Genomic DNA, 140,585 nt, shown 5'->3' on the forward strand with positions numbered 1-140,585 from the left:
TCAATTGGTACCGCTGGATGTTACGGTAATATTACTACCACTAATAATAATAATAATGGTGACCATGTGTGCAATATTCCTTGAAGTGTGGCAAATTTTGATGTTCTTCAAGGCACCACAAAGAATTCTTCAAATGCTAGAATGTGGTTTGATTTGGTGCTAGCAGGAGATTATTTGTTTTGCCTTTGTTGAAGGTGGCAATGTAAGCAGAGTATATTAGATTTAGTCCCCTCTGTAATTTAAGCTAAGGGTCCCCCAAAGGATTAGAGCTGCAAAGCACAGGAAGCCTCTGAGTTTATCAGATCAAATGAGCCCATAGTGTGAAAAAAAATCCATGTGCACAGGCTTTTTAAAGTTCCAAGAAGAAATATATTCATGGCCATGATCTGTGCTAGGAGCTGGCAGGGTTTCTACAGGAGGTTTTTGTTTTGTTTTTCCCGAGGAGTTTAGTTATGCTTCTGCAGTGAGTGCTGAAATATTAACGCAAATCTGAGGGTAATGAAACATGATTAACAATTAATCATCACAAACATTTATCCCATCTTGGCTTGCTTTTCTGAGTGGAATGTGGTTGAGGATTGAAATCTCATAAACACAGATTAGAGATTTGTGACTAGATATCTCTAGTTGGAAACACATAAAAGTGTCTCCAAACATGGTAGAAGAAATAGGGGAAGCCTAATTTATAAGACTGGGATTGTGTATATGTTTCTGCATCATTTCTCAGTGGATCTGTGTAGAAACCCTGCCTGCCTAAATTCTAATATAATCTTCTTACACATTCTGCTCAGGTTCCTTCTCCAGAGCGATGACCCAAATCTGCCTGGTCTGATTGCTTTTGAGAAGGGCATGGGTAGATTTCACTAAGCATGCCTAGGAAATACTCCAGATGCTGTGAAGAAGAGGCTGTCCAATCTCCGCAGTGTACCTTCACATATCTTTCTCTCTGAGTTCTTCATAACTCTGGGCAATATTCCTGCCAAAGTTATTATACTCGGTTAAATTGAAATGGCGATGTCAGAGAGGCATATGCTAGGGAAATTTGGATTTAAGTCTTAAATATGAAATGCAACTCCAGATGTACTGGTCTCAGCATGATACCAGAAATATAGATCCCTAAGAGATGTACGGCCTAAGAGAGGTGGGCTCTGGCTGAGCTAAGCTCGGTACAACACACAAGTTTGGAGAAAAAAGGGGCTCAGACACCTTTTTTGTTCCCCCAATCCTGGGGTTAGCAAGGGGCTGACTCAGCCCCAGAAGCAATTGCTCTATGCTACTATCCAGGTAATGGCCCCCCTAGAGATCATTCTACTGTCTGGGGATTGTCAGAGCATGAGGTTCTAAGGCCACGCCTGCTCTGGTCTCCAGCCCAACGCACCACCCCCACTGGCTGTGCACCACTGAGGGATTTCGCTGCACCAGGGGAATCACCAGCTGCCCATTTAGGTAGCTTTTCAGGCACTGAGCAGCACAAAACAGGCCAAAGGGAGCTCAGGATCTGGCCTGTATAGGACTGTCTCTAATATCTGATTTAGGGTGGAATGTTGATCTAACACTTAAAACCTGTTAGATGGGCTCTTCCTGTCCAGAGCCAAAAGGCAATCTTAGTTTAGAGTCAGTTTCAAAGGCTGTGGTACATGATTAGCGATGTGCTTGCACACCCATGAGCTGACTATTTTAGTTTTCAAGTTTGCAAAATTCCTCTCAGTTTTGGAAGATGGCCTCAAATTAGAAACTAGACTTCAGCTGTGGAAATTGCTCCTGACTTTAAGGTCCATTTAAAGGCAGTGCTCAGTTTTAGCACATCTCCAAAAGACACCACAGACCAACCTATGATGCTAAACGACAGAAATGTGGATTGATGCCTATCCCAGGAAAACCCTCGCTATCCATTTTTAATAGTTGTCACCAATGTTCCCCCACAACAGCCATTCTGATGAGCAGCAATTGCAGGGTCATATCTGCTACCCACCTCATGCTACAGCAAACAAATTATGGCCCCAACACAAATGCTGTCTGATGCTTTCTCCTGCCCTCCCTAGCACTCTCACGCTGGCATAGACATTTTGTGGCCCACAAGGTTTACTTAGTTGATAGACAAAACAAGTTCTCCCAAAGCCCTTGTAATTCAAATCAAGTGTGGCATAGACCATGCCATCATGGTTCTGTAGAGAGTTATGGAAGTGGACTTTTCCCCCTAAGCTAGGTGGAATCACATTAAATGTTTCTCCAATCGTGAAATAGAATCTATTTTATATGATGATTTGTGGAAAAATTGATGTACGACCGTAGTTTCACTCTCAGCAATCCCTTACAAACTAGGCAGAAATGGAAGCAAAGTACCATATTGAGTTCCCAAAGTCCCAGAGTTACAGTTCAGGCTCATCTCTAATAGAAATAAATGTTTGCATTAGAAAGCATGTGAAAACGATGTTTTTAGAAACCAAGGTTATCTCTTGTAAACTCATTTTACCTTTTAACTGTCTTTAAGCTGACCCCCCTGTGCAGATGCATTTTATATTCATGGTTAACGTGGCATTTGTGTTCTTCTCACAGAACAACACTGCTAGAGTATAAACATCTGGACAGCATTATTAAACCAAATACAGTAGAAAAAACTGGGGTAACTTCCTGATGTTCATGAAAAGCTATGGACCACACAAGAGTTTTTGTGACACATTTACAAAATTTACAACCAGACTTATTCCCACAGAGTTTTTAAAAGATAATTTGCAAGCAGCATGAAAACAATATACATATTGCTAAGTTTAGTGTTCCTTTCTAAGGACAAGCCATACAAATACACACACAACTGGAAAGTCTGTCAAGAAAAACAAGGACAGTCCTATAAGTTATATGTGTTCATGGTGCAAGGGAAAGGACTTGCTTAGTATGACTAGCTAAGGAAGACAAGTCTAAAGTGTCAGTATGCCAACATTTTTATGCCTGACTTAGAACAACGCTTCCTTAGCTCTCGTCCCCTAACGCCCCTACTCTACTTGCGCTACACTGATGACATCTTCATCATCTGGACCCATGGAAAGGAAGCCCTTGAGGAATTCTACCATGATTTCAATAATTTCCATCCCACCATTAACCTCAGCCTAGATCAATCCACACAAACGGTCCATTTCCTGGACACTACTGTGCTAATAAGCGATGGTCACATAAATACCACCCTATACTGGAAACCTACTGACCGCTATACTTACCTACATGCCTCTAGCTTCCATCCAGGACACACCACAAGATCCATTGTCTACAGCCAAGCTCTAAGATACAACCGTATTTGCTCCAATCCCTCAGACAGAGACAAGCACCTACAAGATCTCTATCAAGCATTCTTAAAACTACAATACCCACCTGCTGAAGTGAAAAAAACAGATTGACAGAGCCAGACAAGTACTCAGAAGTCACCTCCTACAAGACAGGCCCAACAAAGAAAATAACAGAATACCATTAGCTGTCACCTTCAGCCCCCAACTAAAACCTCTCCAGCGCATCATCAAAGATCTACAACCTATCCTGAAAGATGATCCCTCACTCTCACAGATCTTGGGAGACAGACCTGTCCTCACTTACAGACAACCCCCAACCTGAAGCAAATACTCACCAGCAACCACACATCACTGAACAAAAACACTAACCCAGGAACCTATCCTTGCAACAAAGCCCAATGCCAATTCTGTCCACATCTATTCAAGTGACATCATCATAGGACCTAATCACATCAGCCATAACATCAGGGGCTCATTCACCTGCACATCTACCAATGTGATATATGCCATCATGTGCCAGCAATGCCCCTCTGCCATGTACATTGGCCAAACCGGACAGTCTCTATGCAAAAGAATTAATGGACACAAATCTGACATCAGGAATCATAATACTCAAAAACCAGTGGGAGAACACTTTAACCTGTCTGGTCATTCAATGACAGACCTGCAGGTGGCTATTTTACAACAGAAAAGCTTCAAAAACAGACTCCAACGAGAAACTGCTGAACTCGAATTGATATACAAATTAGACACAATCAGTTTAGGTTTGAATAAAGACTGGGAATGGCTGAGCTATTACAAACATTGAATCTATCTCCCCATGTAAGTACTCCCTCACTTTTCAACCTGTCTGTACTGGGCTATCTTGATTATCACTTCAAAAGTTTTTTTTCTCTTACTTAATTGGCCTCTCAGAGTTGGTAAGACAACTCCCACCTGTTCATGCTCTCTGTATGTGTGTGTGTGTATATATATCTCCTCAATATATGTTCCATTCTATGCATCCAAAGAAGTGGGATGTAGCCCACGAAAGCTTATGCTCAAATAAATTTGTTAGTCTCTAAGGTGCCACAAGTACTCCTGTTCTTTTTAAGTCTAAAGTGAGAACATGATATTGATACAAACAGTGGAACCCCTAAAGCAACATTTTCTAAAATGTGGAGACATGCCCCTTCCTCTTCACCCCTCCCCAGAGGACCATGAAGAACTAGTCAGGGGAGCAAGGAAAATCCTTACATCAGGATGGGAGAGACTTTAATAACATATGGAAGGGTTGAAAATGAAACAAACTTTCAAAAGTTTGGGAAACATAGCAGTAATGGATGGCAACAATGCAAAATTATCACAGCTGCTGTAACATAAAAAGGATTTCCCAGGGGATATGGAAACAGCACAAGATTTTGAAGACAAACTGGAAATGCAAGAGAATGCAATACTCAAGTTTTCAAAGCCCCAGCAAAGGTCAAAAGACAAGCCAGTTTGTTGGAGACCAGAGTTAACAGAAGGGAATGGGCTACACCATTTGGCTGAGATTTGGGGGATTTAGTCACACAGCTCCTATTAATTTGCAAGAAACCAGTGAGGCTGTATCCTTTAGTTGGCTTTGAAAATCTCAAATGTTGTTCATGTAGTGAAACAATCTGGGGCAATATGAATTTATGGAGATTTCCAAGTGACCATCAGTCCTGTATTCCAAGTGGATTAATAGCAACCACCATGCACCACTATGTTAAAGCCTACACTTATCATAAACTATTAAAATTGAAATTAAATACAAATAATTATACTAATCAGGACAAAAAAGTCAGACCACTGAACTCATGGAAGTCAATGGCCTAGCACCTGGAATCAGCTGAAGTGCTAACTAGTTTTTAACAGCAGTAGCCTCTTCTGCAGGTACAGAGAGACTATTTTCTTCATTTTCAGTTTATTCACCTAGTTCCGTTCAATGACTAGTTCCATTCATAGTTAAGAAACCAATTCAGAGTTTAAAAAAAAAGCAGGAAAGCTTGTTTTTCTCTTCCAATCTATAAATAGAAATTAGATCTGAGAGAATGAAAGCTACCACTTCTAAAATATTGAAGAACATAATGGCCAGAAACAATCAGTTCAATTCACTAACTACATACTGCCTTTATTTAATAAGTCAGTTAGTTTTAAATGCAAAACATGTTTAAATAAACTTACTTTTTGTTTCTTATATATCCAGCACATTTAATGTAGTTTTATTCAGCTAATTTTTAAAAATTGGAAAATACTGGTTTTGTGCATTTTTAACTGAATTCTAATTTCCATCCAAATGTCGCTTGACACAAATCACAAGTAGAAAATTCATCATTATCTGGTAAATAAGAATTACATCATTCACCATTTTCTAACTTAATACAAAATATAAAAATTAAAAATCTAAATACATGTAAATTAAGATCTATAATTGCTTAAATAAATGTGTATAGATATAGTGCATCCAGCTTGTTAGCAAAAAGAACCAAATTTAGTATAAAGACTATATTTAGTTGGAAAGCAACATGTTTTAATAGTTACCAACCAATGAGAATCAATCTTTCTTTAGGCAAATAAGTACAAATGAAAACCATAATTAAAACTGGTTATTTAAATCAAGGTTTCCTGCTTGCTGATTTAAATGATTATTAAAACTGGTGATTTAAATCTCTTTGATTTAAATCAATCCCTGCTGGCTGTCTCCAACCTCCTCCTGGCAGCTACTTTAAATAAATAAGATTATGGATTTAAAGCAAGTGGTGATCAAGCTCTCCATTTGCTACTGTCTATTTTGCCTTATTTCCCCAGAATTACAGGGACTCACTACTTCTTACAGACTACATAGATAGCAGGCATAGAACAACTTCATGCTAGCTCCAAGAGATAACTTCATGGCCCTACCTTAGGAAACTCATATTGCAAATAATTTAAGAATACAGTATCATGGAATCACACCCTGACTAATCAATTGAGAAACAAATACATGATGCCCCACAGTATTACTAATGCTGCCAATTAGGTTAACAGTCCTTTAACTCCACATGTATCATGATCTCTCTGCACACTCTGCTTATTGCTGTACACACATTATTCTTCATTTTCTCTCTTTTTTTGCCTCAATTAAGCAGAAAGAATGATCTTGCTCATAACAAGTTCTAGCCCCACCTCTGTCTGCTCGAATGAATGTGATCAAATAGATTTCTCCTACCTGGTGAAGCACTTCAGTTTGGTCTCTAATTTTTCTGTTCTGCCTTCATTCCTTAGAAAGTGGTTTGGAAAAGCGTAAGCCCTGGAGTACAAAGAGAAAGATACACACAGCTTCAGTCCATATGTCTAGTTTTTTTACATCAGTTTCTCTCATCCTCTCTTTCCTCAACCCAAAAGCAAATTAGAAGTCTACATTCATCCAGCACAACATTCTTGTCCTACAAAACAGTGAAACAAATAAATCTCCCCACCCCCCACCTAGTTTCACTGAAACATTTTAATGCCAAGAGAATGACAATGCACTTATGAAAGTAATGAAAATATTTTCCATGTGTTAACTCTCTATGCAGATAAGGAAAACTTTGATCATTGGAAGTTACCTTATCTACGTGGAGGACTGATGCCTGGAAAATACTTTCATTATTTTTATAAGTGCATTATCAATCTTTTAGCATTAAAATGTCTCTGTGAAAAAAGTTCCATCCATCTAAGAAGCTCTAAGGGGAAAGCATATTTTTCTGATGGAGCCATATACAGATATATGGAAAAACACTAAATCACTTGAGAGGACTGGAGAAGCAAACATAATGCAGTTGGTGGCTTACCTAATTGACTGGAGATTAGGGTGACCAGATGTCCCGATTTTATCGGGACTGTCCTGATATTTCCTTGTTTGTGCCGCGTCCCGACCAATGTTAGGTCGGGACACTGGACAAACAAGCAAATACTCTGGAGCCCGGAAGTGCTCACCCCCCCACCACCCCGACTCCGCCCCCTCCTTCCCCCATTGGCTCCCTCCCCGAATCCCCGCCTCTTCCCCAGGCTCGCCATTCCTCCTCCCTCCAGCGCTTGTGGAGGGAGGCCCGGAGACGCAGGGGAAGCGCGGGGCCAGGGTGAGTGAGAGTCCGGCCTGGCCCCGAGTGCAGGCAGGACTCAGTCGGGTGGTAGGGAGAGTAGGGGGACGGCCCGCGGGGCCAGGCGGCGGCTGTTCTCCCCCCCTGGGCAGCGGGACTTGGGAGCAGCCGCTGCTGCAGCTCCCACTGCCGCGGGGGGAGGAAGCGGCCGATGGCCAAGCTCGGCGGCTGCGGCTCTGGCGCCCAGGCCCGAACCCCCCGAGCCCGGGCCTGCTGCGGGGACCCAGCAGCGCGCATGCTGCACCCAGCCCCCGGCCAGTCACGTCTGGGCTGCTGCCCAGCTGGTGCTATCCCGCGGCGGCCCCGGGGCGGAGGCATCGGCAGCCCAGCCCCGTTCGTTCCCCTGTGGGACCCGAGCAGGACGGGGGGGCTGGGGCCTGCTGCCCCCACTCCGGGGCCGCCCGCGGGATTGCACCAGCTGGGTCCCCGCAGCAGGCCCAGGCTCGGGGGGTTCAGGCCCGGGCGCCAGAGCTGCAGCCGCCGAGCTTGGCCATTGGCCGCTTCCTCCCCCCGCGGCAGTGGGAGCTGCAGCAGCGGCTGCTCCCGAGTCCTGCTGCCCAGGAGGGGAGAACAGCCGCGGCCTGGCCCCGCGGGCCGCCCCCCTACTCTCCCTACCGCCCGACTGAGTCCTGCCTGCACTCGGGGCCAGGCCGGACTCTCACTCACCCTGGCCCCGCGCTTCCCCTGCGTTTCCCAGGCCTCCCTCCAGCGCTTGTGGAGGAAGGGGTGTGTGTGGTTTTTTTTGTTTTTTGTTTTGCCCTGCCCCCTCCCGCCACGCCCCCCGCGTCCCGATATTTGACTTGGGTGATCTGGTCACCCTACTGGAGATCAGTGTGACTAAGGTGTCATGGGTCAGCTGTTCCAGAGGTTGCTCTCCCTCCTGCTTCCCAGCAGGGTGAGTGGCTGCAACTGACTGGGGGTAGGGCCAGCAGTGGGGGTTAGGTTGGGAGTGCCCTCCCACCCAGGCAGACCCTGCTCAGTATACTCCTGGGATAACCTGCCCCCTGCCTCAGCCTGCATTCATCCCTAATATCAAGGCATAGGCTGCTGCAAACAGTCAAGGGTCTGCCAGACACCAGGAGGAATAGGTCTGTGCTAGGAAGTTGCATCTAGACTTACTGAAAAAGCTGGTCACATGGAAGTTCATTCATTTACTGCTAGCTTTTTTATAAAGACTTTCCATCTTTCTTTACCAAGTGGTGGTTTAAAAGTTTACTTGCTTAACCGTTTAGATGAATGCTTAACTATTTATAAGATAGAAAAACTGCCTTCATCTTGTGATGTGATTATGACTTTCCCTTTGGTTGTTTGTCTGTAGCTTTTAAATCAGCATTTACATTTTTAAAAATGTCTAAAGATTCATTATTACTAGTGCATTTACTTTGCTGCTGGTGTGAAATGAAAAAAATACAATGGGCTCCAGATATAAAAATTCAGATCCTAATCCAAACTTTCTTAAAGTTTCAGTCATCCAATGCGAGCCCCATCTGAAGAACAAAGGGTTTACTAACTAGTCCAAAGAAAATTGCAATATTCCTCTCAATTCAGGAGTCAACACATATCACTGGACCTAGTAGCAGCACATCTAAGTATAAGCTGTCTTAAGCTCAATTCAACCCTAACAATGGGGCCACTAATGAAACCAAGGGGATTACTCGTGTGTTTACAATTAAGCACATGCACAAGACCAGAGTGTTCAGCACCTTACAGAATCAAGCCCTAAATGCCTATTTTCCCACTCAGGAAATGTATTTCCCCATTTTCTGTACAAAGTATGTTTCTGTTATTTTCATCAACACCTGCCAAATATAGTTTCATCCAACTTGGTCTGTGGCCTTAAGACCAGAGCAGTTTGAAAAAATGGATTTTTTTTTTTATGGGGAAACTTCCATGAAAATGAGAAGAAATCATTTTCATCAACATTTTTCATGGACATTTTTGATTTTTGGTGGAAATTTGAAAAAAAAAATTGGTTGAAAACCAAAATATTTCAAGTTGGAAATGCTGCTGCAATGTCTCTTGGGAGTTGTAGTTCAGGTGCTTCAAGAGCCCGTTCCCCTCTATAGGCCAGGATCTCTGGTTGGACTACATCTCCTATGATTCACCACAGTCCACTTTCTTAGAGAGAGGAAGAAGCACATCATGGGTCATGTAGTCTGGCTGGGGAACCTAACCCATAGAGAAGGGGGACATGAGACAATTTAACTATAACTCCCACAAAGCACAGTCTGCAGCATTTGCAAATCAAAATTTTTCAGTTTTTGGATTAAATATTTCAGGTTTGGGCCTTTTGTTTCCTTTATACAAAAATCTAATTTTCTGCAGAAAGCAGATGCTTTTTATACAAAAATTCATTTTTTTGAAAACCTATTTATCTGTCAAAAACAGTTTTGAAGGAAAAATATTAACCATCTCTACTTTATACCTTTATCTAGCTCCTTTGAGAATTTCACAAATTATGAGTGCTTACAGCAACTCCATATAAGTATTGTTATTTGTAATTTTATTATTATTTTAGTTACAAAAGGTTGACATGAGCTTAACTTTAAGCACGAGTCACTTCATTGAAGTCAGTGGGACTATCACATGCTTTAAATTAAAACATGAGAATAAGTGTGTGCAGGATCATAGTAAAGGAGTTGATTAAGCTAATTTCCCAAAAAAGAAACCAGTCCCCTTGAAATTTCACGTGGCACTTCTCATCTCAGGCTAGAATGGGAAATTTGAAAATAAAAATTAAAAATAGAGTTTTAAAGTTATAATGTTTTAACTTGGTGTCCCTGTAGTTGGCACTGACAAGAGTCAGCCTTATAGTGTTTACTGGTAGAAAAGAAAGAACCAATGATAAATAAAAAATATTGCAATAGTAAACTAAAGCTATTCGAAAAGTATTGTAAACTGTGGTCTCTGAACCCCTAGCATGATACAGACATCTATAAGTATCTTTGTTACATTCATTTACTGGACAAGTAGAAAAATGTCAGCAGCCTAAAGGTTAATAATATCAGACCTAATAACAAGATTCACATCCCTTCACTGACCCATTTAGTAGAGGATAAGAAGTTGAATAAGCACAAACATTTCATTCATGAAAGCATCTTCAAGGGCTGGTCCACACTGGGGCGGAGGATCGATCTAGGAAACGCAACTTCAGCTACGAGGATAGCGTAGCTGAAGTCGACGTTTCCTAGATCGAACTAAGTTTACTTACTGCAGGTCCACGCGGCGCAGGCAAGCTCCCCCGTCGACAGCGCTTCCTCCTCTCGGCGAGCAGGAGTTCCGCAGTCGACGGGGGAGCGCTTCTGGGATCGATTTATCGCGTACAGATGAGACACGATAAATCGATCCCAGAAGATCGATCTCTACCCGCCGAATCGGGCGGGTAGTGTGGACCTAGCCCTAGTCAGATCCAAAATTGCTTAAGATAGTAGACAGATGTGAAACTCTAGCTCCCAAGAACATTCAGAAAAGCAGCTCATATACAGGAGTAAGTATTAAAATCCAGTCTCATCTGGAATAAGTTATTTATTAAAATCCCATGTAAGAATAGAAGCAGTGTTAGGCATTTAACTCTCATTTGGCACTAACTAGGAAATTCAGAATCCTGGCCAACACAATCCACCATTAACATAAGAACATAAGAACAGCCATATTGGGTCAAACCAAAGGTCCATCTAGCCCAGTATCCTGTCTTCCAACAGTGGCCAATGCCAGGTGCCCCAGAGGGAATGAACGTAACAGGTAATCATCAAGTGATCCTTTCCCTGTCGCTCATTCCCAGCTTCTGGCAAACAGAGGGAGGGACACCATCCCTGCCCATCCTGGCTAATAGCCATTGGTGGACCTATCCTCCATGAATTTATCTGGTTCTTTTTTGAATCCTGTTATAGTCTTGGCCTTCACAACATCTTCTGGCAAAGAGTTCCACGGGCTGTGTGAAGAAATACTTCCTTTTGTTTGTTTTAAACCTGCTCCCTATGAATTTCATTTGGTGACCCCCTAGTTTTTGTGTTATGAGAAGGAGTAAATAACACTTCCTTATTTACTTCCTCCACACCAGTCATTATTTTATAGACCTCAATTATATCCCCCCTTAGTCATCTCTTTTCCAAGTTGAAAAGTCCTAGTCTTATTAATCTCTCCTCATACGGAAGCCGTTCCATACCCCTAATCATTTTTGTTAGCTCATTGTCTATTGATCTTACCAGAATCTCAGAGCAATGGAGCCATCAGTATGTATCCTGCTAATGTAAGGGGTACAGGCATTTAGAATGGGGCTGTATAGCATGTGTGTGACCATAATAGGCACAGCTGGACAAACCAAAGGTGGAATGATGGCCTGAACTCTGATTTTCTGTCTGTTTCTACAGTGTTTCCATTTGCGGACCTGCTGTGAATACACAGCCATTTAGGAGTCCTCTGCAGCCATTTTGAAGTTTTAAAGCTTTGGTTGGGATTGTCAAAGGAGTCTAAGAGTCCCATTGAAATTCAATGGGATTTGGACCCCCCAACTCCCTTAGGCTTCTTTGAAATTTTCAGCCTTTGTTTTTACTTTAAAATGCCAAATTTGATCATGAAACAAAGTTTTTAAAGCTTCAGAAACAGGCATGGGGGAATGCTCATTATTACTGTAGTGATTAAAAGAGATGGTAGACAACAGCACCAATCTGTACTAGGAACACATAGTTAAATTAGTGTGTGTGATGGGTTGGACCCCTTGGGAAGCCACCTGATGTGCTGAGATACCACTGAGTCTACCTGTTCCACCAGCATGGGCCCCCTTTAACTTGTCTTGGTGAGCCAGGCTCTTAAACCCTCCTTTAACACACACACAGGCAGGGCCACACCTAGATGCAGATCAGCTTTGGGAAGACTCAGCTTAAGGGACTTGCTCCAGCACTCAGATGTCCACCTCCCTTGGAGTGCAGACCCAAAGATATATTATGAAATTCGCCCCCTCCCTCAATGTGGAGGACGGTATGCACAACTTCTCACCCCTCCCCCCCCCATTAGAAATTACAGAAACCGAGTTTATTATTAAACAAAACAAATTTTATTAACTATAAAAGGCAGATTTTAAGTGGTAAAAGGGGGTAACAAACAGAACAAAGCAGATTACTAAGCAAATGAAATCAAACACGCAAACTAAGCTAGTTTCACTAAATAAATTGGTTACAAATAGTATTTCTCAACGTAGATATTGTTGCAGGCAGTCTGCAAATTTCTGTGGTTCAGAGTTCCAGTTAAATCCCTTTTCAGACTGGACCCCTGTCTCAGTCTGGACTCTCCCACACCTTCCCTTTTGCAGTCTTTCTTCCTGGGCAGACACACCATGGAGAGGAGTCCTGTTTGCCCTCCTCCTCACCCTTAAATAGGATTTACAAGTTTCCCAAACTTGACACCACCCCCATTCCCTTACAGTGGAAAGTTACAAGTCATCCCAGGTAATGTTTTAGTATCATGTGTCAAAACCCCCCACCTGACCCTGTAGTATCACAGCATCCATGAGTCAGTGGCAGTATGGAATGTCCACAGGAAGGCCAAGCTTTTCACAGTCCATTGTCCTCACTGATGGGCCATCCTCCCTGTCTGGCTTTTCCATTGTTGTACCTGAAGTGTTAGCAGCGGGCGTCAAAGTAGCATAGTTGAAATACAGATACATAGTCAATATCCCTAACTTCAGATACAGAAATGATACAGGGATACAAATTAGATAATTGCATTCAGTAAATCATAACCTTTCCAATGATATCTCACATGAGCCATCTTTCATAAAGTATATCTCAGTTATGTCATATTCATATCAGAAGCATATTTTCATAAAGAATATGGAATGACTTGTCACAGTGTGTGTTTTACTACCCCTTGGGCCAGGCATAGCATAGCATAAAGTAAATGCAGGGATAAGCTTTGACAATACAGGGTTCTCTTTACTGAGACATGGCCAAAGACAGGTAGGTCTTCTAGAGTTTAGTGATTTCAATCTGAAAGATTCACAGCACTGTTCTCATATCTCCTCACTGCTTTTTTATTTCAAGGGTAGCACACATCAGCTATTCATGTGACTACTCTACAAAATGTGACTTTGCATTTTGGGAGACATTTTAGTTCGCACTTGACCTGCATATTTGTCTTTCAAAGGGTTCTCGTGCTTTATTCCTTCGTACAGGTGTTCATAAGGGAATCCCAATGGAAATGAAGGAGGAGAAAAACCCTCTACTCTGCTTGCTCTGAAACTGGGTAAGAGAGTAACAGAAGAACAAGAGGAGAGAGATGAAGGTGCATGATGAATCCTATGTGTCTCTGGACAAGAAGAGAGAGGACTCTCTGTACACTACTCAGTAATTTAAATTGTATAGTATGTTCTGATACCACAGTGATGGGCATAGTATAAGAACATAAATAGGTAGATTTTGTGCATGGGAGACTCTTCGGACTCATGATGGAACGTCTCATGAGATATGAGAACAGTGCTGTGAAACTTTCAGATTGAAATCACTAAACTCTAGAAGACCTACCTGTCTTTGGCCAGAAACAGGAACTCTTCAAGGTTCACACAAACTTTGAAGAAGACTCAAGCCGGGCCTTTCCTTCCCACAATTTTCCCTCCCCTAACAGACCCTAGCTTCCACTTCACGTGCTAGGAGCTATATGAACACATAAGAGAAATCCCTACCCTAAAGAGTTTACAATCGAATTTAAGACTATTTTTATTCTGATGCGTATTACTATAGCACCTAGGAGCCCCAGTCCCTGACCAGGACCCCAGTGCTAGGCACTGTACAAACACAGAACAAAAAAACAGTCACTGCCCCAAAGAGCTTACAATCCAAGTATCAGACAAGAGACAATAGATAGATACAGACAGACTGACTGACTGACTGGGGAGTACAAGGAAACAATGAGACAGTATTATCTCAATAGATAGGACAGATACCGGGTGGAGAAAGAGATAGAACACACAAGCAGAATGAACAATGTGATGGTGGTTAGTTCCCTGGCGAGTGGGTGATTTTACTTAGGATGGGATCAGCCAAATGGAAAGAAAAGGGAAAGGAAGGGAAGGTGGCAGAGAGGGACAGGGCAGACAGAGGAGAGGGTGAGGGGGCAGGTGTGGAGTGAAGCTAGGGTAGAGATTGTGAGGGAGAGGTAAGATTGGAGCAAACAGCCAATCAGTGCAGGCTAAGGAAGTGAGAGCACTTTCTACGGATTTGACTGGAGTATCCAAAGGTGGAAAGGGTCCCTGCTTTGTCTAAAAGACAAGGTGAAACAGCTGAGTTTAACAAACAGTTACCCTCATCCTCTTTCCCCCCATTCCCTGTAAGAGTGAAAGGAAATACATGGTTACACAGACTCGCCTTCGGTTGTGATGTTTCATACATAAGGGGTGGCAATGGAATTCTTAAACAAATTAGATTGGGAATGCCTTGATCCTGCTTGCATTTGACTTTACTTTAAAAAAAAATGTTGTTGTATTCATTCATTTACGTTAAAATGATTACTTATTGCAAAGTATTGAAATATTCATTTCTCTTGCCAAATGGTATGATAACTACATTCCGATAGATTCTCACTGACATTCAGATTCATCATTTTTAATACTTTACCTGGCAAATCTGCTTTATTATAGTATGTTACTTTCAGATCTTATATGCTAAGCATTGAGATTTTTGATGCAGGGCGGTTTTTACTTCAAGCAAATTCTACTTTTTCAGATCTAATATCAGTTGTCCAGTTTAAATATTTTCCTGCAGATAAAATAGTTTGCACGCAAGAGGTTGAAAATGTATGTTCCTATGCTACTGCTAGTGTAAACAGAACAGCCCACAGAAGGACCACACACTAAAGCTTTGATGCTGAAGGATTTTTATGTTTATCTTTTCTTTTAAAAGAGCAGCCTAATGACTGAATTACAGGCGCAGGAGGATAGTATCTTTCAAAATTAAGACTGAAGGGTCTCAGGATATTGAGCTAAAGCCCCAGATTGAAAAACTGCTAAATTTCTGGGACAGATCTTCCCTGTCACATGCCAACTGATCTTCCTTGGTGGACGCGTGGGAGTTTCAGACTCTGAACCCACATCCAAGTTAGCAGCTAGATCTTCTCACCATAATGAGCCAAACCAAAGAAATATAGGGATAATAATCATAATCTGGATCTGACTTTTGCAGCTCATACCCATCTCTAACAAGGAACAGATGTAAAAGTGAGTTGTCATTTGAGATCATAGACTCATAGATTTTAAGATCAGAAGGAATCATCATGATCTTCTAGGCCAGTGGCTCTCAACCTTTCCAGACTACTGTGCCCCATTCAGGAGTCTGATTTGTCTTGCATACTCCAAGTTTCACCTTACTTAAAAACTACTTGCTTATAAAATCAGACATAAAAATACAGAAGTGTCACAGCCACTATTACTGAAAAATTGCTTCCTTTCTCATTTTTACCATATAATTATAAAATAAATAGCTTATATTATTTATATTTCACTTACATTTCAGTGTATAGTATATAGAGCAGTATAAACAAGTCATTGTCTGTATGAAATTTTAATTTGTACGGACTTTGCTAGTGCTTTTTATGTAGCCTAAGCAAATACCTAGATGATTTGACATACCCCCAGAAGACCTCTGCGTATCCCCAAGGGTACACGTACCCATGGTTGAGACTCACCGATCTAGTCTGACTTATGTGAGTTGAAAGGTTCTTTGTGCCATAGTGACCCTTGGTATGAGTATTTGTGCTTTTGTGTTTGTGCTTATGGTAAAACTTTAAAACTGCCCAAAGTCTGTTAGTCAGCCCATATTCCGTTTTGAGCCCCATGAGGGATGGGACATTGATGCCTGTGCATAGCTTATTGCAGGGTCAAGGCCATAGTTTGCAAGTTCTTCAGAGCAGGAACAATCTTACTACGTGATTGTATCGTGTCCAGCCAGATAGGGCTATGATCCCTGATTATTGACTTTGGGTGTGTAGCAGTGCGGGACTCACCCCCGCGGCACCTCCTGCTGGTCATCTTGGGAATTAGCTCTTCTCCAGCCTCCGAAGCGCTCTCTGCAGGCCAGTGGCCTGCTGTTGCTTGGCCCCCATGTCCCTCCTGGACCCGGTGCCCTGTTATCTGGGATGCTGTCCCCTGGCAGTACACCCCTCAGTCTCAGGGTCTCCCCTCCCCAGAGAACCCCCACCCACTATCCCCACCTCACCTCAGTATATGGCTACTGCCAGTCATTGTCTAGTCCCTGCGCCCTGGGGCAGACTGCAGTATCAGCCTATTCATCACGGGCAAGGTTGGGTTTGGACCTGCTGCCTTTGCCTACCCCTGGGCTGCCCTCTGCAACCCCCAGTACCTGTTGGCCTTTTGCTAGGCCACAGCCTGGAGCTTTCCAGACTGGAGCCTCCCCAGCTCCTCTGCCTTTCCCCAGCCCTGCTCCGCTCAGGTCCCTCCCTCTCAGAAGCTAGAGGGAGTCTGTTTGCTTGAGCTCCTGGCTCAAGCCTTTATAGGGCCAGCTGGGTCTGTTTGGGGCGTGGCCACAGCTGAGGCTGTTTCCCCAATCAGTCCAGCTTTCCCTGCCACAGCCTTCTCCCAGGGCTATTTCAGGCCCTTCCAGGCAGGAGCGGGTGACTACCCCGCTACAGGGTGCTTCTGTAATATTAACAAAATGAAGGCCAAAATTTTTCTAAATAACTTGTGATTGTGGGTGTCCAAATGGAGATGCCTTAAAGGGGCCACTCTAAATGGGATTTTTAGAGGGTGGCTGCTCACCAAAATTACAGGCCTTAAAGCTACTGCTAAAGAGTTCTAATTTATTAACTTTTACATGAATCAGCACGGAAACACTCTTCCTTTATTTCTTTACTTTAAGCATTTCAAATAAAAATGATGCTTTGTTGCTTATTTAGAGTAGAAATGAAAAACAAGGGTTACATAATAATAGAATGGGGAAATCTTGTGTGAGCTGCATAAAAATGATTGAAGAGGACAAGGTCTCCTATGATTTCTGGATCTGAAAGTAACATTTGGAATATAGCTCAGATCTGGCAGCAATGGAGACAGGACAAGTAAGCAAGGTCAAAGGGCTTGTTTAGAATGGAGTATGATATAAACCAGTTTATAGTATTATTGTCTCAAAGTTCATCTTCTCTAGAGGTTCTCCACTATGCACAAAGTAACTTGGCAAAGAGAAATACTCTACTTCTAGTTCCATCGCATACAGCAAACTTGGTGCAAAGTAATCAATCATTTATAAAAGTCTTCACTTAAGAATTTGAGATCAAAAGAAGAACTATCAGGAGCCCATGGAAAATGTGTAGTTGCTGTAGATAGAAAGAAGCTAAAGAGAAGGTGGAAGTAATGGGAATTGTGGTCTCAAGAATAAGACAGTGTTTTGGAAAAATTGCAAAGAGAGCTGCCAGTCTTCTTTCGTTAACAATTTTGATCATATATTTGTTTTTAATACAAAAGCCCTGCTCCTACAATCCTCACAATACAAAACTTCTACTGACCCAAGTGAGTCCATGGGGCCTGATTTTCCTGTCATTTACAACTGAACATTTCAAAAACTTTCTGCAAAGGAAAATCCATAAAAGAAATTGTTTGGGGTCATTCAAAATGTTTTATTTCAATACTGAGTTTTTAAAAATTGTATTATATAGTCTAATATATAATAAAGTAAATCAAAAGAAAAAATCACCACTGCTAGTTCTGAACATGTCAAAATGAAACATTCAGACATTGTTAGAACGGTTTGCGATTTTTTTCCTAAGCAAATCCCTAAGGAAATCGATCTGATTTTACAAAGCATTTGGATGGAGCTGCATATTGCAATGGAATATGGGTCTGTCAAAGTTTCTCAGACCAGCTCCAATCACTATATTGATACATACTATCAAGGGTTGCTTTTAGGTGCAAAGGTGTCCTCATACAAGGGGCATAACAATTGTAATATCAGCCTGGATCGCCCACTCCCACAGAAAATCCCACAAGAAAGATCTGGAATGAGGAAAACTGAGTTTGCACCAAATTGTTCTCCCTGGAGAAGGGTGAGGTTTCCCCTCTTACCTCTGGAAGGAGCAGTAGTTCTGCTCCCAACCCAGAAGATTCTGCAGTGCCCATTGGAGACACGGCCTGCATGCATATGGCCCTCGGTGGCTTTGTTAGTGCAGCACTGGGGGGCTCTGATGAGCTTTGTAACCCTCCCCTTGCCCCTGAGTTGTGCAATGTGGACTTTGGCCATAGCTGAGGGTCTGACACCAAACATCTGCTTAGTAATGAAGAAAAATATGTAATTTTATTAGCTTGTAGATGGTAAACTTCTATTTCTGTCTGTTACTATATTATATTGATTCAGAGATCAAAAGAGCATATTAACATTTAGATGAAACTTGGGTGTAATAATAATATTGTCTTTATATTTCTCTTTGAAGTTTGTAGTAAGCTACCAATCAATCTTTGGATGGTTAATGGCCTTATACTAATCAATGCAACTAATTATCTGTGTATACATAGGAAATAGGAATTGACTGTTAACAAAGCAACAATATACATTTCCTAGTCTTTGTGTTACCTGCTATCACGAGGCTATCATGGCCTGCCAGAGACCCATAAAAGAACTCGGAGACCTGATCCTTTTTTCATCTCAAGTCTGCTTGAGTTTTACCAGGGGAAGTTTGAGTCACAAGACTGAGATCTTCGGTTCCAGTCTGGATTATTTCTCATGGAAGAATTTAAACAGACTCTGCGTCTTCTTTTGCTCTCAGACTCCAGTGATGGACTGCCTATGGAACTATAACCTATGGAATTGATTCTGGAAGAACTTTCTACAAATCAGCAGCTCACTATCTCTACTGTGTAACTGACCTAAGAACTTTATACATAGCTGCACATATAATGATCTTTTAACCACAATACTCTCTTTTTTAAGAGATCTTAGTTTAGTTAATAAGAATTGGCTAGAAGCATGTATTTGGTAAGATCTGAAATATTCATTGACCTGGTAGATAATTTGTCCGATCCATTGGGATTGGTAGCACTGTATATATGGTGAATAAGATTTTAAATAATCCTCACCATATTTGACTTGGCTGTCTGGGTGGAAACTGTGGTCTTGGTTTTGGGGTAACCAGTAAGGTATTGTAGAAGCTGTGTTGTTGCTGGCTTGGTGAATCTAATTATTAGACTAGGCCAGCAGTTTTAGGGATTGACTGCCCCATTCTTTGCGGTTTGCTCTGATTGAATAATCTCCGGGCTCGTCTACACTGGCATTTTACAGCGCTGCAACTTCCTCCCTCAGGGGTGTGAAAAACCACCCCCCTGAGCACTGCAAGTTTCAGCGCTGTAACATGCTAGTATAGACAGTGCACCAGCGCTGGGAGCTATTCCCCTTGTGGGCGTGGTTTTTTTAAAGGTCTCTCCCAGCGCTGTGCTGTGACTATATAAGTGAGGCCCCTCCACCAACCCCGTCACAGCTGCATTTCAGTCATGGTAAACAGGATGTCTTCTTATGTCATTTAATATACCATGATACATTGGTGTTAATTCAGAAAAGTTCATCTGTAGTCTTGATTTGCACAGAGCTGAATATCTGGTTCTATATCTTTAATTTCCTTTCCCTCTTAATTTCCAGTCACCCTCCCTTTTCACAAATATCACTGAGTCAGTGTCACGGTACAGGCACTGCTCTTGCAGCCTGTCTAGCAGGTTGTTCTAAGCAGGCATCAGCGGTGGTGAAACAGGCTATGAAGATGTTGGTATTGCCAGAGACCAAGTAGCAGTCTTTTGTGTGCTTTCGAGACACGCACACTGTTTCATCATCAATAAACTCGCCGGATGAAACCTCATAATTGGGGAAAAACAGATACTAAAAGAGTTCGTCAGGGTCTCTCACGATGCTGGTATTGGGTATGTTTGTTCTTTGGCCAAATTTACCCCACAGACAATTTAAAACCAGTTTAGTGATTTGGCACTTAGCGGGGTTCAACATGATCTCGTGTTGGTGTAAACGCACGCCTTCTTTCCGGTAGAAATCGTTAACTTAACTTATTTTGTTTTTCTTTGTCTGTGCACCAGCAGGGATACCCTGAAGCCTCTTGTTTTTGGTGGAGGTGTAATTTTATGTACTCTGAAAAGAGTTTGTCAGATTTTTCTTCAAAATGCCAGATTTCAAAGATTTTAGTCCTCACTACATAACCAAGTCTTTTCAGAGAGCCGGTCTTGAGCTGCATCTTGTAATAAAGAGACCCAAAAGTTGTCCCCGTCATAGGGTTCTGTGCTTTTTCACAATAACAGGTGACACAGCCCTGGAAAAAAAAACCTGTTAAACTCAAAGGCTGTGCGTACCCTGTCAGCGATGGCGTAACCGGCTAGAAAGTAGGGGCTTACCTGTAATTCCCTACCCCGGAAAGTATGCCGTATTTGTATATTTTCTTTGTGAGCAGTATACAACAGCCACTGAATAGAGGGGGTCGAATATCTCTTCTTCTGCCTCTGATAGTTCTCTGGAGGGAGAAGAGCTACTGTGTTAGGCTGCAAAAAACAAACCTGTACATAGCCATGCAGACAGATGCCAGCGTTATGTACCGGAAAGGATCTATACACAATTTTACCTCTGTGAATTTACCAGGACCTCTCTCTACAATATCTCCCATCTCTGTCATTTTCATGATCTCTTCTCTGTACAGGATACAGGCCCATCTCAAAATGTTGACATCCTGCTGATAATAATACGCAAGCTCATTCTGCATGTCAAACGTCTCATATCAGTTGTCCCGATACCAGTCAAGGCAGCATGCTGTCTACGCCATAGTACTCCACCCCAGGCATAGGCCCTATGTAAATTTGGTTTTCTAAAGTTTTTAAAAAATGTGGGAAATACCCTTTGCAACCTTCAAACCCCATCGCCTGCGGGAGCTTACTAAGCTTCATGGGCAAGAAGTTTAAAGAGTCTATAAAATGAATGCCTAGGGCCTTAACTTCCACACACTTTAGTTTACTACCCTGAGTTATCAGTTCTATGCACATCTTTTCCTTCAGTAACTGTCTAATAACTAAGTACGCATCATAATCTTTGGAATTGTGCACTAGGAACGTGTAGTCCTGGAACTTTTTGCCAATAAAGGTCTTAACAAAGGTAGAAAGACACTCACCACACTTAAATTCCCAGGATTTTTCTGGCTTTAGGAACATAGCAAAAATTTAATTTGGCACATGCAACCCAGTCTCCTGCATGCATTCAAAATCATAAAAAAATATATATATACTTTTCTGATGATTCAGGCTTTCTAATGCTATCCATAAAACACAGGTGGCTGTCTACATCACTGGTGATCAAACCCTGACACTGCTTACAACGTCTCCCTTTACACCTGTGCCCCTTGTCCACGTAAGACTGACACTGATCACAAACTTTTAGACAGGCATTTGACTTGTTTTTTCGATGCGCAGTTGATGTGTCTGACTAAACACTCTTTGGAGTGACAATACAGTCTACAGCTAGGACACCTCAGCTGCACGCCCACACTGTCTGAGCACGTCACACTCAAGCAGAGGCTGCAATGATACCTGCAATTGGTTAATCTAATTATTAAAATAGCCCAGCAGTTTTAGGGATTGTCTGCGCCATTCTTTGCGGTTTGCTCTGATTGAGCAATTTCAGTGAGACCCCTCCAGCGACCCCAGTCACAGCTGCATTTCAGTAATGGTAAACAGGATGTTTTATGTAATTTAATATACCATGATACATTTATGTTAATTGAGAAAAGTTCCTCTGTAGTCTTGACATGCACGGAGCTGAATATCTTGTTCTATATCTTTAATTTCCTTTCCCTTGTATTTTCTTCCAAAACTTTCCACTGCCAAGAAATCTATTTATAAAAGAAAGACTACAGATCACTGCACACAGTCACATCAAACCTTTGGTACAGACCAACTGTACCAATTCAAAGATATAAGTGGCAACACATACTCTAGCAACATTGAAAATCAAGCCTCGTGAATGGAATGTAGTATTACCATATTATTTTTTGATTCTTTGGAAATCTGTGCCCTGAGGTATTTCCCTTTCAGTGTGATTAGACTCATGTCATGAAAGCCTGTTTGTGTATATGGGATGCCAGTCTCTTTCAGAGTGGGATCTCTCTTTGAGCTGCCTCTATATATCCCCCCTCTAGCACTGTAGGGGCAGGCAGCTCCAGCTGGGAAATTAACCTATTCCTGCCATTACCTAAACCTGGATCTGATCTGGGTCCATTTCCCTGTTAAACAATTGTTCAGCTTCCAAAGTTTACAACACACATTTATTAGAACTTAAATTCCCTCTTCCCAAGACTGGCCACTTCTCACTTTCTTAACAATCAGCTCTTTGGGCTTGATTCTGCACAGTGTTAAGCCCCAATCCAGCAAAGCACTTAACAATATGCTTAAATTTAAGCACAAGCACAGTCACTGACTTCAACTTAACTGCATCAGGACTAGCATGCTCAGCATCTTGCAGGATCACGCCCTCGATGAGCAACTAAAACCCCCTTTCATTTTCATCATTCCTAAGGCCTTTTTGACCCTTCTCACTGCAGTCACCCTCTTTTAGTCCCCTCCAACATTGTAAAGTCCATGTCATTTCTCCTCCACACATGCCATGGAAAAAAACATGTGGGAAGGGGCTCTGTGAGAGGATGTCTTGAGTGTTGCCAACTCTTGCAATATTATTGCAAGTTGTCATAGTTGGTGGTTTTCTTAAAGACCCAGCTCCTGGAAGCATGCGATTAGGTGAGAATCTTGGCTGTCATTTTTTTAAAAAGGTAAGTTGGTAGCCCTCACAGTTGTGAAGAAAAGCTTGAAAACATGATCAAGTGCAGCCTAAGGGCTCACACACCAGAAGGCAAAAAGAACTCAAGATTTATTATTGGTTGAATGTCACAATTTTTAAGCAAGTCTCCTGATTTCTGAGCACTCGGGGCCATTAAAGCAGGTAAGGTATAGAGGGAGGTGGAAAGCATCCCTTAGGATGGTGCAGCCTATGCAGTCCTCTTAAGCATTGCATCTGTCTAAGGCCCAGTTCCACCTAGCGACCCCCAGCTTTGTGTGTCTCAATAGTGCCCGCTAGTGAAGGGTAGGTTTAAAAGGCATAATCTAAACTGACGTATTCCCCCTCGCCTGCAGTCTAGAATCTACAGATTATAAAACACAACCTTGCTCCTACCTTTTGTTTGTTATAACCACTATCTACCTACCTCCAGGCAGAATAAAAAGACAGAAGACGGTAGTGGATGTGTGTAAGCAATCGTGTGGCACAAATGAAAGTCTACTGTGAAGCATGTGTGTGTATAATAAAATGTCTAAGAACATGGTGTTCTGCATCCTCAAGCGGATGTGCATTTGGGTCAAGAGATGAGAGATGATTAAAGGGAGTTGTGTATAAGTGGTTTGTGGAGGCTGCCAGAAAAAGAGAGTATTGAATGTTTCTCAGAAAAAAATAATTTTCACCTTTAGACCATGTGTTTAACTGGAGAAAGTTTACATAGCTTGTGCAGAAGTGACCCACAGGAAACGTGAATCTCTACAGCTCTGCTTATTTCTGTGTCTGCCAAGTCTTCCCTTTCTCCAGTACTAATAATGCTTGTAAAAGCCTGTCTTTACAAACAACTTTGGCCCATTATAGACAAATTCATCCCAGTGTAACTCCACTGATTTTATTAAAGTTAGCTGTAAGGGAGAGATATTCACGTATGTGTAGAAGGCCAGCACAAGATCTATGCACCACTGAATTCCTCAAAAATAGGTTTAAGTGGAACCTTAAGTGGTGCATTGGTCTCATGCTCGCCTTCTGCACAGTGTGAATTGGATTGGGGACAAATAAGTCCCACTAATGTTATATGTTAGAGTTTGGAAGTCTATGAGTGTGTTTGGAGGTGGGGATTCTCATTATTTAGTGGTCAGTAGCCAGTATAAATGGTGTCTTGTCTGTACGCATTTCTAAATTCAGAATATTTGCTTTCAGTCACAATTGCTCCACTACGTGTTTTCATAGGAATTTACAAATTGCCAGAATGGATCAGACCTGCAGTTCATCCAGTGCAGTAGCGTGCTGTCCACTATCAGGAATAGTACTAAATGCTTTAGAGGAAGGAGTAAGAATTCCACCGTAGGCATACAGGAGATAGTCTGCCCTGCCCCTCCCCACATTAGGTTTCATCCCAAACTGCCAGATTTGTTTAAAACCTGTCACATGAGGTTTAATATCTCTTCCACAAAATGTGTCATTGTTAACAAGAACACCAGAGTTATAATTATCAGTGTAAGCATCTGTTCCCTTTTGACTCTTATTGAATTCTTGGCCGCAATGACTTCTACACTTTAAATTAGCACCTTTCCATGTCGTTGAATGCCACCTTGTTCTTCCTGATCTACCTTCTCTAGACCATTCAATGTTTTATATGCTTTGGCATGTCCCCTTTCATTTACTTCCTTTCTGAGGTAAGCAATCCCAATCTTTTCAATTTTTCTACATGTGAATTTTTCCCCATGCTCTGCTTGAAGATTGAGTATTACAAAGGGTTCAAGCTCAAATAGCTATCTCCTGCAAACAACCTACAAAACATTATTTCACCAAATTGAGATTTCTGTCTAAGGAGAGTTAAAGAAAGCATAAGCCCACTAATTCTCTCTCACTCTTCTGGACAGTCATATAGTAATTAGTAAAACAAAAAATCAAGAGAAAGATTAGTGGTTTTCAGTTATGAACTAGGCAAATCTCCAGGACAGGAGCCATTCCTGCATATTGACAGACTATTAGAAGGTTGAAGCCAAAGATTAACAAAATCTAGTACTGTTAATTGGGTCACATGCTCAGATGGTGAAAATCAGCATTGCTCCATTGACATCAAAGGAGCAACACATGTTCACTCATTGTGGCTTTACAGGCCTTTACAGTCCTGCTGGATAACAGAATAATTTCACCATGAGAGATTTCCCTTATCACACTTGAAGTTAGTTGGATTCCATCTGCATTGCACTTCCAAAAACGGATTTTCAGCAAACTTTTGCCAACTACTGGTTGAGCTTCTGGGTTTGCATTCACTTTGTGGACATCCACCACCTCAAAATAAGCCAAGCAAGAACAAGGGAGTCTCAAAACTGGTCCTGTCTCTCCTATAGTATATATGCTTTATAGGGGCTATAAGTCTTTTGGAGCACACCTTCCACCTAGGATATTCTAGGCAACCTCTCAGACCACATCCTTCTGGAAGAGGAGATAACTCCAAGACTCTTACAGCCAAATTCTTTCCACATTTAACTGGTGCTACCCCATTAACTTCAGTTCACTTGTCCGCTATAGGCCAAGTTAATTTAGAATGAGAGTTTACTGTTTTCCTGAAGACTACAGAAGAATAGCATCACTACTTCGCCTCCATGCCCCTACCCCCACCCCCACCCCCACCGCAACAGCTGCAGATATTTCCTGGCCAAAATTTCTCTTGATTTTCCACATGCCTGTGTTTATTAACTAAGATTCCTAAAAGCAACTATATAAAGGTAAAAAGCAACAGAGAGTCCTGTGGCACCTTTAAGACTAACAGATGTATTGGAGCATAAGCTTTTGTGGGTGAACACCCACTTCGTCAGACGCATGCGTGTTCACCTACGAAAGCTTATGCTCCAATACATCTGTTAGTCTTAAAGGTGCCACAGGACTCTCTGTTGCTTTTTACAGATCCAGACTAACACGACTACCCCTCTGATACTATATAAAGGTAAATGTGGAGACACATTGGAATGCATTTACATAAAAATTAAACAAAGCTAACAAGGGAAGGAACCAGCATGACATCTTCACTAAAATGCATGGCATCTCTTCCCAACAGGAGAAAAAGGAACTTCATAGACCACTAACCCTTTGAAATGTATTCTCAGATAAAGATTGGGGGGTGGGGGCTGGCTGAACCTCAGATGATAAACAATTGAATCAACTGATATTATACAATATTACTGTATTATAGATGTCTATTAGATAAGGTTTTTCATGAAATTCTGACATACTGGTGATTAATACTGTTGTGAAATGTATGCATTAACACTATATGAGGAATTATAGGTACTCACTGAGATTATGCTTTAAAGTCAGTGACCAAACACTGGGAGAAACAGGTTCTCTCCCTGACAGGAGGGAAGGCAGCTATTTACCTGTCTCCACTGTAAATTAAACAGTGTGGAATCAGAACAATGGAAGTTCCATTTTCATATGAGTCAGCAGGGAGATCAAGTCCACAGGAAGGGAAGAACAGCAGGAAGCCTTCTTGGCTCTTGAAACAGAGACGAGGAACTTTGGGGTGATATAAGTGAGTTGTCCTTCATTTGGAGGACTCAAGGGGTCAGAGCTTTTGAAATCACAGACTGCTAGGCCCTTCAGCCAAGGGGGTTGAAATCTCTGTGAACTAAGTTTAAGGCGTATAACCTGCATAAGTAAAGACTGTAACTTGCTGAAGTTCAGTTTTAGTCTTAGCAGCATACTTTTATTTTTGTTTGCTTGGAACCCTTTGTCTTTATTCCTTATACTTGATATCTCTCCAATTTAGGACTTTGTTTAATAAACTGGTTTTACTTTTCCTATAAAACCAACTCAGTGCTGTGATTGAAATAAGGGTGTTTATCAAACACCAGTTAAATTAATGAACTGCAGGGTGTTAGAGGAAAGGACAGAAAGGCAAAGAAATATATGTGGACCTATGCTTCCTGTGTCCTTAGAGTCGACCCTCCCTGTCCAGCATCTGTCAACTGGTAGGTTTAATTTTCCCATAGAGGGTCCCTCCCACCTCAAATAATGAGAAGTCAGTTGGGATAAGGGGAAAAACCAATAAAGTGTATTGAAGTGGTGTACAATGGATAGGGCAAAGGAAAGGAGGGAGTAAATAGTAAAAATTATGCAATATAGTGATTCTCCAAATTAATCCCCATAAACAGGTAAGTAAACCCCTTATTAGAAACATCATTCGATTGATGCCTGGAACTTCAATCCTCCGGCTAGTTGAAAGCCATCGGAGAGGAGCTCTAGGGAGTCCCTTGATGTTCCTCTGGGTCTGAAGAAGAGTAGATGGTACGTCAGGGGACAGCAGCTGGAGATCGATGATGGTAAATCGGATTTGGCTCCCTGCCTTCTCTTCTCCTTGCAGATGATGGTAAATGCACATCCAAGTGGAAGCAGAGCTCTGAAAAGAAAACCCTAGCCCCCCACCACTAGGATGGGTAGGTAAGTGCAAGTCAGACCCACGACAGTCCCTTACTGTCACTCGGATGGACAGCCCCTGAGCATTGCTGGGCAAGGTTAGATAAGTCTGCCCTGAGCAATGCTCAGGGCAGACTTATCTAACCTTGCCCGGGAAACCCCATAGAAGGAGCAGAAAACCCCAGCTAGGAAACCCTGTGAGAAAGGTGGTAAAAACCAGTTCTATCCAGAAGTTGTTTGCCACTTCTGAGGAGAAATAAAAGGTGATCAGCTGGGTCACATGGGCACAAACTCAATTTTGGGAACCAATATGGGTTCCTGAAATTATACAAAATGGACATAACCTAACAAGGGTAGTGACTCTTAAAAGGAGCAATTAACTTCAGAGAGTGTTCCAGGAGAAAGAGCTAGACACTACAGAGGCTGATGGATTGGGGGAAATTCAAGACTAAGGAGGGCATTAAGGCCACACTGCAAAACATAAATGGGCCATGAAAGCCAGACTCTGACTTACATGCTTGTAGTCGGGCTGTTGGTGTCAGGACTGTGAGCCACAGCATCTAAGGCACCCAGAGTTGCAGGGCAGGCAGTGACACCCCTACTGGTCTGGGTTGAACCACCTATTTCTTTTTAATGAAAATCCCAATATTCAGCAGTATGGTTGAAAAAGGCTGCACTTCAATGTAGGTTTTCCACTTAACTTGGAAACTGGGAGCCCTAGAAGGGGAATTAATGTGAGTGTTCTCCATTTCTAGCCAGTTTGCACATAGAGGTGAATGCTACTCTAGCAAGCTTCAACACCATTATTCAGTAGTACAATGTAAATTTTAGTAACTCTTATTCTCACTCTCAAGAGGCAAGAAGGAAGCAGTGTTTTCCTCCATAGCCTAGATTTCTTACCCACCAAATAAATAATGTTGCTCAATTCCTCTTCTCCCCCCCTGCTTCTAATGCAAGGTTCCTGCATTTCACTACCACCCTCCCATATAGTTTATCCCCAGTTTCCCCATGAAGGCCCTATGTTTTCCTTCTGGCTCAAAATCATTGTGAAAACCTAACTGCCATTCATTCCTCTGGAGACAGTTGAGATATGTAAAGCACTGCCTCTCTCCAGAGTGGAATGTGATGTCTCTTCAGTATTTACAGTGTATACTGACCACAGGAATTAAGTGCGACTAAGAATGCCAATATCCCTTATACCGGACAGAGACTGACCACTAAGCCACAGGTAGCAGCCCCTATATCCAACTGTGAAAGGAGGTGTTTCCTGTATGCCCAGATAGAAGATGTACCATACTGTGAGCGAGAGGTGAGCCTGATGCACAGTTTCAAGGAACCATCCCAAGGAACTGAAAGACAAGACAATACTCACTGAGACCTAGAGGAAAGTTAAATAGATTTATTTTTGTGGACCTCTGTAACAGAGCCTTATATCTTGCATCAGATCCTGTGGATGCCTTAATTTTCCCAGTCTTGAGGTCTCAAAACTGTCCTAGATGCATGTGCAAGTCAAACATCCCATCCCAGGCTCTAGGATATTACAACTCAGTTCAACAAAACCTGAACAGATATCCAGCAACATCATGCTCAGTCTTTCGCTGATCAATCAGAGGCACCCTTGCACAGCAATATCCGGTCTTCACCCTCACTGGGCTCAGCAGTACATTGCACTTCTCCTGGGCTGAGGGCAACAGAATAGGGACTCCGTCATACCCTCACTGAAAGTCCCAGCCTGGACCCTTAAACCAGTGCATGCATCAATTCCCTATAGCACCCATCCACACTACCTGGTATCATGCTCCTCATAGCAGGTAACACCTGCCGGGCCTTTCCCTCTTGCTGGTATGAAGAGCCCTGAAGCTGGGTCCCACACTGGACAGGACGGCTGGTGGAGCTGAACAGAACAGCGGCTGGCGGCCGGCATGGTAAGTGTTCGGATGGCGAAGCAAGCAAGGTGTCTTCTTCACCCTCCCACCCCCTGGGTGGGAGGTGAACTCACACAGATGTCCCACTGAACTCTGGGTCTTCACTGACCAAAGCCAACCACGGTTAGTGGGGTGTGGTGAGGGAGCAGAGAGGGGCATGTTAAAAGAACTTTTAGTTGTAGATCTCAAGAACTTGAGGCAAAAAACCACTGCCCAATATACTGTCGGGTGGGTGTTTTGCTCACAGTTGAATCCTGCGTTTTCCCTAATTAATGTCAGGTGACTTCCCTCTTTTCATTAAGAGTTTCTTTTCTATACACAGACTCTGTGCTTGTGAGGGGAAGTATTGCCTCTTAGAGGCGCCCAGGGGGTGGTGTGTAATTTTCCCAAGTTACTGGGTGGGGGCTCGAGCCAATTCTGTGTTGTATTGTTGAAAAGGAATGCCTAGATATTGAACCCTGCCCTGGTTGCTACCAACTCCACCTGGCAGAAGGGTTACATAAAGACTTTGGAGAACTGCCAGTAATGGTCTGCCAAGACCTCGATATAACCAGGTCCTGGGTTATAGAAACGGGTTGCTGCACTTTGAACAGTAAAGTTCTGAAACACTGCCATCTTGTGATAGTTTTGTTACCTAGCACTGCTTAATGTAATTCCTTAATACCATGGTCCAGAGTAGAAGATTCCTCCCTCAGTAGAAGATCATTCTTGTCACTGAGGTGAAAATCCTCCATAAAAATCAAAATTTAAGAAGTTTGGTTAAAAGTACCATTCACTCCATTCACAGAGACATTTTCAGCACTGATGAAAGAATATACATGTTCTTCTGATTGACCATGAGCAGTGGACGCATATACGCACATGCAGTGGCATCTAAAGTTTGGGGTTTAACAATACTGCCTCAAAGGAACTGACAAGTAATAAGAACTATTGAGTTATGTACATACAGTACATTGGCAGCTTCGCCAGCAGCTTTAAAGACAGCATACCAGTGTTGAGAGATGACATGGTCGGCCCACAATGGGGGCCCAGTGAATTACACATGCACACACTCGCACCCCCTCTTGAAAGGATAGAAAAGGAGAAGTGAGACCAAGGAAACCAACGCCGCCTTATAGTCAGAAAATCCCCCACAAAAGAGTCCTTATTAAAATGAAGCTATTAGACACAAATCATTGATTTGAGCATCTGTTACAAAAAAGAATCTAACATTCTTGAAAAGTGAGGGAGAATTCAGGGTGGCATTTTCAAGAGTGGTGAGATTGACCTCATTCTGCTCCCATTTAAGACAACATGAACATGGGACCCAGAAAACACAGATAAGGAAGAGAGTTAGGGACTTTTTTTTAATAAAATATAAAAAAAGCTTAGATCTCTAGCACTCATATGCTGTATTAACACTGATAGGGGCCACATCCACCATCAGCTTGCCAATTTTAAAAGTGGATAATTTTCAAAATTAGACTTTGAACAACAAAATTAAGGTGCTGGGCAGTTAGTCTTTTAAATCCCCCTGGCTGAGATTAAGTTTTACTTCTCTGGAGCAACTAAAAAAAACAAACACAGAAGAATCAATAAAGTTGGAAGACTTCTTGAACTACACTAAACACCTATTTTTAGGTTGTTATAATGCATGAAGCTTTGTCTGATTCACTTCAAGTTTTACAGAAAAAATTAACTTCAACCCCAGATCTGGCCTACCACTTTTGAGGCAAATATAGTGTTTTGTGCACGTCACCCATGTCTGGTTGGTATGGCCCACTGTCCCACTTTAGTGGCAGTTAGAGACTGATGAGTCGGCTACAGCCTTGGCTAAGAGACACACACCTTTTAGCTTGTGCAGTAGAGGCTCACGCATTAAGCTCCAGAAGTCCCAGGTTTGATCCCAGCGGATGATGACCAGGGTCTGTTGGCATTACACACATTAATAGAAGGGCAAAAGTTAAGCCAATAAAAACTCTTTTTTCACTCCAAAGTTGTATATCCATGCATTTTTCAACCTGCAAGACTACACCATAACAATGTGTATCCATCCTTCAACTCTGGGGCAGAAACTGTATTCATGAGAGCTAGAAGTGTGTATATTGACTTAAGAAATTGTGCTTCTATTTTATTTTAAATATACTACATTCATTCAGTGCCCTGCTGTAGAAGGTCAGTTAAAGAGTCTAAATCTTTTAACCAGGAAATGCTTGAGTAAAATTTCTGCAGCTCGAAGTGGGGAGGGGGGCGGGGGGAGTTAAAACAGCAAATTTTAACACCATCCTTTAGCTTTTGGAAGGGTACTTATTAAAGCAACCCACTAATGTGATACTCAACAGAATTCACTGAGGGGTGATGCAAATGGGGCACCATCACTTCCTGAGCAGCCTGTTATGGAGGAGTTTGGCTCTGCTATGGTCTGCCTCAGTTTCCCCTCCTTCTTGCAGGGAGGATGAGGTCACTTAAACAGCCCAGTCAAGGAGAAGCCAAACAAACACTACAGCAGAGTTGCACCCTTTAAGAAAGCCTCCTGAAAGGAGCACTTCTGCAAGTTGTGAGAGGCTGTTACCCAGATGAAACATCAAAGTCCCAAACCAAAAGCCTCTGGGCTTCAGGAGCTCCTTCTGCTGTAAAGCCTCAGGCTTCTTCACTGTTTAGAGAGTTCCGCTGTCCTTCCCCAGCTTGGTCAGGGTCTCTCCCAGGCTTCCCTGCCTGGACAGTTTTTGCCTAGCTCAGACTCCCTAGGAGCATCTTCCCCCAGGGCATCCTTCCTCTTCCAAAGGTTCCCCTCAACTGAGCTCTCCTAGCCCTTTTATTAGGCCCAGGTGCTTCTTTCTTTATTAACTGCTTTCCAGGTGTGTAGGCAGTTAACTATCTCCAGGTGGACCTGGGTTGGCTCATTCCCTTTAGTATCATTTTTGTATTCAAAGTATACAGATCACAAGCATCAGCGAAAGACTGAGCATGATGTTGCTGGATATCTGTTCAGGTTTTGTTGAACTGAGTTGTAATATCCTTTAGTATCATTTTTGTATTCGAAGTTATGAATATTGGCTGTGTACTAGCTTGATTTTTAAGTAGCCTTTATAAAGCATTTGGTCAGCTTCTAGAGAAAGGAATGTGCAAATTAAGTGCCCAATCAAGAAGCACTTAAGGGACAATGGATCTTGAAAGGCTCCAATCCACATAAGAAGTCTACATGAGGACGTTCAAGGTATCAGGTAAGCAATGGCTGCTGCCTGTATAGTCATGCATGGACATGTGACTTGCCTATGTGACTCCAAATCTCCATCTTGGAACTGGACTTTGCATAGGAGAGAGGAGGGGGTCTCCACCCAGAAGAGAAAGTCTATTTAAGCCTGTGGGAGACCCCTCCATTTGTTCTTCAGCTGGCTAAAGAGATAACCTCTCCACCCCCAAGGATACCTGAAAGAAACTGGAACAAAGGACAGTAACTACAGGGGGTCTGAGTGATAGCTGGACCCAGACTAGAAGGAGACTAGTCTGTAAAAGGAAGCTTACTGGAATTCCTCTAAGGGTGAGGTTTATATCTGTAACTCAGTTTTCTTATTGTATTAGATTCAGACGTGTGTGTTTTATTTTATTTTACTTGGTAATTCACTTTGTTCTGTCTGCTATTACTTGGAACCACTTAAATCCTACTTTCTGTATTTAATAAAATCACTTTTTACTTATTAACCCAGAATATGTATTAATACCTGGGGGAGGAGGGCAAACAGCTGTGCAAATCTCTCTATCAGTGTTATAGAGGACGAACAATTTATGAGTTTACCCAGTATAAGCTTTATACAGGGTAAAACGGATTTATTTGGGGTTTAGACCCCACTGGGAGTTGGGCATGTGAGTGTTAAAGACAGGAACACTTCTTAAGAACAGGAACACTTTCAATTAAGTCTGCAGCTTTGGGGCATGTGGTTCAGATCCTGGGTCTGTGTTGGAGCAGACTGGCGTGTCTGGCTGAACAAGACAGGGTGCTGGAGTCCTAAGCTGGCAGGGAAAGCAGGGGCAGAAGTAGTCTTGGCACATCAGTTAGCAGTTCCCAAGGGGGTTTCTGTGATCCAACCTATCACATCTGTGTCTTCATTATATTTCCTTTCTCAGAACTCCAAATTGTTCCAGTAGTAATTAAAGGCTGTAGCTCAACTTTTAACTGTTGCCAGCCAGTAGAGAGTGTGCCATTTGCACCAAGTTAGTCTGACAGTAGAAGAGAGTGGTAACAGCGAAAACTGAGGAGTTGCATGCAAAGTCAGCTTAAAACTCAGCCAAATCCATAGTCACACTTGACCCCTTAATGGAGCCTGACTTCCAGAAAGTGCTGAACTCCCAGCCTCTGAAAATAAGGCCCCATTAAAATGTGTCAAGTTGAAAACCCCAAATCATATGTTAATTGAAAATCCTGGGCCTCCTTTGTGCTGTCTCAACTTGGTGCTGCTCAATGCATGCTGATCCTACTGTGCTGTGTTTTTTCACCTTGTCTTATTCAGTTGCACTTCCAGCTTGTTAGAAATTTTTGGACTTGCAGGGTGGATGGGTGGATGTGGGAGGAGGGGGGGGGGGTTGCGTAAGCCTGACATCTTCACCACATAGTGTCAGAGGGCAGCTTTAGTTTCTCTTCGGAGTGGAAATGGAAGTATAGTTTAGTGCACTGGTTCTCAACCAGGGGCCACGAGTAGGTTTCAGGGGGTCCACCAAGCAGGGCCAACATTAGACCACATGGGGCTGTGGCATGGGGCCCCAGGCAATTGCCCTGCTTGCTATCCCCCAATGCCAGCTCTGGCTTTTATATGCAGAAAACCAGTTATTGTGGCACAGGTGGGCCGTGGAGATTTTATAGTATGTTGGGTGAGCTCAGAAAGAAAAAGGTTGAGAACACCTGGTTTAGTGGATAGAGCACTGAACTGGGACTTGGGAGGCCTGGCTTCTATTCTTGGTTCTGCATCTAGCATTCTGGATGACGTTGGGCAAGTCACTTCACCTCTCTATGCCTCTGTTTCTCCACCTGTAAAATGGGGATACTGATACTGACCTATTTGTAAAGCACTTTGGGATCTACTGATGAAGTGTGTTGTATAAGAGCTAGGTATTCTTATGAGAGCAGCAACCTGGGACTCTGGTGACTTCCTTGGAAGAGGGGACCACAGCAGGGACAGATACTGCTTTTAGTTCAGTTATGTGAAACTGTTGGGAAGATTTATAAATGTAAAGTTCAGTGACAATATGGGGGAGATGGGAAATTATGAATTACAGTCCAGTATCTTGAGACCTGCCAGGCCCTGAGTGGACTAGCTCAGCACTTTCCAGCATTGAGTAAATTTCTCCAACACCAGTGACCAAAAAAACCATCATCTTTGTTGTTAAAGATGGCTTTTGGAATTCCTCTCTCATATTTGGTTTAATATGGGGGGGGGGGGGGAAATGTCAACACTTAGTATTTTATATTTTACTTATGATATGTCCCAAATAATTATTAGCTTTGCAAGGCTATTAACTTAAACAACTTTATAGCTGTATTTACATATGTCATAGAATCGTAGAAGTGTAGGACTGGAAGGGACCTCAATAGGTCATCTAGTCCAGACTCCTACACTCAAGTCAGGACTACATAATACTAGACCATTCCTAGGTGTTTGTCTAACCTTTTCTTAAAAACCTCCAACGAAGGAGTTTCCAGAACCTCCCTAGGTAATTTGTTGCAGTGCTTAACTACCCTTACAGGTAGGAAGTTTTTCCTAATGTCCAACCTAAATCTCCCATGCTGTAATTTAAGGCCATCGCTTCTTCTCCTATCCTCGGGTTAAGGAGAACAATTTTTCACCCTCCTCCTTGTAACAACCTTGTATGTATTTGAAAACTGTTATCATGTCCCACCTCAGTCTTCTCTTCTCCAGGCTAAACAAACCTAGTTATTTCAGTCTTTCCTAATAGGTCATGTTTTCTAGAATTTTAATGATATTTTGTTGCTCTCCTCTGGACTTTCTCCGGTTTATCCACATCTTTCCTGAAATGTGATGCCCAGAACAAAACACAGTATTCCAGTTGGGGCCTTATCAGCTCGGAGTAGAGTGGAAGAATTCCTTCTCGTGTCTTGCTAACAACACTCTTGCTGATAGATCCCAGAATGATATTTCTCCCCTCCTCCCCCCTTTTTTTAACAGTATTACACTGTTGACTCATATTTAGCTTGTGCTCCACTATAATCCCATATCTCTTTCCATAGCATTCCTTCCTAGGCAGTCATTTCCCATTTTTATATGTGCAACTGATTGTTTCTTCCTAAGTGGAGTACTTTGCATTTGTCCTTGAATTTCATACTGTTTTACTTCAGACTATTTCTCCAGTTTGTCCAGATCATTTTGAATTTTAATCCTATTCTCCAAAGCACTTGCAACCCCTCCCAGTTTTGTATTGTCCACAAACTTTATAAGTGTACTCTCTATGCCACTATCTAAATAATTTGTGAAGATATTGAAAAAACCAGACCCAGAACTGATCCCTGTGGGGCCCCACTTGATATGTCCTTCCAGCTTCACTGTGAACCACTGATAACTACGCTCTGGGAACGGTTTTCCAACCAGTTATGCACCCACCATATAGTAGCTCCATCTAGGTTGTATTTCCCTAGTTTGTTTATGAGAAGGTCATGCAAGACGGTATGAAAAGCCTTAGTAAAGTCAAGCTATACCACATCTGCCACTTCCCCTATCCACAAGGCTTGTTACCCTGTCAAAGAAAGCTATTAGGTTGGTTTGACCGGATTTGTTCTTGACAAATCCATGCTGACTGTTACTTATCACCTTGTTATCTTCTGGGTGTTTGCAAATTGATTGCTTGATTATTTGCTCCATTCTCTTTTCGGGTACTGAAGTTAGGCTGACTGGTCTATAATTCCCTGGGTTGGCCTTTTTCCCCTTTTTTATAGATTGGCACTCTATTTGCCCTTCTTCAATCCTCCTCTGGAATCTCTCCCATCTTTCATGCGTTTTCAGAGATAATCACTAATGGCTCAGATATCTCCTCAGTCAGCTCCTTGAGTATTCTAAGGCCTTGTCTACACTATACAGTTTTGTCAGCAAAAGTTATGCTGCTTTAGTTAAAGCACTTTAATTAAAACCACTGTTGCATGTCCACACTAGCTCCTTGTGTCGGCAGAGTGCTTCCACACTAGCAGCTCTTGCATCGATACAGAGAGCAGTGCACTCTGCTATCCCCACTGTGCAACTGGCTGCAGGGTTCTTTGGGAAGGGTTTGCAGTGCCTCATGGGGCAGGCACAGCATCACATGATGCAGGTTTCTCAATCCCATCATTCCATGGGCATCCTAGTAGATTGTCAGCCATTTTTCAACTGAACTGGGGGGGAGAGAGAGGAGAGGAGAGTAGTTTGTGTGGGGGGAGACAGCAGGCTGATCCTAAGGCAAGGGGAGGGGGGACACCACCCACACATCAACCCCCCGGCTCTGATCAGCACAGCAGTCTCTGCCATCCCCCAGCAGAAGCAGCTCGCCCTGCCTATGGTTCTGTGATTTCCTCAGAGTTCTCCCACAGCCTCCTCAGCTCTCCGGAAGCGGCATCCTGAGCAGCTCTGTGAGCTCTCAGTGCTGAGGAATGTCAAAGCAGCAAGGCAGTAATCCCCCCCCACTCCCTGCTGCCTGCTGCTGTGTTCTTGTACAGGGCAGAACAGGAGCATTCCACGTTAATTATTTGCTCTTTGTTGCCCGAGCATAGCAGCAAGCTCAGCTGTTAGATACTTCCCAGAGCTTTGAAAGGGGAGGGGCGCATGCCTGCAGGGCAGCAGAGATCAAAACAGTGAGCAGAGCAGTCATGGCGGGCATTGTGGGATGCTGGTGCAAGCCAGGTATATTGACAAAACAAACAGCAGTGTCTACACTGACACTTTGATGCTTTAACTTTGCCGCAAAAAGCTTTATGCCTCTCGCTGAGGTGGTTTTATTTTGTAGGCAAAACAGAAGAGTTTTGCCGCCAAAAGTAGCTTTGTAGCGTGTACACCTCCCCTGTTTTGTCAGCGAAAGGCAGCTTTTGCCGAAAAAAACTTTGTAGTGTAGACAAGGCCTTAGAGAGATGTCATCAGGCCAGGGGCGGATTAACAAATTTGCCGCCCCTAGGCCATCAAAAAATTGCTGCCCCCCCCCCCCCCGCTCCCCCGCGGCAAGCCGGGGAGGGAGGGGGGAGAAGGGGAGTTGTGGCGCGCTCGGGGGATGGCGGCAGTGGAGCAGCGGTGAGCTGGGGCAGGGAGTGGTTCCCTACCCCCCCCCCCAAGAGTTACTCCCCATGCCCGCCGGCCCCAGCTCACCTCCGCTATCCCCCGAACGTGCCGCTACTCGCTTCTCCCCCCTCCCTCCCAGGGCTTTCGTGCGGCAAGCCTGGGAGGGAGGGGGGAGAAGGGGAGTTGCGACGCGCTCAGGGGATGGCGGCGGCGGTGGAGCAGAGGTGAGCTGGGGCGGGCCGGGGAGCGATTCCCGGCCCCCCGTTACTCCCCGCGCCCACTGGCCCTAGCTCACCTCTGCTCCGCCTCCTCCGAGCGTGCTGCAACTCGCTTCTCCCTCCCTCCCAGCGCGGCAAGCCTGGGAGGGAGGTAGAAGGAGGGAAGCGCGGCGCGCCTGGGGGAGGAGGCGGGCCGGGGATTTGGGGAAGGGCAGAGTTGGGGAGGGGGCAAGAGCAAATTTGCCCCGGCAAATTTGCTGCCCTAGGCCTAGTTGGCCTAGGCGATAATACGCCGCTGCATCAGGCCCTGCTGACTTGAAGACTTTTAACTTGTCTAAGTAATTTTGAACTTGTTCTTTCCCTATTTTAGCCTCAGATCCTACTTTCAATGGCATTCACTGTTAGACATCCTATCGCTACTCACCTTTTTGGTGAAAACTGAAACAAAAACGGCATTTAGCATTTCCACATTTTTTGTTAGTGTCTTCCCCCCCCCCCTGCATTGAGTAATGGACCTCGTTGATTAATGTCTGTGACTGCTGTAAATAAAATGGGACATACCATGGAAAGTTGTTTCTGATCTGTCTTTGGTTGATTTGAATTATTTTTTTTATTATTTTTAAATCCAGAGGTAAATGTGGCAAATTACCATTGTCACCCAACCAAAAGGCAATGTTTGCCAACTGGGTGTGGCCAGATGACCTAACAAATAACCCTACAATGATCTATACTGTGTCAAGTTTCAGCATAAAGCAGGTAAGTTGTTTCTAAAATGAAATTTACACCAGCTATTCTGATAATTGCAGAATGAGTTCGGGGTCTTTTAAAGTAATGTGGGGTGCTCATTAAAACCTAGCAAGTAGGAGAACTTTGCCCACTTCTAAGACCTACATTTGATTTCACTGTGGACCATTTGACTATGTTAGGGCTGTTAATTAATTGCAATTAATGCATGTGATTAACGGAAAACAAATTAACTAGATAAAATAGTCGTGATTAATTGCACTGTTAAACAATAATAGAATACCAATTTAAAATTATAAGTATTTTTGGATGTTTTTTCTACATTCTCAAATATGTTGATTTAAATTACAACACAATACAAAGTGTACAGTGCTCACTTTATATTATTTTGATTACAAATATTTGCACTGTAAAAATGATAAAAGAAATAATATTTTTCAATTCACCTCATACAAGTCGACTCAGTCCTATTTCTTGTTCAGCCAATCGCTAAGACAAACAAGTTTTGTTTACATTTACGGGAGACAATGCTGCCCACTTCTTATTTATGGATTCTGAGGAAGGGAGGAGAGGAAAGGTGACAGCCCAAAGGGGATCCTTGGCATCTGGGCTTAAACTTCAGAGACGAGGGAGGCGGAGTGAAAAGGAGACTAGGAGACAGATAGCAGGGAGTTGCCGGCGGGGCAGGGCACGTGGGCAGCAGAGGGGAGAGGTGCAGGTACAGTGTGCGGCTGCTTGGAACAGCTGCTCTGCCACAGGGCCACCAGCCTGCTCCCCAAGAGGCCCTATCGTGTTCACTGCTTGCTCACTGAGCCATACAAAGAACCCCACCCCTGCTCTGTTCCCTTCCCAGCCCGGTTCCTCCTCCTGCCCCGCAATCCCCAAAATCCCATGCCCAGCTCTACTCAAGATCAGCTCCCCCCCTCTCTTCCCAGCCTCCAGGTATCCCCCCAGCTCTATTCCTAGCCTTGCCTGCCCACCCCCCACCTAGCTCCCCCCAGCCATCCCAAGCCTGGTTCCTCCTCCGCCCCCCCACTCCCCGAAGTCCCGTGCCCAGCTCCAGCCCCCGAGCTTGTCTCCCACCTCTCTTTCCAGCCTCCAGGTATCCCCCCTTACTCTGTTCCCAGCCTTGTCTGGCCCGGCTCCCCCTGCTCACTCACATGCAAACTTTCGCTCCTCCTGGCCCCCAGATGCCCCACCCGAGCCGGAGTCCTCAGCCGGCCAGCTGAGGAGTGAGTGGGTGGAGGGGAGGGGCCAGGGGGGTGGGTCGGGGAGAAGCCTGCTGGCCCAGCGTGGGGGAGGGGCCGGAGAGGAGTCCGCGCCGCAGCCAATGAGGATGGTGCCCCAAATTTTTGGGTGCCCTACGCAGCCACATATGCTGCAAATGCCTAAGGACGGCCCTGCTGTGGGTAGAGAGTGGAGCCAGGAGGTTGATAACAGTGTTGGTGGCGGGGGGGGGGCGCATTGGAAAGAGTTTTGCAACAGCTGCTGCAGGGGAGGGCGGGCGCGGAGCTGCTTGGGTTGAAGAGCTAGTATCGCCTGGATCCAGAGCCGTCCTTAGGATTTATGGGGCCCTACACAGTATTGTTAAACTGCTGCCCCTATGCCTGACAGCAGTCCGGGCTTGCAGCCTGGGAAGGCGGGAGGGGAATGAGGTAGCAAAGGATACCGAGTCACAGTTCCCTGCAGAGACACACCGCCCGCCCCCCCCACCCCCCCGTACCCTCTCCCTCATGCAGAATGTCTGTCACCGGCGCCTTCAGCTCCGTGAATATGGCCCCTACCTAAGCAGACTGCAGCACGCGCTGGGTGTGCGGGAGCCGACTGGCTCTTGCCTGCTGTCATGGGTGGTGGGTGAAGCTGCCGCTTGGGGAGGCTAACTCCCCAGCCCACCTCTTCTGCCTGTGGCCCCCATACTCTACCCCTGCTCCGCCCCAGGCCACACCCCCACTCTGCCCAGGCCCCACTCTCTCCCCACTGTCTCCCTCCTCTCTTCCCTCTCCCTCCCCAGGGCCGGCTCCAGGCACCAGCCCAGCAAGCAGGTGCTTGGGGCAGCCCCTGGAAGGGGGCGGCACGTCCAGCTCTTCCGTGGGTCCCTCAGTCCGTGTCGGAGGGAAGGACCTACCGCAGAAGAATGAAGCGGCAGCGTTAGAGTTCCCGATCGCAGCAGCTTTTTTTTTTTTTTTTTTTTTTTTTTTTTTTTTGCACGCTTGGGGTGGCAAAAACTATGGAGCCGGCCCTGCCCCTCCCTTCTCACCTCCTTCCAGCCAAATCCCTGAACCCAAATGAAGCAAATGACATTTGAAAAAAAACACTCTTCTGCAATTTCTTTCTAAAGAAAATGGAGCATGTTTTCCACTGCATGCCAGATAGTGAAGATTGGACAGGCAGAAGGTACCTAATTAAAAGCACTAAATTGGGGAATAAAAAAATGTCAGTCACAGGTTTTTTGATATACCCTGAAGTTTGTCAGAGATTTATTTGCAAAAACTTTGTAGTAAGGTCAAGTCAGCTGTCTTACTGAATACATGATACAGCTCTTCTCTGTTTTACATTTTCTTAATCAGTATTTCTAAGCTGATTTTAAATGTACGCTTAAGCTTGTACTCTTTCCAGATTACTACATATTTATCTCATTGAAACAAAGACATTTTAAATTAATCAGTCACAGAGGTTTAGTGTGTTCATAAGAATGTTCATTGCTTTTAGAAAAAGGGAATACTAATTTACTTTGTGTGATCTCCATAACAATAGACATATTTATGAAATTTCACCAACTTTAAAAAAAAATTCCAAAGATTTTAGGCATAACAAAGGAGTTTATAGCTTACTAAGATACGGATTTTGCTAGAGGGTTCTCTTAAAACTCATTCATCAAATAGTCAGAAGTAAAGAAAGGGAAACTCCTTTGTCCAGCTATCTGGAAGGAAAAGGGTGTTGTCCCTTTAAGGGCTCTCTTCAACAGGGGGTGAAGGGAGAAAGGATGGTCAGAAAGGACAGGAAGACTTTGGAAGCAAGTTTTTTGTACTATAGTAATAAAAATAAAAATATGTATTTTAGATAAGGGTGGTCTTTTGAAGGATTTATTTAAAAAACCTATGTCTGAAGATGCAAGCATTTAAGGCTAAAGATGAATACTCAGATTGTGCATCTAAAAATCTATGCAAGGATATTTTAGAGAGATGATTTTATAATCTTCACCAACTCCTATAGACTAACATGTTCTGAGTAAATATAACAGTAATACACAACTGTTTTTGTCAGTAAATTCAGAAACTGACAGTATATACCTGGGGGTTGGCAAATGCCTGTTAAATGGCTTCATTACCACTTGAATGGCTCTTTAACAGTTTCAATGTTGTGCTAATAGGTCTGGCAGGCTGGAAGACTTTTTCACTTTTAAGTTACTAGATCCCCTCAGGAGGAAGACTCATCAAGCTGGAGCAGCCAGCTGTGGGAGCCTGCAAGAAGGGTCAGAACAGGGATAGGAAGAGACGGAGGGATGGACACAAAGACCCAAGGTGTCCCAAATTTTCAGGTGCCCTGGCTCAGTCCACTCTCGACTGTCACGCGAGCCAACAAAGTATCCACAGGGGTCTCCGGAGTAGAGGTGGGGTCGCCACCGCATATTGCGTCCAGCTCTTTGTAGAACTGGTAGCTCGTAGGCGCAGCACCGGAGCGGCAGTTTGCCTTCCGTGCCTTGTGGTAGGCGTTCCGCAGCTCCTTCATGTTTACCCTACTCTGCAATGTATCCCAGTCATGGCCCCTGTCATGCATCGTGAAATCTGTCTGTAGGCATCATAATTCCTACGGCTGGAGCGCAGCTGGGACTGGACAGCCTCCTCTCCCCAAATGCCGATGAGATCCAGCAGCTCAGCATTGCTCCAAGTGGGGGATCACCTGGTATGTGGAGCAGGCATGTCCACCTGGAAAGATGCACTGAGACCACTGCACATGTCACCGAGCAAACAGGAAGGGGACTTTCAAATTTGCAAAGGAATGTAGGCGGTGGGGCTGATGGTTGGTCACCTGAGGGCAGGGCAGTAGAGTTCAAACTGATAACCAGAGAGGTGAGAACAGGCATTGTGGGACAGAGGCCAATCGCAGCACTGTAATCACCACGGTGTCTACAGGAGTGCCATGAATTTTAATTTGAATGTTCACCTGAAAATTTATACCAGAAATACATTGTTACTTGTTATTCTTTATTCACATGTACACAAGCATGAAGTGGGCATAAAACACTACTAAACTGGATTTCCTCACTAGTAGGAGTAGCATTTTACACAGTCTCTTTGCAAAGATGTAAGTGACTACTCCGGGGTGCAAAGATCTCTGCGATCCTTCCTATGGCCTGTGGGCAAATAGACAGGAGCATGGACAGGCAAATGATGATGAATCTGACTAGTTGATCATTCAAATGTGTGTTTTTATACAGCACAGGGGTTTGGAAGTGTAGACCTATGTGTAACTGTATGGGACTAGAGCAGTGGTGGGTAACCTGCAGCCCGTCAGGGTAATCCGCTGGTGGGCCACGAGACAGTTTGTTTACATTGACCGTCCGCAGCTCCCATTGGCCGGGAATAGCGAACTGTGGTCACTGGGAGCTGCGGGAAGCCACAGGCTGCAGGGACGTCAAGGGTCAGTCCAAGGGTCAGTCCTAGGACCAATCCTATTCAACTTTTTCATAAATGATCTGGAGAAAGGGGTAAAAAGTGAGCTGGCAAAGTTTGCAGACGATACTAAACTGCTCAAGATAGTTAAGACCAAAGCAGACTGTGAAGAACTTCAAAAAGATCTCGCAAAACTAAGTGATTAGGCAACAAAATGGCAAATGAAATTTAATATGGATAAAGGTAAAGTAATGCACATTGGGAAAAATAACCCCAACTATACATACAATATGATGGGGGCTAATTTAGCTACAACTAATGAGGAAAAAGATCTTGGAGTCATCGTGGATAGTTCTCTGAAGACATCCACGCAGTGTGCAGCAGCAGTCAAAAAAGCAAACAGAATGTTAGGAATTGTTAAAAAGGGGATAGAGAATAAGACAGAGAATATCTTATTGCCCTTATATAAATCCATGGTACGCCACATCTTGAATACTGTATACAGATGTGGTCTCCTTATCTCAAAAAAGATATACTGGCATTAAAAAAGGTTCAGAGAAAGGCAAATAAAATGATTAGGGGTTTGGAACAGGTCCCATATGAGGAGAGATTAAAGAGGCTAAGACTCTTCAGCTTGGAAAAGAGGAGACTAAGGGGGGATATGATAGAAGTATATAAAATCAGGAGTGATGTGCAGAAAGTGAATAAGGAAAAGTTATTTACTTGTTCCCATAATATAAGAACTAGGGGCCACCAAATGAAATTAGTGGGCAGCAGGTTTAAAACAAATAAAAGGAAGTTCTTCATACAGCACACAGTCAACTTGTGGAACTCCTTGCCTGAGGAGGTTGTGAAGGCTAGGACTATAACCGTGTTTAAAAGAGAACTGGATAAATTCATGGAGGTTAAGTCCATTAATGGCTATTAGCCAGGATGGGTAAGGAATGGTGTCCCTAGCCTGTTTGTCAGAGGATGGAGATGGATGGCAGGAGTGAGATCACTTGATCATTGCCTGTTAGGCTCACTCCCTCTGGGATACCTGGCATTGGTCACTGTCGGTAGACAGGATACTGGGCTGGATGGACCTTTGGTCTGACCCAGTATGGCCTTTCTTATGTTTTAATGTTCTTATGACGTGCTGGCCTCCGCTTCCTGTGGCTCCCATTGGCCGGGAACGGTGAACCGCGGCCACTGGGAGCTGCAGGCGGCCGTGCCTGCGGATGTTCAATGTAAACAAACTGTCTCGCAGCCCACCAGCAGATTACCGTGAGAGGCTGCAGGTTCCCACCACTGGACTAGAGGATACCATTGTGCAGTTTCCATGGTGTAAGTTTCCTCATAATTGCCACTGCATTTTGATCGCCACTTGCAATAGTCCCCATCTGCCTGTTCTTGCCTATTTCCTCAACCAGGCCAAATCATGTGGTGCTTTTGTGATGTAGATAAATGCCTATCCCCACAACAACTAGTCTAATCAAACTGAAACCTGAACTCAGGCCTTTTAAAGTGAAAGATTAGTGCCCCAATATTACCTTAATGAAAGTTTTGAACCTGCACAGACTAACAATAATATCAACCATTTAAGCAATGAAAATCCTCAGTTGTAGGATCAAGTAAGGATAAGCTTTAAGAGACTTCCCTGTTTGCCTATAGCTTGCCTTGCTAAAGAGAAAAGAATATCACAGGAAGCTAGATATACCTAATGAAGCCATACACGTTGCTTTGAAATTTTAGAGATGTGTCTCCCCATCTTTGCCAATTTTTAAATAAAATGATGAGGAAAGTTTAAACAGTATAGACTCGTAAAACAAACACTTACCTGGTTTTGAATCATCACATATTTTTTCTGATATTGCTACAGCTGTGTTTGAGAGTCCTTCAAATGTATCCACATAGTAATATTTGTCTTCTGATCCAGCCATGGCCAAAAGCTCATCAGGTTTTGCTCCTTTTATCCCAACAGCATAGATAATAATTCCATTGTCTCTTAATCTCTTGGCTGTGTCATTGAGCTGTGCTGCATCATGGGACTCACCGTCTGTTATCACTATAAGAATCTGTGGAACTCCCTTGCTTTTGCGGCCGCCATGCTCCTGAGCAAACAGAGCTTCCGAATAGCCAACTGCCTTGGCTGTGAACGTTGAACCTCCTATAGTTACGTCATTCTGGATAGCCTCAACAATCTCGGATTTTGTTGTGTACTTATTAAGGTAGAAAAATGTTTCCGGTTCATCAGAATATTTTACAGCTCCAAACTGAACTCTATCTGGAGCGACATCAGATTTTTTCACCAAGGCAATCATAAAGTCTTTCATGGCCTGGTATTGTTTGGGACTTATGCTCCCAGATCCATCTATCACAAACACAACATCTAATCTTTCTAGCCTTTTGAATTCTGTAAAAGAATAAAATGACCAAAAAAAAAAAAACCCAAACAGGCAAGTAAGTACAGACTCTTACTGAATCTTTCTTACTAGCCCCCTTGTATTCAAGCAAAGCTTGTGAATTTGGATCACTTTTTGGAGGCAGTAACACAACTGAACAGCCTATGTTAGGCATGTTTTGGGAAAATCCATCAGTCCACAACAGAAAAGCCTAACCACTAATCCTAAAATAACTGAGAGTTTCAACTTAATCTAAAACCCAGAGGGAGGTGGGGAAAGAAATGAATAGTAACACATCAGATGGGATCAGGCTAGGTGATCATAATGGCCTCTTCCAGCCTTAAAAATCTATGAATCTGTATTCTAATAGAATACAAACACCAATTAAAATATGTTTTGGGGGAAAACAAAAGCTTTTAAGATTTTCATTTTTGGAGTTAAGTCAAATTTCAGTGACCCTTGTTCTACAGAGACACCCTACACACAGTTTTATGTACTGTTTACTAATGGAAATGAGCCAAATTCTGCTGCCACTTGCATCTATGCAACCACACTGAAATGCACGGAGACCCACCAGGCATCAATGACAGCAGAATTTATTTTGTGCTTTGGATCTATTGCAATTTTTTCTTCTTTGTGAAAGAAAGATGTTCAATTTGGAGACTGAAGCCCTGCCGTCCCTCCACAGCCCCCAAGGCCCTATGTTGCAGTGACCAAAAAGGGCTGAACAGGACTTTTGGGAAACCCATTAAAACTACTCCTAAACTAAAGATCAGCATTTATGATGAGGAGATGGGAAGTCAATATCGAATTAACAGTTTAGTAAGGAGGACATTGTAACTCCTAAACAAGGAACAAAATATTTACATTTCAGGGCGTAACACAGTGGCAGGTTTGATCTGTTCTCACTTTGCAACAGCAAAAATGTGTTTTCTGCAATTGGATAAGTGAGTGCAAGAGAGACCCAGATCTCAGTCCTGTAAGCCCCTGAAATGGAACATGCAATGTGCAAAGAGGAGAGACATTCCTTGTGCTCTCCCCAGCCCCGTTGCACAACCATGTATGGGCTATTCAATTTTTCAGCTTCTTATGCATCAGCAAGCTGTGCAATGTTTGGATAGCAGCCTCTGCAGGGAAGTGTTAGAATGATAACCATCTGTGCAATTTTATTCTATATAGGTTCTTATACTGCAATCATCACCTTCATATACCTGTGGGCCTTCCAGCCATGTATTAAGCAGTGTGTGTTTTTTCTCTCTCATCTTCTCCCCTGGGGCAAAAGTGTGTTTAGTGAGTTGTTTTAAATGTCACCTCCACTCCCCATATATTTATGTAGATAAGGCAAGGTCAAAGGAAAACACCTTGCACTTGGAATGGAAGGTGGAGAGGTTTGGGATGGTCCTTAGTTCCTATGAGAGTTTATTTCACACAGTCCTGGACTGGGCCTCCCAAAAATGAGTAGCATGTGGTCACTACCATTTTCATCTGTCTGTACACAGTTTTATGCCTCTTTTGCACCTATTTAAATGCTTCTGTCAACACATTTTCTTAAAAGCCTTGGCTACATTGGATTTGAACCACATCTGGAACCCAAACTGAAACTTGTAAATACGATTACAACAAAACTAGTTTCCAGTGCTGTATTGCTAGCAACACAGATAGGGGCCAGACTGTGTGTGTACCTATCTATCTAGGCCATTCAGGGTTTCTGTGTAAATGAGTACTACTAAAGTCTATCGGGTAAATACAACCTATAGAGCCCATTTCTGCCCGCATTTACATGTGTTCAATTTCTATGACTTCAATAGAAGTTGCACCCTTGTAAATGAGGGCAGAACTAGGCCATTAGTGTAAACAAGAATCAGTCCCCAAGGATGTTTTACACTGCCAGAGCACCACAAAGGAGCCTTAGTAGAAGTGAGAATCACATGTAGTCTTTTCTTACACACATTAGCATACATATTGTACTTTTAAAATATTATGAAATTTATATTATTTGTTTGAGAGAATATAGCATCTTTGAAAGCTAGTAGGACAGGCCTGCTGGTACCATGAGCCAAATTCTACCTTCATTTTCCTCACACACTTCTCATCCCTGTAGGCATCTCCAAGAGAAGATGGCATTGCAAGGAGAAAGCACTCCTGCTTATTTACTTTATTAGAATAGTCAACTATCTGGACAGAGCAAAATTCCTACAGAGAGACAGACTGACATGAGTTATTGAAAACTGCAGTACTTACTTACCCTCATGAGGCCTGCATATTCCAAAGATGATCTCATCTTCTATGTGCTTCAGAATATCAAACTCCTCGACGTAAAAAACCAGCTCAGGCTTCCCACTAATCTCTTCCAGCTGAGATTTATTTGCATTAAACACCCCAACAGAGTAGATAATAACACCTTGATCACGTAAGGCTGTTGCTGGACTTTTTACTTCATCCTGTGCTTCCCCATCTGTAATCAGGATAAGAAACTTTTTGACAGTCGGACGTGCACCTTTGGGAGGCTTGAAATAATCAGACACAAATGCCAATGCGCTTCCTGTTAGTGTATTTTCCCCTATAAGAGACATATTATCAATAGCACTGAAAATGTCAGTTTTTGAAGAGTATCGGTCAAGCTGGAACTCTTCCCGTGCTGTGCCACTGAACTGGATGACCCCAACCTGCACTCGGTCTGCGCTGATGTCAGATTTGTTCACCAGTTCTCTCATGAAGTTTTTCATTTTCAAAAAGTTCTCTGGTCCCATGCTTCCAGAACTGTCCACTAGAAACATGATGTCAGCTGTCATTTCTTTGCAGGCTACAGAAGAAAACATATTTATATTAGTATAACCCAGGCTGTACATTAAAAATAAGTAAATAGACTTAACTGGGGCAGGATGGTCTGGGATAGATGGTGGGTGTGACGTTGTGCAGTCTATATGGTTTTATAAAAACATGATAATAAGTGAATATAATGTAACTGGGATAGTTTTAGAAAAATATGGTAAAAAGTGAATATAACGTAACTGGGATGTGCTTCATGCAAAAGGTCTCTTGTAAGGTATCATTACAAAGCTTATAATCTACTGAGTGTGATCATCCAATTTCTATAAATGTACCACTCTTGTATCTAAAACTAGAAATATAAAATATAACTCTGAGGGCCTATTGTAATTATGTAAAGTGTGGGCCATTAATGATGGTTTGGAATCTTGATGACTCCCATTGTCTGCAGATGGCTGTGTTTACCTGTGAGTCTTCCTGTATATGTGTGTGCTGGCAAGTGAGTAATGAAGTCTTGCAGTGACATGTGATCATGTCACCTGAACTGGAATCCATCTTTAACCTGGTGCTTTTCCAGTGAGGGGGGGTGGAAACCCAGAGGGACAAAGGGTTCCCGCCTTATGCAAAAGATATATAAAGGGGTGGAAGAGAACAAAGGGGAGAGGAGCCATCATGAAGAATCCCCTAGCTATCACCTGAGCTGCAACAAGAGCTGTACTAGGGGAAAGAATTGTGCCCAGGCCTGGAAGGTGTCCAGTCTGAGAAAAAACTTACTGAAGCATCTCTGAGGGTGAGATTATCTGTATTCAGTTTGATTAGGCATAGATTTGCGCATTTTATTTTATTTTACTTGGTGACTTACTTTGTTCTGTCTGTTACTACTTGGAACCACTTAAATCCTATTTTCTGTATTTAATAAAATCACTTTTTATTTAGTAATTTACTCAGAGTATGTATTAATACCTGGGGGAGCAAACAACTGTGCATATCTCTCTATCAGTGTTATAGAGGGCGAACAATTTATGAGTTTGCCCTGCATAAGTTTTATAAGGGTAAAACGGATTTATCTGGGTTTAGACCCCATTGGGAGGTGGGCATCTGAGTGCTAAAGACAAGCACACTTCTGTGAGCTGTTTTCAGGTAAACTTGCAGCTTTGGGGCAAGTGATTCAGACCCTGGGTCCGTGTTGGAGCAAACGGGAGTGTCTGGCTCAGCAAGACAGGGTGCTGGAGTCCTGAGCTGGCAGGGAAAACAGAAGCAGGGGTAGTCTTTGCACATCGGTTGGCAGCTCCCAAGGGGGTTTCTGTGATCCAAGCCGTCACAGTGGGTGCTAAGATTTCTGGCTGTGCTGGGTAAGTGTGGGAATAGTGAGGTAGGTGGATGGGTTCGTGGGTGCTCTCTGGAGAATAGCTGGGTCAGGGAGCCTGGGGCCAGTATTGGGCCCTCTCTCACATGCTGTTACTGCCTCCTCCTCCAGTTGCTGCTATGCATTAGAATCTACTAGGGAGAAGCTAGAAGTGAGGCAGAGAGGTCACCCGAGTGTCACAGCAGCTTCCAGGAGAATCAACTGCAGAGCTGTCCCTGCAGCCTAACCGGGTGCATGAGGATCCGGATGGGCTGAGCACAGGTATGACAGGGCTGCTACTTATGTGAGTGTCACACGAGTTGCATAATACTGGACAGCACTGCTATAAGTTTAGTAGGGTTGCTAAGGAGAGGTTTGCTAGGCACATGCATTTACACACACAGGAGAGAGATATAGCTTGTGCTTGGTTATCTGAGCCACTTCCATTTCCGAACAGAAAAAGATTCTGTGGTTCACAAATCAATACAGGCACAAAAGATTCAGGGATTTACAGCTGTGTATAAGCATATGACACTAGCATTCTAATAATGTACCTGTTAATCACAAACACCAACTTGACATAGCTCACTGCTAGAGAATTTAGCTTGCATTTGTTTTCCTCTTACGCAGGGCCGGCTCTAGGTTTTTTGCTGCCCCAAGCAAACAAATTTTTGGCTGCCCCCCCCTCCGCCCCCCAGCCCTGGGCTCTCTCTCCCCTCCCCTACCCCCCAACTTCACCCTCCTGCCGCCCCAGCCCTGGGTCACTGGTAACTTGCTCCCAGGGTGGGTCATTCAGCAGGAATTTTGGATGTGCACAGAACACAGACAGGATTGGTTCCCATATGGTTACAGAACTGCAGTAAAGTGGAACAATTTTCACCTTGTGTGTTTGGAGGATATCTGGATGCATATTATAAGACTGTCCTACATAAATGAGGAAAAGTTGAGGTGCCTTTATTATTCTTTTGTTCCATTCTTTGTTTCTAGGGGGAATTTGCCAATGCAATATCACTGTCTTCCTTTTAAACAAATACAACTAAAACTAAAAAAAAAAAAGCAATGGCTGTTGAAAATAGCAATTCCAGTCCTAATAACCACTGGGAAGCATTTCTTGCTCAAATTTATTCTACTTTTTCTACAGCAAGTTACAGTGGATCAGTATATTTGATTTGGGAGAAATGAAGTAACAGCCGCCCAAACTGAGCTTGAGCACTCCTGAATTTTGAGGGTGTTCAAATCTGGAAGGCAGGTGCTAGATTCCCTTTCTGAATATTAGCTAAATCTGGAAAAGAAAAGTCAATTTCTGCTTCCTTGGCTCAGAAGTGTAAATCCTCCTACGTGCCTGGTACTGTATCTAAAGCTGCACTGGTCCTAGTAGAGCCTCCCCTCCCTTACTTTTCATTTTAAATTCTAGTGGGATCTCCCTTGCTAGGCTTCAGATAGAGAGGTGCACTGTCCATTTAGTCCACCCAATTCTTTCTTTGGGGGAGAGCCCAGGGCTGGGGTGGCTGGAGGTGCGGGTGCGGGGGGAAGAGAGCCCAGGGCTGGGGCGGCAGGAGGTGCAGGTGGGGGCCAGAGCTGGGGTGGCAGGGGGTGTGGGTGGGGGAGAGTCCAGGGCTGGGGCAGCAGGAGGAGACCAGAGCTGGGGTGGCAGGGGGTGCGGGTGCGGGGAGAGCCCAGGGCTGGGGCAGCAGGGGGTGTGGGCAGGGGAGAGTCCAGAGCTGGGGCAACACTGGGGTGTGGGGGGGGAGCCCAGGGCTGGGGTGGGGGGAGGCAAAAAACCTAGAGGTGGCTTTGTCCCTACCATTCACAGCAAGCTGCAGCATGAGGTTTCAGTTCCACACTCCTTCCCCCTCCCTTTCCTGTTAATTGCAGCCGAGGGAATACTGGGAAATGTAGTTCTTTCCCTGCTCCAGGGCCGGCTCTATAGGCAGGGAGCTAACCAAGGAACTACAGCTCCCAGGGCTCCCTGTTGGTTCTCAGCTCGCATGCTGGATTCTTGCGCCCTTGCAAATTTGCCACCCCAAGCAACTGCTTGCTTTGCTGATGTCTAGAGCCGGCCCTGCTCTTACGTGGGGGGGAGGAGGGGAAGTGGTTGAAGGCTACTGAGCATCACAGTCTTACAAAGGCAATGATCTTAAATGCCACCCTGCCTGACGGTAGGGTTAGTGCTCTGTGGGCACCCGAACAATTCATGACACAGGTATTTACACTGGGACAATAGCAAAATGTGACAAGTTGGAAAACACTACTTGATGTAGGACTACCCTCTTCCGTTGAAAAGCCATCTTGTTTGTTACAGAGCTGAGGAAAAGAAAAAAAAAAGGAGGAAGGAAAAGGAGTGCTTTGATGCTCTGATTGAAACCAAATAAAAATACCCTTGCTTTTTTAAAGCATATATTGAACATACCCATAATAGATTTAAGAAAGAAAGAAAACTGCATTATTTATATGGCTTGCAACCATCTCAGTTCAAAATGTGCCCAAAGTATATTTATACATTTCAGTTATTCAGGCTGGAGTAATATGCTTATCATGTTTTGAACTTGAAATTGTTTGTTACATAAGAGGAGGCTCCGCATTCGTATAGTACTCTGAGTTCAAAGGCCAAAATCAAAATTTTCCCGTACCTTCTCCAGAACGGATCACTTGAACAATTTCATTTTTTATCTTTTTCAAAGAGTCAAACTCTTGCACAAAGAAAGTCCTGCTCTTTGACCCTGCAATCTCATGGAGCTGTGCTTCATTTGCACCTTTTACACCAATGGCATAAATATTAACCTTCTCATTCCTCAGTCTCTCAGCAGGCTCCTTCACACTGTCATGTGACTCCCCATCTGTTAGGACAATGAGGTGACAAGGCACCCTGCCAGCTCTCTGCTCCCTTGCCCTTTTAAACAGTGGCTGCATGAAAGTCAAAGCTTCTCCCATATAGGTATCCCCATATATTTGCCTAATGTTGTTAATGGCCCTTTCTAAATCATTTGTTTTGCTGTATTCATCAAGTTCAAACTCCAGTCTTTTGTCATGTGAGAACTGCACAGCTCCAAAGCGAACTTTATTCGGCCCTATGTTAAACATCTTAATCACTTCCTTCAAAAAATTTTTGATGTCTCCGAAGGCAACAGGATAAATGCTTGTTGAGCCATCAATGAGCACATAAATATCAGCTTCCTCTGTGTCCACAGATCCTATATGAAAAAAGAAATTGTAGACAGCATTGGTGTGAGAACAAAATGTAAAGCGAGAAACACTGAGAGAAGCACCAAAGCATATAGACTTGTAATTAGGGCCCAGAGTCAACCAGTATTTATACAATGACACAAACCCAGGTGGAGTTCCACAGTGGCTGAAAATCTGCCAGAGAGTGAGGTTATCATGGTGCAAAGTGGCTGTAACCTTAAGGTAAAGTAACCATGTTTGAGAAATGCTGGTTACTTAACCTGAACTCCAGTTATCATAAGGTATGCGATCCCTATCTGTATGCCACTTGAGGTGCGCATGCACTCCATGTGCCTAAGATCAGAAGATTTTTCAACAGCAGTGTCTCTTGGTCTGCATCTCTGCCCATTACCGCCTTGTGTTCCAAGTCGAGGGCATAAGGGACCACATGGACTGACCACCACTCCAGTTCCTTTTCTACCATGAATAATCCAAGGAAGGGATGAGAAGCAGAGTGGGTAGTGGAATACAGATCGGGGCCACACATTTTGAAGAACACCAGTTACTGTAAGGTAAGTAACCAGAATTTCTTCTTCAAATGACGGTCCCTATGTGTATTCAATTCAAGGTGGCTCACAAGCAGTACTCAATGAGGAGGGCGCAGGGAACCCTGATGTGTTTGGCAGAATGATCCTGCAATATGAAAGGATACATCTGCTGAAGAGACTCATTCTAGGGCATAATGCCTAGTAAAACTGTGCATAGAGCTCCATGTTGCCACACTACAGATCTCCAGAAGGGGAACTCCATGAAGCAAAGCCACTGATGTAACCTGTACACCTTGTGTGAGAGGGTTCACCATCAATTCACAGTTTACACCACATGCAATGCCACAATTTAGCTCTTGCTGTGCCTGGGATTTATACCAAGGACCCAGTTCTGCAAAATTTACATGTAGAATCCCAGTGACCCCAACAGAACTCATGTGAGTAGGGAGCAGGACTGGATCCTCCTTTTGCACATGCTGAGTAATTAAATCCCAGGTACCCACTTGAAAATAACTAAATTACATGTGTGGGCTTCATTTATACGCTATCTGCATTTTCACCTCTGAATTTGGCCCTAATCTATACAAGTCTGTCAAGGTTTACGATAGCACTGATCAACCTAATATGTAAATCTAATGTCCAGCTCCATTATCCAAACACAGTTTCAGTCTATTATACAAAGTCTCATAAGGTATAGAGATCCTGACTCAAGAGTCTCAGGCTTCACCTCAATTTTTATTGGGAAAATTGGGGACTAAATATTGTATTAAAAAAAAAAATCACATAATACAACAGAATACAAAGGATACTGAAATACCAGGCGTCTGAGTTACTGAAGTTTGACTCCCAATAAGGAAGAGGAACAAAGTCAGCAGCATCTTCATATTATGAATGAATGTTCCAAGCTTTAATTCTGGAAAAATAAAATAAAAGTCCCATATATCAAATATCACAAGGAACATGACTGCATAATGCGCTAGTATAAGGAAACTTACAGGTTTGGGAAAGTTGTAATCCAATCCCAAAATGCTTTTATAAGAACCTAAAGCACTATAGATAAAGAAACAGGAAAATGGTAAAGGATACATTGTTTTCTTCTTTATCCATGAAATCAGACATTAATTATTGTAATCTCACCTGTGTGGCACTGATGCCTCCAACCTTCCTGCTTCAAAGCTATTTAAAATGTTTCCAAGGTGATTTTGATTACATCATTTCCACTTTGTACCCCTCCACTGGATTCCCCTTCTCCACTGAATCAGCACCTTACCTTTCAAATCTAGTTTCTTATTATGGCTCTGACCACACCTCTCTGAGCCTTCAGCACTCCTGTCTCTCGCCATGGGCCCCCTCAGGGAGTCCACTCGCTCTGGATCCCTGGGGCTGGGAAACTTCTGCATTTTCTCTAGAAGTATGCAACGCCTCCACTAATATGGTTCCCTCCTTCTCCTGAATGGGACCTCCCTCCCTGTGAGCCCCTGCGGAGCCCATTCTTTGCAATACACCCAAGGAGGAGCTTTTGGCAGGTAGTGGGAAGGGGGGATAATGCAATGGAGGAAAGGGGGCTGATCGTTAATTTCTAATACTACATTTTATACTGAATGATGATGGCAATGTAATGTTATCGCAAACATTCAATACTATTTCAAAATGCTTGAACAATACTATTGGGGATTCTGCTTTTTACCACTCAGCTACAATCACCGGTAAATTATACTCCTGGCCTGGCAAACCAACGTGCCTGTTTTTCTTTCTGCTCTCTACACACATCTCACTCTGGGAGAACAAGCCAGGCACATTTCCACTTTCCCCTTCCATGCCCAGATCCAGACAGAGGCATAAGGGAGATCTGTTCTCCTAGGGTGACCAGATGTCCTGATTTTATAGGGACAGCCCCAATTTTGGGGTCATTTTCTTATATAGGCTCCTATTACCCCCACACACACACACCCTGTCCCGATTTTTCACACTTGCTATCTGGTCACCCTATGTTCCCCTGAGTGGTTATGCAATCCTGGACAAAGTTTAGCTCTTTGTAAACACGGCAATTTTGGGATCACCTAGTGCAGTGGTTTTCAACCCCTGGGGATACACAGAGGTCTTCCAGGAGGTACATCAATTCATCTAGATATTTGCCTAGTTTTACAACAGGCTACATAAACACTAGCAAACTCAGTACAAACTAAAATTTCAGTAATAGTGTGCTGAGACACTTTTGTATTTTTATGTCTGATTTTATAAGCAAGTAGTTTTAAAGTGAGGTGAAACGCGAAATACGCAAAACAAATCAGACTCCTGAAAGGGATATGGTAGTCTGGAAAGCTGGAGAACCACTGACCTAGCAAGACGTGAAAAGCAAAACACACTTGTAACTTTTTAGTATCAAGTCTTATTGTAGTTTTGAGGAACCTAGTAATCCCTGCCTTTAAAGTCATCAGGCTAAAATATCCATTTCCTAGAGGAGGTTAAAAAAAATCTTTCCTTTAGATGCATATATTTCTAGTGCAGTGGTGGGCAACCTGCGGCCCGTCAGGGTAATTTGCTGGCGGGCTGCAAGACAGTTTGTTTACATTGACTGCCCGCAGGCACGGCTGCCCACAGTTTCCACTGGCCGGGAACGGCGAACTGCAGCCACTGGGAGCTGCAGATGGTCAATGTAAACAAACTGTCTCGTGGCCCGCCAGCAGATTACCCTGACGGGCTGTGTGTGGGCCGCAGCTTGCCCACCACTGTTCTAGTGCAATAATTTCTCAAATATAAACTACTACCATGCCTCAATATCTTCAAGTCAGAGCATAAATAGAAAAAAATGTGATAAATAAGACAAACCTAGGGAACTCTTCATAATCTGTATGTTAAATTGATTTGTAGAAGTAAAATATTAAAAAATGATAAATGCTGGAGTTTTGTGTAATATCCAGGTCAGAATAAGAATGAAATTATCTTGGGAATATTAGATTTTCAAAGGATGGAATACCTTCATTTGCAAACCAGCATCTTTTAATATACAAAAAGTACAGTGTGTATATGTATAGATTTATATACAATACATTAACACAAGCAGAAACTTTCATCATAGTTAAGATTGCAGCAGGACAGGTCAGACTCACCCAAAATTTTAGAAACATTGAAATAAGATATGAAGGGGAAAGCTTCTGGCATTCGTTGCCACTTTCTCATACCCTTCTACATCATCAATAACTCTTTCACTTCCAGCTCTAGCAGATACTGAAAAGCCATTTGTACCCCAATTTTAGCAAACTTGTGCTCTGCCACAAAATCTTAGTTTCAACCTCATACACTTTTGTATCAAGAAACTGGCACATCTGACTTTCATACAGTCCATATAGAAGTAACATCATTCCACCTTACCATCGCAGAGGTTGATTTTTGTGTTAAGAGTGCAGGTATGACTAAGGGGGTACATATGGCTTATCAGTATCCAACGGAGAAAGAAGTGGATGCCTTATGGAGTGTTAATAATAATGCCTATTTCTTATATAGCACTTCTTCTCTATAAAACTCAAAGCATGTCACCATTTTGAATGTATTTATCCCCACAACACCCTTATGAGGAAGTGTTATCATTCCAGTTTTACAGATGGGGACATCAGACACAGAGGGGCTAAGTGACTTGCCCAAGGTCACACAGGAGGTCGATGGCAGAGAAGGGAATTGAAGCAGGGTCTCCTACATCCTAAGCTAGTGCCCTACCCACTGGACCATCCTTCCCCTTTACTATAGTTATGGACAAAAAAAAAGTAAAACATTAATCGGCATTAGGGTTGTGCAAATGTATCAGTAATTTAAGAGTCTAAAACATTACAAGAACATTGTAATTATCTTAAAAACAAGCATTGCATACTCAGGAAATTCAGAGTTAAAAAGTTAAACTGAAATATGTATACACACATTGGCTATATATGATGATATAAATAAGCGGAGAGAGGGGAAAAGATTATACTCATAGATCTATATACAAATCAAAGTTCAAGAGATTTTAGAGAAAAATCTGTATATTACCAAAACTTCAGAGTGAAAATTTCAGACTAACAGTATATTTAAATGCAAAACCTGCCACAGAGTGAAATGTAATTTTGTAGCTTTCCTTGGTAATGCAGAAAACAGCTTGTGATACTTACCACATAAAGGGAAGATGTGTATCAGCTCAAAACTTTACACCCTCCAAAGTGGCTCAGGAAAGGCTGAACCCCTTTTAAAAGCAACTCTATCAGTAGTTTGCCAAAAAAAAAAGCCCTCCCATGATGATAATTAAAATATGTATCTTTCAGAGGCTTCCAAACCACCAAAAATAATCTCCTCCCCTCTCCTCACACAGTGAAGAAGGTTGGTCTTCAGTGCGGAGTTCACTGCCAGCAGCAGCAGCAGCTGTGAGGGTGAAGCTCAGGGCTTCATCACTCTCCTGGGTTTCTTACTAACTTGATTTCACTTTGATCATCAGTTATTCCTGTAAATTCTGCAGCTGAAGGCTGGGTAGCAGCCTTGGGCAAGGTATTTTTTCTCAGCACCTTTTAGAAAGGGTGCTGATGTTTTCTTAATTTAACTATATTAATCCCTTCCCATGCTTCTTATCACAAGTTCTTTTTACTGCCAGGATAATAAGGTGACCCTCATTCCCCTTTAGGGTGTAATGCTGCAAAGAAGCAGAAACACTGGCTTAATGACGTACCAAGTGAATTTTCTGCCCCAGCTGACTCACTCATTTTTTGGACTGCTCATACAGGGATAATTAGCTGGAAAGCACTTATATAATCAACAGTACATTCTGCTGGGCTACAGAAATTCCTCAGAAACTGATAGCCATGATCTATTGTATATTCTAGTAATAATCATTTTAAAGAGAAAGTTTCCCACATATAGAGTGAGAAAATGGCCATTTAAAAAGTGGGTAGATAGATAATGCAGTATACTTTACAGTTGCATCCCATACATGACATTTTTAAATTGAGTGCTATTGAAAGGTATGGAATTGGCAGCCCTGGGAGACTGAAGTCATTTATTCACAAAACAGGTTCACTAAGGGCAGCAGCAGTGTAAGCTACACTGCCCTGCTACAACATACTTCTGGTGCCCCAAACCTAAACTGGAATTTAGGAGGAGGAGGAGATCTATGATGAAGAGTATGACACACTAGTTGACAACAGTGGATAACAAAAGCCAAAACTAGACATTTATTTGAAAGTGAATGTGCCCTAAACTGATAAGTAGGCTTGGAAAGAGGTGATTTTTTAATCAGTAACTATTGTTCAACATTGATTTTATCGCACACACACACACACACACACACACACACACACACACACACACACTATTTCCACTGATAATAATCAAAATGCATAGATAGGCAAAGTAAGAAAAATGCTGCTTGAGAACTTCTTAGAGTTTGATTTAAGGTTATTTACTTGTATATTTTGACATATGGTATTGAAAAATTGCATTTTAACAGTTATAAAGCTTTACTTTTTTCAACATGTACTGTCATTAAATAATTGTCTGACCCTCCCCCCTAATTTTCTGCAACTGAACATTTAAATCAATACACATTAAAAAAAATGCTTAAAAACCATATACCAGTAAAAGCTATATTAACTGGCACTTTATCAACCAGAAAGCTCTATTAACCGGCATTTCTGAGATCTACTAATACAAATCTTCAGTCTAGTAACAGGGACTAGTACACTGCCCAGGAGGTTATGCAATTGTCTTCTGCCTCTTTTGCATAAAAGCAGAGTGCAGAATGGGCAAGTAAGCAAGCTGATATTAGGGATTTATTCAAAAAAGCAGCTTCCAGGGTGTGTCATAGGGTCATTACAGATTCAATCCAACCTCCTACACCTTCTACATGTACAATGATAATTGATGTTGATAATGATGATCCTAAGGCACTGCAAGATCCTGAAGTGCCTTCTGAATCACCAAAGAAAGATTAAATTATGTTCAGTAGAGTTTTAGTGTTAAGTGTATTTTTAGTGATGTGGGTGTACGCCATGCGCTGCCCATAGTGATATGTAGTGTCATACAATAACCTACTGTATAGAAAACTTTACTGGTATACACCTAAGTGCTTCAAGAAACCAACCACTCTGCAGTGCAGTACTACTACTGGATTGGTGAGTACCTGTATACTATTTTATACTTTATTCATTTTATTGTATTCTAATTCTTTGAAAATTGGTATTCCATTGGTAACTATAACTCTTAGTTAACCGGAATTTTTGACTAATCGGCACCCTCTATTCCCCCAACATGCTGGATAACAAAGCTTTTACTGTATTTGTGCAACTGTGAACATTTAAATAAACAAAATAAAAAAATACTTAAAAATAAACACTGATAGTCAAAATTATAAAAAAAAATGAAAATCAAGTTCTGCCAAGCCTACTGCTAAGGCAGTCTGTCATGGGATTGTAGGACTTTCTGGATATTTTTCCTTTTATATTTTAAACAATAAATCATGCTGCCATAACTCAAAATTGTCACTTTGCAGGGGCATGATGCTGGTGAAGAGGTAACCAGCACTTGGATGGAAGGGGACTGAGCTAGAACTGGTAGAAACCCCTTTTCTTCCTGTGAAAAAAAATTCAAGCCAACTTTTTATTTCAAATCTTTTGTGAGAAATTTTCAAAATGGTTCAGATCAAAATTTTTGTTTTGTTTGGATTCAAATTGAATTTTTGTTTTGATTTCGTTTTTTATATGGAATTTTAAATGTTTATTTCTCCCCCTCCCGCCATTTCTCCAGCCCTTTTTCTTTTTTGCCACTGAATGAATGAATGTTGTCTACAGGTTTGTTTTGCTTTATTAATTTTTTCCTTTTTTTTTTCTTTCCCTTTTCCACTAAAACTTAAGGACATTTGGAGATGTTACAGAGGGGCAGATTTACAGTGTTTTATTTTTCCTTTTGCCACTCTTAACTTTTTCAAAGCTGGGAGAAATTTTGAAAAATTACAGAGTGGGGAGAAAAAAGAAAAAAAAGTGGGGAATACACATAAATTATTCATTCTGTTGCATTTAGTGGCAAAAATGAAAAGGGGACAAAGAGGGGAAAACACAAATAACCACCAACTTATTTGAATACAACAAAAAATTCAATTCAAAGTTACATGGAAAGTGTTCTTTTGTTTAGAAACTTCCCATACCGTCATTTAAATTACATTTTCCCCACAAAAAATGTGTTTTTTTTTTTTTTTTTTTTTTTTGATGAAACTCTATTTTGCATCAGGAAATTATTTTGGTCCTTCAGAACTGGCTGCTCTCTCAGTGTTCACTGAGGTTGGTGTGGGAAGGTTGCTAATCTCCCAACAGTATTGTTTGCTGCTTTGAGGTAAATCCAGTGCATCTCTCTCAAGGGCTGCTTGGAGGCCTCAGAGAGAAGTGCAGCCTGGAGCAGCCCTGTGTCAACCATTCTTGGGAGCTGCCTCAGAGCGCAGGTTGTTCCCTTCTATCACCTCCTGCAGGAGCTTTCCCCTGTCATACAAGAAAGGGAGGGCCAGGGCTGCAAGCAAACCTCTCAACCTGCCAATATGTGGCACAAGCCATCAAAATACATGACAAATGACCAACATATGGAAGCACCTAGGATTTTTTGCCCGCTGAGCCGCAAGTGGCAGATTATAATGGCTTTTAGCCATAAAACCTGATTTTAGGGATCTTTTCTCATTAGCTGAATTAAATTGCAAAACTGGCCTATTTGGACTCAAACAGTGAAATAACATCCCCCAAAAAGAGGTTTTATACTTAAGAACCATTGTATTCCATCACTTATAGCACAATTCACAACCAAAGAGCCCCTTTGCTCTATCCATGTCCTTCTCACAAACAGTATCCTTTGCCCCCACCTCCTCTCCCCAGCCCTATTTTCCCCTTTGTTCCCCTTGCTGCCTGTTGTTGCCTCCTGTTCTCCCCCACTCCCTTACTTTTGCTCTCCATCCCCAACCCCTAAAAGAGCCAGGAAACTACCTGGAAATGCTCCAGGGAGCAGCAGCAACAGTAAAGGCAGTGGTAGCTCAGTTCCTCTTCAGGCTTCCTTGCTCCTTCTCTCAGCCTGTGGGCTTGCCTCACGCAGTGACAGTGGTTGTGGAGGGCAGCTCCACAGAGTGCTCCCAGCTCTGCTGTTCCTCTTGCCTCCGGCTACAGGTTGGTAGCAGATAGTGGCTCGCAGTGGCTCCTCTCACATGCCCAAGGAGAAGAGGTGCTGCCAGCATGTGCCTGAGTCCTCTTCGTGGTGATTTCACCACACACGCATATCCAAGGACGTGTGCTGCTTGGTGGTGGCTCCTCTTGTTCTCTCACTGGCTTCTGCTGACTGTTGTACCAGCCCCAGAACACCACTAGCCTGGGTGTAGCAGCACAACCATGAGCCTTAAATGCCCCATGGCAAAAACCACAATGAAATATGGTACAGTTGGGAGGTCAGTCTCCCTCCTTAACTAGACAGGATAGCCAGCCACTTTGCTCACACTCACCTTTCACGCATCCCCCAGTCTCCTGTCCACCAGCTGCACCTACTAATTCCTTCTCTTTCCCCCTCAGTCTCCTACCCATCATAGTCTCCTTCTCTGCTATGCCACTTTCTCCTGCCTCCCTCCTTCAGGCTCCTCCTGCCTCCACATACCTCTGCACCTCTTAGTCTGAACCCCATGCTCTGCTGGGTCCCCCTCAATCTGCCTCCTGCCTCCCCACTGCCTTGAACCCACTTTCAATCTGCTGCCTGCTCTCTACACTCCTCTGCACCCCCTCAGTCACCACATATTCCAGACATATTCCTGCATCTCCTTAGCCTTACTCTTGCTCCATCAGACTCCTCAGTTTCCTGTAGTTTCCTAACACTCACCTATGGCTACCACCACAATCTCGTTTCCAGCTCCTTCATGTTCTCTTGTCCCCTGCCTGGTCCCCACATGGTGACTAAGGAGTCACCATGACTTCCCTGAGGGAAACCTGGCTTCAGTCCCCTTGGAAACAATCAGAGATGGTGGCCATCTTTAATGGGGACAGCATCGCTTTGATGTGTAAAGGCTGTAGGAAAACAGCAGCTACCATGCTGAGGACAGTCAATCCCACTGATAGCAATTGGAGTTGGTGGCCATTTTGGGTTAGGACAAAATGTCACTGGTCTGAAGGCAGAAATCCACTGTTGCTAACTTGAGTGATGTTATCAGTTTTGTCAACCCCAAACGTTCAAAAAGTCAGGAGTTAGACTCCAAAATAGCATTAGCTGGGCCTGTAGGAATATAGACCCATGTTAGGCCTGAGTGAACGATGGTTTTAAATTGAGTTTGGATATTAGCATGAGCAATAGGCCCAAAGTATGTGAGCAAAAAGAAATCATGAGAAAGGAGGGTTAATTGTGTTAAATGTATAGTTGGAATAGCAGCATTATCTTATTAAAGCTTTGAGCTGAAGTAATAGAAATAAAGAAAATATGGTTAATTGGGCACCAGGTGCAGTAAATAATTGGTTATATGTTTGTTTAATTTATTATAGAGAAATGCTTACGAAAGCTTACGCTCCAATACTTCTGTTAGTTTCAAAGGTGCCACAGGACCCTCTGTTGCTTTTTTACAGATTCAGACTAACACGGCTACCCCTCTGATACTTAGCCTAGTAGTTAGGGGGAAATATAGCAAAGTGAGATAAGGAACAAAAACAAACCTTGAAGAGAGCAGAATGCAGCCCTAAAGTGATTCAGCTGGCTTTAAATAAGGTCCAATAACCAGCTGTGACAACACTTGTTTGTTATAGTGTGTAAAATGGAAGCTATCCTAGCCATTCTTTGTCAGGCCTTTTCTTACCTGCTCTAGAGTTATGCCATGATGGAAAGTCACCTCCTGATCCTGTTGTAAGTATGTTGGCCAATGCTTATAGCTGTATTGTTGCTATGGATTGTGACAGACCCAGACCAGTGGGGTACAGGAGTCTGGTAGAGGGCAAATATACTGGTCACTGGATGAGTAGTTTTCTGTTCCCTAAGTGACCAGACCTATTGGGATCCAGGAAGTGGGCGGGCAAAGCCCGCCCACTGCTAAAGGATCCCCCCCAGCCTAAGGGGGGGTCCACAGGACCTGGAGACCAAAAAATTACAGGGGACAACTAATAAAAGAACAGGGACAGGAGTGAGGTCAAAGGGTCAAACGAAGCGAACCAGATGGGGACACCGAGCAGAGAACCTCGGACAGCGCCCACTGCTCCTCGAAGGCGTCAAGGGAGCCAGTGGACGCCGCCCAGAGGAACTCTGCCCAGATACGTGAAAGAACGGAGGACCTGAAATACGCCCCACAGTCACAGGAAACTCCATCGGCCAACCTCCTCACTCTGGTTTTATAGATGGCCAGTTTTGCTAGGGCCAGAAGGAGGTTGACCAGGAGGTCCCGCGACTTTGTGGGGCGACGGATAGGGAGTGCATAAATAAAAAGGTGAGGAGAAAAGTGCAACCAAAATCTTAACAAAATATCCGTGAGGAGCCGGAATAGGGGCTGCAGCCTGGAGCACTCCAGGTAAACATGCGCCAGGGTCTCCCTCACGCCGCAAAAGGGGCAGGTGTCTGGGATAGGGGTAAACTGCGCCAAGTACACGCCCGTGCTCACGGCTCTGTGAAGGAGCCACCAACTGATGTCCCCAGTGGGCTTCGGGATCAGAGCAGAATAAAGGCTGGCCCACCGGGGCTCCTCACCCTCCAGAGGTGGCAGAAGGTCCTGCCACTTCGTATCGGGGCGGGACGCGAGGGTGAGGACATGAAGAACATGGAGCACGAGCGTGTATAGATGTTTCCTTGGCGCGGTCCGGAACAGAACCGGCTGCAGATGGTGCAGCCGGCTCATGGCAAATGGACGGGGAGGGGGCTGGTTGGGTCCACGGGGCCCGATGAAAAAGTCTGGAGGGCTCGGAGTGGAGGGTGGGCGGGGCGGGGCGTGCCCTCTCGCAGGACCCGGTCGAGATAGTCCCGAGCAGCGGGCGGCAAAGCGGCCCTCACCTCCTGAAGTACGCGCCGGGGAGTACGAGGTCTGGAGAGCCCCATGCGCTAAGCGAGCGTCAGGGGATCCAGCCAGTCTCCCCGGTCGTAGTCCAGGAGGTCTCCGACTTTGGTGACTTCTGCCAGGACCAACCTCTGGCGCCACCTGCATACGAAGCTGGGGGTTGTGTAGCAGGGGCTCCGCGAGGAGATCTGCCCCCACGGTGGCCGCCACGGCGTATGGGGGGGTGGGGTCACTGATCTATGGCTTTCCCCCAGTGGGGCCCCTGTCACAGCCCCGTGGCCCACCGAGACGGGCAAGCAGGGGGCAGACCCTCGACGTGGCGTCCGATGGGCCGACGCCACGTGGCCCGCCTCAGATCCTGGCTCAATGGGGGGCGGCAGAGGGAAAATAGCAGCCCCTGGTGGGTCGGGACAGGGAAAAACAAAGGCCGCTCCTTGGGGGTCATCCTCTGGGATATAGAAGGAGACAGCCCCAGGGGCGGCAAAAGCATCACGGGAAGTGGAGGGGACAGGGACGGGGTCGGTGTCAGGGGTAGGGCTGGAATCAGGAATAGGGACAGGGGAATGGGCGATATTGGGATCGGGGGTCCCAGCAGCCAGGCCACTGGATGGGGGGGGTAACACCCCGCAAATGGGCTCAGGGATTTGCGGGGAGGGAGGTGGGCCACTGGAGGTGCCCTCCATGGCAGTGGGGGCAGCCCCCGCCATGGAGGGCCTGGCCTTCTTGGCGGGGCCTTTACCATTTTTTGTGCCCTGGCCCTTCCTGCCGGCTGGGGGGGCTCCCCCAGAGTCGGAGGGAGCGAGGGACGTGGCAGCAGCGGAGGTCACCTCGGTATCTGCCGCTGCCGGCGCTCCAGCGGGGGTGGTAGTAGGTGGCTCAGCAGCGGCGGTTGAGGTAGAGGCTAGGGGGGATGATGGTGGGGCGGGTGGAGGAGGGGCAGCAGGGTCTGCCCGAGGGGTCTCACTCTCCTCGTCCCCTGCCATAATGAGGACGGGGGAGAGCAAACACTGGAGGGGGGGGTAGGGAAAGGGGAAGCAGGTCGACCACTCCTCCCCGCTAGGCTGTAGGCAGGGGAGGAGGGCGCCAAAAAAAAAAGGGGGGGGGTGGATGGGGGGGGCTATCAAGGGCTAGGGGTCAGTCACCGACTCAGGGAAGGTTTCCGGCTCCTCTTGTTGCACCAAGGAAGGGAGGATATAACAGCATTGGGGGGTGCAGTGAGACAGAATCAAACTAAAATGGGGAGGGGTACAAGTGCATAGGAGGGGACATGGGCGCACGAGGGGAGGGGCTAATCAGGCAAGGGGACCGCAGGGGGAAGGGAGCAACCAGGCGGGAAATGGGGCAGAGGAACCACGGGGCTAGCTTCAGAGGCTGGGGCGGGTCAAACAAACAAAGGCTGCAGAGGGAAAGGGCGGGGCAGGCAAACAAACTGGAGCTAGCGAGGGGCAAAAGGCAGCAAGGGGCAAATGGGTAGGCAGCAGGGGCAAAGCTGGGGGCTTGCTGCAGGGGGGAGGGGGTCAGTCCAAAAGGGGGGGGGGTACGTGCACCCACGTGCGCTTGTAACAAAAAGAAAGTCTTTGGAAGCTGGCTGCTGTATCAGGCCCAATGGTGGCAACAGGGCGTAGCAAGCCTAGGTGAGCAGCTGAAATCCCAGAGGCAGGAGCTCAAGGTAGATGGTAAGTAGCCAGTGGGGGTGGTGGAGGGGACAACGATGATGGTGGTGGTGGTGGTGGGGGTCGGGGGGGACACAGATGGACCAGGGGGCAGGCTCCACGCCACACCCCCTGTGTCCCCACAAACACAGTCTAGATCCCCACCACAAGAGCACAGTTCAAAAGTTACTCAGTCCGGGAGGGCCCCCTCCACGGTGGTCTGTAGAATTCCTACGCGCTCCCCCACTGGCAGATGGTCCTCTTCTTCTCCTCAGGGCTCCAGCAGCAAATGCAGCAGCTCCAGGCGGCAGTCTGGTGGCCAGCAGGAAGAACCCTTCTCAGGTGGAGGTGGTGGTGACATCCCCAGCAGCAGGAGCAATGGCTGAGGTCTCTTCCTCCCCTCCTCTGGGGAGTGGGCCAGCAGGCCCCCCCCAAGGGGCTGTAGCTGGAGCAGCAGCAACCAAGGGTGTGGGTGGGTCTAGCAGCCAGCCAGCAAGCAGGTAGCAGAGAAAGAGGAGGAGTAGCCCCCTACCTCCCTCCCTTCCTCCAGGCCAGAGGGCTACAGGAGAGTGATCTATTAGTCCCAGGTCAGACAGGGTTTCTGTTCCCTGAGTGACCAGAGAAGGGGCTGCACTAGAGTAATCAGGAACCTGCTAGAACCAGTTAAGACAGGCAGGCTAATTAGGACACCTGGAGCCAATTAAGAAGCTGCTAGAATCAATTAAGGTAGCCTAATCAGGGCACCTGGGTTTTAAAAGGAGCTCACTTCAGTTTGTGGTGTGAGTGTGAGGAGCTGGGAGTAAGAGGTGCAAGGAGCTGAGAGGGTGTGCTGCTGGAGGACTGAGGTATATAAGTGTTATCAGACACCAGGAGGAAGGTCCTGTGGGGAGAATAAGGAAGGTGTTTGGAGGAGGCCATGGGGAAGTAGCCCAGGGAGTTGTAGCTGTCATGCAGCTGTTACAGGAGGCACTATAGACAGCTGCAGTCCACAGGGCCCTGGGCTGGAACCCGGAGTAGAGGGCGGGCCCGGGTTCCCCCCAAACCTCCCAATTGACCTGGACTGTGGGTTCTTCCAGAGGGGAAGGTCTCTGGGCTGTTCTCCAACCCACATGGTGAATCTCTGAGGCAAGAAAATCTGCCAATAAGTGCAGGACCCACCAAGATAGAGGAGGAACTTTGTCACAGGATATAGAATATAAGGGTGTAAATACTTAAGCTGATATTTTGGATGTAACCAAAACCATGTGGTCTTTGACTAACAAAGGAATGCTTGTGTGGAATCTGAGTCATGGTAAACCTTAATAAAATTATTAGGAAAATTATTTCCAAGGCTAGGGTTGCCAATTTTGGCTGAATGTATTCCTGGAGGCCTCATCACAATTAATCTTGAATTCTGGGAGACTCCAGGACAGTCCAGGAGGGTTAGCAACTCTAAACAAGGCCCAAAATCATGACTTCTTTTAAAGATAAGATTGTGTTGTTTGGTCTGTCTTTTGACTTGCAAATCACTGTGTGTGACAGTTAGTGATCCCAGCTCTCCCAAACATAGCGCATAAGGTGATTTTGGCCTCTGATGCGAAGCTTTAGCTGCTGCCTGATGGTGCGGAGCTTCTAGTTTCTTCCCCAAAAACCAACGTTCTCATTGATTTTTCTTCTCTGTTCCCGGCCCTACATCTGTCCATCCCTCAACTAATTATACTCCCCGCAACCCCTACATCAACTTTAGGTCCCCAACTCCTCATCTACCCCTTGCCCCTCCCAATGTACCTCTGGTAGTTCATCGTGTCCCTCTCCAAGGCAGGGGTGTGGTGCAGCTGCTGCAGGGTCCCCTTCTCTGCTTCCCAATCCTGGGGGGAGGGTGGGCACCTCCAGCAGTTCCCTCCGCCTCCCAAGCCATCCCAATGAGAATATCATCTGCTGCTCCCTCTTCTGCTTCCCTCCCCAAAAATCTCCTATCTATTCTCCAGGGTAGGGAAGAGCTGTGTAACTTTCAAACTTGATGCTCTCTGATGCCATTAATACAACAGAATCCGAAATTTCACTTAACAACAGGTTTTACATACATCTTACGGCTTTACTCTCCAAGGCCAAATTCTGTCCTCATTTACACCCATGCAACTGCACTGATTGGAACGGGAATGCATGAGTTTAATGGTGACCACCATTGGTCCAATAGCTCAGACCACCCACAATTACTTGAACTAGAGAAAATATCTCAGTTTATATTAATTCTAAGAATTGCACAACTCAACACAAATGCTCAATTTGCTTTATAGAGAAGGCTAAACAGACTTGAGGGTTTTTTGGATGACATTTTGTTCATCTACTTGTTTGTGCATGTTTTATGTACTTTCACATGTTTTCTTAGTTTTTATGCACATAAAGTTAAACCAATGTGAACTACACATAAGACAGAGGACAAAATTTAACTTTCATTCTGCAAAACTACCTCTCTCACACTTTAGCTAACTAAAGTGGATTGTGGGTAAAGCTCATCTGTGCAGGAGACAGAACTTTCTCAGTGGCTGGTCTGAGACAGTGGAATGAACTCTCACAGGAACTAAGGACCTCACAGATCTCACCACTTCTTTGCCCTTGCCTTCTCTAACAAACGCATAGCAACATGTATGTTAAAACAAACCAAACAAACCCTATCAAAACAAGACCCTCCCTGTACACACTTCTACTCCTGAGGAGAGAATGAGAAAACAAACAACATGGCACAGATGTTAGTCAAGTTGTGCTATACACTACTGGAAGACACTTAGATACTATAGCGATGAGCACAATAGAAGAACTGATATAAAATAGCCTTTGAAGCCTCAAGAGCTATGGACTTACAGTGACAAGTGACCCATTGCACCAGTAGTTCTGCTTTTTGTGACCTGATACTGAGCTTTCTTTTCCTTGTATGAAAGTGCCCTCTGACACATTGCTCATTTATGTGCAGCAGCTTCTGCTAGGGCAGCCAATGAAGTATCAACTTCAGGAACAGGAACTGGGAGATGAGGGGGAGAGCAGAACTTCCCATAAGCTATGATGTTGAAGGAAACAGTGTTCCCTGATTCCCCTGCACAGGCAAAAGTTCTCAATTTCTTGCTTAGAGTACAATCACTTCCAGGCTTTTAAGTTTCTGACCACAGCAGCTGTTTTATCTCAACAGCAAACTATTTGCTAGTGAGTTTATTTTGTACTCCTCCAGTAATTTTCTATAGCTCCTAGATAAAGCAATGAGGCCACGTATGTTGGCACTAGCTCTTGTAAGAAGGGTCCATGAACAGGGATGGGAAAGAGGAGGCTGGATAAGGGGAAAGGAGTAGCCTTGGGGGATGTGCAGTGCCCATTTGTTGGCTGTGATTGTAGACCATGCCCAATGAAAGAGTGCAAGGCAGCTTCCAAAAGATGTTGGGAAGGCCTAGGTTTGCTCTGGTGTGGCCCCCAACATTCCCATCAAACCTGCTGCCTCTGAGAGGGTGCCGTTTTTGCAACAGAGGAGGACAATTGTCGCTTCCCGGAGTACTGGGTCTTCTTCTGAGAGAGTGCTCCAGTTGTTGAATCTGGTGCTAGATGGGAGCTCTCTTCCTCTGTTGGGGTTGGTATTTCTATGGGTAGGGCCCTCGTGTGTAAATCCTCAGTGATTGCCGTGTGAGCTTAGAACCTTTGAGAGAGGAGCGCTTCATCTGTTTGCTTGCTTCATCTGTGTTGCTCTTTTCTAGGGATTCCAGCGCTTGAAGCTAGAAGGCCTGTCTCATGTTGCTGGCCACAGCCATCATCATGGCAACCACATCCAGTGCATCCATGGCCACTTGTAAAAGGAGGTTTTTTTGATCATCTGGCCCACCTTTATGACATCTCTCAGTTCCTCTCTACTATCCTGTGGGAGTTTTGATAGAAAGGCAGCCACTCTCTCCCATATGAAAAAATATATATATTTTTGCAAACAGGGCCTTTTTTTCAGACCTCTTGGATGAGAGCTGAGGAAGAGGAAGAGTGGCTGTGGTTTGCCTTCACTGGCTTCAGTATATCCTTTTTGATGCAGTCCTAGATTGTCTGTTTGGGCAGCGCTGTCTAGGGTTGATGAGCTCAGGATATTGATGATCTCATGGGACTTCTCCTTGTTCACCGATGTCCATGGTCTCGGTGATCTGGGTCAAAAGGTCCTGGAACACCAGTGCTTAATCTGATGAAGGTTAAGACTAACAGCTGCAGCAGAGACCATAGCAGGGGATAGCATGAGTAGGATGGAATAATCCATTGCTATTGGGGAAACACACCCTTGAGTGTTTTCATAGGAAAACACACTACACCTGATACAATCCCATGCTCAGTCTCAATTCGGTTTGATAATATCTGTCCCAGACACATTTGTTATCTAATCGCCTTACAAGCCGTGTATTACAAATACAAGCCAGAACCAAAATATAGCGGGACAAATTCATCTGGACATACTTCCATGTACTTCAGTTATGTCCTGGATAAATATGGCCCAGTACATTTAGAGATGACACTTTTAGCCCAAGACCCTTTCCAACTGTTTGACAACAAACAAAATAACTCTTTTTTGCAGAAACAGTAGAAAAGACAGACAAAGGTTTACGTTATGGATAAGCCTTTTGTGTATGATACAGAGAGAGTAAAGCAGGTCTCAATTTGTTCTGTGAGCATCACCAGAGTCAGTAACAATTTAAGAGGATAATTAGGGTTTGGTGAGGGCAGTTTGGTGCTGAGAGAGAAGGGTGGTATATGATGGTCGTACACATTTACATAAAGAGGGGAAGGTAGTGGACAAAGATATTGCTGGCCAAAAAAAACTGGAGACATTGCTTCCAAAAATTCAGACTAACACAAACTAGTTTTTAATTGTAATAGGGGTGGGAAGGGAAAAAGCAGTCATACTTTAGAACTTCAAGCACACTTTCTTAAGTGCTACATAAAAACTTGGTGGTACTATTATTATTCCTACAGTCTATTTTTATTTTAGGCCAACACTGATATAGCAGAAACCTGGATTTGGATATATTTAAGGTAGAACCCTTCCATATATCACTCAACTACCTATCTCGTGATTTACTCTAAAACCAAAATGCTGCAGTTATTGGTTGGTTTTTTCTGCATGCCTTCGTTAAAACTACTGTTTCCTAAGAGATTCTTCATTACCTTTGTGTAATTGGATTCCAGCCCTTCTCTTCACAAGCTTACATAATTTCCTAAGAAATTCATAACTGGATACAGAAATCATATGTTATTGTAGATCTATTTTTATAGAAATAGAAAAAGTCAGAATGCACAAGCATTGAAATCCCCACTGATATTTCCTTTCCAGCAACTGAGGCCAAAAAACTATTTCTTCAGAAACTGTACCACAGAATAACTAATATGAAATTTAATTTTTAGAACTATGTAATGTAAGGGGTCACAGCCTCCTTACTTAACTCAGACAAGTAGCCCCATATATGTCATTATGACCTGGGGTGGCAGGTTTGTATAATTTTTGGTGGTGCCCAGAATGGGTCCAAATCCCACCCCTCCCCCATCCACCCACACACACGTGCCTTGTAAGCTGATATAAGTTGTTGGACCCCTGCATCACTCAGTGCAGAAATTGTAAGATGTGTGCAAGAAAAAGAACGGTAGTGTTAAGGCACTGAACTGGTACTCAGGCAAACCTCTCTGGCTCTGCTACAGACTTCATGTGCAATGTTGGGTAAGTCACTTGCACTAAAATTTTCCAGTGTAACACTGGGAGGGACAGATGCTTAGCATCTGAAAAAAAATCAGGCTTTATGTGTCACTAGCTGAGTGTCCAGAAAGCAAGGAACACACCATTAATGTCCACCCTTGAGAATTTGGGTTTAAGTGCTTCACCCACCACCACATTGGATGTGTTAGAGCCTTGGATAGAATCCAGTTTTTCCCTAATTCTAACTGATGTGCAAAGAATTTCAAGGAAAAGTGTTTGCGGGGTTATAAAATCATAGAATATCAGGGTTGGAAGGGACCTCAGGAGGTCATCTAGTCCAACCCCCTGCTCAAAGCAGGGCCAATCCCCAAGTGGCTCCCTCAAGGACTGAGCATTGGCCTGGGTTTAGCAGGCCAATGCTCAAACCACTGAGCTTTCTCTTTCCCATCATGTGGCACTCAGTGGTTTCAGTGTCAGAGAGGATGTTTCAAAATTTGCCATCAATGCAGAGAAAAATACATAGATGCTTTGAATTTCATTAAAAATTTCAGCAGCCTCACTAGAAGCTGATGCAGAATTACTGACCACCAAGTTCAATGAATGAGAACTGCATGGGACAAAAAAAAGCTTGAAGGTTTAACTCTCGGATCTGTGTCTGCACTCCTCTGTTCTTTCCTTTCATGTTGGCATCATTATCGTAGCCCTGACCTCTCATGTCAGCTATCGCAATTCCCGTATCTTCCAGCTTTTTAAGAAGCACATTTGTCATAGCAGTTCCTGTAGTATCATCAATGCCAATAAATTCTAGAAAATGCTCTGACAGTCACCATTGCAGGGACATTTTCACTAGGTTCTGTTGTTGTTACAAAACACACCATTAAAGTCATTTGTTCTGTATGGCTGATGTTAGGTGTACAGTCCAGAATAACAGAGTAATATCTTGCTGACTTCAGATCTGCCACTATCTTCTGTTTGACTTTTGTTGCCAGTAACTGTGTGAACTCATTTTCAATGGTTTTTCCAAGGTAGTGGTGTGTGTACATTTCTTGGGTGGTGACTCTTCTTAGATGCTCCTGGAGTACAGCAGCAAACTCAGCCATCAGCTCCACAATTTTAAGGAAGTTTCCATTGTTTGGCACATACAGCTGATCTGAAGTGCCACGCAGTGCTAGGTTTTGGGTAGCAAGCATTCTCACAATGGCAATAAGCCTTTTCAGAACATTTTGCCAGTAAAGAGACTCTGATGCAATCTTCTCTTGACACTGATCATCTATGGTGGCCTTTAACCTTAGTCTCATCTCAAGCTCTTTCCACCTATGGAATGCTCTCTGGTGATTTGCTGCCTTCTCATGACATGCCAGATTTCTAGCCAGATTTTTCCAGTCCTTTGTTCCTGTAGAACCCAATGTGGCTCGAACATTAGACTGGAAGAGTTTGCAACAAAAACAGTATACAGCATTCTGGGTTTTTGAGTACATAAGCCATGGCCTCTCCATTTTGTCACCATTGGGGATTTCACACCAGTAATGTGTTGGATGGAAACTTCTATTTTCATGGTCTTTGGGGAACATGAAGTTTTTCACTTGCTGTGGCCCATGCAGTACAAGGAAGTCCCTCAGGCTACTGCTCAAGTGGGTCTACAGTCCTGGATCATCTAGACTTAAGGAACTAAACTCAGCAGCAGCTGTTTCTTGCGGCTCCACAACACTCCTCTGATCTACACTTTTCTTTAGGAATGTGCATGGTTACATCCATTTGAGATGGAGATATGGATGCTGCAGTAGCTGCCAGGTCACCTGCACTCTGATTAACTGGAAGATCAGGCATCTCCTCACCATTCTCATCCTCACTGGGGCCGGAAGGCTCACCGTGAACATTTGCGTCTATGTATCTCAGGAGAGCTGCTTCCTACTTAGATAGAAAAGCTTCCTTTGCTTGCTTGCTTTTTCTGAACGCTGCCCCGAAGGGACGTTTTCTTCTTTCACTCATGACTGCTGTTCTGTGCCAGCTATAGTGGCTCTCAACACTCAGTTGAAGGGGACAAATAAGCAGGCTGGTAGCAGGGCCTGAGTGAGGGAAGATATCAGCGTCTTAAGGGCCTAGCTGGCTCCTACTACTTCAGTTGACTGCCTGTTCTCCTCAAGTGGGTTCAGGGAAGCAGCAAGAAACAGGAAGCTCCCTGAGAAGTTGGTGTTAATCAGTCCAGGCTCCTGGGGGGGTGCTAGAGAGGTACAGAAGAGGCCCCTTCTCCTCTCTCTCCCTGCAGCTCCTGCTGCTTTCTGTTATTCCCTCTCACCTTTTCTCCTGCCTGCCTGTTATGTCTCTTGTGCCCTCCTTCCTCCAGCACAGCACTCCACCATCTCTGTGCATCTAGAGCAGAGAGATTTCATATGCACCAGCAGCAGACAATTTTCTACACTCTGGGTCCCAGTGCTGCCCCTTCCCCACAGTCTGGCACTTGAGGCGGCTGCCTCAGTTGGCCTCATGGTAAGGCCAGCCCTGCCCGCAAAAGCAGTATGAAAAGTAAAGTCTCATTGAAACACACCCCATTCTTGCAGTACAGTTTAGTAATTGAAATAAAAGTGTTACACAAAGAGCTCATGTCACACTTCTTATAGACCAGCAAAAAGCCCAACAGAACTGAAGAATGAGACAGAACATGGTCCCTCAAGAGCACTTACCACTTTGAAAAACCAGACCTTGAGTATATTTTCAAGTTTTTGAAAACAATGGAATTCTTATGTTCCTTTAAAAGAAAATATGGCAGCGATACTAGGTATACTTGACAGCAAACACCCAGACTTTGATCTAGTGATCCCCAGCAATGAATCATTTTATGGAACAGTGAGGAGAATAGGGATAACTGTCAACCTCTTTTCATGCTACAACCATGGAGAGTTGTTTATTTCTTCTTACTTAGAATGTTCTAACTTTCCAGCCATCTACAATGTAAGATAAAAAGCACCCATCTTTAGGAAGCTGTAAAATCATATGGCTTTTGTGTACATCTTTCCTATAATCATTGAATTTAAGGGAGTTTGTACCTTTACAACACAATCATGGATGGCCATTCCCAGCTACAGCCCATCAACTGAGGTAATAGAGTGTGCATTGTCTCTGCAGAAGGACCCAGGCGGGCAACGAATCCTCCGCTACTACTTATGGAGATACTCTACAGTTGGTAATGCAGCCTCAGGTCTGTGCTAGTCCCTGTCTCTCTTCCACAGGATGAAAGAAGGAAAAAGGTGACAGACATGTAAAGTGGTGCATCCATCAATTATGCCCCAAATTCTCCTCCAGTCTGCTCCCTCCCCAAACACCCTATCTCTAGTGTACTGAAATTTCACCTCCATTCCAACACAGAGGAACTGCTCTGGTTCTGCTGCTGTCATGGATATGGAGTTAGGGGCCCCTAGGAAGAGGATAGCTTTAGAAGTCAAAACCAATGGGCTATGTCCATCCTGGGAGATATTCTTAAGGTTGTGAACAAAAGCTATATACCAGAAATAGACATAAAACTAACAGGAAAATCAAAGGTAAAAGACATATCTTAAGGCTGGTGGCATACAGGCAGTAGCAAATGAGCATTACAAGGAAATGTCTACTGAGGTTTTGAAAGATATTTCTATGGGAAATTCAGTAGCTAAAAAAGAAAAGTGAAAGTATTTCTAAAATATAGACTTCAATGGGAGTTGTGGGTACTCAGCACCTTGGAAAATCTAAATATTTTGGCCTCTATGACTAGCTCAAGGTCACATACTGAGAGGCAGAGCTGAGTATTGAAGCCAGGTATTGAAACTTCCAGTACCTGGATCTACCCCTTACACCACAGTGCCGCTATCTGTGCCTTGTCCACTGTATTTTTTCATTGCCAATATCTATTGATAAGATAAATCTCTCTCTCATGTACTGTAGTTTTTATGGACGACCATGTTTTTAGAGACTCCAGAGGGATGGTGTCACTCAGAGCATTAACAATCCTTGATGTATGTGCAGGGGAATCTCAAGTAGGAGTAAGGAGATGGTATAACCTCGGTTTTAGTGAGACCGTTACTGGAATACTGTGTCCAGTCCTTGTATTTACAGGTCAAAAAGAATGTTGAAAAAATATCAGACAGGATTCAGTAAAGAGTTACAAGAATGATTCCAGGTCTGGAAAGCCTGCCTTATAATGAGAAACTTAAGAAACAAAATCTATTTAGTTTACCCAAAAGAAGGTTAAGAGTCAAGAAGGTTGATCACAGACAACAAGTCCTTTCAGAACAAGGCCTGACACACCCAGCAGGTCTTCTCTCTAGCCAAAAATATACTACCTTCTCTGACCTGCAGCTCAGCCTATCTCCACCTCCACAAAAAACATGGGGCTGAGAGGAACAGGAGTAACTTCGTGGAGCCAAGAAGTGGCTCTGTGCTTTGTCTCACCAGCTAGCCACAGAGAAGGGGAGCAAAGAACAAGAGGCTCTTCATCCACTCTCATGTTTGAACAAGAAAGGCGAGGGACACAAGAGCAGGGGTCAGGACGATGGCAGCAGCCAAGGAAAGGAGGAGAGTCCTTGTCTCAGTTTAGTATTGTACGAATGACTGGACTTGTTGATAGGAGTTTAAGGGGTCAAGCTGTCAGTGCTGCTTGGTGAAGTAAATGAAAATACTGCTAATTCATCCCACTTACTTACATTAAAAACAGACTCAACGTTCTTTCATGTTGTGTTTTGGCAGCATTCATCCATAGCTCCAGTTGACTTCTACTAGAGTCAAATGCTCAGCTTCTAATAAAATTGAGCCCTAAAATTGCTAATTACCAAGGACTGATGTGTCTTCTTGGTGAAACATAACTTCTGCCATCCTTAATCATCCTTGTTCAATGCCTCACAGAAGCAAATGGAGCATCAGCTATGTCATCTTCTCCTGACACATCTTCACCTATTTCAAAGCTAGGGATAAACAGAAGCCAGGAATAGGAAACGTTTTTGTTAATGCACCCCCAGCTAATCTAATGTGAAGGAGATTGAATCAAAATTATAACTTCCTAGCTTTTCTTCAGAACATGAACCAATGATTAACCTCTATGCAGAATGAAATGCACAACCCAACCCTAATGACAGTAGTAGTACACTGGGGATTCTACTGTAATTTAAAAAAAAAAATGATTTTCTGGTGCTTATTTTATTTATATTCTAAAACTGAAAGGTGCTATTCGACAGCCTTGGATTCCAGCAGCAAAATCCTCTCTGTAGTCACAGAACAGGTACAATACAGGCGTGTGCAAGCTACCTCTTAGCACCCTACCAATGCTCCCTCGGGCCTAATCTGAAGGCACTTTTTCAGACTATCCTTTATTATTTTTAAATATTTACACACGGAGAGAAAAAAGCACAAGTGTTGGCTTAGCCCTCATTTTGCTTAGTGCCTGCACAGAGAGGCTTCCATAAAGGGTGGAGTAATGAGCACGGTGCTCAAAAATGAGAACAAATCTCAATATCCTAATTGTAACAAAACCCGGTTATGTAGAGGTGAAAGGGGGCAAGATGGATGTAGGCAAGGTGTGGTGAGGGCATAGGTATTTCAGTTCTAGCCAGTGAATGCAAAGTCATACGTGGCTGACAACTGTAGGATTTCAAGTTACTTCTACGAGAAGCCCAGAGCCATGGCCAAGTATGCTTAAGAGCTACACTTAGAAGAAATTGAGAACAGGAGCAGCCATGAACCACAGCCACAAATACGGAAGTGTAGCTGAGAGTGTTTTGGACAACTATAAACTAATAAACTAAAACTATAAACATTGCAGACTCTTACAGAGTCTCTTCCCTCCTGCCCCTGCAGCAACACACCACAGTGGCCCTTGACTTCCTCCAATATCCAGGTCCCTGCTGGCTTCCCCAGCCTCCCTCCAGCAGCCCTGTTTTTCCCCAAGCCCTTCTTGCATCTGAGGTGTGTGATGAAAAAGGGTCCTGCCCCCCTCACACTTGCGCTCACTGATCACAGAACGAGGAGGAGATGGGGGCACATCAATAACTTTTTTTGCATCAGTGTGAAATATCACCCCTGGAGCTGCAGAAAGCTGGGCAGCTCTGCTCACCAGCTAGGTTTACGTGCAAACAGGTGTGCGAAGCAAAGATAGGAGTTCGGTGAGGTATTAGAGTCCACTGTCAGGTGACATGTTTTTCCTCTTTTTTTATTTTGTTACACCTACTGTATTTTGTGGTCCATTTTGTGTACAGCTGGGTGGGCAAAGGATTTTCTGTCCTGCTAAAATTTTCAAGATATTAAATTTTTTTCCTGTTCAATAGGCGGGGGGAGGGGCAAAAACAAGACTTTTATAATTTTTTCAGAAAAAATCAGAACAAGACCCCACCCCCAGAATAGGCAGGCAGTTAGGGCACTCACCTGGGATGGGGGGAACCTAGGTTCAAATTCCAGCACAGAGCTCCCACATGAGTGTTCTAACCATGTGGCTTTTCTGGAGTCGGGTGGGTGGCTTCCCTCTCTCTCTCTCAAACACACACACACTTTCTCTCAGTTCTGTCCTGGACATGAAATACCTTCCTGGCAAAAAAATTGTCAAAACTGATGCATTCCTGCAAAAAGTTTAGATTTCAACAAATCAGCATTTTCTAATGAAAACTGTTTGTCAAAAAAAAAAAAAAAAAACCTCTGACCCGCTCTGCTCATGGGCACATTTATCTCTGTCTTCTGTTAGGTAAATACAAGGATAAATCGGCAACACAATTCACAGGGAATTAGCTGTGAAGCATTCATACTGGTCATGGAAGTTTTACAGCTAATTTCAGCTCTGGAAAAGGACCTGATACATTATTTAAAAGACTGGCTTCACAAAAATGTTTTCAGAAGACAAAGGGGTGGAATCAGGTGAAAAAACATTTGCTTTGTCCTATTTATGATATTCACATTCCAAGAAAATCCCTGAAGGAGGAGCAAAAATTAACGTGAAGCAGAAGGAGCAAAAGTGTATGTGAAGCAGAGACTCACTCATACGTCAATGTACAGGGGTTCTATGTCGTCTTTAAAATTTTGTAAGAAATAAACATTTATAATAGAAACTTCCCTCTAGACATATAGACAGAATGAGACACCTAAGGTACAGGACATTCCTTCTAACGAACGAGCTTTCCATTGGTCAAAAGTATTGAATTTCATTTATAAATATTTCGTCATATTCATTTACTCTAAGTAAACATTCTAGGAACCTAATATTATGGATACTGTGCTTATTTTAAAAAATGATTTCGCCATGAAGGTAATGAATATATATTTTGAGGCCTACACATTCAGAAAACAGTCTAATATGAGAGGGAGCACTATTAAAGAGAGTTTTAGGTTGATAAAGGTGTGTATTTGGATTCTCATTTAAATGCCATTACTTCACTCTTCTCAGTCATTTCTTTATTCTGAACTGTTCACATTAACTCAGTAGGTGATTATTGGTGGTTGAAATTGGAAAAGGAATAATGACTATAATGCTCAATGCTTCAACACCTCTTATTATCTCTAACCAGAGTTCTCTGTGTGTATCGGTTTTCTCAGGGCAGGAGGAAGGGACAGTGAAGCTTTGAGTTTATTCAGTAGTATCACTAATTTTCTCTTTGAAACATTCAAGGCCAGATCCTGCCTTATGTTAAGGCTGGTAAACAGTGGACTTAAGGCTGCCCTAGATGGGCACCTGAGGATTCCCTTTGTTATGGGAAAATCTTCAACTGGCATTGCTGGGGTGATACTATGTCCTCCTCCTACCGTGGCACAAGGTACCAGCTCCAGCAATCTGCAGCTGGTGTAAAAGCCTATACGGGTTTAAAAGTCAACATAATTAAGAGCAGCTCTGGGCTGCTCTATGTTGCACTAGAGGCAGGAGTGAACTCCAGCAACCCTGGGGATTGTGGCTTAAAGCCACTTTTCCTCTCCCTATCTGCAGATGTGCTGAGCAGACCGCCAAGCAGGGATGCCAGATAAAGGAGGATTTCAAACATTTTTCATAATTTTGAGCATATTTCCTAATAAGAAAATCTTGGCAACATAGATAATGGTGATGAGAGGTTGCCCATAAATCATGACAGAGCGCTGTATTCCTTGGAAAACATAAGAACAGGGCCAGATAATCCAGTTATGGATATTTAAAAATCCCAGGAAGCCCTCAATGCTTTGTCTAACTTTTACCAATGTGTCTTGCTCTTTGCCGGGCACCACCAAACAATAGTGGTTTTCCGCTAATTGTTTATCTAACATTATTATTTTACATAGAATATGGATCGTACCATAACAGAGAGCAAATCTGATTTTTTTTAAAGAAGGGTTTATAATATCCCTCATGAGGAATATATTATTCTGAATCCAGAATTATCCATCTAGAAACAACATGAAAAGGCTTTAGTGGAGTATTTGTTAGTGGACAAATGGTGAGTTTTGCTTTTGTGTTGTGTAGGATTTTTTTTTTTAAACCACACACGGACGCGCACACACACACACACGCACACAGTGTTCAGAGAAACTTGTTGATGAAAATCAGAGGTGACCCTCACAGACTGATCTCATAGATGCAGCTTCAGATGAGTCTCTGGACTTACCGTTCCTGGAGGAAAAGCAGCAAGAAACTGAGCATCCACCTGGAATGCGACTCTCATTCGGCTGTCTCTTCTGCCTGCTGTGCCCATCTGCGTGGGATGAGTCTGTCACAAGAGGGACAACGTTTAAATCTGCATGGCTTAGAGTCCGCCATTAGACATGGCAGTTGGCATGAAGCACCAGACTCCACTATATAGGGGATTTGTTGAATTAGTCAGTAGCTTTATTAAGTCCAACTGGATCAAAAATCTTTTTAGGAGAATAAATTCTTCAAGAAACTGCAGGTCAGACACTGCTGGATTCTATCTCTCAGCCACAAGGGGTAAGAGAGAACTGAGGGAGGGTCGTGGCTGCTCCGCTCTTTATGCCATCACACAGGAACGTGAGGTGGCACAGGCCACATGAGCAGCCTTAATAGATATGGCCATTCCAAAGACTGATTTTGCACAGATGAGGCACATGTGCATCTCATGTAGGATCCACACAGACACATATTCAAAGCAAAACAGAGGCTTACACTGTAACTAGGTTTCTATAACAGCTGCAGAAGAGACCATAGCAGAGGATAGCATGAGTAGGATGGAATAATCCATTGCTAGTGGGGAAACACACCCATTAATGTTTTCACAGGAAAACACACAACACCTGATACAGTCTCATGCTCAGTGTCAATTTGCTTTGGTAACAAATGTGTTTGGGACAGAGATTATCTAATCGCCTTACAAGCCGTGTATTACAAATACAAGCCAGAACCAAAATATAGCAGGCCAAATTCATCCAGACATACCTCCATGTACTTCAGTTATGTCCTGGATAAATATGGCCCACTACATGACTGAGATGACACTTTTAGCCTGAAACCCTTTCCAACTGTTTGACAACAAACAAAATAGCTCCTTTTTGTAGAAACAGTAGAAAAGAAAGACAAAGGTTTACGTTATGGATACACAAAAGGCTTATGATACAGAGTGAGAGTAAAGCAGATCTGAATTTGTTCTGGGAGCGTCACCAGAGTCAGTAACAATTTAAGAGGATAATTCGGGTTTGGTGAGGGCAGTTGGGTGCTGAGAAAATGGTGGTATAGGATGGTCGTACATATTTACATAAAAATCTGAAGGTAGTGGATAGAGATATTGCTGGCCAGAAAATGTGGAGACATTGCTTCCAAAAATTCAGACTAACACGAACTAGTTTTTAATTGTAATAGGGGTGGGAAGGGAACAAGGGGTCATACTTTAGAACTTCAAGTACAGTTCCTTAAGTGCTACATAAAAACTTGGTGGTACTGTTATTAATCCTACAGTCTATTTTTATTTTAGGCCAACTCTGATATAGCAGAAACCTGGATTTGGATATATTTGATGTAGAACCCTTCCACGATCACTCAACTACCTATCTCCTGATTTACTCTAAATCCAAATACTGCAATTGTTGCTTGTTTTTTTCTGCATGCGTTTGTTAAAACTATTGTTTCCTAAGAGTTTCTTCATTGGAAGTGGAGTCTGGTGCTTTGTGAAATTGGATTCCAGCCCTTCTCTTTACAAGTTTACATAATTTCCTAAGAAATTCATAACTGGCTACAGAAATCATATGTTACTGTAGATCTATTTTTATAGAAATAGAAAAAGTCAGAATGCTAAAGCTATGAAATCCCCACTGACATTTCTCCTTTCCAGCAAATGAGGCCAAAAAGAACTATTTCTTCAGAAACTGTACCACAGAATAACTAATATGAAATATAATTTTTAGAACACTATGTAATATAAGTGATATAAGGGGTCACAGCCTGCTTACTTAACTCAGGCAAGTAGCCCCATCTATGTCATTATGACCTGGGGTGGCAGGTTTGTATAATTTTTGGTGTTGCCCAAAACGGGTCCAAATCCCGCCCCCTCCCCTCCCCCCCCCCCCCCACACACACACCTGCCTTGTAAGCCGATATGAGCTATTGCACACATACCTTACAATTTCTGCACTGAGTGATGCAGAGGTCCAAGTGACTGAGAGGGCTACAAGAAAAAGAACAGTAGTGTTAAGGCACTGAACTGGGACTCAGGCAAACCTCTCTCTGGCTCTGCTACAGACTTCATGTGCGGTGTTGGGCAAGTCACTTACACTAAAATTTCCCAGTGTAAGACAATGGGAGGGACAGATGCTTAGCACCTCTGGGGGGGGGGGGCGGAAATCAGGCTTCATGTGTCTCTAGCTGAGTTGCCAGAAAGCAAGGAACACACCATTAATGTCCACCCTTAAGAATTCTGGTTTAAGTGATTCATCCACCACCACATTGGATGTGTTAGAGCCTTGGATAGAATCCAGTTTTTCCCTAATTCTAACTGATGTGCAAAGAATTTCGAGGAAAAGTCTTTGCAGGGTTATGTGAGGTATTAAGTCCACACCCTTCACTGAAATCATACAACTTTTATGGGATGATGTTTATCACATAAGAGGTGAAACTTCGATCATTGTCTCAGGACGTCTCATCAACAACCAAGTTTCCACCTTGTGTGTCAATTCTGGCAGTGTCCTCTGGCGATTTGTTTGAGTTCACTGACTCTCAATATACAACTGGGCCAGATCTTGATCAGTAGTCACTTTATTTGACTAGTGTATTAAAAAAAGAACTGAAAGCAAGATGGTATTGTGCAGAACAGAAATTACTCCTTAAGCACCTCTCTGTTGGTCATCTACTCACCTGTGGTTGCAAAGAGCTCGAGCCACAAATTGAATTGCGTGTAACTTCTCACTTTCCACTGCTCATAGCATGATAAATGGACAAGACTCTACTGCTAACAATCATGATGAGCATACAGCTCCTATTCTTCTCTTGCTTCAAAATCAGAAGTATGATAAATTGTTAAACTGATGCTCTGACCATATACAAGGTTAATTATTACTATTTATCAATTATATAACAATGTAATGTATGTGCACCTCTATCGATCTCCCACAGTATTTTGTTATATATAGTATACACACACTCAGGAGCATGCACAAGGGGGGGGCAAGCAGGGGCATGACCCCAGGGCTGCAGAGGGGCACAGAATGTGCCCATCCAAAAGCAGTCAAAATTTCAATTTTTGCACACGCCCCTACACACACACACACACACACGCTGTGGGCCAAAATCCTACCTACCTTACTCATGTAAAAAGTCTCTGACTTCAAAGGGGCTACTCACAAGGGTAAGGTGTGCAGGAATGGTAGTGATATGGGGCCCTGTTCTTAAAGTATACTAAAGATCAAAGCCTGATCCCATTGAAGCCAATGGTTTAAACTCCCACTAACTTCAGTGGTAATTCTGGTAAAATTTAATTTTCCTTTTGGAGCAAACATACAGATAAAAAAATAAACATTTTTAAAAGCACTTTTTCCATACTATACTGGGAACAACATAATTCCAGGTTCAAGAGTTTAATCCAGGGAGTTTTCAGCAATGTTAACAACTGTACAGTAGAATGGTATTTTGATGGTCTCACCACTCCCTCAAGTTCTTTAGCTTTGTGGTTAAAATGACCTAATGGCACATGCCCTTTTGTTACATATTTTCTCTATGCACCATCCCTCTTCCGAAGCTTTGTAAATGTATAATAAACCTGGATGTGCTCTTTGATAAAGACATTAGTTTTATACTTATTAATTTAGGTTAAGGGAAACTACATTCAGAAACACATTATATGGTTTCTGTGTGTATGGAAAAGCATGACAGGGAGCAAAAACCCCTTCTTACTATCTTTACACAGCATAATTTATACCTGCAAAAGCAGTTTGAAAAGTAAAGTCTTATTGAAACACACACAGTTCTTGGACTACAGTTTAGTAATTGAAATAAAAGTGTTACACAAAAAGCTCATGTCACACTTCTTACCGACCCGCAAAAAGCCAACTGAACTGAAGAATGAGACAGAACATGGTCCCTCAAGAGCCTGATCCTAAGGCACTTACCACTTTGCAAGACCAGACCTTGAGTGCATCTTCAAGTTTTTGAAAATAATGGAATTCTTATGTTCCTTTAAAAATAAATATGGGAGCGATACTAGGTATACTTCACAGCAAACACCCAGACTTTGATCTGGTGATCCCCAGCAATGAATCAATTTATGGAACAGTGAGGAGAATAGGGATAACTGTCAACCTCTTTTCATGCTACAACCATGGAGAGTTGTTTCTTTCCTCTTACTTAGAATGTTCTAACTTTCCAGCCATCTACAATGTAAGATAAAAACCACCCATCTTTAGGAAGCTGTAAGATCATCTCTGAATCATATTGCTTTTGTGTAACATCTTTCCTATAACCTTTGCATTTAAGGGAGTTTGTACCTTTACAATACTATCACTGATGGCCATTCCCAGCTACAGCCCATCAACTGAGGTAATGGAGTGTGCATTGTCTCTGCAGAAGGACCAGGAGGGGAACGAATCCTCCGCCACAGCTAGTGGAGCTACTCTACAGTTGCTAATGCAGCCTCATGTCTGTGCTAGTCCCAGTCTCCCATCCACAGGATGAGGAGGAAGAAAGAAAAAGGTGACAGATATGTAAAGTGGTGCATTCATCAACTATGCCCCAAATTTTCCTCCAGTCTGCTCCCTCTCCAAACAACCTATCTCTAGGGTGTTGAAACTTCACCTCCATTCCAACACAGAGGAACGGCTCTGGTTCTGCTGGTGCCAGGGAAATGGAGTTAGGGGTCCCTATGAAAATGATAGCTTTAGAAGTGAAAACCAATGGGCTATGTCCATCCTGGGAGATATTCTTAAGGTTGTGAACAAAAGCTATATATCAGAAATGGAGATAAAACTAACAGGAATATCAAAGGTAAAAGACACATCTTAAGGCTGGTGGAATACAGGCAGTAGCAAATGAGAATCCACACTGCATTATAAGATGACATTGCATTACAAGGAAACCTCTACTGAGGTTTTCAAAGATATTTCTATGGGAAATTCAGTAGCTAAAAAAGAAAAGTGAAAGTATTTCTAAAATACTGACTTCAATGGGAGCTGTAGGTACTCAGCACCTTGGAAAATCTAAATATATTGGCCTCTATGAGTAGCTCAAGGTCACATACTGAGAGGCAGAGCTGAGTATTGAAGCCAGGTATCCAAACTTCCAGTACCATGATCTACCCCTTACACCACAGTGCCTCTATCTGTGCCTCGTCCATAGTATTTTTTCATTGCCACTATCTATTGATAATTTATCTTATCTCATGTACTGTAGTTTTTATGGACGACCATGTTTTTAGAGACTCCAGAGGGATGGTGTCACTCAGAGCATTAACAATCCTTGATGTATGTGCAGGGGAATCTCAAGTAGGAGTAAGGAGATGGTATAACCTCGGTTTTAGTGAGACCGTTACTGGAATACTGTGTCCAGTCCTGGTATTTACACGTCAAAAGGAATGTTGAAAAAATATCAGACAGGATTCAGTAAAGAGTTACAAGAATGATTCCAGGTCTGGAAAGCCTGCCTTATGAGAAACTTAAGAAACAAAATCTATTTAGTTTACCCAAAAGAAGGTTAAGAGTCAAGAAGGTTGATCACAGTCAACAAGTCCTTTCAGAACAAGGCCTGACACACCCAGCAGGTCTTCTCTCTAGCCAAAAATATACTACCTTCTCTGACCTGCAGCTCAGCCTATCTCCACCTCCACAAAAAGCATGGGGCTGAGAGGAATAGGAGTAGCTTCAAGGAGCCAAGAAGAGGATCTGTGCTTTGTGGCTGGCTGGTGAGACAGAGAGAAGGGGAGCAAAGAACAAGAGGCTCTTCATCCACTCTCATGTATGAACAAGAAAAGCAAGGAAAACAAGAGCAGGGGTCAGGACGATGGCAGCAGCCAAGGAAAGGAGGAGAGTCCTTGTCTCAGTTTAGTATTGTACGAATGACTGGACTTGTTGATAGGAGTTTAAGGGGTCAAGCTGTCAGTGCTGCTTGGTGAAGTAAATGAAAATACTGCTAATTCATCCCACTTACTTACATTAAAAACAGACTCAATGTTCTTTCATGTTGTGTTTTGGCAGCATTCATCCATAGCTCCAGTTGACTTCTACTAGAGTCGAGTGCTCAGCTTCTAATAAAATTGAGCCCTAAAATTGCTAGTTACCAAGGTCTGCTGTGTCGTCTTGGTGAAACATAACTTCTGCCATCCTTCATCCTTGCTCCATTTGCTTCTGTGAGGCATTGAACATCAGCTATGTCATCTTCTCCTGACACATCTTCACCTATTTCAAAGCTAGGGATAAACAGAAGCCAGGAATAGGAAACGCTTTTGTTAATGCACCCCCAGCTAATCTAATGTGAAGGAGATTGAACCAAAATTATAACTTCCTAGCTTTTGAATCAATGATTAACCTCTATGCAGAATGGAATGCACAACCCAACCCTAATGACAGTGGTAGTACACTGGGGATTCTACTGTAATTTAAAAAAAAAAAAAAAAGATTTTCTGGTGCTTATTTTATTTATTTTCTAAAACTGAAAGGTGCTATTCGACAGCCTTGGATTCCAGCAGCAAAATCCTCTCTGTAGTCACAGAACAGGTACAATACAGGCGTGTGCAAGCTACCTCTTAGCACCCTACCAATGCTCCCTCGGTCCTAACCTGAAGGCACTTTTTCTGACTATCCTTTATTATTTTTAAATATATACACATGGAGAGAAAAAAGCACAAGTGTTGGCTTAGCCCTCATTTTGCTTAGTGCCTGCACAGAGAGGCTTCCATAAAGGGTGGAGTAATGAGCACGGTGCTCAAAAATGAGAACAAATCTCAATATCCTAATTGTAACAAAACCCGGTTATGTAGAGGTGAAAGGGGGCAAGATGGGTGTAGGCAAGTTATGGCGAGGGCATAGGTATTTCAGTTCAAGCCAGTGAATGCAAAGCCATACGTGGCTGACAGCTGGAGAATTTCAAGTTACTTCTACAAGAAGCCCAGAGCCATGGCCAAGTATGCTTAAGAGCTACACTTAGAAGAAATTGAGAGCAGGAGCAGCCATGAAGCACAGCCACAAATATAGAAGTGTAGCTGAGAGTGTTTTGGAAAACGGCATATTTTGATCTAGTATGCGACAAAATGGCTGATGTTGGTATGCTGGGTCCCGTGCTTTTCTTGGCAGGGGGCTAAGACAACACCTCTTGCCCCTACTCTTCCTCAGCCTCCCTCCAGCTGCCCCTGTTTTTCCCCAAGCCCTTCTTGCATCTGAGGTGTGGGATGAAAAATGTCCTGCGTCGCTCACACTTGCTCTCACTGATCACAGAAGAAGGAGGAGACAGGGGCACATCAATAACTTTTTTGCATCACCCCTGAAGCTGAAGAAATCTGGGCAGCTCTGCTCACCAGCTGGGTTTATGTGCAAACAGGTGTGCGAAGCAAAGATAGGAGTTCGGTGGGGGTATCACAGTCCACTGTCAGGTGGACATGTTTTTCCTCTTATTTTATTTTGTTACACCTTCTGTATTTTGTGGTCCATTGTGTGTAGAGCTGGGTGGGCAAAGTATTTTCTGGCCTGCTAAAATTTTCAAGATATTAAAACATTTTCCTGTTCCCTAGGCGGGGGGTGGGACAAAATCTAGACCTTTATAAATTTTTCAGAGAAAATCAGAACAAGACCCCACCCCAGAATAGGCAGGCAGTTAGGGCACTCACCTAGGATGGGGGGAAACTAGGTTCAAATTCCAGTGCAGGGATTCCCAGATGACTGTTTTAACCATGTGGCTATTCTGGAGTCTGGTGGGTGGCTTCCCTCTTTCTCTCTCACTCATACATTCTCTCTCTCTCTCTCTCTAAGTTCTGTCCTAAACATGAAATACCTTTTTGTCAAAACTGATGCATTCCTGCAAAAAGTTTAGATTTCAACAAATCAGCATTTTCTAATGAAAAGTGTTTTGTCAAAAAAAAAAAAAAAAAAAAAAAAAAAAAAACCTTTGACCCGCTCTACTCCTGGGCACATTTATCTGTATCTTCTGTGAGGTAAACACAAGGGTAAATCAGCAACACAATACACAGAGAATTAGCTGTGAAGCTTTCATAGTGGTCATGGAAGTTTTATTGCTAATTTCAGCTCTGGAAAAGGACCCGATACATTATTTAAAAGACTGGCTTCACAACAATGGTTTCAGAAGACAAAGATGTGGAATCAGGTGACAAAGCATTTGCTTTATCCTGTTTATGATATTCACATTCCAAGAAAATCCCTGAAGGAGGGGCAAAAATTAACATGAAGCAGAAGGAGCAAAAGTGTATGTGAAGCAGAGACTCACTCATATGTCAATGTACATGGGTTCTACGTCATCTTTAAAATTTCGTAAGAAATAAACATTTATAATAGAGACTTCCCTCTAGCCATATAGACAGCATGAGACACCTGGGAAACAGGACGTTCTTCTAACGAACGTCCTTTCCATTGGGCAAGAGTATTGAATTTCATTTATAAATATTTCATCAAATTTACTTACTCTAAGTAAACATTCTAGGAACCTAATATTATGGATATTGTCCTTTTCTTAAAAAAAAATGATTCTGCCATGAAGGTAATGAATATGTATTTTGAGGCCTATACATTCAAAAAACAGTCTAATATGAGAGGGAGCACTATTAAAGAGAGTTTTAGGTTGATAAAGGTGTGTATTTGGTTTCTCATTTAAATGCCATTACTTCACTCTTCTCTCTATTTGGTCATTATTTTATTCTGAACTGTTCACCTACTGAGTTAATGTGATTGTTGGTGGTTGAAATTGGAAAAGGAAAAAATTACTATAATGATCAATGCTTCAACACCTCTTATTATCTCTAACCAGTGTTTTCTGTGTGTATCGGTTTTCTCAGGGCAGGAGGAAGGGACAGTGAAGCTTTAAGTTTATTCAGTAGTATCACTAGTTTTCTCTTTGCAACATTCAAGGCCAGATCCTGCCTTATGTTAAAGGCTGGTAAAAAGTGGACTTAAGGCTGCCCTAGATGGGTACCTGAGGATTCCCTTTATTATGGGGAAATCTTTAAGTGGCATTGCTGGGGTGACACGTACGTCTTCACTACCCGCCGTATCGGCGGGTAGCAATCAATTTATCCGGGATCAATATATCGCGTCTCGTTAAGACGCGATATATTGATCCCCGAACATGCTCACCGTCGACTCCGGAACTCCACCAGAGCGAGAGGCGTTAGCGCAGTCAACGGGGGAGCCGCGGCTGTCGATCCCGCGCCGTGTGGACCCCAGGTAATTCGATCCAAGATACTTCGACTTCAGCTATGCTATTCGCGTAGCTGAAGTTGCGTATCTTGGATCGATCCCCGCCCCCAGTGTAGACCAGCCCACTATGTCCTCCTCCTACCGTGGCACAAGGTACCAGCTCCAGCAATCTCCAGCTGGTGTAAAAGCCTATAGGGGGTTAAAAGCCAACATAATTAAGAGCAACTCTGGGCTGCTCTATATTGCACTAGAGGCAGGAGTGAACTCCAGCAACCCTGGGGATTATGGAATAAAGCCACTTTTCCTCTCCCTATCCGCAGATGTACTGAGCAGACCGCCAAGCAGGGATGCCAGATAAAGGAGGATTTCAAACTTTTTTTTTTTTTTTTTTATAATTTTGAGCATATTTCCTAATAAGAAAATCTTGGCAACATAGATAATGGAGATGAGAGGTTGCCCATAAATCATGACAAAGTGCTGTATTTCTTGGAAAACATTTAAGAATAAAGCAGGGCCAGATAATCCAGTTATGGGTATTTAAAAATCCCAGGAAGCCCTCAATGTTTTGTTTAACTTTTACCAATGTGTCTTGCTCTTTGCCAGGCACCAAACAGTGGTTTTCCTCTAATTGTTTATCTAACATTATTATTTTGCACAGAATATGGATCTTACCATAACAAAGTGCAGAGCTGATTTTTTTAAAGATTGGTTTATAATCTCCCTCATGAGGAATATTTATTACCTGAAAGGCTCCAGAATTATCCATCTAGAAACAACAAGAAAAGGCTTTAGTGGAGTATTTGTTAGTGGACAAATGGTGAGATTTGCTTATTTGTTGTGTAGGGATATTTTTTGTTTTTTAAACCACACACACAGACACACAGACACACACACACACACACACACCCCTACAGTGTTCAGAGAAACTTTTTGATGAAAATCAGAGGCCACACTCAGAGGAATGCACGGTGTGTGGTTGGTTTTTCAATCTGGTATGTGATGTGAAAACACCCTAGCATTTACACACATTCACTTGTACCCAACCACTTCCTGATAGAATATAAAATCATGTTTCAGGCATTCGGAGAGACATACATGATCTCCTATGACAAAATTGCTAGAAGTTCTACCTCAACTGAGTCCTGAAGAAAAGATGGGTGTAGCTCAAGAGTTTGTCTCTTTCACCAACAGAAGTTGGTCTAATAAAAGGTAAACGTTCAAATACGAGCCATACATAGCCAATGACAATTTTATATGGTTTCACACTGACAAATCCTGGTGATCCTGCAATCCCCCTCTTCCTGCAGCAACCCCTCTCTCTGGAGTGACTAACATCCTTTACTTCATATGATAACTTGAGGCTTCTATGTGTCTATGCTGGCTCTGACTTGGCACATCAACTCTGAAGTTTTGCATTCTCTAGAGATGAGGTAGATGTAGATGCAATTATCTTCAGATGTGTCACCACCTTGGGTAGGTATTTTATGAAGACCCTTGGTGCTATGGAAAACCTGAAAGGCAATACCTTCTATTGATATTGGTTGAATTATTGTGAATCTCAGGTACTTCATGTGGGACAGGTGGATGGTTATGTGGAAGTATGCAACCTCTAAGTTGAGAGCCACAAATCAATCTTGAGCTTGAAGAGATGGAATGATGGCAGGCCCGCTGATGAGGGCGGAGTGGGCAATTGCCCAGGGGCCCGGGAGATTTTAAAGAGTCCGGAAGCCACAGGCCCTTTTAAATTGCCTGGGTGGGCCATAGGACTCCTAGGCGCGTGTGACTGCTCCAGGCCCTGTGCTTTGGGGGTCCCATGGGCCAGCGTGATTGGCCAGCGTGGTCGGTCCCGGAAGTAACAGATTAATCACTTCGGACCCAGGCCCCGCACTGCCCTAGGGACGGCCCTGGCCCTGGGGTCCAGAATTGCTGTCGGCGGGCCTGAATGATGGAGCAAGCATTACCATCCTGATTCTAAGGCAGCCTATGTAATTCACTCTCCTCAGGTCTAGGATAGAAGAGAGACCCCCTTTTTTCTTCAGAATAAGGAAATATTGGAAATGGAAGCCTCTTCTCTTGTACTCCTCCAGTAATTTTCTATGGCGCCTAGACAAAGCAATGAGACCACTTATGTTGGCAGTAGCTCTTGTAAGAAGGGTCCATGAAGAGGGATGGGAAAGGGGAGGCTGGATAAGGGGAAAGGAGCGGAAATGGATGGGGTAGCCATGGGGGATGTGCAGCGACTATTTGTTGGCTGTGATTGTAGACCAAGCCCAATGAAAAAGAGTGCAAGGCAGCTTCCAAAAGATGCTGGGAAGGCCTAGGTTTGTTCTGGTGTGGCCCCCAACATTCCCATCAAACCTGCTGCCTCTGAGACGGTGCCGTTTTTGCAACAGAGGACGATGATTGTCGCTTCCCGGAGTACTGGGTCTTTTTCTAAGAGTGCTCCAGCTGTTGAATCTGGTGCTAGAAGGGAGCTCTCTTCCTCTGTTGGGGCTGGTATTTGTATGGGTAGGGCCATGGTGTGTAAATCCTCAGTGATTGCTGTGTGAGCTTAGAACCTTTGAGAGAGGAGCGCTTCATCTGTTTGGCTGCTGAAGAGCTCCAGCTCTCCCAATGGCAGGTCCTCTGTAGTGTGTTGCTCTTTTCTAGGGATTCCAGCGCTTGAAGCCAGAAGGCCTGTCTCATGATGATGGCTGTGGCCAGCAACATGGCAACCACACCCAGTGCATCCACGGCCACTTCTAAAAGGAGTTTTTTTGACCATCTGGCCCACCTTTATGACATCTCTCAGTTCCTCTCTACTATCCTGTGGGAGTTTTGGTAGAAAGGCAGCCACTCTCTCTCCCATATGAAAAAAAAATATATTTTTGCAAACAGGGCCTTTTTTCAAATCTCTTGTATGAGAGCTGAGGATGAGGAAGAGTGGCTGTGGTTTGCCAAAGTCCCTTCACTGGCTCGTGTATACCCTTTTTGATGCAGTCCTAGATTGCCTGTTTGGGCAGCCCTATCTAGGGTTGATGAGCTCTGGATATTGACGAGCTCATGGAACTTCTCCTGCTTCACCAATGTCCATGGTCTCAGTGATCTGGGTCAAAAGGTCCTGGAACACTTTTAAGTTATCAGGTGCCAGTGCCACTGCTTCATCTGATGAAGATGAAGACTGTCAGCAGATGAGGAGGTTGCAGAGGTTGCTCCAGTGTTGCCTCAATCCATCTGGAGAGACCTGGGAGGCCGAGCGAGATCTCTTCCTCTTCCATGAGAAGTGGGAGGGGGATTTGTACTGAGGCATGTGTGATGGTAGTCCCCAGTATGGACAATAGGGCCAACAGTGACATGTTGTATGGGTATTGGCCAGCCCACTGTCACTTGAGCCTTGTCTGTAATGAGACCCTGAACAGGAAGCCTCCAGTGGTGTTCCCTCCCGACCACAGGTGGATGAATCTTGGCTTCATATTGGTGACAACAAGTGTCTCGGTGAGGGCAATGAAGAGTATATTTCTTCAAATGGTGATTCTCTAGCATAGCAAGACCTCAGTGCTGAGGGAGCTAGTGCCAGCTGTGATCTTGGTGTAGAGGATATCTCTGGTGGGGATACAGACTTTTTCAGCCAGTATATATCATGGGACCATAGTGGGTTCAAATATCTGTGCCTGCATTGGCACATGTAAGGCTGACAGTGTCATTGTCAAGGTTGATACCTGGCCACACTTTCTCTGTGCTACATTGGCAGTTAAACTTCTTCTATCTCTAGCAGTTGACACAGACAATTTGGAGGGTTTGTCTCTGGAAAACTGGTGTTTAGGTCCTTCATTACCATATGATCTGCAGTAGTGCCTGGAGCCAAGTTTTTGCTTGTGCTCTGTCTTCAGCACCAGGTCTGTTGTCCTTGGAATCAAAGCTGAGATTGCCAGTAACAAGGCTATGGATATGGGGCTGCCATGGTCAGTGTCTTCAGTGCCCTTTTTGACTTCTCGCGGCTGGACCCACATGTAGGGTGCCTGCTTGAGGGGTCTCTGCAGTTTGACAGCTGCCAGTTCCTCCAGGTCTCAGGTGCCTTGGGTGCTCTTTGGGCGCTGAGGACCCTGCTATTGGCCCAGGAAGGTGGTAGAGGAGGAAAGCGGGGGAGGGGTCTGGGTTTGCTCCTCACTCCGAGACCGAGCACCTCTGAACCCCTGCAGTTGCCTTATCCTCGCTTCTTGACGCTGAGGGAGAGAGTTTCCTTGCCCTGCTAGGGCAGGGTCTCCGTTCCTCCAGTTCTCTGGTCTCTCAAGTCTCAGCATCACACCTCCAAACTCCAGTCCTCTCTTCTTCTTTGCACACCCTGACTGCCTGAAGCAGGGGGCTTTGTTAGGTTCCTGACAGGGCCTTAATTGACTACAGATGCTCCAATGAATCTGTGGCAACCCTCCCTAGTCTACAGGGAACCACACCTTAATTAGCGTAGGGCTTATATATCTCCCCTCTAGCACTCTCCCACTGCTCTCTGGCCATGCTGTATCACATATCCCCCGCCCCCTGCTCAACACCATGGGGTTGGGCTATTTGGGACGAGAGACAGTGTTTTTGTGACAGGCCGTCCACGTTGCCGTGTTGGCTTCTAGCTCTATGCTGTATCCGGAAGTGGAAAGGTTGTAGGGATAGGAACCATCTAGTCACTCATGCATTCCTTTCCTTGTTTGTGTGCATCCATTGGAGTGGGGCGTGGTCCATCACAAGGGTGAACCGCCACCCAAGTAGGTAGTACCATAAAATCTCCATGGCCCATTTAACTGCTAGGCATTCCTTTTCTACTACAACGTACCGTTGCTCCCTGGGCAGGAGCTTCCGGCTGAGGTAAAGGATTGGGTGCTCCTCATCCTCCACCATCTGTGAAAGGACGGCCCCAAGTCCTACCTCCGAGGCACCTGTTTGTAGGATTAATTCCTTCTTGAAATTTGGGGCTATGAGCACTGGATGACTGCCAAGGGTCATCCTTAGGTCTGTGAAAGCTTCTTCCACCGCCTTGGTCCACTTAACTATCTCCGGGCCCCGAGCTCTTATCAGGTCTGTCAAAGGCGCTGCCCTCGTGGCGAAATGAGGGATGAACCAGCGATAGTACTCCACTATCCCTAAGAATGCTCTGATTTGCTTCGTGATGATCAGTCGCGGCCATTCCAGTATTGCCTCCACTTTGTTCCACTGGGGTTTCACCAGGCCCCTTCCAACTACATACCCGAGGTATTTGGCCTCGACTAGCCCTATTGCACATTTGGATGTGTTAGCTGTGAGGCCGGCCTGTCTAAGAGCATCTAGTACCACTTCCACTTTCCCCAGGTGCGTCTCCCAGTCAGGGCTATGGATTACCACATCGTCTAAATAGGCGGCAGCATACTTGGCATGGGGTTGAAGTAATCTGTCCATCAATTGTTGGAAAGTTGTGGGGGCACCATGGAGCCAGAAAGGGAGGATGGTATATTGGAAAAGGCCATCGGGTGTAGAGAAAGTAGTTTTTTCCTTGGCGTCCTCAGCCAGCGGGATCTGCCAGTAGCCTTTTGTCAAGTACAAGGTGGTTAAGTATCGGGCCTTGCCTAACTGATCCACCAGCTCATTGATACGTGGTATCGGGTAGGTATGGAATTAGGATACCTTGTTTATCTTCCAGAAGTCATTACAAAAGCTCAAGGTGCCGTCAGGGTTGGGGACCAAGACAATAGGGCTGGACCACTGACTGTGGGATTCCTCAACCACCCCAAGTTCCAGTATCTTCCTTACTTCCGCCCTAATTTCTTCTGTTTTTGCCTCTGGTATGCGATATGGTTTTATTGTCACCCTTGTTCCGGGACAGGTGACGATGTGGTGTTGGATCAGCGTCGTACAGCCTGGTTGTGTGGAGAATGTTACCCGAAATTGGGCCAGCTAGTAAGCTTAGGGAGGACTAATGACCCACCAGAGTTGGCAGAAAGCAGCACGTTTATTATACTGATAGCTAAGCTCAAAAGAAGGGCGGGGTCGTCACATTCCCACTCGCATACTCACGCTCCCAGGACAGGCACGGCACTGGAGATGTTAGGATCCTTGAAGGTAAGTGTCCCACAGTGCAGCAATGGACGGTGTGATGAAGGAAAGTTTTCCCGAGGCACCATGGAATGCAACATGGTGAACCACTGGCCAGGCAGTCCGGGCGAAGGGCCTTCACGGGAGGTACAAGCTTGTGAGTGCACTCCTGAGCACATGGCCCCTTCCCCTTTTAAGGACCTGCTCCTCATGGCCTGCGACTAGAGATGACTTGGCCGCATCTGGTTGGTCACACTCCACCTCGGGCAGTGTCCATGCACTGGGTGTGTGATCGCTGCCTAATTAGAGTCCCAGACACCTTGTCTACCTGGAAGCTCTTCTGATCTTCTAGCTGTTCAACCAGCCCATTCATCCCACAAGCATTCCAGGAGGGAAGGTGTCAGGGTTCCTTCCCCACTCTGAACTCTGGGGTACAGATGTGGGGACCCACATGAAAGACCCCCTACGCTTATTTTTACCAGCTTAGGTTAAAACTTTCCCAAGGCACAAGTTCCACCTTGTTCTTGAACAGTATGCTGCCACCACCAAGTGATTTAGACAAAGAATCAGGGAAAGGACCTGTAACGGGTTGGGACTCACCACCGCAGCACCTCCTACTGGTTGTCTCGGGAATTAGCTCTGTCCAGTGGAGCGCCCCCTCCTGGTGGTGTCCCATCCATTGTCTCGCCCTTGGTTGGCGTGTGGACCCGCGTTGCTCCCAACTCGCGGCATCCTCTTCAGGACCACTGCCCTCCGGCAGTGCCCCTTAATCCATCCACACCCCCTTCCGGGAGGGGGGTTGATGCGCAGTCTCTATGCCTCAGCCACCATGTCCAACCACACACCCCAAAGTCTAATCCCTCTTGTCAGGGATCTGGCATAGTCTATGATGGCCGCTCTCTACGGCCAATGGCTGGGTGTATTGCAAGGGGGAGACCCAGGCCCGCCCACTACTCTGGGTCCCAACCCAGGGACCCTCTAGTGGCAGCCGTCCTGCCCTCCTTCTCTCCCTCAGTCTGTCCACGTCCCTGGGCCGATTCCCTTTTGGCCCCTCGCACCAGCTAGGCCCTTCCCCTCAGGGCCTGCAGCCTGGCAGAGACCGGGCTGGAGTTACCTTGTGCTCCCCCGGGCCTGCCCAGTACTGTGCTGTCCCAGGTGCTAGTCTCCCAGCTCTGGAGACAGACCTTCCCCTCTCAAAGGCCTGGGACAGACTGACTGCTCCCTCACTGAGCAGCCTTTTTATAGGGCTGAGCCTGGCCCTGATTGGCTGCCTCCAATCTGGGCCCCGATTGGCTCCCAATAAGCCCTCCTCTGCTTGGCTACCCGTCTGTGCTGGCCTGCTGCAGCCTAAATTCAGGGAGTGGGGCAATCCACCCCACTACAGACCACTTGGAGTCCTATTCCCCCAAAATATTCCACCAAGCCCTGCACCCCCTTTCCTGGGTAAGGCTTGAGAATAATATCCTCATCAATTGGTACAGGTGAACACAGACCCAAACCCTTGGATCTTAAGAACAATGAAAAAATCAATCGGGTTCTTAAAAGAAGAATTTTAATTAAAGAAAAGGTAAAAGAATCACCTCTGTAAAATCAGGATGGTAAGTACTTTACAGAATAACAAAAGATTCAAAAACACAGAGCATTTCCACTCTAGGCAAAACTTTAAAGTTACAAAAGCAGAAATAAACCTCCCTCTTAGCACAGGAAAAATTCACAAGCTAGAACAAAAGATAATCTAACACATTTATTTGCTATTACTTACTATTTCTGCAATACTAGATGCTTAGTCCAGATATTCTTAAGGAGATGTATTTTTCCTGCCCTGATTCCTTGCTGACTTGAAGAGAACCAAACAAAGACACAAACAAAAACCTTCCCCCACAGATTTGAAAGTATCTTCTCCCCTTATTGGTCCTTTTGGTTAGGTGCCAACCAGGTTATCTGAGGTTCTTAACCCTTTACAGGTTGTTGGAGAATAACAGAGTTCTCACTTTTTGTTTGGGTACAGCAAGTCAGATACTTTATTTTCTTAAGCAATTGCGTAGAGGGGGAGAGCTAAACAGGTCTCTCAACAGGTAAACAATTACAGCAAGCATTTATACCTTTTGTTACAGACAATAATGAGCAACAGCTGCATTTTGTTTATACATAGGTCATTCTGATATCTTGTTTTGCTTACTAATGTAGACTCTTAGTCTACATTCCATATTATTTACACATTATTTACACAAGGTCGCAACAACTTCTTACACAGTTCTTTCCCACTCGCCTTACACATTCCTCGCTTCTACAAATCTCGAGTTATTAGGGTTACAGTTAGCCTGACTCTTGCTAACAAACGGTCATGCATTGCAATCCCCTTTCTGTCAGTTCTTTTTCTGCTTCCACAACCCCCCCTTTTGTACTACTAGTACAACAAACATTTTTAAATTTTTATTTGCATTAAGTTTTGGAATTTAGATTTTACATTGATGCTTTAATTTTAGGGGTTTTGATTGGATATAATGACAATGCATGATTAGCATGAACATGAAAGGTATTACTATTAGTACGTTTTTTACAACAATAATAACATAATTTTAAGCTAACTAATAGCAACATAAGCAATAACATTTTTATAGCAATAATATGATGGAGTTGTTGTACAATTTTAGTTATAAAGCATAATACATTATACTTAGTACATAAAGTAGATACTTTATAAGCTGTATGAAAGGCATATTTTTTAACTTGATATATATTTTGAAGCATGTGAATTTGCCCTTGTATTTTAGAGATTTTTTGAACCTTTGGTAATAGTGAAAGCAAATTTTGAAATTGATTAGGCACTAAACTAGTTTAATTAAAGGGTATTTGGAACCTAAGGGCTACTTGGAAAATTTTATTTGCAGGCCAGTAAATAATATGATTGCCTGCAGTGGTAATGAGATTAAAATGTATGTTTTGCAATGTGGTGGCTTTAACATACACACAGCTATTATTAGCTTGAAAAAGTAAGTGTCCTGTCAGGGTAGTTTTTTGTTTTTTATTTTTTTAGCAAACGTAGTTATGAAGAGTAACAACTGCTTTTGGCTTCAGTTTACGGATACACTGAAGCTGTGGGGGTTCTAACGGCTAAAATGTTTATTGATTTTTTAACCCCATTTAAATGTTAGGTGTAATTTTAGGAGCACTGATTAAAAATTGATTGGGCATACCAGGTAGTTTAATTTTTTAGATGTTTTGGTGAATTACCCAATTTTACATGCATTTTTTTTATGGATCCGGCAGGATTCGGTATGTGGGAGCCCACATTCCCCCAACTGGTTTATATGCTTGGAAGGAGCATTGAGAACATTTGCACTTTCACCCAGAAAGTTTTTAAGTATGTTTTTATGGCCACAGATTAGATGGTATTTTTGATGTGTCTGTAAGGGCAGTGGGCTAAGCCTGATGCTCTAGATTATTCCGAATGGCCATTAGCTGATCATTCAGGAAATTTTTAATTTTTGAACATGCTAGATTCCACGGCAATGCCTTTTTAGCCTTAGTGATATTTAATACCATTTTTGTTAGCAACTTTTGGGTTATTGAACTAAGGGCGGAAATAACATGTAACTTATTAACTACAGCTTGTACTTGGGTTAGCTGTGCCCCAGAAATAAGGCTAGTGGCCTTTTTTAGTTGCCCCAATTTTTTATTATGTTTTTGGTTTGTAAAAACATTTTAAACTGCTGCTGCACTATTGGCCCCATTCCAAAGGGATTCGGTTAAGTTTTTTTTTCTTTAGAGGAAATAACCCAAGCCCTCTGTTGTGTTAATTTAATGGCAGTCCCCTTTTGTACAATTTTGGTATGTAGTGGTGATTTGGAAACTGGATAAGGGTAATGAAAATTTAACAGTTTTTAGTGTAGTGTTAGTTACAGTTTATTGATATTTTAATATATATTTTTTTGGTGTAGTACTATACCACATTTGTTGGTTGAACACCTTTATGTACTTTTGGGAGGCATTGATATTAATGGCATAAGAGGGGGTGTATTGCAATAAGGTACAGGTAACATTATTAGTTACTGGAATAATTTTTATGCAGGTAAAATTTCCAGTGGCAAAACAAACTTTTTGGGTATTTGTTTAATTGTTTACTAATTGGGTGACCAAATAACAATAAGGGCCTTTTTTATTTAACACAGTGCAAATTTTAGGAACAGCCATTATATTTACTTTGCTATAGAGCCCATTAATTGAAATTACAGATTTTTGGGGTTTACTGGTAGTGATATTATATACTTTTATTTTTATTGATTTTTTTTATTTAATTGTTTGCTTATATGGGATATTTTGAACCTTAAAAATATTTTTTAAACAATATTTAAATAAATTACTAAAGTGTGAAGGCCTTGGCCATTGGTTTGATTAAATATATGGCATTGTTTGTATTTGGATGCGTTATAGGGGTGATAGTGTAATGGAGGAGATGGCAGGGGCAATGGCAACAAGGTGCCTTTGGTACTTATTATTTAAAATTCAATTAGGGAGGGCAATACATGCTGAAGGACTTATTTAAAACACAGGGCGCAGCCTGTAGAATAAACCCCAAAATTTAATTAATACCACATTTTTAAGCATGGGTTCCACAAGTTTTTTTTTGCCAGTGTATAATTTTTTGTTTTTTTTATTAGGGTCAGTTTTTAATGTTTTTTGTAGGCAGGAATTCCTGGACTTTGTGGTTTTAATAAAGCGAGTGTTTTTTGTTTGTTTGTTTGTTTGTTTGTTTTTTGAACAGCATTATACAGGGGAGAGGTTACTAGCACATTACCCTGTAATGGTTTTGCTGCTTTTAGAAAAATCCAAAGGCACAGTTGGTCTGTCAGTGGACAAGGGAGAGGTTACTAGCACTTTACTTTGTTTTTTTTTTGTTGTTGTTTTTTTTTTTTCTGTTTAGAAGGCACAGCAGAGCTAGAAGGAGAAATAGGCTTATTATTAGTCGGAGAGTTCTTTCGAGGTGGAGGGGTCTTTTTACAGTGAGAAGCATGGGTCCAGGCAGGTAGTTCTTGGCACTTTACAGCGGTGTTGGTGGTTAACAGGACTTGGAAAGGGCCTTTTTAGTGTGGAGACAAAGCAGTCTTTTGTTGATGGACTTTATGTAGACTTAGTTTTTTGGTTTTAATGAATGGCAGGGCTGCTAGGGTTTTTGGGTAGCACTTTTTTTATTTGTGAGAAAAGAAACCTAACATATTTTATTAATGCTTGGCAGTGTTTTGCAGATTTTATAGTTGCTTGGGCACATTTAGGCCCCCCTTTTCTTGGTTGTTAGCCAAGTTTTAGCTGTGAACAATGTTCTTGGACGGGGCCAGCATTTTATTTTTGGACTGAGCTTGCTAGCTATATTTTTTTTTTAGTTAACTTTTTTTTGGGGGGGGGGCTTTTTTTAACCTACAAAGGAAACTTTTACTTTTTACTTATACACTTTTTTTTAACAATGAACACATACACATTGCTATTATACAGTACATTAGTTTTATTATTTAGTGTATGCCATATACACCTTTTAGTAAAATAACTTTTATATAGAGCTTTGGAGCAACAAACCAGGACAAGCACACCTACTTTTGAGGAGTTTACTTGGTACAACTTTTGGTGTTTAATATATTTTTTTTTACCCTTTGGCTAGAAATTTGAGGTAGCTAGAAGGATTTCATGTGCACTATGGGGAGTGGGTTAACCTTTCATGTTCTTGCTTCCAAAGACTATTGGTATGCAAATTTTAACAACAATTTTTTTTAATTAAAAAATTTGGCCAATGAAGTTTTTTTTTTTACTTAAGTAAATGTATTAGACTTTAGTATATTACATTTTTTTGATTTATTTAAACACTTTGTATTTTAAGTTGAATAAAACAAGTATTTGCTTTTTGATTTAACTTTTATTTAATTTTGAACTAGACTGTTTTATGAAAATATTAAACACAACAATTCTGGCCACAAGACAAACACCACAAGACAGGACATAGAACACAAAAATAATTTCTATTGTACCAGTAAATGCATGGTACGTTGAATGCTGTTTAGCTGGCATTTGTTTTTGGGTTTTTTTGATGATTTGAAAGACAAAAGAACAGAGGTCTACCCCTTTTGGGTAGTTAGTTATTGCTTAAAATATTTTCTTTATATACAAATATTTTTATTGATTTTAGGCAAAACAGAGGAATTACCCCGTATTTTTTTGTATTTGTTTTATAGGCAGCCCAGGTTTCAGTAGCTTTTACCTTATTAGTTAGATAATTGCATTAATACAGATGCTTTTTGGCTTGCTTTTAGATTTAAAGCTATTTACAGCTTAAAGATTTTTACTTAAAAAAAAAAAGGACACAATTAACTTTTTTAGACGTTTGATTGCCTTTTACTTTTAACTTTTGCTTTTAAACACACAGTGATTTGAAAGAGACAACACAACCTATATTGGTAGGTTTGCATTTTTTTTTTACCTTTGCTACAATATACTCTGCACATGTTTTGGGGAAAACGCACATTTTTTTTAAAATTTAATTTTTACAACACTAGCCATATTAATTTTTTACACAAGATGTAACTATTTTTTTTGTGCTTACAAAATTTTTATGCACTTCTAGTAAGACAGTTCGACCACACAGAGTTAGGGGCACTGTCCTTTTTTTTTTTTTTTTTTTTTTTTACTAGATTTTTTATTTGCTATTTTGTTATTTAAAAACAAATTTAAATTTTTTATTTTTTTTGGCTTTGACTATTCTGCTGCAGCCACAACCTTTGGTTTTTAGTTAAAACATTTTAAATTTTGTAAAGCATTAAGTTATTTTAAGGATTAAATGCTAAATACCTTAAACAACATTAGTTTTTTGTGTTTGGCAAAAGTATTTTTAGTTTTGCAACTTTAAAACAATACCAATTTATTTTAAATTTATAAAACACAGATTGTACACAGCAGGAGTGTTCTTCAGCAAATTCGACTAACGTATTTATAGTCGAATAATTTTACTTAAATAACTTTTTGCTTGAATTACTTATAGACATTTTTAACAAGTTTTACTGCTTGATTTTTTTTAGCAACTACAGAGTTAACTTTTTATTTCTTTTTTTTAAATTATTTGCTTGTTTTTTAAAACGACACCCAATTAACTTAGATTTTACCATTTTAATTATTGTTTTGGGGATTTGAAATTTTTATGCTTATAATTACTTACTTTTTTTTTATTATGCTTTTAAAGTTTTTAACTTGTTTTTTAATTTTTTTATTTGTTGCTTGCCCGGTTGGGCCCGATTTTGCTTTTTTTGCTGAACCATTCCTTTCATGGGCACCGGCTTGTTCCACTACCAATTTAGCTAGGAGGGTGAGCTTTTTAACTAGCCCCCACTCTTCCTGGTTTTTTTTTTTTTTTTTTAAAATATTTTTATTTTTAAGGCTATCCGAGTCCTTTCTTGTGAGGCTTGCCACCTGGGCAAAACGCATGGCCCATTGGCGTTTAACTATTTAATTTTTTTTTGTGGCAAACACACTGCTTTTACAGCATATCCTGAGCACAAATAATTAAATTTTGACAAGTCCCTGAAGGACTGGTACTTGCTTAGCCAGTGCTTCCTTTTCTGCCTGTCTTTGCGGGCGTTGCCATCCCAGACGAGCCCCCAAATTGTCGGAGAATAACAAGGTAAAACAGGAATTAACCCTTTACAGGGTAAAGAGGGATTTTATGCTACCCTTAGCTGTATGTTTATGACAGAGGGGGAGGGGGACAGCTACTTCACAGGTATTCAGAGAGGGAGAGGAGACAAAAGGGGGAGAAGGGGAAGTATAACAGACCTTTTGAGCATACAGGTTATACATAGCATACAGATCACTGGTGCTCTTACAACACTCCACCCCTTGATCATTACAGTAGTTGTTGTCATTGTAGGGCACAGGTGATATGTTGCAAACAAACCAAACAATCATAACCAGGTGAATATAACTAAAACCATTACAATTGACTAAACACCAGATATAACAAACACAAATGCAAACAATCATAATCATAATAATTGGGAATACAATAAAACCATCACCATTACAATAATTGGGTACACTGACAAACAAAATGAGGCCTATGTTTGATGCTGCAATAGCCATCAAACAATAAAAGTCAATCCTAACCCTTGAGTACCAGTATCAATAACAAAATTTAACAAAATGATTATTAGAGAACCTAACAAAAAATAAACCTGATGTATTGGGGACCAAAGTCTTTTGGACAGAGGTGGATGTGATTGATAATTTGGTTGGAGATGGGGAAAATAGAGAGAGGAAAAGACATTTACCCTGTCTAGTGTAGTATCCCCTCTCTCTCCGGACCCAATGCTAGCACAGGACACCCTCCAGAGACAGACACTGAACACTGAACACAGACTTTGTCGCAACACTATAACCAGGTATTTCTGTAACGCTTCAGCTGCTACCAGCTCTCCTGATGTTCCGGTTCGGAGGGTAAAAGATAGAAACTTAGAAACAGATTAGCACAGTGCTCCCACCATGGCAGACCCTGCTCATTTGGTTGTCCGCGGTGTACCCATTTTCCTTCTGGAGTCCCCTGGCCGATCAGAGAGGGTCAGGGTATCTAGGGTGCTAGTCACGGCTTGGTGGGCTAGCATGGAAGAATTGTGGAATCCCTGGGGAACCTGGGTGAACGTATACTGGGTATTGCGAAAGGTGAAGGCAAATTGGTCTTAGCTGTCTGGAGCCATGGGCAGGGCAAAGAAGCAGTTTGCTAAATCAGTCACTTAAAACCACTTTTCCTTAGGCAGAATTCTTTCCGACAATGCGGTCATGTCTGCCACCGCTGGAGCCCGCTGTGGGGTGCAAGCATTGATCCAGCGGTAATCTATAGTTAGTCACCAGGTCTTTCGGTCTGCCTTGCTGATCGGCCAGATGGGGGAGTTGAAAGGAGAGGTAGTTAAACGAACCACTCCCTGGTCTATCAGGGCATCCAATATCTCACCCACAGCTTGCTCTGCCTCAGGAGGATACTTGTATTGTTTCTGGGGTGGCACCGGGGGACCCTGAATGACAATGGGCTCCCCCTTCCAGAGACCACAATCGTATTTATCCTTAGCCCAGACCCCAGGAATCTGCTTTTTCCATTCCTCTGTCTCTGGAACCTCCACAGCTGCCACCCCCAACGTAGAGTGGGTTAGCACTCCAGAGACCCCTCCTTGTAGATCTTCTCCCCAATCTGCTGTGGGGACCTGCCACATGCAGCGATTGGCATAATCTACCACCAAACAGAGCTCTCTAAGCTGATCAATCCCCAGAATAACTTCGCCTGCCATCCGCGAATGAACCCAGGGGAGGTTAGCCACCAAATCTGCCAATTCCCACCTAGCTGATGACAACAAGGTTCCTCTCTCCTCCTGGCCCCCATAAGCAGCCAGCACAACTGACCGAACTTGCACACATTCAGGGGGGGGAAAGGGGAAAAGCAAAACTGATGCACCAATATTCACCAGTGCCACACAGGGGGTACGTGTCATTCCTACCCTCATTTGGACTACTAGATCCCCCCCCGATCGGGGGACAGGGTGGCTACCCATCGCTACCTGTCCTCCTGGCATCCGTCCTCCTGCGGGCTTCCCTAGGGGACTTGCACTGGCTGATCCAAGCCAGCTGGTGCTATTCCTGATGGGGCCGGGACGCCTCTCTGCTCCCCTGCAGGAAGGGGTATCCCCAACTGCACACACCGGCGCATCAGCTCCCCAGTGGGTTTCCCATGCCAATTGTCCATATCTTCCCCCGTTCCAGCAAAACCTGCCAGAGGTTATTCCGCAGGTAGGACTGCCCCCTGCAGTTTCCAGACCAAGGGTCTGGTCTCCCAAGGTTTCTGCGGTCTACTGCTGCCACCTTAGAAGCCTTGCCCACTGGTGGCTGTGGCACAGGCGGGGCGATGAGAGCAGCCTGCCAGACTGCGTCCAGCAGAGCTTCCACATCTGCGGGTTCCCCGGGTCTCCACCTCCCGATCGCCTGCTGTACATGGACTGGGAGACCCTGGGCGATCAGCCTCAATTCCTCCATAGTCAGGGCTATTTGAGCTATGGTCAGGGGTACCTGTCCTCCCGCTGTGGCAGCCACACCAACATGCCCGGAGAACCATTCTCCCTATGAACCGGATGGGGTCTTCCCCAGGCGCAGCAGCCGGCGAGACAAACTCTGCCAACAACGCGCGTGGCCCCACGGCAGGCACCATCCCCGCCAACATATCAAAGATACTATTGTGTGCGGCATGACCGGCTTGCTGCCGAGCTGCCCCTGCTAAATCTCCTCCCAACCCAGACGCGGCTTTTAACACCCGTCGGGTCTCAGCTAGGTTCAGTCCCTGATCCAAACACAGGATCACCATGTCCCGGGCCCACCCGCTGAACCCGGAGCGCGAGGGACCACTCAGGGTTTTTGCTAACTCTATTGCTTGTGCGGGAGTCAACTCAGTCTCTGCCATGGTATGTCCGGTACTTGGGGCTGCCCCGCCCTCTGCGGGCGCAGGTCCATAGTTTCGGACCACCCTCCAGACTGCCGCAACACGGTGTCTGGGGTCTGGCCATCCGGGATCCGGAGGATCCGAATCACACCAAATATCCCCGTTCCAATCATCATATGGTCCCACACACCCCTGGGCTTTCACCCCAACGGTGGCGACCCGGACTGAATGAGCCCCCCAGACCCTGTTCTCCCAGGCAGACCCCTCCAGGACCAGACCCTTCAGGCAGGTAACTGCCTGGCTCAGAGCGGCATTCTCTACTTCCACCCGCTCCTGCTTCTCCTCTGCTGCCGCCACCTGTACTGCAGCTACAGAAAGGGAAGACGCCTGGGCGCTAGCAGTCAAAGCCTGTGCCTTCCATATATCCTGTTGCTTCTCCAACTCATTACATTGGTCCTTGAGTGAGTCTATTTCAGTGGCGAGCTCACTCTTTGCCACCTGCCACTGCCAGCCTGTGTGCCACAGCAACCAGGCTGCTGCACGATCCAGTCCCACCTTATTGGGACCATACATAAGTACATATTTATCCAACATGAGCTCTAGTTCAGGAATTGTACTCCCAAGTGGAACCGCCCCTGGCATCCAGGGGTCTGCCCGTTTCTTTTGGAGCCATTCTAACAACAACCCGGGCGGTGGCGCCGCTCCCCAAAGGGGAGTGTATTCTTGCTCGGGCTGCTTCGCCTTTTTCTTCCCCTTGCCCCACAGTGGCATACTTAGCAGCGGCATCCTTTTCTCCCTGCAGTGGGTTGCTAGCCTACTACTTTTTCACGCAGGCTCAAGCTGGACCAGCTCAAGAAGCTATTAGGGGGCACCAGAGGGTTTACGCCTAATTCTCTCCCTTGCCCTACACCAACACTCAACAGTGGCATCCTTTTCTCCCTGCAGTGGGTTGCTAGCCTACCACTTTTTCACGCAGGCTTGAACCAGACCCACCCAAGAGAGCACCGGGGGGCACCACGAGACCCCTACGCTTGGGTCAAATCCTCCACTAAGCTGCTCACATTCTCCACCCTTAATGTTACCCAAAATTGGGCCAGCTAGTAAGCTTAGGGAGGACTAATGACCCACCAGAGTTGGCAGAAAGCAGCACGTTTATTATACTGATAGCTAAGCTCAAAAGAAAGGGGGGGGGTCACATTCCCACTCGCATACTCATGCTCCCAGGACAGGCACGGCACTGGAGATGTTAGGATCCTTGAAGGTAAGTGTCCCACAGCGCAGCAATGGACGGTGTGATGAAGGAAAGTCTTCCCGAGGCACCATGGAATGCAACGCGGCAAACCACTGGCCAGGTGGTCTGGGCGAAGGGCCTTCACGGGAGGTACAAGCTTGTGAGTGCACTCCTGAGCACATGGCCCCTTCCCCTTTTAAGGACCTGCTCCTCATGGCCTGCGACTAGAGATGATTTGGCCGCATCTGGTTGGTCACACTCCACCTCGGGCAGTGTCCATGCAGCGTCCATGCACTGGGTGTGTGAATGCTGCCTAATTAGAGTCCTAGACACCTTGTCTACCTGGAAGCTCTTCTGATCTTCCAGCTGTTCAACCAGCCCATTCATCCCACAAGCATTCCAGGAGGGAGGGGGGAGGGGGAAAGCCACTTCACAGGTATTCAGAGAGGGAGAGGAGACAAAGGGGGGGGAAGGGGAGTATAACAGACCTTTTGAGTATACAGGTTATACATAGCATACAGATCACTGATGCTCCTACAACAGAGAACACGTCTTGATTCTGCTGGATCATTTCAATGACATCTGTTCGTTGTTCTGGGGCTAATTCAGGGCTGAGCTTTGTGACTTTGTCCTCACCCACAACCATTTCAGATTTCAGGACAACTTATACCTTCAAGTCAGTGGCACTGCTATGGGTACCTGCATGGCCCCACAGTATGCCAACATTTTTGTGGCTGACTTAGAACAATGCTTCCTCACCTAGTGCCTCTCCTCTCTCATCATCATATGGACCCATGGAAAGGAGGCCCTTGAAGAATTCCACCTGGATTTCAACAATTTCCACCCCACCATCAACCTCAGCCTGGACCCATCCACACAAGAGATCCACTTCCTGGACACTACAGTGCAAATAAGTGATGGTCACATAAACACCACCCTATACCAGAAACCTACTGACAGCTATACTTACCTACATGCCTCCAGCTTCCATCCAGGCCACATCACACGATCCATTGTCTACAGCCAAGCCCTAAGACACAACTGCATTTGCTCCAATCCCTCAGACAGAGACAAACACCTACAAGATCTCTATCCAGTGTAAGCAGAGTCAGGATGAGCTCTACCCTGACATCTGGTGGTGAATTATGGCGAGGGTGGAAAAGAACTCCAGGGGCTGATCTTGTTTGCATAGGCACACCCACCTGCCTAGCCTGGGACAACAACAACTGAAAGTGGTTACTTTGGCTGGTGTGGGATCCCCAGTTTCTCCGTTATTGGGGCAGGAAGAATAAAGTGTTTTTACCCTGATTCTGTGAATCAAGGCCAGTAGAACTGTTGTATGACAGAGGGACTCATCAGTAACTAAGTAGCACTCACTAGACAAGGGGCATGGGTTACAAAACCCAGTGAGTTGAGAGAGGTTGGGGATAGGTATGTGTGCTTGATGGTATGGGCCCCTTTTGAGGGCCTGGAACACCAATTGCACTACCCCCTCTCTCCACTGTTGAATAGCAGAGTTAAGTTTGCTTCTATTAGGAGTCTCGCTAGAAGTTGCTGAACTGAATTCACTTTGGGCCAATGGTGCACAAGCACTGGAGCTCCCCTACTACAAGCTGAAATCACTAAGAGCTGAAATCGCTAAAATTGCTGAGCTGAGATCACTGAGTGCTGTGTTAAACAGTGGGGGAGCCTGAAGAAATATTGCTAAGCAGCTGGCAGAGCCGAGCAGTTTGTGGGCTGGTTGGAGCGGCCCACGGAACAGCGGGCGGAGCGGAGCAGCGCAGAGTGGAGCAGCCTACAGAACGGGGAGCAGAGCGGAGCAGTTTGCGGGGACGGCTGGAGGAGCGGTGCGGTGCGGTGCGGCTGGTAGAGCGGAGCCATTCGTGGTGAAGGCTGCAGCAGAACTCCACGGAGAGGTGGGGCAGTCGGCCTCGGACCAAGTAAGGTGCGCCTTAACATCCCGTGTGCCCCCCCCCATTTCCACCCAGGCTGGGGGGGTAAAACTCTGCAGATAAACTTTTGAACTCTGGGGCGGCACTGACCAGGGACAGAGACTTTGGGGTTGTTGGACTTTGGGGTGATTGGACTTAAGACTCTGAGGGGAAAAGGACACTGCCAAACTTACTTGCTCATAGTTTGTGTTATGAATCCTGTTTGTGGTGTTTCCCCAAGATAATGCTGCATTGTTTCCCTCCTTTATTAAAAGCCTTTTGCTACACTCAGACTCCGTGCTTGCGAGAGGGGAAGTATTGCCTCCTAGAGGCGCCCAGGGGGGTGGTATGTAATTGTCCCAGGTCACTGGGTGGGGGCTCGAGCCACCAGTTTTGCATTGCGTTATTGAAAAGGAACCCCTAGATACTGAACCCGGCCCTTGTTGCTGCCAACTCAGAGGGGCAGAAGGGTTACACAAGCATTCTTAAAACTACAATACCCACCTGGAGAAGTGAGGAAACAGATTGACAGAGCGAGACAGGTACCCAGAAGTCACCTACTACAGGATAGGCCCAACAAGGAAAATAACAGAACACCACTGGCCATCACGTACAGCCCCCAGCTAAAACCTCTCCAGCACATCATCAATCTACAACCTATCCTCCAACCTGAAGCAAATACTCACCAGCAACTATACACCACACCACAGAAAAACTAACCCAGGAACCAATCCCTCTAACAAACCCCGTTGTCTTCTCTGTCCCCATATCTACTCTAGCAACACCATCATAGGACCCAACCACACCAGCCACACCATCAGAGGCTCATTCACTTGCACATCTACTAATGTGATATATGCCATCATGTGCCAACAATGCCCTCGGCCCGCGCTGCTTCCCGCAGCCCCCATTGGCCTGGAGCGGCAAACCACAGCCAGTGGGAGCCGCGATCGGCCGAACCCGCGGATGCGGCAGGTAAACAAACCAGCCCGGCCCGCCAGGGTGCTTAAACTGGCGAGCCACATGCCAAAGGATGCCAATCTCTGCCGTAGATATTGAACACGGCCCTAGTTGCCACCGACTCCACCCAGCAGAAGCATTACATAAAGACTTTGCAGAACTGCCAGTAATGGTCTGCCAAGCCCTCAATATAACCAGTCACTGGATTATACAAAAGGGTCACTTCTGATTCATGTTTGCCCTTCTCAGTAGGGAGCTGAAACATAGCACTTTGAACAGTAAAGTTCTGAAACACTGTCATCTTGTGGTAGTTTTGTTACCTAGCACTGTTTAATATAATTCCTTAATACCATGGTCCAGAACAGAAGATTCCTCACTCAGTGGAAGATCACTCTTGTCACTGAGGTGAAAATTCTCCATAAAAATCAAAATTTAAGAAGTTTGGTTACAAGTACCATTCACTGAGACATTTCTAAGCAAGGATGAAAGAATATACATGTTCTTCTGATTAACCATGAGCAGTAGACGCATATGCGCATCTAAAGTTTGGGGTTTTAACAATAATGCCTCAAAGGAACTGACAAGTAATAAAAACTATTGAGATATGTACATACAGTATATTGGCAGCTTGGCCAGCAGCTTTAAAAACAGCATATCAGTGTTGAGATGACATGATTGGCCCACAATGGGGGCCCAGTGAATTACATGTTCACACACACAAGTAGTATAAGGGCCCTACCATCAATCAAACCCTAACCGCGCCCCTTGACCCCTTAAGCCCCGCCCCTTGATCCTTGGTCCCTCCCACCTGTCACCGGAAGTCCCACCCCATGGGGGTATTACTTCCGGGGTCAAGGTGCCACCTGACCGGAAGCAAGGTGTGTTATGTGACCCCTCTAAGAACTCCCCCCACCACCCTCTATCAATCAGGAGGGGTTTTGTCCCGATAGGACCGCCCCGAGAGGAGATTTTGACCAATCAGGGTGACTTCCGGGGCGGGGGTGACCTGTCCGGAAGTGGGTCGTGTGACCCCTCTAAGAACTCCCCCCACTACCCTCTACCAATCAGGAGGGGTTTCATCCCGACAGGACCTCCCCGAGAGGAGATTTTGACCAATCAGGGTGACTTCTGGGTTGGCGTGACCCCTCCGGAAGTGAGTCGTGTGACCCCACTAAGAACGCCTCCCAAGGCCCTCCGCCAATCAGAGTGCAGCACCATTACCCCATAAGTCCCAGCGCCAGACAGAGGAGGCGGCCATCTCTTACCAAGGACACGTGTTTTCGAAAGCGCGGAAAGGCTGCTGAGAGGAAACATGGACTCCTTCATCACCCCCGTGAGAACTTCGGACTTTGTTTTAACCCCAACCGTCTTTGACCTTGTGTGGAGCAGGCGTTACATCAGCGACAGTTCCAAGGAGGGCCCTTTGACCCAGCCATTGATGGATACGTCGGAACCCGACCCCGAAACCCTCGTGAGGCAGACCGATGAGCGTGACGGTGTCTCTTTATCCACCCCCTCAGAGGTGGAAGGCGATCGCGGCTCGGGGGAGGCACCGGCGGACAAAGCGAACGGAAAAAGACGGAGCTCAGGTAAAATGAATGATTAAGAAGCGGCGGTCAAGGAGGGGTGGGTAATGGGGTAGGAACCTGGGGTTGCGTAAATTTAAAAAAAAAAAAAACAAGCAGTGGGGGTGCTTACACGTTTTCTTTTCTGAAAAAATTTTCAACAGGTCAACGATGCCTTTTTAGAGGCCTTTAAGAACTTACACATTGGAAGCCCTGTGGGAGTAAACATATCGTGCGTCAGCTGTTTTTGCTCATGTCTGAGACACAGATCTCAAGCCGAAAAGGACAAAATGGAAGAATGAACCATCTGAGACTCCCTTATGGTAGGGGTCATGGCATCCATTTTATAGGTGGCTGTAAAAGGTCGTGTTAAACCAGGCGATTAATAAAACTTATTTAAATGTGTCAATATGAATGTGTCCCCTTTCATACTCGTGGTAGTAAAAGGCGGTACCAGTAACAGTCATGTCTACACAGACGGCGCTGTTAAAGAAAATATATTACGCCCCCGGGGAAGTTGGGAGCTTCGGTGGGATTCTGTAAAACTTTAAACAGAAGACAGGTAACAGCATGGCTTTCAGACCAGGATGCTTACACTTTACACAAACCGGCTCGAATACATTTTAAAAGAAACAAGACCATTGTTTCAGAGGTGGATGCGCAGTGGCAGGCAGATTTGGTGGATATGCACCGGTTCTCCAAACACAACAGCGGTTTTAAGTACATCTTAACAGTGATAGACATTCTATCCAAATGTGCCTGGGCCTTAGGCCTAAAAGACAAGACGAGTGGTGAGGTATCCAAGGCCTTTAAAGCTATTTTCAGTGAAGGTCACGTGCCTCAAAAATTACAAACCGATCGGGGGAAAGAATTTTTAAACAAACCTTTAAGTGGATTGTTAAAGCGGCATGGAGTTCACCATTTTGTTACCAATAATGAAGTCAAAGCAGGGGTTGTGGAGCGATTTAACAGAACTTTAAAAACTAGGATGTGGAGATACTTTACAGCCCATAACACCTTTCGCTACATTGACGTCTTACCTGACTTTATAAAGAGTTACAACCAGAGCTTTCACAGAACTATACGTACCAGACCCGTTGATGTTAACCCTTCAAATTCTCTGAAGGTATGGAAAACTGTTTACGGAGATGATTTTAAAATAAAACCGGTTGTTGCCCCTTTTAGAAAAGGTGACCACGTGAGACTATCTAAAACCAAAGGCGCTTTTGAAAAAGGTTATGAACAGACGTTTACCGATGAGATATTCATAGTGGATGAAGCCTTAACCAGGGGCCAGAGACCTGTATACCGCTTAAAAGATTACGAGGGTGAGGCAGTTACTGGATCTTTTTACCCTGAAGAATTACAAAAAGTAAACCCCAAACGAGACAGGATTTACAGGATTGAAAAAGTTCTAGCAGAGAAAGGAAAAGGGAGAAAAAAGCAGCTACTGGTGAAATGGTTGGGGTGGCCTGATAAGTTTAACAGCTGGGTGGAAGCTTCTCAACTCTGTGACATCTAGACACGAACAAACAAACAAACAAAAAAGATTCCTTCTGCAAGGACAGAGAGAGAGAAAAATGAGTGACGGCGGGTTTTACATTACTTTGCCCAGCAATGCCAGCTCTGCAGTTTTTCCCCAAAACACCATCTCGAACTTTACAATATGGCTAATTAAGCCCTTGGATCTCCCGGGTGCCTGGGAGGTGGGGTTAGTGGAAATAGTATTCCAGCTGTGCGGGTATTGTATCAACGAAGACACCCCTTTCGAAATCACCTTTGGAGCTACAACGTGGAATTTCATCCTACGACGAGGTTATTACTCGACCATACCCGAATTACTGGAGCATATGAACAGCAACGTGGCTCGTCATCCCGGACCGCCTGAGGTGGTCATGAACTACGACCCTGTGGGTAGAAAAGTGAGACTTAAATCTACCAATTTTATGTACGTGTTTTCTACTGACGGGGAGCTAGCTAACATTCTGGGTTTGGGCCACAAACGCAACGTCCAAAAACTCCTTGTATGTATACACGGATATCGTAGAACACCAGTTTGTGGGGGACTTTTCTGTTCCCCTGTTACGCTGCGTCCCTGTCTGAGGAAGGAACAACGAGTTTGTTACCATCACCTACGACAAACCTCATTACGTCCCTGTCAGTAAACACCACATCGACACCATCACCATTGAAATAAAGACAGATCAGAACAGACATGTCTCATTTCGCTTCGGCAAGGTGATCGTCAAACTGCATCTGCGGCCGCGGAGAGAGCGAGGTTTCTAAAAAAGCAAAACCCTATTATGGCAATCCCAAAAAATTATGGCGACCCCACCATCTACAGGAACTATTACAAAGCCCAGGCTGGATACGCCCTTCCTGGATATCATGGGGCCCCCGTGATGTATGGGGCGGGTGTGGGTGGAATATTTCGTAGCCTCTTTCGAAAAGCCGTACCGCTTTTGAGGAGGGGGCTAGAGATTATTAAACCCCACGTAAAAACCGCCGCTCAAAACATAGCTAAAGATGTGGTAGGTCATGTCTCCTGTGCTGTTCTGGAGAAGGTGGGGAATACAGCTTCACAGGAAGGATCGGGGCTGATGTACATTAAAAGGAGGAAGAGAAAGAGAAATACGTCATACCCGCGACACACAGGTCCCCCGAAACCCTTTAAAAGAAGGGCTTTGACACGCAGGGCTGGCCATAAGCGAAAGTCCAAGAGGAAGCCTGGGCAAAAGAGGAGACGCGCTCTGCCTGGTAAAAGAGACATATTTTAATCAACATGGCTTTTGTTCACTGCAGGTCTGAAGAGTGCACCAAATCCGAACTAGACTTGTTTCAAATAGCCCCTACGCAGACCAGCATCGAGAAAAGCATCTACATCGAGGTGCCGCCTCTATCGGCCATTACGGAGTCTGCCCCCATTGACTTTTTTATAGCAGGGAATGGCATAGATTATATGGATTTAAACAACACGCTACTGTACCTGTGTTGCAAGATTGTAAAAGGAGACGGAACTGAACTCGCCGCGGACGCCGAAGTGGGTCTGGTGAATTACCCCGTGGCCTCTATTTTCAGTCAGTTGGATGTCACGCTGGGAGACCGCCTCATAAGCCAAAGCAACAACTGCTACCCTTACAGGGCCTTTATAGAATCGGTGCTCAATTACAGCGACGACACCCTCGCCACGCAATTTTCCGCCAGCCTGTTTTACAAAGACACTGCTGGACATGAAGAAACAGAGTTGGATGGAGGGAATCTAGGGTTTGTGATGCGTGCAAAGCTGACGGCCGAGAGCAGAACGGTAGAGCTGCTGGGCCATTTACACAGCGACCTGTTTTTTCAAGAAAAACTTTTGTTAAACGGAGTGGATGTGAAAATTAAACTGACGCGCAGTAAAGACGCTTTCTGTTTAATGGGCAGTGCGGCTGAAGGCTTTAAACTGCGCATTGTATCAGCGTCCCTTTTTGTGAAGAAAGTACGGGTGGCCCCGGGAGTCCGTCTGGGGCACGCGGAGGCCCTGCTTACCGCTAATGCTAAATACCCCGTGGACCGTGTGGGAATGAAAGTGTTTAGCATCCCCGCTGGCAGCAGGGTCAGTAACCAGGAGAACCTGTTCTTGGGACAGTTACCCAAAATGCTTGTCCTAGGGTTTGTGGATAACGATGCCTTTAGCGGAAGTTACGCTAAAAATCCCTTTCATTTTAAACATTACGATATTAATTTTGTGGCCTTGTATGTGGATGGTGAACAGATACCGACCAAGCCTCTACAACTGGACTTCGAGGCAGGACGCTGCGTGAGAGAATACATGAATTTGGTACAGACAGCTGGTAAACACATGAAAGATCGTTCTCTGTTAATCGACCGTGAGGAGTTTGCACAGGGTTACACCTTGTTTGCCTTTGACCTGTCTCCCGACCAGGAATGCGCTGATCACTATTCCCTGATTAAAACCGGGAACCTGAGAGCAGAAATACATTTTGGGAAGGCTTTAACGGTTACCGTCAATATGATTGTGTATGGGGTTTTTGACAATGTCATAGAAATAAATCAGAGGAGAAACGTTCTGTTTGACTACATGTGAACATGGACACCGTGCAGCTCTCACGTGTCTTATCAACGGACCCTTACACGAAAAAGAATTTCTTAGATGTGTTCCCTTGCGATTGGCTCCCAGGAGGCAAGCTGTCTGAGAGACCCCTAGGCTTGGTGGTGAACACGCATCCACACAACCAACCGGGTGAACACTGGCTCGCCTTGTATCTGGCAGAGCGTAACCGTGGAGAGTTTTTTGACTCAGATGGGCACCCCCCGAACAGTGTGTTGTTTCCTAAAAGCATTATGAAATTTTTAAACAAAAATGCCACAGACATGGTGTTTCACAATAGACAATTACAAGACCCCCCCGCTCCGTCGCCTGCGGCTATCACTGCGTGTTTTTCTTACATCATCGTAGCAAGGGTTTATCTTTTGATCGGATTTTAAATTTGTATTCTAACGACTTAGTGCAAAACGACCGGATGGTGATGAATTTTGTAAAAAGTAAATTTAAATTCTTGGGCATGCCTAGCCTTGCTCAAACCATGTTTCAACAAGCCCAGACATGTGTATCTTGCAATGATTTTCATAGCCGTGTTACCCAATAAAGCACCCCAGGTGAGGGGTTTAAAGACAAATGATGTTTGGTGTGTTTGTTTGTTTTTTTGTTTTTTTTAAACCAATTGAGGAAAAAGTACACAGATTTTTTTTTTTAAATTATAGAAATGTTTTATTTAAAGCAAAACATTACCAGTTTTTTTTTTTTTTTTTTAATTTAGAATGTGAAAAATGTTACACACTGAGCCATTCGGCTCTTTTAGCCAATTTTCGTTTTTTAGACGGCAAAAAAGGGGTCACGGTTTCTCGATCCACCCCGGTGTCAGCAGTCGAGGCCTTGAGGCGTTCCAAAAGATCTCTGTTGGCCGCATTGCCCATGACGGAAGATGGTATGTTCAGTTCCGCCATGGCATTCATAAACACATCCCAGCCTTTAGGTACATGTCTGCTAGGAACAGAGCGAGTCTGGGTGACGGCCCTGACTAAGTCGAGCATGTTAGAGCCATTAACCACAGAGCCTTTGTACACAAAAGACGCTTTATCGTTCCATGAAGAGAGATTTTTATCCTGGCCCAGCTTATTTAGCAATACTATTGCATTTTTCTTATAACGCTTATTTACGTTATCCAACACCTCCTGAGCAACAGAGTCTGAGTTCTTTGGTGTTTCTGGGGGTTTGGCAGTCACACTTTGTTCCTGTTCCGGTAGAAACAGACTTATTTTCCCTTTATCTGCATCGCTCTGCTTCACGTACATTAGGTACCTTTGAAGCACGGCGCTGTAAAGTTTAGCCTTTTCATATTCAGCCAAGTCAGTTCTTTGAAGAACAGACTTCATTTCAGCATCCAGTAAGCAAGTTGCGGTTGTTCTGATATTTTCCTCTGCCGGAGGGGGAGCCCTTAATTGCTCCAACTGGTGGCTGGGCACCAGGAACATTTTTTCTGCATACTCCATTATCGATTAGTTAAAAGCCCCGTTATCAGAGGGATAGCAAAACTTAACAGAGGTCCGATAAACCCCCCAGACTGCTTTACCAGATGCTTTTTTCTTTTAAGTGAAACCCTTTTATTACACAAAGTTTTTATAAGCGTGCGTTTCTTTTTCAGCACACGCACTTGATTCTGTGTTAAAGGTACGTTTCCTTTTAAGGTATTGAGTGCTATTTCTGAGATGGCCACTACTAGATCATCAGAGGCCGAACACAGTATAGCCCTCCTTTGCTGTGGGGACGATTTGCTAAGTAATTTTAAAAGGCCCAGGTTTCTCTTCACGCAGCTAGACATGTTTTCGGTCAGCAGCCCCAGCTGTTAAAAAGGGGCCTGCCGATAAGTCATCTCTTTTTATACCCGGCTGTTGTTCTTTTCAAAGTATAAACCGCCGGCCAGTCTGGAGGGAAAAGACCAGTTCTTAGTCTATAAGCTTCTGGTGTGGAAGCATTTAAATCCACCACCAGGTAGCCATAAGGTATTTTGGTAGCATCCTCAAAAGCTTCTAGAAAGAATTGAGCTTTGCCGGGGTACAATTTGTAATTTATCCCTGGGATTTTTGAACAGAACCATGTACTTTGTGTTTAGGTTAATCGTGCGACTCTTTTTTCCCTGACAAAATACGTTTTGAAATATATACATAATGCTCAGGTTTCTGTGATGCACGTACTTGGTAAAGGCTTTCTCGATTTCATCGCTTTCACAAGCCGAGTTCATCAGATCGTCTATGATAATCATATTTACTTTATTAGTAGGAAACAAACTGTCATTGTCAAAAGCATCAGGCAGACCCTCCACAAAATTGATAAAGGGATATTTACAAAGCAGTTCTTTATAGAGAGGTTGCCAACAACTGTAACACCACACGATATTCTCAGGCATAACAGACAGTGTGTGTTTGGCATTATCCAACACGTTTTTTATAAAGTAACTTTTCCCGCAGTTGCTAGGCCCCGCGAGAATTGCAGAAAAGGGGTGTTTCCACCTCGTATCCATTTTTTTTTTTCAAAAGCCATAGGGCAGGGTTTTAAAACCTTCTCCTAGGACCCTCTTGTAAACCACTTTTTGTGTCTTTTTAAGGGTTTTTGTCTCTATTTGCCACTGGTTTTTGTTTCTTATGATAGAGGGCTGCTGCACCTCTATCTTTTTTGAGGTGTTTTCTTGCAGACCCGTGCAATAGTCCAAGACTAGATCTTTCAAACTGTCGAAGTTGATCTTTTCGCAGTTTACTACGTTTAGGGTAATACCTTTGACTTCCATACAGGCCTTTCCATCCGACAGCTTATACCCATAGGTTTTCGGGCCTGCCAACACAAACTCGGTGATGTGTTGATCTGGCGGGATCTCGCTCGTGAGGTCCCCTAAATAATCCCCCAGAGGGGGATTCCAGTCACCCTCCCTTTTCACAAATATCACCGAGTCAGTGTCGTGGTACAGGCACCGCTCTTGCAAACCATCTAGGAGGCTGTATAATTCTAAGCGGGCATAAGCGGTGGTGAAACAGGCTATGAAAACATTGGTATTGCCAGAGACAGAGTACCGTTCTTTTGCGTGCTTCCATGACACGCACGCTGTTTCATCATCGATAAACTCGCAGGATGAAACCTCATAATTGGGAGAACAGGTACTGCAAGAGTTCGTCAGGGTCTCTCACGATGCTGGTGTTGGGTAGGTTGGATCTTTGGCCGAATTTACCCCACAGAGAATTTTAAAACAGTTTAGCGATTTGGCGTTTAGCAGGGTTTGATCTGATCTCGTGTTGGCGTAAATGCACGCCTTCTTTCTGGTAGAAATCGCTAATGTACTTATTTTGTTTTTCCTCGTCTGTGCACCAACTGGGATACCGTGAAGCCTCTTGTTTCTGACGGAGGTGTAGTTTTATGTACTCTGAAAAGAGTTTATCAGATTTTTCATTAAAATGCCAGATTTCATAGATCTTAGCCACCGCGTACCCCTTCGCTATGGCCGCGTTCAATTCCACCGTGCACCAAGTCCCCAGGATGGCCCGCTCCTCGTCAGTATGGGTGCATGTCTCCCGCTGCTCGGTTTCCGCACAAGTTCGGCATAGCGGGAACATAAGCTTGCCACCCACTCTGACAGGTAACAATGGGAAAAAGAGGCCTCGTGGGGGGTACACTAACTTTTGCAATTCCAAAATAATTTGCAAGGGGCCCAAATTTGTCATAGACTATATTGGGGTGTCCGATAGGGTATTCTTTGGTTTTGTTTACGAAAGGGTACAGGCTGGTAAAATCATAATAGTGGATTTCTTCCCCGGGGTTAGGCTTGTAATATAGGTGGATAGCGTTTGTCCTCCCCCCAAAAAGAGCATCCCTAGGCACGAGAGGCTGGGGTAACTGGGCTCGGTTTAAAAAGTCTGCAAGCTCCCTGTCTGTTTCTTTCATCACCTCCCACTCGTGCTCCCAAAGAGTCCTCACTACAAAACCAAGTCGTTTCAGATAGTCTGTCTTGAGCTGCGTCTTGTAATAAAGAAACCCAAAAGATGTCCCCGTCATAGGATTTTGTGCTTTTTCACAATAACAGGTGACACAGCCACGGAAAAAACACCCGTTAAACTCAAAGGCTGTGCGTACCCCTTCAACATCGGCATAACCGTCTAAAAAGTAGGGGCCTACCTGTAGTTCCCCACCCTGTAAAGCGTGCCGTATTTGTATATTTTCTTTGTGAGAGATATACAACAGCCACTGAATAGATGGGGTCGAATATCTCTTTCTGCCTGTGATAGTTGTCTGGAGGGAGAAGAGCTACCGTGTTAGGCTCCAAAAACATAAACCTGTACATAGCCATGCAGACAGAGGCCAGTGTTATGTACCGGAATGGATCTATACACAGTTTTATCTCGGTGAATTTACCAGGTTCTTTCTCTACTACATCTCCCTTCTCCGTCATTTTCATAATCTCTTTTCTGTATAGGATACAGGCCTGTCTCAAAATTTTTACATCCTGCTGACAGTAATACGCGAGCTCTTTCTGCAAGTCAAACGCCTCAGAGCTGTGGTCCCGATACCAGTCGAGAAACTCTGCTTTCTCTCTGGGCATCATGCTTTCTACACCATAGTACTCCATACCGGGCATAGGCCCCACGTAATTTTGATTTTCTAACGTGTTAAAAAAGTGTGGAAAATACCCTTTGCACCCTTCAAACCCCATCGCCTGCGGTAGCTTGCTAAGCTTCATGGGCAAGAAGTCTAAAGAGTCTATAAAACGAATGCCCAGGGCCTTAACTTCCACGCACATTAGTTTACTACCCTGAGTGATCAGTTCTAGGCCCATCTTTTCCTTGAGTAACTGTCTAACAATAAAGTATGCATCATAACCTTTAGAATTGTGTGCTAGGAACGTGTAGTCCCGAAACTCTTTGCCAATAAAGGTCTTCACAAACACATAAAGACACTCATCGCCCTTAAATTCCCAGGATTTTTCTGGCTTTAGGGACATAGCAAAAATGTAATTGGGAGTGTGCACCCCGGTCTCCTGCGTGCATTCGAAATCATAAAAAATATACTTTTCTGAAGATTCGGGCTTTCTAAGGCTGTCCATAAAACAGAGGTGACCGTCTACATCACTAACGATCAAACCCTGACACTGCTTACACCGTCTCCCTTTACACCTATGCCGCTTGTCCACGTAAGACTGACACTTCTCACACAAAGTTTTAGACAGGCATTCAACTTGGTTTTTTGATGCACAGTCGATATGTCTGTCTAAACACTCTTTGGACCGACAATACAGTCTACAGCTAGGACACCGCTGCTGCACGCCCATGCTGTCTGAGCACGTTACGCTCAAGCAGAGGCGGCAATGATACCTGCAAGAGTGGTCATGGCTGTACACCATGTGGCAAAACTCACAATAATTTTTCGCTCCAAACAACTTTTTTACATCCAGAACCCCATAGTAATGCTCATCGTGCAACAGGATAAAATAAGTCTTGGGGTACACTGTGCCCCCCATTTTAAAAAAGCCCCAGCCGCCTTTCGCCGTATACAGCAACACCTGTATGTTAACTCCTAAATGCTGTTCAAACTTTGCTACGTCACTGAGCATAACCTTCTTTTGATCTGACCACCCCAGTTTCTCACGTAACTTTCTCGCCTCCGCTAACAATTCCGCGTCCGTAGGTTTACAATCGGACATGACGGCCAAGAGCCCACCCGCAAAACACAAATTGGTACCGGTGTAAGTCAGGTCTACTAAAAACTGTCTCTTTTTATGAATAATTTGACTATTAAGGATAGTATTTAAAACTCTACGAGCACCCCCACCCGTTTTTTACAACTGTCACAACAAGGCGCAACGTCCCATCGAGATGCAACTCTCTATTGCTCTGTAGCAGTTTTGAGGTCTGATTTAAGAAATCCTCAGCAGACAGCTCATCCCTAGTTCTTTTGACTGAAAACAAAGAGTTAGTTAAATTACGGCTCTCTAAACGTAACTGAACATAATCATCAGGGCCTACCCTACCATTAATGTCATCGAGCACTAACTGTATTCCCCGGTGTATGGCTTCAACAACCTGCTGAGCTGAATTTATTTGCTCAAGATTAACAAAACAAAATTCCTCACAATACACCGACCCCCCAAATCTGGATACTTCACGTTGCCAACTTCTCACTCTCTCCATATACACCTCGGCATTTTCGGGGTTACTTGGGGGTTCCTCTATGGGATCATTAGCGGCATTTTCTACATCAGATGCTATTTGAGAGTCAGACTCTGAGGCGCCTCCATGAGGGTCATTGAGAGTAGAACGGGACCCGTCTAGAGAGCCCTCTGGGGAATTTGCTAAACCAGAGTCTGATTCCGCCTCCCCATTTTCAGACAAGCCAGTTTGAGAGCCTCCAGTAGGGGGCATCTCTTTTTGTTTTTTTTCCTCATTACCTCTTTAGCCCTTTTTAAAATTTTTACAACAACCCGGGCCTGGAACTTTTTGGCAGCCATCTGTTTATCCCCCAAGCGCTGTCCCCCCTTTTGTTTACACATGAACTGATGTGTACCCTGCAGGGCACCCCTTTTACCCAGGCCCCTTTTCACGACTAGTCATGCCTGCTCAGAGCCACCCTTTCCAGCCCTTATGTTTTTCAGCATGGCTCTGAACCAAGCATCATATTTTCCCCATTTCTTTCTAGAATCCCGTTCTTTTAGCCTACCCGAGGATACATCCTCCACCACTTTTCTGAGGGAAGCCTCAACCCCTTCCCAACTACTAGAATATGGGGGAGCTGGGACAAGCTTATGGTTTTGGGAGAATGGTTTGTCAGTTCTTGGTTTTTTATTCACAACCCCTAGAGCGCATGCTCCGGGTTTGTGAATGTGGGCATTTTCGCTCACAGTTTCCTCAGGGCTTGGTGTGGTGGTGGCCGCTGAGGAACTAGAGTTGTGGTGGCATGGTTGTTTTTTACCAGAGTCTTTTGTTTTGTCCTTGGGTTTGACGTATATGAGGTTTGGACCGCCCGGATGTTTCAGCTGCACTCTTGTGATGTTTTCACACACACACACACACACACACACACACACACACACACACACACCTCATTAGGGTGTTTTTCTATTTAAAAAGTCATAGCTTTACAACAAAATAATCCATTTCAGGCTGTACAACAAACAGGTTTTTAAATACATCTCATTTTGCAGAATAAAAAGCAAAACTGCTTTTAAAATCCATTTTGCAGAGAAACCCTTGTTAGTTTAAAATACACATACCACCAGTTTAAAACCCACAGTTTGCAGCCATACACTTTTCAAAAACCCACATGCATGTTCTGACCCCAGCCATGTGCCTTTGGTTTAGTTAGTAGCATCCACCCCATTTTAAAAACCCATCACATTATGCACAGTTAAAAAAAAAACCCTGTGCCAAGTACTTTAAAAAAAAACAAACCTATGCCTTGCACAGGCCCCTCACACACACACACACAACAGCAGCTTTATAAAACACACCAAACCAAGTTTGCAGCCATATACTTTTCAAAAACCCACATGCATTTTAAAAGCTTGTTGCAAAAAAAAAAAAAAATAATAAAGTTACCTTTCACTATGGGATAAAGTGTTGCAGGCACATGGTTTTTCTGTTCCCCCTCATGTGTGCTTGAGACTTCAGGTCAAGAACAAGCAAAAATGTTAGTTAGTATTACCACCAAATCCCTATACAGCCTGTGTAATACTTTTTTTTTTTTTTAAATTCAACAGTATTAAGCACAACTATAGTTAAAATGGTTTTTACCTTGGCCTGGTGGTGAAATGCAGTTTAAAGTTACTGGTTCCATGCTAACAGATCACACTGCAATAAACATAGGCACCATTATTTACTAAGACAGCATGGGCAAAGAGTGGCCTTATATAATATATAGTTTCAGAGTTAAAGACAGCAAGTCTTACCTCTTTTTGCAGTCCAGCAGCTATCCAAGAAAGTTTTCTGTTGAAAAAGGACAAATTGCTGCATACCTGAGGTTTTTATACCCTCTTAGCCCATTGTTTCAAACAAAACTTCAACATAGTTGCTAACAGGTTAATTTAATCACCCCTCCCATAGCATTCCCTTTTGTGATCTGGGATAGTGAAACCATTTTGTCTGGGTGTGTGTGGTTAAAACCCCATTCAGTTCAACAGACTAAGGATAGTTCAGTGGTTTAAGTATTGGCCTGCTAAGCCCAGGGTTGTGAGTTCAAGCCTTGAGAGGGCTACTTAGGGCTCTGGGGCAAAATCAATATTTGGCCCTGCTAGTAAAGGCAGCTCTATGAGATAAGTATATCTCCATATTAACTCTATTGTACTCAGAAACATGTCTGAAATAGCCTTGGTTGTTTTATTGTAAGCACATTTTTAGGATTTTTCCCCTCCCCCACCACAACATACATTTCAGCTTTTTGCTATACACACACACACACACAAAACACAAGAGCTAATTCTCACAAACAATTAATTTTTTTATTTAAAAAACATACAGCTTCTTGAAAACAAAACCAAGATGCTTCATTAAAACTTTTTAGCTCACTTAAAGGCCAAAGGCCTTCTAACAAAACACAGATAGTCACAAGCCCCCCTTTTAAAAAAATTTACAGCTACCAAGTTTTATATCGCATGTTTGTCCCCTCACCATTCTCTAACTTAATCCTTTTAGATTTCTTACAAATAGTTTTTTTCTTAAGCAGGGTTCTGTAACTCTTTGTGCGGACTAGACGGTCAAGATAATGCTCTAAGCAGGCATCTTCCGGTCTGGTCATTTTCCTTAGAACATGGTCAGGGTCTGCACTGAATTGCACAGCATTTATCAAGGTCACCCCTTGCGCTAAATGTTCTTGGGTTAGGCCCAGACATTGCATACCATAGCCTATGGCAACAACAGTGTTTAATAAGCTTTCCAAACACAGCTCAGCACACAGGCCCCGGAGCTTGCAGTTTATATCCACTGAAGTCCAAGTCACACAGTCATGGTGCCTTTGGCCTGGCGCATCTATGACACAGCCCTCACAATCTTCAAAAAGCTTTTCCCTAAGGCAGTGTTTAAGGATAGCATAAACAGCAACGCGTACAATAGTCCGCATGACTTTTTTACGCTCATGACGTGGCACTGGCTCAGTTAGTTCTATGCCAAGCCGCCTCCTAAACTCCTCATAGCCATCATCCTCAGAGTCCTCTTCAACAACTCGTATTGGCGTTGAGCAAAAACATGGTGGGGCCAGTTCATCTTCGCTGCTTGATGCATCGCTGTCCGGGTCCTCTAGAAAGGCATCGTCGAGCTGTTGAGAAATTTTCAGAAAAGAAAACGTGTAAGCACCCCTCACTGCTTGTTTTTTAATTTACGCAACCCCCGGTTCCTAACCCATTACCCACCCCTCCTCGACCGCCGCTTCTTAAGCATTCATTTACCTGAGTGCCGTCTTTTCCGTTCACCTTGTCCTGTTTCCTCTCAGCAGCCTTTCCACGCTTTCTATGCAAAGCCTCTTAAACTCCTCATAGCCATCATCCTCAGAGTTACCAACCCCTCCTCGACCATCGCTTCTTAAGCATTCATTTACCTGAGCGCCGTCTTTTCCGTTTGCCTTGTCCGCCGGTGACTCCCCCGAGCCGCGATCGCCTTCCACCTCTGAGGGGTTGGACAAAGAGAGACCGCCATGCTCATCGGGGTGTCTCATGAGGGTTTCGGGGTCGGGTTCCGGCGTATCCAGCAACGGCTGGGCCAAAGGGCTCCCCTCGGTCGCTCCCTCCTCCTCCTCAGAACTGTCGCTGATGTAGACCGCCATGCTCATCGGGGTGTCTCACGAGGGTTTCGGGGTCGGGTTCCGGCGTATCCAGCAACGGCTGGGCCAAAGGGCTCCCCTCGGTCGCTCCCTCCTCCTCCTCGGAACTGTCGCTGATGTAGCGCTTTCTCCGCGGATGGTCAAAGACCCTCGGGGCTAAAACAAAGTCCGAAGTTCTCACGGGGGTGGTGAAGGAGTCCATGTTTCCTCTCAGCAGCCTTTCCGCGCTTTCGAAAACACGTGTCCTTGGTAAGAGATGGCCGCCTCCTCTGTCTGGCGCTGGGACTTATGGGGTAATGGTGCTGCACTCTATTGGCGGAGGGCCTTGGGAGGCGTTCTTAGTGGGGTCACATGACTCACTTCCGGAGGGGTCACCCCAACCCAGAAGTCACCCTGATTGGTCAAAATCTCCTCTCAGGGAGGTCCTGTCGGGACGAAACCCCTCCTGATTGGTAGAGGGTGGGGGGGGAGTTCTTAGAGGGGTCACATGACCCACTTCCGGACGGGTCACCCCCGCCCCGGAAGTCCCCCTGATTGATCAAAATCTCCTCTCGGGGCGGTCCTTTCGGCACAAAACCCCTCCTGATTGGTAGAGGGTAGTGGGGGGAGTTCTTAGAGGGGTCACATGACACACCTTGCTTCCGGTCAGGTGGCACCTTGACCCCGGAAGTAATACCCCCATGGGGTGGGACTTCCGGTGACAGGTGGGAGGGACCAAGGGGTCAAGGGGCGGTGCTTAAGGGGTCAAGGGGCGGGGTTAGGGTTTGATTGATGGTAGGGCCCTTATACTACTCACACTCTCACGCCCCCTCTTGAAAGGATGGAAAAGGAGAAGTGAGACCAAGGAAACCAATGCCGCCTTATAGTCAGAAAATCCCACACAAAAGAGTCCTTGTTAAAATGAAGCTATTAGACACAAATCAATGATTTGAGCACGCATTATTTTTCAAGAATGTTTTTTTTTTTAAGTGAGAATTCAGGGTGGGATTTTCAAGAGTGGTGAGATTAAACTCACTCTGCTCCCATTGAAGACAGCATGAAAAAGAAACCCAGAAAACGCAGATAAGAAAAAGAGTTAGGGACTTATTTTTTTTAATAGATTATAATGAAAGCTTAGATCTCCAGCACTCATGTGCTGTATTAACACTGATGGGGGCTGCATCCACCATAAGTTTGCCAATTTCAGAAGTGAATAATTTTCAAAATTAGACTTTGAACAACAAAATTAAGGTGCTGGGCAGTTAGTCTTTTAAATCCCCCTGGCTGAGATTAAGATTTACTTCTCTGGAGCAACTAAAAAACAAACACAGATGAGTCAATAAAGTTGAAAGACTTCTTGAACTACACTGAACACCTATTTTTAGGTTGTTATAATGCATGAAGCTTTGTCTGATTCAAAGTTTTACAGAAAAAATTAACTTCAACCCCAGATCTGGCCTACCACTTTTGAGGCAAATATAGCGTTTTGTGCACGTCACTCATGTCTGCTTGGTGTGGCCCACTGTCCCACTTTAGTGGCAGTTAGAGACTGATGAGTCTGCTACAGACTTGGCTAAGAGACACACACCTTTTAGCTTGTGCAGTAGAGGCTCACGCATTAAGCTCCAGAAGTCCCAGGTTTGATCCCAGCAGACGATGACCAGGGTCTGTTGGCATTACACACATTAATAGAAGGGCAAAAGTTAAGCCAATAAAAACTCTTTGGAGTATCAGCCATCACTCCAAAGTTGAATATTCATGCATTTTTCAACCTACAAGACTACACCATAATAATGTGTATCCATCCTTCAAATCTGGGGCAGAAACTGTATTCATGAGAGCTAGAAGGATGTATATTGACTTAAAAAATTGTGCTCCTGAGCAGCCTGTTATGGAGGAGTGTGGCTCCGCTATGGCCTGCCTCAGTTTCCCCTCTTTCCTGAGGAGACAATGAGGTCACTTAAACAGCCCAGTCAAGGAGAAGCCAAACAAACACTCTACAGCAGAGTTGCACCCTTTAAGAAAGTCTCCTGAAAGGAGCACTTCTGCAAGTGTTTAGAGGCTCTTACCCAGATGAAACGTCAAAGTCCCAAACCAAAAGCCTCTGGGTTTCAGCAGCTCCTTGTGCTGTGAGGAGGCCTCAGGCTTCTTCACTGTTTGGAGAGCTCTGCTGTCCTTCCCCAGCTTGGTCAGGGTCTCTCCCAGGATTCCCTGCCTGGACAGTTTTTGCCTACCTCAGACTCCCTAGAAGCATCTCTCCCCCCCATCCAGGGCATCCTTCCTCTTCCAAAGGTTCCCCTCAACCGAGTTCTCCTAGACCTTGTATTAGGCCCAGGCACTTCTTTCTTTATTAACTGCTTTCCAGGTGTGTAGGCAGTTAACTATCTCCAGGTGGACCTGGGTTGGCTCATTCCCTTCAGTAGAGCCTGTCACAGGTAGGCTGGGCAGCTGAGTCCCTTAAAGGGCCAGCCCTGTGACAGGCAGCTACTGGTGAAAATTCCAGTTACTGCTTTTAATAGAGAGATTCTACAGAAGCACCACACCCTCTGCTACAAACCTTGTGTTTTCTCCTCCAGCAATCACTGTTTTGGTACAAAACGAGGAAAGGAAATTGGAACAAAATAATTTTTGCCCAGTTTCTGAAGATGGAGGATTTGCTCTGCTTGTTTATGTAAAATGTAATGTTTCCATTTGATTACCTCATAAAAATGAGACCAAAGCAAGAGCTTTGTGCATATTTTAAAATCTCAGAATCAGTGTACGCCATTACTCGGCTTTTACTGATTGGTTTCCTTTTCATTTTTTATATCCCTTGCACTTGCCACATCATACCAGCTCTTGTTCTCTTTTTCCATGCCAGTGAGCACCAAGGCTCCCAGGGAGGTTTAAGGGCTTGCCTACACTGAAAACACTGCAGCAGCACAGCTGCACATTTCAGTGAAGACACTACGTACACCAATAAGAGTGGTTCTCCCATCAGTGTAAGTACTCCATCTCCATGAGAGACAGTAGCTAGGTCAACGGGAGAATTCTCCTGGCAACCTAGCGCTGTCTACACCAGGGGTTAGGTTGGTTTAACAGTGTCGCTCAGGGTTGTGGATTTTTCACACCCCTGAGCAACATCGTTATACTGACCTAATTTCCTAGTGTAGACCAGGCCTAAGATACAAAACAGTGTACACCCAGCAGCTTCTGTTCTCGCTAGTCCCCAATTCCGCATTCACTTACGCCCAGGAGTAATTTACCCATCTGAGAACATTTCACTGAACTATTCATAGGGACAGAGTTCAGCACATGCATAAATGTTTGCAGGATCAGAGAGACTAAGGCTATGTCTACACTACAGCCTACGTTGGCATAATTTATGTTGCTTGGGGGTGTGAACAAACCACCCTCCGAACGTTGTAAGCAGGGCTTTGGAGTGGAGCCCGGAGCTGGAGCACGGAACAGCTCCGGAGCAGTGGAGCTGCAGGTTTTTGCCTGGCGCTGGAGCGGAGTCAGAGCACAGCTCCAAAGCCCTGGTTGTAAGTTACACCAACGTAAGCACTCACATACACAGTGCTATGTTTGTGGGAGAGCTTCTCCCGCTGACATAGCTTCTGCCACTCGCGGAGGTGGGTTTTTTTATGACGACCGAAGAGCTCTCTCCCATTGGCATAAAGCATCTTCACCACAAACGCTGAAGAGTTTAACTCTTTTTCTGTCATGTTCCTTTGTAGTGCAGTATGGCAGCATTGCTGCAAGTTGGAATGTTAGCACAGAAGCTGAAGCATAAATACCAGTCTGGCAGTATCACCATCTGAAGTCAGTATTGGTGATCCCATATCTGCCTATCTACATTGGTGTTTACATACCATCCTTAACTTTCACCCGTAAATATACACACATATAGATATAGTACTTCCCAAATATTTAAACATTGAAATAATAATCTCTCCTCCTATCCAGACTATAGGAGAAAAAGCTCAATTAGTTAACACATGTGTTGTATATAAGCAAGTGGGTAGAACTGATTGAGTGAAGATGAAAAGACAGGCTTTGCATTTAGTTGGAATGCAGTGAAGCCAGTGGTCTGCCTTAATTAAGAAGATACTAACTTTTTGTGTAGGGGAAACAGCTGGTATAACATATCAAAATGGTCCTGGAGTAATTTCTATGGTATTTTTCCAATAAATTTTATCTTGGCAATTTTAGCCTGATCTTTAGTGTAAGGACATTATGATATTTTTATCAAAAAGTTGTCTTCAAAACTGCTTCATTAGTCGTTGACACTTTCCTTGCTTTGGTCATTGTTGATCTCCATAGTTTTATTAGTAGAACAATGAAGGTGCTCTTGGATGAGTGGACAAATTGGTATTGGTAAGAGGAGCAAGTGTTTTAGATACATGATGTCTTGCTGGTCCTGGAGGACAACAGTTAAGAGTGGGGCAATACAATGAGATCCTGTGACAGTTTACTCGTTGCTTGAAAGATGTTCTCTTTTTTAAATAAAATATACTTTGCTTCTCCCTGGCAGTCAATACAGTCAAAAGCAGGCTGGATACAAGGGAAAGAGCTCATTTATATACCAACTTCTTTGTTATCTGCTATGATGGGAGGGTCAATACAAGAACATTCCGTGACAATACAACTAATGGCATTTTGATTAAATACTGTGTTTCTTAGGGCTTGCCTAAGCATCATGTTGGAACTTGAAGGCAGTTCTCTAATCCAGTAGGCTAATGTTATCCACGACCTGCAACACACTGAAGAAAGAACCTACAAAACAGGGCAGTTTACTATTATTTCAAGTCTTATATTCAAGTGCAATATTATGGTCCCCATTATCTATATCACCACCCTTCTGTGGACAGGCTGTGGGGCTTCAACACAACTCCTCTGTGGGTGCTCCGACAGTACATAGTGTGACAAAGCTCCAAACTTGTCTCAGTGGGTCCCGCGCTTCCAGGTAGATTACACTAGTCTCAGAGGCTTACTGTGACCCTCCACGTAGCCCTTCTCTCTCTAGAGGCAAGGGTCACAGCCTACTGAGCCATTTTCATCATAAGCCAGCAAGGGAGGTGGGAAGAAGCAACCCTCCCTCGCAGTTTCTGTTATCTCACAATCTACTTCACCCTTACCTCAGGGCCTCCTTCCTTGTTCCTGATAGGGTTTGTATTGCCCAGTTTCTCCAGCAGCGCAGCTTCCTCCTATAGCTCCTGACACGCACCTCTAATTGATTAACTGGGAGATTTTTAACTAGTTCCAGCCAGGCCTTGATTGGCTTCAGATGTCCCAATCAACCTAGCTGTCTCCACTGCTTTCTAGAAGGATCTTAATTGCCCCCAGGTGTCTTGATTAACCTGAAGCAACTGCCATTTGGTTACAATGGTAATAGGGATTGGTTTAGCCTGGGGCTGACCTACCTGTTTCTTACTACTTTCCTATAGCCATCTGGCCTTGCCCCATCACAACAGACTAACAGAGAAGCTCTTACCACTTTTCACCGCTGTGCGGTGTGTCAGGCATGCTGGATCTTTGTAGTCACATATTCCATGGCCCATCCCCACCTAGACCTACATGCACATTTCCCATATGTGCAAGCCTATTCAGGCCCTGCAGGACACATTATTGTGATGCCCAGGTAGGGAAGAGGCCCTCACAAAGCAGCCAGTCTGGGCTAAGCCCCTTTGCTGGGCTAAGGCAGTGCAGTTATCTTTGGTGGACCCTCCATATTACCACACTACTGGGCAAATTTTGCACTACAGTAAAAATGTTTGCATGAGTATCCATTTCTGTGTTTGAAAGGTATAGACTTTATCAAAATGGGTTCATCTACCAGAAGGGTTTAAAATGCTCTTAAGTCAAAGTTCACAGAAATGTTTTTTCTTAACAGTGTGAAATATTGCTGCTCTCACTGAGAGCTACATAAGTTGGCTCACTGACGTCTACCAAGTCCAGATCCAATTGCAGGATAAGGGCCTAAGTTTTCCCAGACGATGGAGCCCCACTTACACCTGATTGCACCTGCACTCACCACCTGTAAAACAGGTAACTTTGCCCATAAAGGCACATTTACACATTGCATGTGCCAATATTGTGGATGCAACTTGGAAACCAATGGCAGAAAAACTGACCCTAGTCGTAAACATAGAGCAAAATTTACTTGGCCATATCAAAGAATGGGGTTGAATTCACAATTAAACAGCATCTGTGTCATATGGTATGTTCCCCAAACCATTTTTTTCTCTTGCTTTGCTGTCTACGTGAGGGAAAATTTGCTTCTCTTTAGTCACAATAACTTAGAATACTTAATAAAATATCATTGAGTTACTATATTTCTTTTATATTGTAATTTATATCAGATGACCAGGGTTTAAATCATCATGCCACTGGAAAGCCATGGGTAGGTTGCATTAAAATATTTTTTCCCCAAATACAAGTCTTATGGCAAAACTGCTGTTTCAGACAAGTCTAATGGATTTGCTTGCCAGGATTTAAATCTCTGGCAAATAAGTTGATACAACACAGATAATAAGGTCAGATTTTAAAAAAGATAAAGCTGACATGAGAAGCTAAGCAGCACCATAAGAATTTAGTCTGTGTGGAAAGTGAAAGAAGGGGTACTTTGGCTGAACTTCTGCAAGTTAGATAGTAGATAAATGGGAGTCTCTGAACTACATTTTTTTTAATTGGAACAAAAACATTCTTTTATGATACAAAGAGTTGTAGAAATATTCCTAAGGAATTTCAGATCAGATTAAGTTGATACAACAGTGAAACAAACCACTAGGAAAAAGAAAGTTGCTGTACTGTACAGTAAAGTAAATACCTGGAGAACTGAGTTCACAGAAAGCCACTAACATTCTTAAGTCTAAGGACAAATTCTGCAGATCTTACTCATGCAAGACTCCCTTGGATTGCAAGGTTTGGCCCTAAATCAGTTGCAATGTTCCCTATGATGAATGAGATGACTCATTTATTCAAAAGAATGTATCAAGCAAATGACCTTTCTCACAGCAAAAGCAGCAGATAAATTAAATTGTTTTTATATAACAAGAGCATCTGTTTTTTGTGATGGAGTTCAGCAGCCTAGTGTGCCTGTGCTATTTCTCCATTTGCTCTAAATTCATGGCTTTTTTCACTTAATGAACATAAGAAATAGGGAACCAGGAATTAAAATGTAAATACTCTCAAGTCTATTCATTAAAATTAAGATCAGTGAATATTTTAAAGAATGAAGTACAGATGCCAGCCCCATACATAGGATAACAATTTCAAAGGGTCTTCAACTTGCTTCCTAACCTGTTGCTCTCTTCAGTTTTATCTGAAATAAATGTGTCTCTTCAATTCCTTGTGCACAATCATTAGCATGCACAACTAGTAAAATTGCAGTGGCATGAATCTTGTAGTTCGATTGCAATATTTTGTTAGTTGCACCCACCACCAAGAGCACATGCAAAATCGCAAGTGCACCTTGGGAGGTCCTTTTTAAAATTAAGCCCTTAACCAGCTTACTTGATAATATGCCATGCCCATGTCTAGCACTCATTCTTTATTGGGGTGATACACATCTTTTCCCTGTTTCTGGTAAAGCAGAATGCAAGCCTTTTCTACTGTGAAGGAGACAATAAAGCTGTGGATAAAATTTTCAAAAGCAACTAAATCACTTAGGTTCTTAGGTCCCATTTTGAAAAGAACCTGGAGCCTGGACTACACTAGAAAATTAAGTCGGCTTAACTACATCGCTGAGGGATGTGAAAAATCCACACCCCTGAGTGGCGTAGTTAAGCCAACTTAACCCCCAGTGTAGTCAGCACTAAGTCGATGAAATAATTCTTCCCTTGACCTAGCTACTTTCTGTGGGGGAGGTGAATTACCTACGCTGACAGGAGCACCCTTCCCATCGGCGTAGGTAGCGTCTACACTGAAGCACTACAGTGGTGCAGCTGTGCCACTGTAATGCCTGTCGGTTTTTGTTTTCTTCACCAGCTATACATTGGCAATTCAGGTTTATCAGGTTTTATAGTAGTAATAATATTAAGGCGCCCTGAAACATTGGGGAATTATGTAAACACTACAGGTAAACTTTACAAAGGACCAAGCAATTTGAATAGTGTACATCTTGTCTTCTCAAATTCATTGTCCATTTTGTTGTAGAAAAACTACTGAGATACCAGAATACCAGATACCAGAATTTATGTCCATGATATGCTGAGCTGTGCACTGTGAGGAAGGCGGAAAGTTTCAGTAATATTTTTATTAACCATATGTCTGAATCAAGGTGCCTACTTTTTACTGCTACCCATTGTGAGGAAAGGGTAAGGGCTAGGGGTTTGAGTCACTAAACTGTTTCGCTTGGAATCAGACCGTTTAAAAAGAACTGGCTGGAATCTATGCACATGAATGAAAGACCCTGTCTTTACAATGGAAAAGTCAAGTTCCAGGCCGTTAATACTTAACCACTGGGACAGCCAAGACAAGAGCAGGCTACTTCCTCCAACACTCTGTAGGGAAGCAGAGTGAAAAGATCACCGCTAGAAATACTTCCTACGGCCTGATCTACACTACACAGTTAGGTCGATGCAAGGCAGCTTACATCAACCTAGTTGTGGATGTGTCTACACTTAAATTTTGTTCCCACTGACAAAACTGCCCCACTACGTCCACTTAATAACACCACCTCCCCGAGCAGCATAGAGTCAAGGTTAATGTAAGTAGGTTGACATGGTGTCAGTGTAGACACTGCATTACATACATCAACTGTTACTGGCCTCCAGGAACTGTCCGACAGTGCCCCAGCCTGACCGCTCTGGTCACTATTGTGAACTCCGCTGCCCAGGGCCAGATGGACAGGAAGCTGCCCCTTCCCCTTAAAATCCCACAAATTTTTGAAATTCCTTTTCCTTGGTTGCCCGGCTTGGCGAGCACATCTAGCAGCTCTCCATTGTTGTGTGCAATGCCCAGCTGACCACGACAGCTAAACACTGCAGACACACTCTTGCCTAGAGTACACAGGAAGTGTTGGATCTCCTGGGTCTGTGGGGAGAAGAGGCTGTGCAGGCATAGCTCTGATCCAGATGTAAAAATGTCAACATCTACAAGCAGATGCTTGGGGAGTGCAGGAGAAGGGGTACAACAAGGACCAGTAGCAGTGCCGTGTGAAAGCCAAGGAGCTGCAGCAGGCATACCAGAAGGCAAGGGAGCCCAACAATAGATCTGGTGTGGAACCACAGACCTACCACTGTTAGGCCTGGTCTACACTAGGCTTTTATGTCGAATTTAGCGCCGTTACATCGAATTAACCCTGCACCCGTCCACACCACGAAGCTATTTAGTTCGACATAGAGCTGTCTTAAATTTGACTTCTGTACTCCTCCAAAACGAGAGGAGTAGCGCTAAATTCAAAATGGCCATATCGAATTAGGCTAGGTGTGGATGGAAATCGACGGTAATAGCTCCGGGAGCTATCCCACAGTGCACCACTCTGTTGACGCTCTGGACAGCAGTCCGAGCTCGGATGCTCTGATCAGCCACACAGGAAAAGCCCCGGGAAAATTTGAATTCCTTTTCCTGTCTGGGCAGTTTGAATCTCATTCCCTGTTTGGACAGCGTGGCGAGCTCAGCAGCACTGGCAACGATGCAGAGCTCTCCAGCAGAGATGGCCGTGCAATCTAATAGAAGGAGGGCCCCAGCATGGACTGATCGGGAAGTCTTGGATCTCATCGCTGTGTGGGGCGATGAGTCCGTGCTTTCAGAGCTGCGCTCCAAAAGACGGAATGCAAAGATCTACGAGAAGATCTCTAAAGCCATGGCAGAGAGAGGATACAGCCGGGATGCAACGCAGTGCCGCGTGAAAATCAAGCAGCTGAGACAAGGCTACCAAAAAACCAAAGAGGCAAACGGACGCTCCGGATCCCATCCCCACACATCCCGTTTCTACGAGGCACTGCATTCCATCCTAGGTGCGGCCGCCACCACTACCCCACCACTGACCGTGGACTCTGAGGATGGGATATTGTCCGCGGCAGGTTCCTCGTCGGACATGTTAGCGGACGGGGAAGATGAAGGAGATGAGGAGGACGAGGCAGTCGACAGCGCTGGCACCGCTGATTTCCCCGACAGCCAGGATCTCTTCATCACCCTTACCGAGATCCCCTACCAACCGTCCCCATCCCTTACCCCGGAGACAGAATCAGGGGAAGGATCAAGCAGTAAGTGCTTTAAATATCTAAACATTTATTTTTACAAGAACTGAAATATTTATAATATTAACAATGGCTGTTTCTTAAAGTGCTTAAATATGTAAACAATTATCTGCAAAAAAACTGGAATATTTACAATAGTAACAAAGGGTTTTTCATGATTTGTCTGCCTTAGGCTCTTCACAATTTAGTCCCAAGTATTTAAAAAATTTTTTACAATGTCCGGTAAGTCATGATTATGCTGCCCAAGACGCTCCACTCTTTAGTCCCAGTGCACCTACGCGAAAATCCGGTCAATATGGCCGGGGATGGAGGCGAAATCCTCATAGGAGAACTCCTCGTAGGTCTCATGAAGGTACATTTCCAGCCTGTTCATCAGGTTCCTGGGTAGGGCGATCTTATTGGGCCCTCCGTGGTAGGACACGTTACCGCGCCACGACACCATCAGATACTCTGGTATCATTGCCCTGCAGAGCATAGCGGCAAACGGCCCTGGTTTCTGAAGGCTTTCTCGAAACATCCTTTCCCTCTGGGACTCCGAGATCCTCAGCAGGGTGATGTCGCTCATTACGCCCTGCTTTGAATAAGGGAGGGGAATGTTAGTATTGGGACTGCTTTACAGCCACGCGGTGGAGGGAGAGGGGCAGCATACAGGGATCTTTCCCTGGAACAGCCGCGAGGGGGTGGGACAGGGGCATAGTTCATGCTGTCCTGATTGCTGGCAGCAGAGACTGGCATTGCTTTCAATGTGAAAGGAGGCCAGTGCTACTAGTACAGTTTTAAGCAGCCAGAAGTCTACGGCTTACCATGATTGCACGCTACAGAAGTTCAGGTGTCCTGCCACGCTTCTCAGATAACTGCAAGACCACTGCAGGACCCCAGGCACTGAAGGCGAGGGCCGAAAATTTGACCTTGTCCTGAGTGCGCATGTGAGAGGTGCAGTGCATGGTCTTGTTCACAGAGAAAGACTAGGTTCTTTGTACACAACTTCATTTATCTGTCTCAGGAATTCACTCCATTTTTCCCATTCACACAGACACATCTGCGACTGTCTCCCAACCCAGCCTGTCAGCACACTCCCAGAGGCTAGCGCAGATTAGGAGGAGGAAGAAGACGACGCGGGAGGACATGTTCTCAGAACTAATGAGCTGCTCCCGAGCCCAGGCAGCCCAGCAGACACAGTGGAGGGAGAACTTGTCCCAAATGCACCGAGCAGTCATGGAACGGGAGGAGAGGTGGCGTCAGGAGGACCAGCAGGCTACTGAAAAGCTGCTTGGACTTCTGAGGGAGCAAACGGACACGCTCCGGCGCCTTGTGGATGTTCTGCAAGACCGGAGGCAGGAGGACAGAGCCCCGCTGCAGTCTATCTCTAACCGCCCTCCCCCGCCACCAAGTCCCACACCCCCCTCACCCAAAGTACAAAGAAGGAGGGGCGGCAAGGGCCGTTAAAACTTTCAGTCAACCCCTGCAGACTGCTCTAGCACTAGAAGGCTCTCATTCCCCAAAATTTTAAAAGTCCTTTCCTACACACCTCACAGAAGCCCCCGTGCAAGTTTCAACCCCCACGTTTCATGTCTGGTTCATAATAAAATATTCGTTTCTGTTAATTACTGTTTCCATGATTTTATTTTGGAGGAGAGTCTGTCTGAACGAGGGGAAGGGGCATGGTAATTGGACAGGACAGTCACCTTTACCAGGGTACAGAGGCGGGGTCAGGTCCAGGATCAGGACACATACCCAGTGCAGTGACTAGTGACCCTGTTCAATCTGGGAGGTGGTTTTCATGTTCTGGGGGGGAGGGGGGTTGCTCTGTGACTTTGTGGCGGGGGAGGGCAGTTACAGATCTAATGCATCACAGAGCCCCGCAGCAGGGGAGCTGTAACCCTCCTCCCCCTGCCAGACAGTCACATAGCCGACACATACACGCTGTCCCACCCAGGAGGGCTGGCAGGCTCCGTTGAAACAACCAGTCCACCACTGCAGAACCCGTCATTCCTGGAGTTTAGAAGCATCATTTGCATCACAACACTAAACCCACACCCCGCCACAGTCTGGGTCCCAGGTTTAAAACATTCCCGCGAAAACAGTAATAAAGACAACGGTGTTCATTAACAAAACAGAACAGATTTTATTTTTTGGGAAGGGGGTGAAGGGGGTATGTAACTGGAGAGGACAGTCAACGGTAACTGGGTAAAGAAACGGTGGCAAGTTCAGGTTCTGAGTCCACAAACTTAAAATTCACTGGTGACCCTGCTCAGTCTGGAAACTGTCTTTAAAAGCCTCCCGGATGCACAGTGCGTCCCGCTGGGCTCTTCTAATCTCCCGGCTGTCTGGCTGGGAGTAATCAGCAGCCAGGCGATTTGCCTCAACCTCCCACCCCGCCATAAAGGTCTCCCCCTTGCTCTCACAGAGATTGTGGAGCACACAGCAAGCTGCAATAACAATGGGGATATTGGTTTCGCTGAGATCACAGCGAGTCAGTAAGCTTCTCCATCTCCCCTTGAGACGGCCAAAAGCACACTCCACCACCATTCTGCACTTGCTGAGCCGGTAGTTGAACAGTTCTTTTTCTGTGTCCAGGGCGCCAGTATAGGGCTTCATGAGCCAGGGCATTAGCGGGTATGCTGGGTCCCCGAGGATCACTGTAGGCATCTCCACATCCCCAAGAGTTATTTTGTGGTCCGGGAAGTAAATACCTTCCTGCAGCCGTCTAAACAGACCAGAGTTCCTGAACACGCGAGCGTCATGAACCTTGCCCGGCCATCCAACGTTGATGTTAGTAAAACGTCCCTTATGGTCCACCAGTGCTTGCAGCACCATTGAAAAGTAGCCCTTTCGGTTGATGTACTGGCTGGCCTGGTGGTCCGGTCCCAGGATAGAGATGTGAGTCCCCATCTATAGCCCCACCGCAGTTTGGGAATCCCATCGCGGCGAAGCCATCTATGATGGCCTGCGCGTTTCCCAGGGTCACTACCTTTGACAGCAGTACCTTCACGATTGCCTTGGCTACTTGCATGACAACAACCCCAACGGTAGATTTGCCCACGCCAAACTGGTTCGCGACTGACCGGTAGCTGTCCGGCGTTGCAAGCTTCCAGAGGGCTATGGCCACTCGCTTCTGGACAGTCAGGGCTGCTCGCATCCGGGTGTCCTTGCGCTTCAGGGCAGGGGACAGCAACTCACAAAGTTCGAGGAAAGTCCCCTTCCGCATGCGAAAGTTTCGCAGCCACTGGGATTCATCCCAGACCTGAAGCACTATGCAGTCCCACCAGTCCGTGCTTGTTTCACGGGCCCAGAATCGCCGTTCCACAGTATCCACAAGACCCATTGCCACCGTGATGTCCTCGGCACTGGGTGTCGTGGTTTCAGACAGGCGTGTGCTACTCTCGGAGTTCAGGTCCTCACCCCGGTGCCGTAGCCTCCTCGCCTGATTTCTCTCTATCTGCCTCAGTGAAAGGTCGATGATGAGCTGCGATGCGTTGACAACGGCCACAACTGCAGCGATGGTCGCAGCGGGATCCATGCTCGCAGTGCTGTGGCGTCCGCGCTGTCACTGACCAGAAAAGTGCGCGAACTGATTTCCCGCCGGCGCTTTCAGGGAGGGAGGGCGGGAGTGACGGTTGGATGACGACAGTTACCCAAAACCACCCTCGACACATTTTTTTACCCAGAAGGCAATGGCGGCTCGACCCAGAATTCCAATGGGCAGCGGGGACTGCGGGAACTGTGGGATAGCTGCCCACAGCGCACCGCTTCCAATGTGGACGCTTGCCCCGTTAGTGTGGACTGACAAAGTCGAATTACTGTCCTTAGTGTGGACACACACGTTCGACTTTGTAATATCGATTCCACATATTCGATTTAACTAAAATCGAACTACTCTCGTAGTGTAGACATACCCTTACAAAAACCTGCATGCCATCCTCGGTGAAGACCTCACCACCACACCCAAGAGTCCCGTGGATACTTAGGAGGAGCCCAAGTCTTAGGCCCCCACTGTGAACAGTGAGGAGGAGAAGGAGGTGGATGAGGAAGAGGAGGATTATGGGGGACAGTGAGCCTGAACATGTTTTTTACTCCAGTGCAGTCCAGCCAGTCACGACAGTTGAGCACAGGTAAGTTTGATGCAGGGGAAGCATGGGCAACAGCTATCATAGGCTGCGGGAGGCGGTACCTCCCCAAACAGCCAGGTATGGCCCCACCCACACTCCACCCCCAGGCTTCCCCTCTCCTGCTTCCCGCTCTGCAGCTTCCCCTGTGCTGTGGCCCCAGCTTGGACCCTTCTGGTGCTGGTGGGGGCTGGGCCCACATCACCCGCACTCACAGAGCCTTCAGAACTCTTGGGTGAATACCATCTGGTCCTGGTGACTTATTGCTGTTTAATTTATCAATTTCTTTTTTGGCCTTCCTAATTGTATTTTTACACTTCATTTGCCAGTGTTTATGCTCCTTTCTATTTTCTCACTAGGATTTAACTTCCACTTTTTAAAGGATGCCTTTTTGCCTCTCACTGCTTCTTTTACTTTGTTGTTTACCACGGTAGCTCTTTTTTGGTTCTCTTACTATGTTTTTTTATTTGGGAAATGTTAGTATTCTTTAATGTTAGTATTCTTCAGCCAATAATTGAATTATCCAGTAATACCAGCTGAATGTGATTCAAAATGATCAAAATAATTGATGGAGTCTGCACTATTTTCAGTGCATGTTTCTTAGTTCCTGGAAATTTTAATAAAATGCTGGCTCAAATTAACCCCTAATCTTGTTGAG

The 140,585-nt window shown here is 44.4% G+C and overlaps 1 pseudogene; it reads right to left on the reverse strand.

Annotated features, from left to right (window-relative positions):
• Positions 1–20,061: 20,061 nt before the first annotated feature.
• Positions 20,062–54,891, reverse strand: LOC135873799 (collagen alpha-6(VI) chain-like; annotated as a pseudogene).
• Positions 54,892–140,585: the final 85,694 nt, after the last annotated feature.

Source organism: Emys orbicularis, chromosome 2, assembly GCF_028017835.1.
Source record: "Emys orbicularis isolate rEmyOrb1 chromosome 2, rEmyOrb1.hap1, whole genome shotgun sequence".
Lineage (NCBI taxonomy): Eukaryota > Metazoa > Chordata > Testudines > Emydidae > Emys > Emys orbicularis.